General features: G+C 40.9%; 2 protein-coding genes across 2 annotated transcripts; one reads left to right on the top strand and one right to left on the bottom strand.

Annotated features, from left to right (window-relative positions):
• Positions 1-1,402: 1,402 nt before the first annotated feature.
• Positions 1,403-73,270, top strand: LOC149462363 (inter-alpha-trypsin inhibitor heavy chain H2-like). Its single transcript, XM_089676857.1, has 21 exons — positions 1,403-1,545; positions 5,216-5,269; positions 22,086-22,118; positions 25,060-25,232; positions 28,877-28,981; positions 30,973-31,135; positions 31,236-31,343; positions 35,171-35,296; positions 36,924-37,040; positions 37,468-37,636; positions 41,793-41,918; positions 49,564-49,745; positions 52,680-52,868; positions 54,451-54,590; positions 58,657-58,829; positions 59,549-59,719; positions 60,214-60,327; positions 62,333-62,531; positions 65,389-65,561; positions 67,974-68,085; positions 72,696-73,270. Exons 1-21 carry the CDS (start codon positions 1,456-1,458, stop codon positions 72,841-72,843), a joined length of 2,865 nt encoding a protein of 954 aa, XP_089532983.1. The 5' UTR covers positions 1,403-1,455; the 3' UTR covers positions 72,844-73,270.
• On the bottom strand, positions 72,591-109,893 carry LOC149462362 (DNA/RNA-binding protein KIN17-like). The gene is made up of 13 exons (XM_089676858.1): positions 109,726-109,893; positions 105,984-106,078; positions 99,587-99,630; positions 99,038-99,160; positions 97,889-98,070; positions 94,925-94,973; positions 92,270-92,327; positions 87,240-87,360; positions 83,418-83,468; positions 81,021-81,089; positions 79,558-79,657; positions 76,371-76,471; positions 72,591-73,920 (listed from the first exon to the last, which is right to left on the bottom strand). The coding sequence occupies exons 1-13, from the start codon at positions 109,837-109,839 to the stop codon at positions 73,858-73,860; spliced, it is 1,170 nt and encodes a 389-aa protein (XP_089532984.1). The 5' UTR covers positions 109,840-109,893; the 3' UTR covers positions 72,591-73,857.
• Positions 109,894-121,896: the final 12,003 nt, after the last annotated feature.

Below are 121,896 nucleotides of genomic sequence, written 5' to 3'. Positions count from 1 at the left end.
GTCAATCACCGGGCCCCGGCCGGTAACTACTCACCAGTGCCCGGTGATTACCGAGCATCTCCGATGGGGAGGAAGACTGTTTTGTTTACAAACCGCCTTCCTCCCTGTCAGCTCAGGCACACTGCTCAGGATGGCTGTGCACAGCACAGCCATCCCAAGCAGTGTGCTTGCATTGAAGTACACCCCCCCCGTTCCCTAGTAAAACACTCCCTACATATAGTTAACCCTTTGATCGCCCCTCATATTAACCCCTTCCTGCCCAGTGCAATTAGTACAGTGTCAGTGCTTTTTTTTAGCACTGATCACTGTATTGGTGTCACTGGGGATGTCAGTGACACCAAGTTAGTTCCCTCCAGTGTCAGAATGTCCACCGCAGTCCCACAGTCCCGCTAAAAGTCACTGATCGCCTCCATTGCTAGTAGAAAAAAAATCCCAGTATCTATACCACCATTTGTAAACGCTATAACTTTCCCGTACACCAATTAATTTACACATATTTGGATTTTTTTTTAGCAAAGGCATGTTGCAGAATACATTTTGGCCTAAATTTATGACAAAATTTGATATTTCTAATTTTTTTACTGGACTTGTTTAATAGCAAAAAGTCCAAAATATAATTTTTTTCTCAAAATTGTCGCTTTTTTTTTATGGCACACAAAATAAAAACCACACAGGCGATCTAATACCACTGAAATAAAGCTCAATTCGTGGGAAAAAAGGGACGTAAATTTCATTTGAGTGCAGCATTGCATGACCGTGCAATTGTCAGTTAAAATAACACAGTGCTGTATCACCAAAAATGGCCTGTTCAGGAAGGGGGTAAATCTTCAAAAGGGCAAGTGGTTAATTGACTTGATGCTATACTCTGATTAAAAAGTGTTCCTTTAATTTTTTTGAGCAGTGTATGTACAATATGTATGATTGTCTAAAGACAAAATACTATTTTTATTATACTGCATGAACTTTATTTCAGTTCCTTAAAGTCCCACTCTTTCTCCCCTATATATCATTTATACTCAAGATGTTGGTACCATTAGACACATTGAATAACCCAAGGTCCATGTACACTCTTTTGGTCTATAGTTTTCTTTTAATATACATCTGTAAGGTGTGCTGGTCCTAGCTGTTTTCCATATATTGTTGTCATTATTTAAGGTTAAGATCAAAAATCAACTTCAAAGTAAAAAGAGAAAGATGGAAAGACAACATCCCTGTACCTGGTTATCACCAGAAGATAAACTAAAAACGGCATGTTTGCACAACCTCTCAGTCCCTGTCCTAGCTGTGACTTCTTCTACATCGCAAATATTTGCACTGGACAGAGCAAAGTTTATCATTTTACATTTAGAAAAAAAATAGAAGTTATAAAATCAACTTTGAAGCGGCTTTTGGCTCATTTGAAGAAAGTTTTCTTGCTAGATGCCAGGAGGATTCTCTGGCTGACAATTAGAAATCATGAGGAATCTCCTTTCTCTTGTGTTGCTATTATTCTCTGCTGAAATAAGGGGATTTGATCTGTACATAGAGGAGTTCCCTGATGCTGCTGTGAGTATTAACATTTTAAATCCTCTCTATATAAACCATAATATACAAGCGACTGCATACAAGTTCTCAGCCAGATTTAAAAATCAAATTTAATGGCTTTTGTTTCCATGGAAGGCATTATTGTCCAAAGTCTGGTGTGGATAAACAAAAGTGATTGGCTCTCTGCTTAAGTTAGGTGTGAAGCAATGTCAGTCTATTTCAAGTGTTTCTATCTATCACCAGTACATTTTAACTGTTCATATGTGTTATGATACTGAACTTTTATATTGAATAATGTTTTTCACTCCAGTAATTTTATATTATTTTCCTAATTTTATAAATTATTATTTGTTAATAACATTTCACTAAAATTTGTATAATTAGTCTAGTTTTAAATGACCAAAATTAACAAGGATCAAGGATACATGTAGTAGAGGCTCACGGGTCCCCCAACTCTCTAGCTCATCAAACCCTTCAAGTAGTTTCAGATAATAAGTATAGTTATTATAAAATAATGACTTAAAAGATAGTTATATTTAAATTATGAAAAATATAGCAATTAGCATACGATTTCAGATAGTTCATTGAACCCCACCCCCAAATATTTATTACACGAATAATAATTTATTATATACTACCTTAATAATAAAAATAGTAGTACTGAGAATAGTCATAAAATAATAACTTAAAAAAAAATAATATTTAAAATATGAAAAATATTACATTTAGCATATCATTGTTACTAAAACTGTTATTAGGAAGGATACATCTTTACATTTTTAGCACTGATCACTGTATTGGTGTCACTGGGGATGTCAGTGACACCAAGTTAGTTCCCTCCAGTGTCAGAATGTCCACCGCAGTCCCACAGTTCCGCTAAAAGTCGCTGATCGCCTCCATTACTAGTAGAAAAAAAATCCCAGTATCTATACCGCCATAAACGCTATAACTTTCCCGTACACCAATGAATTTACCCTTCAAGTAGTTTCAGATAATAAGTATAGTTATTATAAAATAATAACTTAAAAGATAGTTATATTTAAATTATGAAAAATATAGCAATTAGCATACGATTTCAGATAGTTCATTGAACCCCACCCCCAAATATTTATTACACAAATAATAATTTATTATATACTACTTTAATAATAAAAATAGTAGTACTGAGAATAGTCATTATAAAATAATAACTTAAAAAAAAATAATATTTAAAATATGAAAAATATTACATTTAGCATATCATTGTTACTAAAACTGTTATTAGGAAGGATACATCTTTACATTTTTACATTACTAAAACTGTTATTAGGAAGGATACATCTGATTAACGTCATATTGATATTTAGTTGGAGGTTGTTACATTTAAGGGATAAGTCACAATGCTCTTGCAGGTTCATTCTGTTCCTCTGTTTAATTAGAATTGCATTTGCATGGCTAAAACCATCTTCAGCCATGTACAAATTAGAAGAAACAGGAAAAAATGGCTCAAGCATTGCATACAGTTGAGAGTATTTAGCAACAGTATCGCTCCAGTACTTATGAAGCTCCAAAGATTAATTGACCCATTTGACATTCCATCATTTCTGTCAGCAGTACCCCATTGCAGCCAGTAATAACTCAGCAATTAACAATTTTGTATAGACATAAAAATGAAATATTTTTCTTATGGTATGGGTTACAGAGTATCACTGCTGATTAAAGAAAGCCTGTAAGGACAGCTGCAGAACCAGTCACCAGCCAGCCCTAGGAGCTGGCATTGTGGTCCTTGGAAGTAGTGCTTCTTTAGGGCAGAACACGTGATGCATGATGGGCAGAGACATGTAAGCCCAGGATGTAGACCTGATACCCTCAGCTGGGCAATGGTGGGCCTCCAGTGCTGGATAGAAATCTAAGCTATGATTTGTAATAGCTATCCTTAGAAGGTTATTTAAAGGGATTTTGGTAGCCTAAAAACATTTTCAGATATATATAAAAAGGAAACAGAAAATATTTACTGACAAAAATGTTAAGACAGTTTGAGTGTTGCATTTAAAGCCAAGTTGGTTGAATTAATGATTTCTTTAAATTTCGCAGTGATATGTTTAATATTCTATGAATGCACGTAAATTTCTGGAAAATAAAAGATTATTGTATACTCCAAAAGAAATTCCATACTAGATGACAGCAATCTGTTGCTCTTCACTAATCTCTTACATAAATTCAATCAGGACTGCCACTCATTATAAAACTGGCTGTCAGTAAAAATTTGGTAATTCTACACCTATCAGAAACAAATCCTCAAGTGTACAATATTATACCCTTTAGAAACTGGAATACTATGCACAGATATATCACACTGATGTTGAAGTATTGTTGGTTTCTTATTAACAACAAAGCCTCTGTTTGCCCAAATGCAGTAAAGGTTTAACAATATTTTAGAGACATTCAGCCCCAATGTGATGGTCACTTCTTATTTTTCAGGGTTTTTTAAATCTATTATAGAAATTGTCTTTTTACACTATAGGTCCTAATGATACTTGTGTATTTAAATGCCTGTGATGCGCACAGATCAAGGCTAGCATAGAAACACATGGCTACTAGATACCTCTAATTTCTACATTGTGATATTTTATGCACTCCAGTTCTTAACCAATATTAATTACTGGATTCCCAGGGACTTTTTATCTACCTGATATACCAGTCAACCTAGTCCTACTTTGCTAAGTGGCTGACACTTCAGCATATTGGGTTTTATTAGTTGATGCAGTTTCCGTATGTATAATTGTACCCCTTCTCTTATGTCTCGGATAACAATGCTACCGGCCTTACACTTCTTTGGACTGTGGATTTGACAACTGTATGAAGTCACAAACTTCTCGTTATCTGTTGCACACCTTTAAATTAAAAATAAATGCCTGTGATAAGTCTAAAAGCATCATTGGCACTATTTCCAGCAAAACTTTTGTTACAGAGATATGAAACTGAACTATTGAATATGAACAAAATAAGAAATTTGCACCAAAAATTAATAGTAGTAGTTTGTTTTATTTTAGCACTGGATCCTGGGTATCTGAATGCAGTTTGTATGTTCTCTCCTTGCGTTTGCTGGATTCCTCCAAGTTCCCCCATTTCTTCCTATAAATCAAAAACATACTGATAGGTTAGTTAGCTTCTTCCATAATTGCCCCTAGAGTACATATAAATCACCAAAAAGATAGATAGTGGACTGTGGATACTTCTATATATTCTGTAAAGTGCTGCAGAATATGTCAGTGCTATATAGATTAGGGAAATAAATCACAGAGTTATCTGAAAAGGTATTGCGGGTGAAGTCTTCTTTTAGCACTTGCTTGTTTTCTTTGATAGGCATTGTTTTCCCCACTACATTTGGCTTCTAATATATGTTTTTCTTCAGCCAAAGCTTTCAAAGAATACAGTAAATGCACCCAGGTATCAGGAAAAATGTATTCTGTAAAATATAAAGGGGATCTGATATGGTAGATCTCTCCCTTTTTCCATTCTTTATTTTTTTTTCTTTCAGGATTTTTCATTAAATGCTGATAACTAAACATGTTAGTATAGCTGTGTAAGATAAGTAGGATAAAGTTTCATGATTGTAAGTAAATATAACATATCTGTTGGTACATGTTACTATATGATCTGGATAACTGAAAAGGACTAACTATAGATTAATGTGTTTTTATTCTTTTAGGATCTTGGTCTACTCATGGATGAACTAGAACCCCATATTAAGGACAGAATAAAGGTAAAATGTAAATGATCTTAGTAAATTACATACATAATCCTTTATATCTGCATACTTTTCATATTTTGGAAAGGATTTCTGGCCCCAGGACCTAGCACCACATACCGTCTACATGTGTCATAGCTTTGCCAGTAATAGCACTCCTAAATTATATCTAAACCCAAGAACAAAAATGTAACATATTGCAGCATACCAGTCCTTACATGTAGCTGCAATCATTTTCTTTTCAGGCTAATAACATTTTACTCCAATATAAAAAAAATGCTGGTTGATCTTGCCAGAATTTCAGCTCTCTTCCAATTTCCTGGACTTTGAACTGATATATCAAACAATGTTACTAGCCTTCCCAGCATCTTGTGAACTACAAAATACCTCCTTACTATGTAACAGGGATGAGAAGAGAGGAAGATTTCTGTAGTCAGAAAAGCAGACTACGGTTGCAACGCTGTTCCTCTATGGATACTCAGCAGACAGTGAGTGTTATCATCCTAGCTGTGTCTCCAGGTGCAAATTAAGAACACAAAGCCTGAAAAATTAAAACTAATACAGTCACTACAGCTAAACACTGGTCAGCTGTTATACAGTCAGGTCCATAAATATTGGGACATGGACACAATTCTAACATTTTTGGCTCTATACACCACCACAATGGATTTGAAATGAAACGAACAAGATGTGCTTTAACTGCAGACTGCCAGCTTTAATTTGAGGGTATTTACATCCAAATCAGGTGAACGGTGTAGGAATTACAACAGTTTGCATATGTGCCTCCCACTTGTTAAAGGACCAAAAGTAATGTGACAATTGGCTTCTCAGCTGTTCCATGGCCAGGTGCGTGTTATTCCCTCATTATCCCAATTACAATGAGCAGATAAAAGGTCCAGAGTTCATTTCAAGTGTGCTATTTGCATTTGGAATCTGTTGCTATCAACTCTCAAGATGAGATCCAAAGAGCTGTCACTATCAGTGAAGCAAGCCATCATTAGGCTGAAAAAACAAAACAAACCCATCAGAGAGTTAGCAAAAACATTAGGCGTGGCCAAAACAACTGTTTGGAACATTCTTAAAAAGAAGGAACGCACCGGTGAGCTCAGCAACACCAAAAGACCCGGAAGACCACGGAAAACAACTGTGGTGGATGACCGAAGAATTCTTTCCCTGGTGAAGAATACACCCTTCACAACAGTTGGCCAGATCAAGAACACTCTCCAGGAGGTAGGTGTATGTGTGTCAAAGTCAACAATCAAGAGAAGACTTCACCAGAGCGAATACAGAGGGTTCACCACAAGATGGAAACCATTGGTGAGCCTCAAAAACAGGAAGGCCAGATTAGAGTTTGTCAAACGACATCTAAAAAAGCCTTCACAGTTCTGGAACAACATCCTATGGACAGATGAGACCAAGATCAACTTGTACCAGAGTGATGAGAAGAGAAGAGTATGGAGAAGGAAAGGAACTGCTCATGATCCTAAGCATACCACCTCATCAGTGAAGCATGGTGGTGGTAGAGTCATGGCGTGGGCATGTATGGCTGCCAATGGAACTGGTTCTCTTGTATTTATTGATGATGTGACTGCTGACAAAAGCAGCAGGATGAATTCTGAAGTGTTTCGGGCAATATTATCTGCTCATATTCAGCCAAATGCTTCACAACTCATTGGACGCCACTTCACAGTGCAGATGAACAATGACCCAAAGCATACTGCAAAAGCAACCAAAGAGTTTTTTAAGGGAAAGAAGTGGAATGTTATGCAATGGCCAAGTCAATCACCTGACCTGAATCCGATTGAGCATGCATTTTACTTGCTGAAGACAAAACTGAAGGGAAAATGCCCCAAGAACAAGCAGGAACTGAAGACAGTTCCAGTAGAGGCCTGGCAGAGCATCACCAGAGATGAAACCCAGCGTCTGGTGATGTCTATGCGTTCCAGACTTCAGGCTGTAATTGACTGCAAAGGATTTGCAACCCAGTATTAAAAAGTGAAAGTTTGAGTTATGATTATTATTCTGTCCCATTATTTTTGGTCCCTTAACAAGTGGGAGGCACATATGCAAACTGTTGTAATTCCTACACCGTTCACCTGATTTGGATGTAAATACCCTCAAATTAAAGCTGACAGTCTGCAGTTAAAGCACATCTTGTTCGTTTCATTTCAAATCCATTGTGGTGGTGTATAGAGCCAAAAATGTTAGAATTGTGTCGATGTCCCAATATTTATGGACCTGACTGTATATATATATATATATATATATATATATTTATTTATTTATTTATTTATTTGTTTTTAGGTTCAAATATGCTTGAAAGAAAGCCTGTACTAGGAGAAATATGTAGGCTGCAATTGCTGACCTTCTGCAACTGCTAGTTCCCTGCTCTTTCTGGGTATACTTGATACTGGGAGTACTTTCCGAATCACTGAGCAGGAACAAGTATACAGTGAGTGAAGTCCACACTTGATCTGTACCAGGGGTGGACTGACAACTCATGGGGCCCCCGGGCAATAGGAGATCATGGGGCCCCTGTGTCCTTGCCCAAACTCAAAAAAGCCTATGAAAAAGGTACCGGGGACATCTCATGGGGCCCCTACTGACCCCGGGGCCTCGGGCACTGCCCGAGTTTCCAAATGGTCAGTCTGCCCCTGATCTGTACTTTCTAAGGGTCAGTGAATTGAATTGAAGCTATTTGATCAGCAGGAATTACAGCCAATCAATGAGTGTTTTCTGAAGCAGTTGTGCTATGGCCTCCCCAATTTTGTCTGCATTACTTTTTTCTAAATATTGGAGAGCATTGCAGCCCTAGATATTATTTTTTTAATAACAAACACATCATACTTACCTGCTCTCAGTGTTTTTGCACAGAGCAGCCAAGATCCTCCTTCTTGGGTCCCCCGCCGGCGCTTCTGGCCCCTCCCTACTGTTGGGTGCCCCCACAGCAAGCACCTTGCAATGGGGACACCCCCGGTTGCGCGTATCCGGCCTCTCTCTTCTCATCGACTCACTGGCTGTGATTGACAGCAGTGGGAGCTAATAACTCCCGCTGCTGTCTCAGCCAATGAGGAGAGGGAGTCCAGAATTGCCAAGACTCCAGTGCACATCGCTATATCGAGAGGGGGCTTAGGTGAGTATTAGGGGCTGCTGGGGGGGAAGCTGCACACAGAAGGTTTTTTATCTTCATACATAAAATGCATGAAGGTAAAATACCTTGAGCCTTCAAAAGAAAATTCCATTAAAGCACAATGCAAGCTAAAACGTTGTATTTTGTTTTGAACAGGGACAATTAAAGACTCTTTTTGTTTATTTATGTCTATGTCTCTGTTGGGGAGATTTCCACTCATTTGGAAATTATGGAAAATCTACAACAAGGACAAAGACAGAAACATATTTTGTGCAGGGTTAGTAAGGTTTAGAACTTCTGATTGTGTTTGTTGCTGTTTAAGCCTCCCTGTCCCCTATCCCCATTTGTTGTGCAGGCATCACATGGTCAGGATGTGAGAAAAACTATCCCCATTGGAGTCATAAAAAGAAAAAAAACCTCTGTCCAAAACTAAAAAAAAAATTGTGATTGGAGTAAAGCATTTACATCTAAATTACTAATCAAAGCGGAGCTGCACTCAAAAGGGGAAGTTCCACTTTAAGTGTTTGTCTCCCGCTCCCCATTAAGGATTGGCACCTTTGGGGAGCGGATACCCTAATTTGACAGGTACACGCTCCCACTTCCACTGTGATCGCCTAAGGCAATCGGAAGTGGAAGCTGTCCTCCCCCCCTCCCTCTCTGTAGTCTTCTGGGACACGTGACAGGTCCCAGAAGACTACGGGGCCATTCACAAAACTCAGCACTTCTCGCGCATGCGCAGTGGGCACCCGGCTGTGAAGCCACAAGCTGTCACAGCCAGGTGCCCACACTGAAGATGCTGGTGCCGGGGAGAGAAGACGGCCAGTGAAACCAGCAGTGGTGAGGACACCACTGGACCGAGGGACAGGTAAGTGATTGTATTTTAAAAGTCAGCAGCTACAGTTTTTGTAGCTGCTGACTTTTTTTTTTCTCAGCTGGAACTCCAATTTAAAGTGTGTGACCAAAAGCCAACAGTTTTCTTAGTTTTGGATAGAATAGGGAAAGGTTAGAACCCATGTTATACTGCTATCCAGGGCTCTGCTAAGCTGGCCATACAGTCAGTTTTTTTTTTTTTTTCATTCACCCAGTGGGCTGAATGAAAAAAAGCTTACAGCTTCCTCCATCTACGCAAACAAGTTGGATGGAATAAATCCCCCCCCCCCTCCACCATGTACCTGCAGTTGTCAGAATACACTGCTCAGTCATTGACTAATGAAAAGTTTTCTAACATATCCCTTTAACAGAAGTTGATCAACTTCTGTTGAGCAGGGATAACCATACATTGGTCGGAATTCAGCCAGTCCCTGATGAACCAAACAGAAAGAATAAGCCCTCTTTTTAGTAGGGTGAGGGAAGGCTAGAACTCCGTTGGATATTTTTTTATCTGTCTGTCCCTGTAGCAGATTTCCCTTTCTTCCTGTCTAGTGAAATTATTGTCACCGAGACAAAAAGTGAGGGACACTCACTCTAAAGCAGGCCATAGATGATGTGATTTCTTTACTGCAACTACGGGTTGTAGAAAAGAAAATCGCTCCATTCCTTCATCAACACTATCAGTGTTGATAGGGGAATACCTCCAGCGGAGCTATTGTTTTCTCCCGGTGGAGAGGTTTCATGGAACCATCCCTGCCAGGAGAATACAGTGGTTTCTGCTAGTGGCTTTAGCTGCTGGCAGTAATTGCATGCTAAAAATCCAACGTGCTGGTTGTACCCAAGTGAATAGATGGATCAACCTGTGTACAATCAGCCTGCCCATAAATGGTCCCTGCTGATCCGGCCAAGATTGGAACCTCTGAATTAAACTTATTGTGCAAAAATTAACAATTTATTTGCCTGTATTTATAGTTTTAGCTGCACAAAAGTCACACATTAACACATGATTAAAATGCATATAAGAAAGATCTTACAAACGTTAGAGAACATACTGTGATCTTCAACCTGAATAACATACTATGAACTCAGATTTGTTGATGTGCAGTTGGAACTGCTTGCACAATATCATGTATAGTTGGTCTTGAACTTATATCACAATGTACATATTTCTGAGTATTACTGATAGACTTGTAGTTTTTGTAAATATCTCTACAAAGTGTGCTGTCAATCTGATGGATTATTGTGAAAGTGGAATTGGAAAGTAAAGCAAACATTACCTAGACTATTCATGCATGACAAACTGGTGTAAGACTGAAAACGTGTCACATTATGTTCCCTTGTAACCAGTAAAGCACAACATCACAAAATTGCAACATTTTAGGTCAAGCAAATAGTGACTGAGTTGTACATCTGATATCTGCCACCATGAATAGAACAGTTGTTTTGCACATTGTCTACCAGGGATTTGTCAGGAAAGATCTGCTTATTAATGATGGGCCGAACACCCTCTGTTCAGTTCACGTTCGAACATTTGAACCTAACGACCATGAACTTCAAACCGAGGGGACAATTCACTAATCATCTGAGTATGCGGTAAGACACCGCACAGCTACTAAAATACTGCATGAGTTATATTATTAAGTCATGCGGTATTTTAGTAGTGAAGACCTTTGGGCCAGTTATGAAATTTGAGTGGAACTCTCCACTCCAATTTGTTTTTTAAAAATGGTGTGGGGGCCCCCCCAAAATCCATACCAGGCCACATTCCCTGAACATGGGGGGGTGCTTTGGGGCAAGGCCCCCCCAAAATACCTTGTCCCAATGTTGATGTGGACAAGGGCCGCTTCCCCACAAACATCCCCAGATCCTGCCTCCCGTCCCCCATGTGAATGAGCATGGGGTACACGGTACCCCTACTCATTCCCAAAATATAAATGTAGTGTGAAAAATGACAGAAGACAGTCTTTGACAAGTCCTTTAATAACCACTTGCCATTTTTTGCCATTCGGCACTGTGCTATTACAACTGGTAATTGCGCGGTCGTGGAATGCTGCATCCAAACAAAATTTCTGTCCTTTTTTTCACACAAATATAACTTTCTTTTGGTGGTATTTGGTCACCTCTGTGGTTTTTACTTTTTGCTCTATAAACAAAAAACAATATTTTTCACTTTTGGTTATAAAAAATATCCAATAAACTCAAAGTTAGTCATAAATTCTCGCCAAAAAGTATTCTGCTACATGTCTTTGGTAAACAAAAATCCCAATAAGTGTATATTGATTGCTTTGTGTGAAAGCTATAGCATCTAAAAACTATGGTATATACAGTATATTGCAATTTCCACATCTTTTACTTTCTGACTGCTTATCACATTTCTTGAGGTGATAAAATAACAGAGCAGTACAACCCCCCCCCCCCCCCAAATGACCACTTTTTGGAAAGTAGACACCCCAAGGATTTTGCAGAGAGGCATGTTGGAACATTTTATTTTTTGCCACAAATGTTTTGAAAATTACAATTTTTTTTCTTACACAAAGTTGTCACTTAAATGATATATTGCTCCTGCATGCCATGGGTATATGTGGAATAACACCCCAAAACATATTCTCCTACTTCTCCCGAGTATGGGGATACCACATGTGAGAGACTTTTTGGCAACCTAGCTACATACAGGCCCCCAAAATCCACTGACTACCTCCAGGCTTTCAAAGGGCATATTTACTATCACTTCCCCACTACCTATCACAGTTTCAGAGGCCCTAAAATGCCAGGATAGTACAAACAACCCCCCAAATAACTCTTTTAGGAAAGTAACCCCCCAAGGAATTTGATAAGAGGCATGGTGAGTATTTTACAGATATCATTTTTGTCACAGGGTTTTGAAAAAGAAAAAAAGAAGACAAAAAATACATTTTTGTTTTCTTTCTTCGTTTTCTAAAAACATTTAGCAACAAATGAGATCTGCAAAACACTCACCATGCCTCTTAGCAAATACCTTGGAGTGTCTACTTTCCAAAAAGGGGTCATTTGGAGGGGATGCTTTTACTATCCTGGCATTTCAGGGTCAACATTAGAAGCTTATGCCACACATCACCCACTCTTGGAGACCAAGCCTTTTCTGACACTTTTTGCTCACATGAAAAAAAATGTTTTTTTTTTGTTAGAAAATTACTTTGAACCCCCAAACATTATCTTTTTATTTTTAAAGCAGAGTAAAGAGTAAAATGGTGGGTGTTGAAATTTTTTACATCACACAGTATTTGCGCAGCGTTTTTTCAAACACAAATCTTTTGGGGAAAAATACACTTTTTAGAATCTTAATGCACAAAAACACAATATATTGCTCAATTGTTTGATAAAATATAAAAGGTGATCTTACTCCGAGTAAATAGACACCAAACATGACATGCTTTAAAATTGCGCATGCCCATGCAATGGCAACAAAGTACATACATTTATAATATTTGTAGGCGATGCCTTAAAAGCCCTTACAGGTCACCAATTTATATTTACACAGGAGTTCTAGTGCAAAATTACTGCCCTCGATCTGAAGTTCGTGGTGATACCTCACATGCATGGTGCAACCGCTGTTTACATACTGGCACAGGGTCAACACTTGCGCACAAAGGTGTGTACGCGTGCGGGTGGGTGAGGGTGCTTTTTTTTGGGGGTTATTTTGATTTTTTAAATAGTTTTTACACTGTCCCTTTCATTTGTATCCTTTTTTATCACTTTTGTTGCTATCACAGGAAATGTAAATATCCCCTGTGACTGCAATAGGCATTGACAGGTATTCTTTTTTGAGAAATCTGGGGTCTATTAGACTCTAGATATCTTCTCTGCCCTTACATCATCTGATCTCACCAAGATCGGTGCGATCAGATGCTTTCCCAATTTACAAATGGTGCTGTTAAAGTCCGGCAAAATGAAACTAATGAAATGCACGTAGCTTCCGGTCTCTTAGACCTAGAGATGATTGGAGCCATTCTGGTCTCTGAGCAGCTCTATAGTCAGCAAGCAGAACTGCATTTTCGGATTCCCCTGTGGGACAGGAGAGCCCATGAAAACTGTGGAAGGCAGCAGAATGGTGGGTGTGCCTTCCCACTGCTTGTAAAAACAATTCAGCAGCTAACTTACCACTAGGATTGCTTTCACATGAAAGCTGGCCGCCAGCTGAAAAAAACGATACCAGGATGATGCCTGTAGATATCATCCCGGTATAACCACTCAAATTCCAGTGACGTACCAGTATATTGCTGGTCCATGTTGGGCATATATGTAACATGAGCATATAATGAATTGGCTCTGTGGATCAATATGACCGCAATTCATTCTTTTTTTGTAATGCCCATGTTGAGGGTTAGGCCCAAAAAAGTTTTAAATTCAGAATCCGTGATAGGTTTCTATGCAAATTGTCTGCCAAGAGCTGAATTTGGGTGGGTGGTGATGTATTGTTGGGCGTATAAATTGCTTTGGCCCACAATCACTTAGTACAAATCTTCCGTGAAAAACAGCAGAGGGGCTAAACGCTAGTGCTGGCAGCGAACGGGACTGATCCTGCGAACATTGTGTTTTGGGGGACACTATACTAAGGAGGCACTGGTATAGTTCTGTTTGTGATCAATTTATCTTGATCCATACAAACACTATACTAGTAATAGGAGTGATCAGCGGCCTATAGTGTGAGTGTGATAGTGTGCGGGCAATCTAACGCTAGCTGACCCTGGCTGGGAGTGGCGCTAACTGACCCTGACAATATCTGATGTCGCTAGTGGCAGAAATACGATGAACAGTAAAAAATTCTATATACTGACACTGTACTAATGGTACTGGCACGGTGACAGGGCGGTCAAAGGGTTAATGGGGGCGATCAAAGGGTTAAATGTGCTTATCTAACGTGTGTGTGTAAAATGTGCTTTAACTCGGTGCCGTGTTTGCTCTTCTCTTCCTGGACAGACCAGGGGGGGGGGCAGCTGGGGGGGGCAGGCGCGTTCACACCCCAGATTAGGAAGCGATGTGAGAACATTTTGCTTTGCCCAGAGCCGCTGCTTGCCCACAAAATGTGGGTAGGCAGTCAGCAAGTAGTTAAGGAAAAATTTTATTTTTTTTAAATTCTCAATATGGTATTTTTATTTATTTATTTTTTTTAAATACTTTTATCAGTAGTACAATTTTACCATAGTAGTGGGGGAGGGTGATCAGGGACTTTTTTTTGGGGGGGGGGGGTTTACACTTTACTTTGCAGGAGAAATAAAGATAATTTCTCCTGCAATGTAAAGCTTGCTGTCATGAATCTAACTCATTCATGAACTGTAATGAATAAATTAGGTTTTTTTTTGACAGTCGAAGATAGTGATCTATGATCTATGATTAGATGGAGCTGGTCATATGGGATAGGGTGCTATGATTGGCCCCATGTGACAGCTGTGGGCCAATCACATCAAACTAGGAAGAAAAGCAGAGCTGTTATGAATTATGTTGATTCAAAACAGCTTTGCTTACATTGTGATCATGTGATCGCATAGTGATCACATGATCACCGGGTCCCGTTCACCAGGATCTTCATTCCGCTGTGTCCACCGGACACAGCAGTCGCGGGTAAGTCGCTTCGCCTGTAGCTGCTGCCTGGCCGCAGTACATTGTTGGTGGGCGGGAAGCGGTTAAAAACAAAAATAAAAAAAGTCCCTTGAAGTAGATCCAACATCAATCACGATGCCCACCACCAGCGCCGACCCCAAAAAAAGAAAAAAAAAACCCTCTCCGCTCTCGATGTTGGCTCCTGCCATCTGACAGATGTGCCAGGATGATGGTTCTTAAATACTGTGATGACATCACAAGGGGGCACTGTCAGGGCGCACTGCATTGTGGGGCGCGGCAGGCGAACATGTTTGCAAAATACACGAATAGCCGACTTTCAACTCCAACATCAAGCCCAATACTACTGCTTATACCTGGAATGGCATTTCTGTGATCACGTAGTTAAGATAAATGACACTGGTTCTGGAATCTCAAAAAAGGAGATGTGTGGGAATGATTGATACTCTAGAAACTCTGGAAAAAACTGTTTTCAGGATCAATTATTATAGCTGCCCAAATTGCTAACGTGGAGTAAAAGGAGTTCCCCATATGACGGCACCCTATACTGACAATCCATGCAAAACTTGTATCTTGTTATTTACAAACACAAGGTAGTTGACTTACCGTATATGTGAGCTTCTTAGATTTTTCATGGATTACAGTGCTGCTATCCTCAAACTGGATGTTTTCCTGCTCCCACTGTGGTGTCTTGGTTCATCTGCTGATCTAGTGCATGCTCATCTTCATCTACCTAAAACCGAATGCTGAACGTATTATTTTACTTGTTACTGAGTAAAAAAATCTGGAAAAACCTGTACTTGTGGTAATATATTAGGAACCGCTTGGTAGACACAAATCAACTGCCTGAAAGAAATATTCAGTATTCCTGGATGCAATGGATTTTGTTCAGGGGCGGACTGACAACTCATGGGGCCCCCGGGCAATAGGAGATCATGGGGCCCCTGTGTCCTTGCCCACACTCAAAGCACACCCAAAAAAGCCTATAAAAAGGTACCAGGGGCATTTCATGGGGCCCCTTACTGACCCCGGGCCCGGGGGCAGTGCCCGAGTGTTCGAATGGTCAGTCCGCCCCTGATTTAGTTCATCTTCTGGCATGTTTGTCTATGAAAATAGGGATATTTGTTGATGTCCATTAGTTATCCCAATCCTAACTACAGATGAGTGAATCTGTACAGACTCAATTTGCCAGCAGTTCAGCAAATTCTGCTTAACAATCAGCAAACTGAAACTAAGTGGCAAGTCCCACTGAACTCTATAGGGGTGAAAAATGTTAGTAAATTCTGTCCACTTTTAGAATTAATAGGCAAAGTGCTTTTTTTAGGTATGGGAAGCTGGCACTGATATTTTGGACATGTACTAATGCAAAAAAAAAAAATCTAAAAAAACCACTGTACATAGGGAAGAGGGCCCTTTTTACGTAGCTTCAATAGAGACATGAAAAACCACAAATCCTTTAATTTACATTTAAAACGAAAAAAAATCTGTGCTTAGGAGAAAATATTAACCGCTTACCTATCACCCTATAGCAGATATACTGCTACAGGGCAGCCACTCTGTGCAAAATCACATAAATATACAATATTTGCATTTCCAGGTAGGGGGTGTGCATGCGCCGCCCTACTCGCACTCCCATTGGTTGCAGCGGATGTCAATCGCTGGGTCCCAGCCGGCAATTCTCGCTGGGCACTCTGATCGCTGCTAAAGCTGAAAGGGGAGAGATCTGTGTGTAAATACAGACCTCTCTCCTGTCAGCATGGACACGATGCTATCTCTCTCTCAGCAGAGCAGAGAGAGAGAAAGCAGCATGTCTCCCTAGTAAAACAACACACAGTGTAAGAAGAACACAACACACAGTTAACCCTTTAATCACCCCAGATGTTAACCCCTTCCTGCCCAATGTTATTAGTACAGTATCAGTACTTTCAATTAGCACTGATCACTGTATAATGTCAGTGGGATGTCAGTGGCCGTTAGTCAGTTCCCACCCAGTGTCAGAATGCCCACCGCAGTCCTGCTATAAGTTGCTGATCACCACCATTACTAGTATAAAATAAATAAACAAACAAATAAATAAATAAAAATTCCAGTATATTTAACGCCATTTGAAGACGCTATAATTTTCACATAAACCAATTTAGACGTATTGAGATTTTTTTTTTTTTTTTAGCAAAGATATGTAGAAGAATACATTTTGGCCTACATTTATGAAGAAAGTATTTTTTAAATTTTTTATTGGATATGTTTTATAACAAAAAGTAAAAAATATTGTTTCGCTTTTTTTCAAAATTGACGGTCTTTTTTTGTTTATAGCACATAAAATAAAAAAAATGCAGAGATGATTCAATACCACCAACAGAAAGCTCTATTTTTGAGAAAAAATTTACATAAATTTAATTTATGTACATCGTTGCATGACCACAGAATTGTCAGTTAAAGTAACAGCACCATATTGCAAAAAAAAGCCTGGTCAGGAAGGGGGTAAATTCTTTGGAGGGCAAGTGGTTAAATTGCATAAAAGTGAAGCTGCTAACACTACATCTTGACACGAAATATAAAATCATAAATGTATACTTTCTACATCTATAATTTTTTATTATTTTTTATGCCTTCAGTGCTGATTCACACATGTGCGGTGCAGATTGAAGATCAGATTTCACAGCTAGTTGATACAGTAGTTGTTCAGCGGTTCAGGTCAGATTTAGATCAGGTTCAGGACAGGTTTATATCAGGTTCAGGTCAGGATTTTATTCTATCCACAACTCATGACATGTGTGGTTTAGAAATGGTTCCCATAGAAGTCACTAACCTGTAAACCACACCTGAACTATTCCACACTGCTCAGAAATCGAATATGACTGTTTTTCAATCCGTATTGAATTTCGCACCACCAGTGCACCGGACATATGTGAACAGGTACCATAGAAAGCAATGTTTTTTCACATGTCGTGCGGATTGGATGCGGTTCAAACCACATCCAATCCGCATATATGTAAACTGGAGCTTACAGCTATACAACATCTGGTACAAGTGACCATATTACCCCTATCCTGAAGTCCTTGCACTGGCTACCCATCAAGTTTCTCATAGACTTTAAGATCCTCTTGCTCACCTATAAGGCTCTTCATGGCTTGGCACCCTATCTGTCTCAACTTTTATCAACCTATTCCACCCTCGTAACCTCCATTTCTCAAATTCTGGTCTTCTTTGTGTCCCCCCTACTCACCTACACTCGATGGGAGACAGAGCCTTCTCCTGCTATGCCCCAAAACTCTGGAATTCCCTTCTAGAGAACATCAGAGTCATCTTCTCTAAACTCATTCAAATCAAGTCTAAAAACTTATTTTCTTTAGACAAGCTTTCACATCATTTTCCTTTGTTTTATCCTGTGTTTTTCTTGTGTTTTCTTTGTAAAGCTCTTTGAGAAGTTATCTTCAAAGGTGCTATATAAAATAAAGTTTATTATTATTTATTAGCTGTATGATTTTAACAGACATTTTCAGTGACACAGAACTATGTATTTTTTTAACTAAGCAGAAAATTAAAAAAAAAATATCAGATCAATGTTAAATAAAATAAAATAAAGAAGCTGCTATGGAAATAAAATAAAAAGGCTGCAAGTTGTTGCTGACATGCACACCATGCACACAAAATCTTAATCTTAACCTCTTAGTGCCGGCGCCTCCTGGCCCTTTAAGGGTTTCAGAAGCTGGGAGGCGGGGCGGGGTTTTAGGGTCATGTGACCGCCGTGATTCGCCATCACAGGGGTCACATGATCAGGAAAGGTCCCGATCGAAAGAGGAGATCGGGACCTTTCCGTGAGTACCGGGCACGTGTGCTGGGAGCGTGCTGGGCGCGCGCTCTCAGCACATATGTTTTTCTTAATTGCACACAAATGTGCCCAGGCTAGGCATGTGTCTAGGCCCAGACGCTGGGAGGCTGTACATTTGTGTGCTGCCGGCGTGAAGAGGTTAAGTACGATTGTTGGTTCTATGAATTGTGGACACAAAGGGGATCTCATGATCATTGACACTCCAGAAGGTGAGATCTTGCATGGTGCACCAGACCTAGGGAGACTGACAGTTGTTTTGTGTTTCTTCCATTTGCGAATGATTGCATCAACTGTTGTCACCTTCTCACAAAGCTGCATGGCGGTAGTTTGGTAGCCCAGTCCAGCCTTGTGTAGGTCTACAATCTTGTCCCCGACATCCTTGGACAGCTCTTTGGCCTTTGCCACGGTGGAGAGTTTGGAATCTGATTGTTTGATTGCTCCTGTGGACAGGTGTCTTTTATACAGCTAACAAAATGAGATCAGCAGCACCCCCTTTAACAGACTGCTTCTAATCTCAGCTTGTTACTTGTATGAAAGACACCTGATAGCCAGAAATCCTGCTGAATGATAGGGGATCAAATACTTTTTTCCTTCATGAACATGCAAATCAGTGCATAAATTGTTAGACATGCATTTCTTTTGAATTTTTTGTTGCTATTCTATCTCTCAGTGTTACAATACACCTACCATTCGATTTTTAGACTGATCATTTCTTTGTGAGTGGGCAAACATTCAAAATCAGCAGGGGATCAAATACTTATTTCCTTCACTGTGTGTTTTCATTGCGGTCCATGCTTTCTTGTCTCAGCTACCACCGCAACCCCCATTTCTTGTACAGGCTTCAGAGGAATATAAACTGAAGGAAATTCTCTCCAGTTTAATTACAGACAAAAACAAAGACCCGACAGAAATTTCAAGTCTTCTCTTCTTGGTGACATAGAATAGAAGGATCTTGGTGACATAGAATAGAAGGATCTTGCTAAAATGACGTGCTAAAATGACAGATGAAATTTATTATGGAAAATGTAAGGGATTCATTTAGGTCATGGGAATATCATTTCCCCAATACATTAGATTGAATATGACTATAGCAGCTGGAGAAGGACTTTAGAACGTAAGATCGTTCCCTGCTTTCAATGGCAGGCGGCAGCTGCAGAGCTCAGCTTTAGGTTAATCATAATGTTAACATTTTCCCAAGGTCATTATAAAGATCTAGTAAAATGACTGTAGGAAGGACAAGGGGACATCAGTTGTGTGTTGAAGAAAGATGATTCTATAATCAGTTTAGGAAGGTGCTCTTCACAGTAAGAGTTGTTAACCTTTGAAATTCTTGATGGCATGAGATGGTAATTGCAAACTGAAAAAAATGGAATTTAAAAGTGAATGGATTTTAGGAGGATTTGAGTGTTACACTGCTAGTTGAGCTGCCATTAAAGAGATGCTGGTATTTTTCCCTTCATGGGAAAAACTCAAATCTATTTTAAGAGCCATTGTGATGGTGTTTGTACCCTGCCTCTAGTGCCTAATCTACACCCCTCTTAATTTCATACAAGGAAAGCAAATATGGATAAATTCTATTAAATATGGCATTAAAGTAAACATTCCAATAGTGATTTACAATATGTGTTCCTTAAAATATAATATACTTTCCCTTTAACCTAACACATAATCTGATCCCACCTGCTGATCTTAACCTAGCCTTTAAAATGAATCCTCAACATTTAACCCTAAACCTAAATATGCTGTAAATTAACCACTTGTCTACCGGGCATTTTCACCCTCTTCCTGCCCAGGTCAATTTTCAGCTTTCAGCACTGTCGCACTTTGAATGACAATTGCGCAGTCATGCAACACTGTACCCATATAACATTTTTTGCATTTTTTGAGACAGATAGAGCTTTCTTTTGAAATCACCTCTGGGTTTTTTATTTTTTGCTAAACAAACCAAAAACAACTGAAAATTTTGAAAAAAAAAGTTATTTTCTTAGTTTTTGTCATTAAATTTTGTAAATAAGTAATTTTTCTCCTTCACTGATTTACGCTAATGAGGCTGCAGTGATGGGCACTGATAGGCTGCACTGATGGGCACTGATAGGCACTGATGAGGAGGCACTGGTAGGTGGCGCTGATGGGCATTGACAGGCATCACTGGTGGGCATTGACAGAGATCACTGATGGGCACTGAAAGGCAGTACTCATATATGGCACTGATAGGTGGCACTGATATGCAGCACTGACTGGCATTTCCTTATTTACATGCGATCAGCTGTGATTGGACACAGCTGATCACATGACAGAGCCGAAGTCATCAGCTCTTTGTGCTGATGGGTGATCCACTGTGTCCCAGGGAAAAAGCGCACCACCAATCACCCCGCTGCTTGTCCCCGGGGGGGCGTGTACGTGCGGTTAGAGTGGGAGGAGGTCATATGATGTCCTCCCAGAATGAGAGAACCACCGCCCATCTGTCATTTCCTTATATGGTGGGCGGGAGACGGTTAAACATTAACCTGCTCCCAGGGACGGACTGACAACTCATGGGGCCCCTGGGCAATAGGGGATCATGGGTCCTCTGTGTCTTTGCCCAAACTCAAAAAAGCCTATGAAAAAGGTACCAGGGGCATCTCATGGGGCCCCCTACTGACCCCGGGCCTCAGGCAGTGCCCAAGTTTCCAAATGGTCAGTCCGCCCCTGCTTGCTCCATAATGTCCACCCCATTCCTCTTACACCCCTCAATCTCACCATGCTTACTACAACATATTGCATGCACAACGAAACATGGAAAAAATTTTCCTGTACAGTGACTCATTTGATCTCTATAACAAACAACAACCACATCATACAGTATAGCAAACCATGGCATTAATATTATAATACTGTTTGTACATACAGCAGTGTTCATTTTCACATCGAATTTCAACTTACTTTTAGTTATAGTCTTTTGACTAAAATGCCATTTTAGTTTTAGTCATATTTTAGTTGACTAAAATCTCCAGTACAGTTTAGTCAACTAAAATCATTTTAGTTGACTAAAATCTAATAGGTTTAGTTAAATTGTAATGCATTATGTAAGCATTTCTCTAGAATTTTCACACTCATTGTATACTCCTGGAGTAAAAATCTAATAACATTATTATTTATGGTATTAAGGTTTGAACTACAGACACATATTTAGTCGTTGTGATATATAACCAGTGTTAATTTTGACATCAAATTTCAATTTAGCTTTAGTTATAGTCGTATTTTATTCATCTGAATTGTTTTAGTTTTAGTCATATTTTAGTCAACTAAAATAGTGTTAAATTAACACTGCCATATAGTTAATATAGACAGATATGTTTGTAATGTACAACGTTTTCTACACAATGAAAATAAAATTGTATTTAATCTGTCTTGTTTTGTTACAGAGAAGTCTAACATTTGGAGATGATGGTATAGAGGTATGTATTACTGCTGATCATGCAAGGTCAATGTAAGATAACCATTAGCTGTTTCTGTGAATGCAAGGTCAATGACTCCGACCACAGGACATCAATTGTCCATCAACAACAAAGACTACTGAATAAATGTATGGTAATAAGTAAATACTGTGGGATAAGGTCAGGGCTTTTTTTGTCAGGGAATAAGCGCAGGTACTCCCCTTTCCAAGTCGCCCCTTGTCTCCACCTCCTACTCACCTTCAAGCACCATCCCCTCTATATATATCCCCCTATATACTGCCCCTTTTAGAGAATACAGAACCGAATTTCATTTTGTGGTGCTAAGAAATTAGTATGGAATTTGTTATTGATAACAAGTAGGGATGCACCAGTACCCTTTTTTGATTGGCAAGTATGAGTACCAATACTTTCGGTCAAGTACTAGCCGATACCGAGTACTAATACTTTGCAGTGCAATTTGCCTTGATACAAAATCTATGCACGCAAATTGCACCGCAAAGAATAGCATGCGATTTGAACAGGAGTGTGATTCCTGTCCAAATCGCATGTTGTTTCCCCACTGCTCCTGTGTGAACCCAGGCTTGCCATAGCAGTTCACAAAGGAGCGGTGCAGGGAGGTTCCCTGCAGCGTAGAGTTGAAGAGAAGGGTGTGTGGGGATGTATACCTTGCGGCAGATGCTCCCTACTCTCAGCTGTAGGAGAGGAGAGAAAGTGGCATGAAATTCCCTGCCACTTTCTCTCCTCTTCTTGCAGAGATGACAGATCGGGCTAGAGGGTTTTTGATTGGTCAGCATGTCCATGTGACTTTGCTGACCAAACAAAAGCCCTCAAGCCCTGCTGAGAATATGAAGCTTCTGCCACCAGGTATACATCCAGGTTTGTATTTACCACAAGGCAAACAAGGCATTTGCCTAGGGCGGCATTATTTAGGGGGCAGCACTGCCCCCTGGAAGAAGGGGCATATACAGCAACGGGACCAGGTAGGATCTGAGAGAGGCTTCGGGCTGCTTGATGGTGCATGCAGAGCCCAACTGTTGTTCCCAGGGATGTCCAGAGCTGTGAAGGTGTGTGTCTTTCACTCTGTCGCTGTTGGGGGGGGTGTTAGTGGAAGGCCCCCTCGGATGGGGGGGTGGGGCAGGGGTGTTTTTGGTCACTCTCAGCCTCTCTCCGCAAGGGGCGTGTCTGATGTTGGTCAGTGTGAGGCACTCTCTCTGCCGGGGGGGGGGCGTCCGATTTTTGTGTTGCCTAGGGAGGTTTCCCGCACCGCTCCTGTGTGAACTCAGGCTGCAGCAAGCCTGGGTTCACAGAGGGGCAGTGGGGAAACTACATGTGATTTGGACAGGAATCATACCACATTCCTGTTCAAATTGCATGCTATTCTTTGCAGTGCAATGTGCATCATGGTCGGTTTCGGGTATTAGGAGCATTTCTAATAGTACTCGTGAAAATAATCAGTATCAGCACTGATAGAGGTATCGGTGCATCCCTAATAACAAGAAATGCAGTAAAATGTATCCCCGGCAGGCAGCAGCAACAACAGACTTCCCGAGCAACAATAGATTCTCCCCCCTCAGCAATAATAGACTCTCCACAACAAAACACCCCCAGCAACAATAGATCCACCCACAGAAAAAGACCAATCCAGCAACAATAGATCCACTCCAGCAACAATAGACACCCACCAGCAACAATAGATCTCCCAACAGCTAGTATCAATAGATCCTCCAACACCCAGTAACTATAGACCTCTATCTCAACAGTAGATCCCTCCCAACAATAATTGACTCCCCAGCAACCTACTACCCCCCAGCATCAATAGATCTATTGCCAGCAACAAAATACCTCCCTAGCAACAATAGATTCTAGCACACGCCAGCACCACTTGACATTAGATACATTCAGAGCTGGGGGTGCTGGAACTGCACTCCCCCTGTTCCTACTGAAAAAAGCCCTGGATAAGATACAAAACATTATAAAACAACATGCTTTAATCTATCTAGCCATCTGTTTAATCCATGACAACTATGTAAAATAATTGTAAAATCAGTACTAAATATTTTAGAGGGACTATGAAGAAAAGTTAAAATTGTATGTATAATTTAGGGTACCTCTGGCTCCTCCTCCCTCACTCTTATTAAACAGTAGAGAGATCTCTGTCCTGGTGATACTTGGTTGGGTGAATACTGCCAGCAAATAAGGAACACTATCAAATTGTATCATTATATCAATATCACCAATACAAGGTGTCCTAAGAAAATCATGGAGCTACAGGAGGATCTCTTCCTAAAGCTGATCATGGTAAAGGTATAGAGTCCATTTATAACCATAAGTGGTTCGTATTTGTTTTAAATTCTTAAAGTGAACTTCTGTGATATGGTCAATTTTGGTTTGTTAAATATATAATTGAAACAATTTTTTATATCTGCTGAGTGGATGAAAAAAATACCTGTTGATCCTACCAGAAATTTGTGAGCTGCTAATGTCTCGTGTTGTCTGCATATACTGGTTATCAGTTAGCATTGTTCTCAGCTATCTCTAGGAACTACAAAACAGCTCCCCTATGTTATGGAGAAGAGGAGAGGAAGAGGTGTTCTGTAGTTCTGCCCTAGACTGAGAATGCTGCTCTTCCCTAGATACAGCATAGTAAATGTGAATTTTCCCCTAGGACAGGAAGTAAGTTGTATAATAAAATTGTGTTCCTGAATTTAGATACAATTTTATGTCAATGGGCTTTGTGCCTATCATGCTCATTAGGGCAGAAAGGAGAAAGTTCATAAATTTAATACTGTTGTTACTTACAAACTATTCAAACCGTCATTTTTTCTCTAACCCAAAAGAAGGCAGGGCGATGGAAAGTCATGGAAAAGCCAAATTCAGTTTCTGTTTATCCCCTCTGCCTGATCACATTCTAAAATACAATATCATGTTCTTATCCTTACAGGCTCCATCTAAGGACTCAATCTCTTTGTACAGCTACAAAGTAGAATCTACCATCACATCACATTTCGTCAATACCATGATACAGAGCAAAGTGGTGAACACTGCTCCCCATTCACAGAGCCTCTCGTTTGATATTCAGATTCCCAAAGGGGCATTCATCAATAATTTTACCATGTAAGATTTTTTAAGAGCCATTTTAAGTTATCTTTAATGACTTGTTTTATTCCTACAAAACAAATTTGGTAAAAGGTTTAGCCAGGCATGGATAAATATGTTTAGCAACGATATTTATTTGAACACAGAGTGGCTAGATTTTTCATTACTCTTTTGCCCACATGCAGCATGAAGATCTGGAAGATCTCTGAAATATCCCCACACACATAATTGTGTAGACTTTATCATATTTTGAAGTTATTCGTAGCTTATAATTTAGGAGAATATCAGCTGGGAATTTCAAAAAGAGTATTTTTTAGTAAGCACATACTTTTTTTTATTCTTTTATGTTTACATTAAAATAATTTGTATGTGACTTTCACATGTGTACCTGGTTGCTCTTTCATATTGTTGCTATTGTATTAAATGGTGATTTCTAGATTAGTCTCTAGATCAGTCTGCCTCCATGCATTTAGATACAGAGACTGATTTACTAAAGGAGCTTATTGTGATTGGGACTTTTAAGGCACTGATAATAACCAAGAAGAAATATATACTGTATATTAAAAAAGTATATTTTTATTGTTACAAAGTTGGTGTAAAAACATGAAGTTTGAAAATTAGTTGGCTGACATCATATGTACACTCACCAGTCTATTTATTAGGTACACCTTGCTAGTGCCAAGAAAATATCCCCCACACCATTACACCACCAGCAGCAGCTTAAACTATTGATACAAGGTAGGATGGATCCATGCTATCATGTTGTTGACGCAGATTCTGACCCTACCATCTGAATGTTGCAGCAACCAATCTGCCCATTCTCCTCTGACCTCTGACATCAACAAGACATTTTCCTCCACACAACTGCTGCTCCCTGGATATTTTCTCTTTTTCAGACCATTCTCTGTAAACCCTAGACATGGTTGTGTGTGTAAATCCCAGTAGGGCAGACCAGCCTGTCTGGCACCAACAACCATGCCACATTCAAAGTCACTTAAATCCCCTTTCTTCCCCATTCTGATACTCAATTTGAAATTCAGCAAGTCCTCTTCACAATGTCTAGATGCCTACATGAATTGAGTTTCTGTCATGTTATTGGCTGATTAGCAATTTTTGTTACCAAGAAATTGAACAGGTGTATCTAATAAAGTGGGTAGTAGGTATATGTTAGAGCACTCATATAGACATCAACATCACATATCTATTCCAAATGCCACATGGAAAAGTAATATATCATTTCTTGTCATGGTGAACAAATAGTTGCATGTGTAACAATCCAACATATTTGAAAAATAATCTTATTCAGGGGTTTGAGTAGTCATATATACTAGGGTAACACAAAAAAATGGAAACACTACATGATTTGCAGGTGTCAAAGTAACGACTTATCGTGTTGAGAGCAGAATTTAGGTAGCATTCTTTTGCTTCCGCTGTGTGATGAGACATCTAATTAACAGGTAACTGCAGAACTCAATCTCAGTCCTGTGAAGAATGAAATGAGCTCTGCAGTTACTTTTGCTGCAGTTGTTTTCTTATTCCTGGTCATCCTGTGTCATCCTGAGCAATTTCCCTTATATCTCTTTTGGTCAGTTGACCACACTTATCAGAAAAAGTTTTCCTGGAAACTGTATATGCCGTCACAAGCATTCATAGTGTACCTTGTGACGAGGCAAATAAATTGGCAACTTCAGTCGCAGAGGCACCAATGAACGGGCACCAACAATTTGCCCTCTTTGAAATTCAGTATTGACTCCGTATTACTAGCAGCGAATGCAGTGAATGACAAAAGTGAGGCTTCCCACCTGTTAGCTAGGTGTCTCATCACACAGCGAAAGCAAAAAAATGTTACACTACTTCCACTTTCAACGCAAAACATGTTGTCACTTTCACATCTGCAAATCATGTAGTGCTTCCATTATTATTCAATTCCCTATATAAAGTTAATGTTAAACACGTTGATTCAGTCAAATGCTAAAAAAACAAAAGTGTTGTCCCTCAAATGGATGGTTCCTCATCCTGGAGGGAAACTGGGTGAGGGCCATACACAAAGTGTCTAGGAGACACCCCAAATGGTAAACTGTGCTCCCAGGTGTAGTAGCCAATAATGTCAAGCAGAGAGGGCCTACATTCTTCCAGAGACCATTCAGCCAGAGGAATGCTAATCGAATCTATGTGTTTAACACTCACTTTATATACATATATATACACTATATTGCCAAAAGTGTTCCAATCACCTCCATGACCACAGGAGTATAAAATCAAGCACCTAGGCATGCAGACTGTTTCTATAAACATTTGTGAAAGAATAGGTCACTCTCAAGAGCTCAGTGAATTCAAGCGTGGTACCATGATAGGTTGCCACCTGTGCAATAAGTCCATCCGTGAATTTTTCTAGCTACTAAATATTCCATGGTCAACTGTTAGTGGTATTGCAACAAATTGGAAGCAGCTGGGAACAACAGCAACTCAGCCACAAAGTGGTAGGCCACGTAAAATGACAGAGCGGGGTCAGCGCGTGCTGAAGCGTGCATTGCGCAGAAGTCAATAGCTTTAGACCTCCAAACATCATGTGGCCTTCAGATTAGCACAACAACAGTGTATAGAGAGCAGCTGCATCCAAGCCTTACACCACCAAGTGTAATGCAGAGCATCAGATGCAGTGGTGGACTCTGGAGCAGTGGAGACATGTTCTCTCAAATGACGAATCACGCTTCTCTGTCTGGCAATCCGATGGACATGTCTGAGTTTGCCAGGAGAATGGTACTTGTCGAACTGCATTTGCCAAGTGTAAAGTTTAGTGGAGGGGGATTATGGTGGGAGGTTGTTTTTCAGGGGTTGGGCTTGAACCCTTAGCTCCAGTGAAGGGAACTCTTAAGGCATCAGCATACTAAGACATTTTGGACAATTTCATGCTCTCAACTTTGTGGGAACAGTTTGGGACCCCTTCCTGTTCCAACATGACTGCGCACCAGTTCATAAAGAAAGGTCCATAAAGACATGGGTGAGCGAGTTTGGGGTATAGGAACTTGACTGGCCTGCAATAAGTCCTGACCTCAACCCAATAGAACACCTTTGGGATGAATTAAAGACTGCAAGCCAGGCTTTCTTGTCCAACATCAGTGCCTGACCTTACAAATGCGCTTATGGAAGAATGGTCAAACATTCCCATAGACACACTCCTAAACCTTGTGGACAGCCTTCCTAGAAGAGTTGAAGCTGTTATAGCTCCAAAGGGTGGGCCAACTCAATATTGAACCCTACAGACTAAGACTGAGATGCCATTAAAGTTCACATGTGTGTAAATACAGGCATCCCAATACTTTTGGCAATATATATATATATATATATATATATATATATATATAAACGACACCTTTAAGGTGACAAAATTTGGCCTACAAACCAATCTTCTGATAGCATATGAGGACATTAGAGCTATTGCTCCAGATCGCCAAATTTGAAGGGAGGGGTGGAAAGTAATATCACATGGAGCATTGTTAGTAAGATTTAACTGCATTTAATTTTTTGTTGCAGTTATTTTTAAGTAATTGTATATGATCAATAACTAAAAGGCTATATTTATAATCTTTTCCATGCCAGTATGAACAATATTCCATAAATCTAATAATTCAATGTACTGTACATTGCTTCCTTTTTTTTAGGAATGTTAATGGAATCACATTTAGTGCCTCAATTAAAGAGAAGTCAGAGGCAAGAGGTCTATATTCTAAAGCAAGAGCAAAAGGAAAATCAGCAGGCATACTGAGGTTAGTAATTCGGAAAACCTTATTGAATTTAAGTTTTGGCTTGTATACAAGCTGTGAAGATTTGAACCCAGCAGCAAACAAGTAACATTTAGCCAATCAAAAGATTACTGTCCTGCCCCTTTAGAATATCTGGACCTCAGATTGTATCTTTCATCAATTTGGCATAGTCAAGTTTATAATAGGTGAGTTCTGGTTGTTTTCTATGTGTCATTTGGCTCAGTGTTCTTGACCTTATTACATGCTTCTATGCCTCATTATTAGAGGACTAGAGATTTTTAAACACATAACTGGGTCTAGATTTCACTACATTTTACCCTCTTCATGATCAGTCCATTTATATCTATTTAGCACTGCACTACTTTACCTGGTAATTGCGCATTTATGCAACGCTGTACCCAAACAAAATTGATATAATTTTTTTCACACAAATAGTGCTTTCTTTTGGTGGTATTTTATCACCACTGAGTTTTTTTATTTTTCGCAATATAAATGCAAATTGTGAAAAAAACAATATTTTTTACTTTTGCTGTAAAACATTTCCAATAAAAAAATTAAACAAATCAAACTTCTTCATACATTTTGGCCAAAATTTATTTTAAGAAAAAGAAATCCCAGTGGATATTGATTGGTCTGTGTGAAAGCTATAGTGCCTAAAACTATGGCGTATATACTGGAATTTTTTATACTACTAATGGTGGTGATCATTTATAATGGGGTTGTGATACTGCAGTAGGCAATCTGACACTAACTGATGCTGGGAGGAACTGGATTGTCAACGCAAAGCTCTGGGCTGTGATTGTATATAGCTGATCAGCAGGTCCCAGCCGTGAATCATTGGCCGGAACTTGCAGACAGGCTCATGCTGTGTACAATCACAGTGTCTGCCAGCTGGGGGGTGCTCTTGTGCATGCCTGAAACCTGGAATTAGGCAGTGACCCACAGGCAATTTGCCTACAGTGGACGCTCATCTGCAGTACATTGCGGGCAGTTGTTAAGTGGTTAAATACAATAAAGGACAGAAGTCTTTTGAAAATAAAAATAGATGTTACCCAACCTCTAAAATTTGATATATGATTTTGCATGTTAATGTAATTAAAAACATTATTTTCACAATGTCTGAATCTGCATATTTTATTAAATAATATCTGGTAATCCTGCTGTGAGGATTCTTGTTTAATCACTTCATGTTTTATGGTGACAGTACTCTGCCCTGCATCTCAATTGTTTTCCTGTGTTGTCACATGTTCTCGGAAAAGGGTGAATACAAGCGGCTATGTTGGTGCACATTTTAAAGACATGTTCCACTGTTGTCATCATCAGGAAACCCACCCTGAAAAATGCCATGCATCAGCTACTGGAGTACATGCATGTAGAAAGGACATGTCTGCTGGAAGAGTGCATGAGATAGTGCTAAATTACAACAAAGGATCAAAAAAAAAAAAAAACCTTAAACAATGCTAATTTATGGTATACATGCACTTTAATGAAAGATCACATGTCTCTGACCAACCTAAATAGTAGCCTCTTAATAATTTTGGTGTCTGGTGTAAACTCGATCATAGGCACATCTTATTTTTCCTGATCATTGGGTTAAGCAACACTCTGTTTCACTGAAAGAAATACATTACACTATACATACACTATTTTGAATTAGTGAATGATTAGTGTTGGATAGAAATATTATCTGAGGTTATCTGCAGTAATATATATAGATATAAATATATATATATATATATATATCAGTGTATATATATTAAAGGGCATACTAATGTTTAATGAAGAGAATATCTTTCCTTCTTGTACTCAGTAGACTTAAATACAATATTTTGAGGGCATTTTATTTCCAGGCTCCATTATGGTTCTCTAATAATAGGATCCATAAAAATTTCCTTTGCCTGTTTATTAAACAGCCCTGGGTAGTAATCATGGAAAAGTTTAGTTTACATCATTAACATGTTAACGTTCACATTTATAAATATTGTCATGGACAGAACTAACTCCCTTGATATGGAAAACTTCAAAGCTGATCTAAATGTACCAGGAGGAACCAAAGTTCAATTTGAAATTCATTATCAAGAAGCCCTTCAGAGGAAACTTGGGATGTATGAACATGTTCTCTATCTTCAACCAGGAAGAATAGCCAAACACTTCGAGGTGAGAGAGCCTCTGAAAATAAAAACAGAAGTTTGCATTGAGCTAACTGGTAATATGTGGAAATTATTTTGGTTTATATTATTATTATTTTTTTTTTTAGGTGGATATCTATATCTTAGAGCCAGAAGGTATCGGCACTGTTAATGTGGTGAAACCAGTTGCAGATAAATTTTCTAATCTCATTAAAGTTGACAAGAATGATAAAAAGGTAATATCAGCATTCATATTCTTTTAATCACTTGCCTTCTGGGCAATTTTACCTCCTTCCTGCTCAGGCCAATTTTCAGCTTTCAGCCCTGTCACACTTTGAATGACAATTGCGTGGTCATGCACTACTGTACCCATATGAAATTTTTAGATTTTTTTTCACACAAATAGAGATTTATTTTGGTGGTTTTAAATCACCACTGGGTTTTTTTATTTTGTGCGCTATCAATGAAATGAAAAAATGTATGTTTTATATGTTTTGTTTTGCAAATAAATAATCTTTCTACTCAAATTTAGGGCAAAATTTATTCTGCTACATTTCTTTGATGAAAAAACCCAAATCAGTGTTTATTATTTAGTTGGTGGGAAAGTTATAGAGTCCACAAACTATGGTGTATATCTAAAAATTGATTAATCCTGATGTACTGACAGCTCTCATTTCTTGAGGCCCGAAAACGCCAGGACAGTAAAAATACTGCATACTATCACCAGTACAGCATCATATAACTGGTGTGGTGGTGATCAGGGACACTGACTGACAAAAGAATGTAAAAAAAATAATAAATTATAAATTTTTTACATTTTCTTAATTTTTTTTAATTTTATATTTTTTATTACTTTTTTTTTTTTTAAATGTATGATTATTTTTCTACCCCTGTGACCAGAGCTACCCACGTGACCCTATGACTATGTTATCATAGTAACATTGTACTACTCTGGGCAAGTGATCGGGGGGTTTTTTTTCACATTATGATTGCTTATACCAGTGAATTTCATTGGTATAAGCAAGCAATTATCACACCAGATGCAGTTCAGTGCATTTTTTTTCTGCATCAAAAATGCATGCACGGTGTTTTGCATGTATTCCAATTGCCCTTGTTCACACCAGTGCAGTCAGTACCAGTCAGTTTTGCTGCACAGACCCATACTGGAACACATCAAAATGCATCAAAAACGCACCGGAATGGAGTGTGGTGTGAACTGTAAGCAAAAACATATCTGGATAGCATCCGGAGTGCATTTTTTGTCGTGTGAACCGGCCCTTAGTAGTTTTTGTTGTGATCAGCTGTGATTGGCCACAACTGGTCACATGCTACAGATGGGCTGTGATTGGCCCAGTCTGTACGTGTGACCACTGTGACCAATGACAGCTAGCAGCACAGTTGTAAGCAATGAATGGCATGTAAGGAAGCCATTCATTGTTTACAACTGTCATGTGATCTGCAGTGATTGGTCACAGCAATCACATGATACTGGCAGTGGGCTGGTGTAATGATCTGTCATCGGCCGTGTCTGGTGGTCACAGCCGGTGACAAATTGTGCCAGAGTACATCCCGCGGGGTGCTCGTGAGGTGTGACGTCATATGATGTCCTCCCAAGATAATAAATATCTCAATCAGCCATCATCAGGAGTTAATCTAGCACTGTATTTAAACTTTACTTAGTATTTGGCCATTCAAGTAAATATACAATAACTGCATTATTAAGGCAAACAACTATTTAAAGTGCTGTAAAACCCTGAGACAATGATTTAAAAATGTTCAGTTTATAGTAGACTGTTAAAAATTAAAAGTACATAACAAATTATTGACACAATTAAAAGCAAACCAGACTGCCTCTCATGGCAAAGTCTATGCAAACAAGTATTTGTGACCCATGCACCTATAATACTGGGCAGCCAGATGTGCCAGGTTAGCAAAGTTTCTGAGACAAATGTACAATTAAGATGTGGGCAGGGTCAGATTTGTTTTCATCACAGTGCAACTTTAGAGCAGCTGAGGTAGAATTTTATCATTTAGAGTATAACTAAATGCAAATTTTCTTTGTTTTGAATAGAGCTGAGAGAGGTTAGAACACCTGTTTTTATTGCTGTTTGTGCATCTGTAAGGAAGATTCAGCCTCTCAATTTGTCTTGTTTACCATTATCATTGAAAGTGAAAGAAAAAGAAACTTAAAATTTTGGGTTGTCCCCAGAAAAGTAATAGAGGGGAAATTTTCCAATGGGGACACTATTTCTGGTGACTGGAGGGCCCCAAGGAATTCCCTTAATTTTCAGAGATTTTCTTACTTCCTTTTTCAGCTATGGGACAGGAAGTGAAGGTAAATCTAATCAATGGGTCGCAGATGACAAAAAATAAATAGACAAGAGTTCAGGGGCGGACTGACAACTCATGGGGCCCCCGGGGAATAGGGGATCATGGGGCCCCTGTGTCCTTGCCCAAACTCAAAAAAGCCTATGAAAAAGGTACCAGGGGCATCTCATGGGGCCCCCTACTGACCCCGGGCCCTCAGGCAGTGCCCGAGTTTCCAATTGGTCAGTCCGCCCCTGCAAGAGTTATAACTCTCCCTTACTGTAACCAAAATGGAAAAAAAAGTTTGCCTATAGTTCTACTTTAAGATATAGATATAGACCTTTTCCCTCCTAGACTGAAAATCACTTTTGCGTGCACCTTGAAAAAAAACATTTGCTGTTTGATAAAACATTTGCAAGTATTTTTTTTAATTACATATTTATTTATTTGGTTACTTACATATAATATAATCCCTCTTACTGGGTGTTGAGGCAATGGTGACATAGCCAGGGCTTCAAAGATGCTCCTTTGGAAGGTTACATCACCAGTGCCTTCCAGGGAGATGTTGTCTGTACATTGTGAAATCTTGCAAGATCTTGAGGGGCAAATTTTATGTTTTAGTCCTGCAGATGACATGTAAAATCACATGTTCAAGGAAGCAGATACAGGTCATTTAATTAATTAATTAAATCTCGAAAGATTTTTTTAATTTATTTATCCTACTACTGTTTATGGGTGTCATCAAAGAGGGGCGAATACAACTCCAGGAATCCACTTGAAGGGCAAGAGAATCCTTTGCCATTTCTAAATATGCCCCATCCCCCCGGAGAAAAACAATGGAGATAAGGAAAGTGAAAGTATTTAAGGCTTGCAGTAAACAGACATTTTATATTTATTAATGCCTTTCCACATTTTTAAAGTTGTCTTTACCTTATTTTTGAGAGTCTGGGTGAAGGTCTACTTAAGTTGAAACCTTGTAGTAAATTTGTCTCAAAATCTGATTCACTGTTCCCATTTAGCATTGCCTTACTGTGTGACAGAATTGATACATTCCAGTCAAATCCCTATGTTTTTCTTTGTCTGAAATTCATTTTTTATTGAATTTTAATAAATGCCCATCTTTTAAGTCCTGAAATAGTTTTCACAAAACCCATGTAACCTGCTTTCTCACTGGGCTCCAGAAAACAAGAAACCCATTTGGTGGACTTTCTTGTATAGCCCAGTAGGTTTGAAATATCCACAATGTCCGGTAATGATCCAGCTGAGAATTGGGCTTCAAACCTCTGTTTTTTTCTTGGATATTGTTACTATCCATCAGGTTTTGGCTGAAAGAAATTACTCAAGTTTAAACTCCAAAGTGAAACTGGGAAAGGCAAACTTAATTCACTCAGAATCTATGTGTAACATTTTACAATTGACAATTACATGCTGTATATTTTTTCATTTGAGTATGTATAGAAATCTTCAGGGTGGAGAACCATTTTTGAATCTGTTTTTTTTTCAGTTGGTTATTAATAAATTATTTCATTTTGTACAAAGTATAACTTCTTCTTTATATAATTGAATATATAATTTACTGTGAAATTTTGAGTTTAACATATATTTATACGTCATCTAAATTGTAAGGTATGATAACCTAAGTCTGTATAACAAGCATGCAATTAAAGATATAAAAAGCAGATGATCTAAGTTGGCATTCTTTCTGGTTTTCTGTTTTTGTTACTACTTTTAATAATTACATTTTACACTGCCACAGGCTCACATATCCTTCAGACCAACTGTGGATGAGCAGCGTGAGTGCCCCACCTGTCCAACTACTGCAGTGGATGGAAGACTCAGCATCAAATATGATGTCAACAGGGATCAAGCCAGTCAGCTCCAGGTAGCATTCTAAAACTGAGAAGAAAGTTTGATCTCTCCATATGTATTAAGTTTGGGAGACGGTCAGTTGTTCGAAAATTATTTAACAACCTAAGCTCTCTTTAGGCCTTCCATGTGTAATTTAAACATAATTCATAAAATGTTCAAACATCGAGCAAACTGTTGAAAAACCCTAATCTTTACACCCGCAATTGGAAAAATTTAGTGTCAACACAAAGTTTAAAACAAACAGACACGGATGCCCTGAGATTTTGTGTTCAAATAATGTTTTATCTATAATTTGTATGAGTATCGTACCAGTGATTTGTTGAACAAGTATTAGGAGAACCCAATATATTGGCACATCTCCTTCAGCTTTAGTGAAAACAATGAGGGCACCAATAGTAATATTTGTCCTGAACTGGGAAAAATGAACCCTGCTTGCTTCCAAAACTGTGTCAGCTCCTACCCATAACGTAAAATGCAAAGAGATTATTTTTTGTTGCTGACTTAGAGGAAAAAACTATTTTAAAAAATGCTTTTAGGGGCCCTCCAGTTTGTAATACGAAGGCATTCCCAATTCCTAGAACACCTTACTGTGCAATATCAGTAATCCAATTAGATGCTTTTTTTGTACTTGGCAGATTGGATCCTAACATAATGAAATATGTACTTTATGGTTTTACCCCAATACGTGATTTCACCTGATGGCAGCACTGCAGATGAAATCTGTAACTGCAGTAATCTACATTGAGAGCAGCCATGGAGCTCCTTGAGGGGGGGTCACTCTTCTGATTTACTACATTGAGGGATCAAAAACAAGCAAATGCTTTCAAGTTTTCATTTAAATCATCTTTAGAAAACTAGCCCTGCACTTGTTTTATCAAACTTGTCTTAGCAGACTTTTGTTTTAGCAGACCTTTAACACCTTACCTGCGCCTTTGTGACAGTACTATGCCTTTTCTATTTATTTTCTATCAGAAATATATAATATCTTGAGAAATAAAAAAAAGAATATTAAAGTGTTACTAAACCCAGGACCCTGCATTCAGGATATCTAGTCTCCCACAGTACACAGAACATGGAAGTGCAACTATTTTAGTAAATATAAACTGCTAAATACCTTTTCTCATCAGCAGTTAGAGTAGTCTTGTGGCTTCTATCAGTGTCCAGAAGAGCACATGTTAAAGCTTGCAGGAGGAGTTTTCTTTTTGCTCTAGGAGGATGCAGGACCCCTGACCCCTGTTTGGATGTGCTGATTGGCCCTGTGCTGATCACATGCACTCTCCCAAAAAAAAAACTCTCTAGCAATACCCACCAAACTGAGCATGTGCAGAGTGACTCCACACGATATGTCTTGTCAGGAGATAAGAGGTAGACACTGGAATAAGGGGAGGATCAGAGAAGTTAGGATCTAGCAGCATTTTTACACAATGCAGAGGATTAACCCCTTAGGTTCCACAGTGAGTATAGCTTTACTGCATACACAGACTGATTTTACTGTTGTAGGGTTAGTAACATTTTAAATATATTGAGGTATTTGGGGCCAAAAATCTGATAAAAGGGGCTAGAGAAAAAAGTGTGAAGATCATGTCACAGCACACAATGGTACCTGCTAACACAACATTTCTATTATTTCTCTATATTAGGTATTCAATGGATATTTTCTTCACTTCTTTGCTCCAGAAAATCAGCCTCCACTCCCGAAGAATATTTTATTTGTTATTGATGTCAGTGGTTCCATGTGGGGAATTAAGATGAAACAGGTAAATGTAGGACACATCCTAACCCAGAATACATTTAGTAAATCTCATGTTTGTAAAGCAGAACTACAACTTAATAAAAAAGAAAAAAAAAACACATGCCAGGACATAATCACACCAGCATGGTCTCATGATACTACTGCACTGAAAGTTACTCATACACAATACATGAGCACAGAAGTAAGGACTGCCCACCTCCACCACTGGAAAGGTGAAAAGATCTAAGATGTCACCAGTTTTATTAAGTGGTTAATTGGAAGGGAGCTATTTCACACCTTACAGCAAGGAAATCCCACCAGCATAGTAGCTGAAGGATATAAGGGCAGGGTGTAATTCAATCCCCACACCATCCTCCTACCCATCTGAAATAGAATATCATGGAATTTACTTTTAAAGTATGGTTTTATACCTTTTTCTTGTGTTTTTTCAGACAGTTGAAGCAATGAAAGCAATTTTGGATGACCTTCGTCCTGATGACCAATTTGGTATTGTTGACTTCAACCACAATATTCGGTGCTGGAAGGATGAGCTGGTTTATGCAAACCCCACAGAGAAAGATAGCGCCAAGAAATATGTTCAGAATATACAGGCTATTGGAGGTAAAAGTTTGCACTATAGGAATTCTGTGGTCAACAAATGTAATCCAAACTTAAAACATGCAAGAGGGAGTAATCCGTCTTGTCAGATATATTGGAATTTATTAATGTGCCTAAAGTGTGCTTCAAAGAGGTTGGGTTCCATTAAATTAAAGTTTATAGTATAACTAAAGGCGTTTTTCCAATTTTTGATAAAGTGATGAGGGATTATAACCCGTCAGTTTTTATTGCTGTCTGTGCCCCCATTAGGGAGATTCACTCTTTCTATTTGTCCTGTTTACCATTATCATTGAAAGTAAAAGAAAATCCCAAATTTTGGGTTGCTTCCAGAAAAGTAATAGTCTTCCAATAGGGACACTAGTTCTCTTGACCTGGCGGTCCCCAAGGGATCCCTTAATTTGCAGGGATTTCCTCTCACTTCCTGTTTGGTTACGGGACAAGAAGTGAAGGGAAATTTCCGGAATGGGACACAGATGGCAAAATAAAAGTTATGAAAGAGGTTATAACCCTCCTTTGCTCTGTCCAAAATTAAAAAAGTTTTGCCTATAGTTTAACTTTAAACAATTTTTATATGAAATGCTTATTTTTTGCACTTAACAGATTATAAAATAATACTTATGCGCTGCCACCTAAAACCAACAATGTGTAAAAACAATCCCACTAAATAATAAATATAACAACACCTGACAGCTGCTGTATGCATCCTAATGTGTTCCCACATCAAACAAGCATATACAAGTGTACCTTGGTTTACGAATGTAATGAGTTCTGCGGGATGTTTCGTATTGCGGAAAATTCATAAACCAAAATGCGGTTTCCCATAGGAATGCATTGAAAACCAATTCATCTGTTCCGGAGGTCAGAAAATCAGAAAAACGTAAAAAAAAATTCTTATCTGTTCAAAACTCTTTAAAAAGTGCACTTTCAAGGCATAAATACTGTACAGAGACATGATTACAAAAAAAATTGTAAATGCATTGAAAACCAATTAATCCGTTCCAGAGGTCAGAAAATCAGAAAAAAAGTAAAAAAAAGTCTTGTTTGTTCAAAACTCTTTATAAAGTGCACTTTAAAGGCATGGGGCCGACGCTATAAACTCTTCGTATTGCAAAAAAACTTTGTAAACCGAGGCATTATTTTCAATGGATTTTCATTCGTAAATCGAAAATTACGTTAACCGTGGCGTTCGAGCTACACCTGTATTGACACACAATCCTGGAATAGGTAACTTAAGATGCTGCAATAGGCCTCAGCAACCCAGCATGGGTGGCACACAATTGTGAGGTGAAAGAAAAATGATAAATGGTTTTCAAAATTATTTACAAATAAATATCTGAAAAGTTTGGCATGCATTTGTCTTCAGCCACCCTGAGTCAATACTTTGTAGACCCACCCTTCGCTGCAATTACAGCTGCAAGTCTTTTTATGTCTCTACCAGCTTTGCACATCTAGAGAGTGAAATTTTTGCCCATTTTTCTTTGCAAAATAGCTAAAACTATGTCAGATTGGATGGAGAGCGTCTGTGAACAGCAATTTTCAAGTCTTGCCACAGATTGTCAATTGGATTTAGGTCTGGACTTTGACTGGGCCATTCTAACACATGAATATGTTTTGATCTAAACCATTCCATTGTAGCTCTGGCTGTATGTTTAGGGTTGTTGTCCTGCTGGAAGGTGACTCTCTGCCTCAGTCTCAAGTTTTTTGCAGACTCTAACAGGTTTTATTCTAAGATTACCCTGTATTTGGCTCCATCCATCTTCCAATCAACTCTTTCCAGCCTCCATGTCCCTGCTAAAGAAAAGCATCCCCACAACATGATGCTACCACTACCATGTTTCACGGTGGGGATGGTGTGTTCAGGGTGATGTGCAATGTTAGTTTTCCACCACGCAATTTGCTTTTAGGCCAGAAAGTTACATTTTGGTCTCATCAGACTACAGCACCTTCTTCCACATGTTTGCTGTGTCCCCCACATGGCTTCTCGCAAACTGAAAACGGGACATTTTATGGCTTTCTTTCAATAATTCCTTTTTTCTTGCCACTCTTCCATAAAGGTTAGATTTGTGGAGTGCACGACTAATAGTCGTCCTGTGGACAATTTCTTCCACCTGAGCTGTAGATCTCTGCAGCTCCTCCAGAGTTACCATGGGCCTCTTGGCTGCTTTCCTGATTAATGCTCTCCTTGCCCAGACTGTCAGTTTAGGTAGACGGCCATATCTTGGTAGGTTTGCAGTTGTGCCATACTCCTTCCATTTTCCGTGAGATGTTCAAAGCTTGGGATATTTTTTTATAACCTAACCCTGATTTAAACTTTTTCACAATTTTATCCCTGACCTGTCTGGTGTGTTCCTTGGCCTTCATGATGCTGTTTGTTCACTAATGTTCTCTAACAAACTTCTGAGGGCTTCACAGAACAGCTGTATTTATACTGAAATTGAATTATACACAGGTGGACTCTATTTTCTAATTAGGTGACTTCCGAAGGCAATTGGGTCCACTAGATTTTAGTTAGGGGTGTCAGAGTAAAGGGGGCTGAATACAAATGCACGCCACACTTTTCAGATATTTATTTGGAAAAATTTTTTAAAACCATTTATCATTTTCCTCCCACCTCACATCTGCCAGTTTGTGTTGGTCTATTATATAAAATCCCAATAAAATACATTGACGTGTTTTGGTTGTAACATGACAAAGTGTGGAAATTTTCAAGGGGTATGAACACTTTTTCAAGGCATTGTATCTCTCTCAAAATCTTGTGTGACTAGTAGTCATTGGCAGCAGTGCCCTAGATCTCACTCTACAGACATACAGCTATGAGGCTATACATATAAGATAGCAATTCTTCATTTTTTAATTCAGGTCCAACAGAGTGATTGATGTGGTGTTTTAACATACATTTTGGTATACAATTTAATTTCTATATTACCATGTGAAATTGGAGTGATAGTATTACTTAAATTGTGATTTGTGTGGTTTAAAGGTAGGCTAGGTTTGATTAAGGTACAGATGTGTTTTATAAGCACCCTTAAATTATGAGTTACATAGTTAGTCTGGCTGAAAAAAGACAAGTCTACCAGTTTAACCCAAAAAAATAGTTATAATCCTATACCCACAGTTGATCCAGAGGAAGGAAAAAACCCAGCAAAGCATGATCCAATTTGCTCCTGCAGGGAAAAAATTCCTTCCTGATCCCCCTGAGAGGCAAATCGGATATTCCCTGGAACAACTTTACCTATAAATGTTAATATCCAGTTATATTCTGTGTATCCAAGAAAGAATCCAGGCTTTTTTTAAAACAATCCACTGAGCTGACTCCCAACTCTTGAGGGAGTCTATTCCACATTTTCACAGCTCTCACTGTGAAGAAACCTTCACAGTTATTAAATTTATTTTCCTCCAGATGTAAAGAGTGCCCCCTTGTCCTCTGTGATGACCTCAGGGTGAATAGCTCTACACCGAGTTCACTATTTGAACCACTGATGTATTTATACATGTATATCATATCCCCCTTAATCTCCTCTTCTCAAGAGAGAATAAATTCAGTTCCTCTAATCTTTCCTCATAGCTGATCTCCTCCATGCCTCGTATCAGTTTGGTTGCACTTCTGTGTACTTTCTCCAGTTCCCCAATGTTCTGTTTGTGAATTGGTGCCCAAAACTGAACCGGATATTCCAAGATGAGGTCGTACTAATGATTTGTACTGGGGTAAAATGATATCTTTCTCTGAAGTCTATACCTCTTTTAATACAAGACAGGATTTTGCTCGCTTTAGAAACCGCAGCTTGGCATTGCATGCCATTATTAAGTTTGTGATCTACCAGATCCTTCTCCACCTTTGATTCCCCCAGTTGTACTCCTCCTAGTATATATGATGATCCCTTGTTAATCTCCTCTTCTCAAGAGAGAATAAGTTCAGCTCCATGTATTACTTGCAAAGTGAAAGACTGAATTTCCTTGGTATACATCTTACTGCTGCATAGTACATGAAAAAATGTCAAAAGTAATTAAGAGTCGTGTTGGGGGCTTAGAAAAGATTTATATACAATAGGAGAATCTAATGCGTTAGTAACTATTTAGTACACATCAACTGTCATAAAATGTAGTGTATACTGTTGAGGTGTATATGCCAAAGTAATATTTAATGCTAATATTTTAACAGGTACTAATATCAATGAAGCCCTTCTTAGAGCTATGTTTATACTGAAAGAAGCTAATGAGCAGAAACTGTTGGAACCAAACTCAGTTTCTTTGATTGTGCTGGTTTCAGATGGGGATCCAACTGTAGGTAAGATGAGTGCATTATTGTAAGCATGCAAATAAGGTACAAAGTGCATATACTTGGACCTTAACACTGTAATCAGCAAATTTCATTCTATGTCGTTCTATATAGTTATTACTTCTATGGAATTAGTGGTATCTAACCACACTCACATCTGTGAGTTAATGTGCTATACAGAATTTGCCAAGACCATGATTTTAATCCTACTGTGAGGAAAAACCATTGATGATGTCAAAATGTTTATTTTTACACTTGACATGTTTTCTGTTTGTCCTTTATTAGCATAAAGAATGCATAAGATGACAATTCTGGACTGTATTCATAATACAGATCATTTTATGGTCCGCATGTGAATAAGCAGTTTTGCCTTGAAAACATGTCACCTCATGATCACAATTTTTATTTGAACTGGATTGCTTTGAATCCTGTACTAAACACATTTATATTGACAGTTTCTATCTAGGTGAACTGAAACTGTCTAAGATTCTGAAGATCATTAACCACTTTCTGACCAGTAACGTACCTGGTATGTTACCGGTCTTCAAATGGTTGTACCAGGATGATGTCTGCAGCTGCAGACCTCATCCCAGTATCGTTATCTGCAGCCGATGGTCAGCTTTCTTGTAATAGAGGATGCAACCCCCCCGGCTTCTGCCACTTTCCCATCCCACTGGGAGTCCCAATCCCAATGCAGATAGTCATGGAGCCAAACAAAGACAGGATTGGCTTTGTTCAGCTATTGTACATAGTAAACCGGAAGTGGTGACCTGACATCACTTCCAGGTTACTCAGAAACAATTGAAGCCATTTAAAAAAAAAAAAAATAATTCAATCACACTGATCTTGGTGTCACTGAATGCTTTTAGCGCAAAGGATTAATCTGAGGTCTTATTGACCCCAGATTCCTTCATAATTCCTTCATATCTGTCACATGCCTATTGCTGTCACAAGGGATGTTTACATTCTTTGTGGCATCAATAAACGTGATCAAAAAAAAGTTTTTTTAACCAATTCAATACCGTGCAATTTTACACCTTCCTGCCCAGGCCATTTTTCACGTTTCAGCGCTCTCACACTTTGAATGACAATTGCGCAGACATACAACATTGTACCCAAACTAAAATTTTATCATGTTCTTCACACAACTAGAGCTTTCTTTTGGTGGTATTTAATCATCGCGGGGGTTTTTATTTTTTGCTAAATTAACAAAAAAGACCAAAAACTTTGAAAAAGAAACACGTTTTTCTTTGTTTCTGTTAGAAAAGTTTGCAAATAAATAATTGTTCTTCATAAATTTAGGCCGAGATGTATTCTGCTACATGTCTTTGGTGAAAATAACCCAAATTAGGATGTATTTTTTAGTCTGTAGGAAAGTTATAGAGTTCACAAACTATGGTATATATCTGAATATTGATCAATCCTGAAGTACTGACAGCCAATCTAATTTCTTGAGGTCCAAGAATGTCAGAATAGTACAGATATCCCCAAATGACCACTTTTTGCAAAGTAGACAGTCCGACGTACTTCATAAGAGGCATGGCAAGTTTTTTGAAGTTGTATTTTTTTTGTCATAATTTTTCGGAAAATGAAAAAATAAAAAAAATTATTTTCACTATTTTTTTTTTACATACTGTCACCAGTGCAGTACAGCGTCATCATATAACTGGCATGGCAGTGATCAGGGACACTGACTGGTAACAGTGTGAAAAAAATATATAGATTTTTTTTAATATTTCACTATGTCCAAAGTAGTACAATGTTACCATAGTAACATTGTACTACTTTGGGGAAGTGATCAGTATTTTTTTTTTTCACACAATTTGCTTATAGCAAAGAATTACTTTGCTATAAGCAAGCATTTACCTGAATGACATTGATTCATTCAGGGTTTTTTTTTTTGTGCTTAGCTGTGATTTGGCCACAGCTAATCACATGACATGTGCATGTGATTAGCTGTGACCATTCACAGCTAGACACTAGTATACAATGGATGGCATGAATGAAGCCATCCATTGTATACAACTGTCATGTGACCTGCTGTGATTGGTCACAGCAGGTCACATGGTACCGGCAACGGGGGCCGGTACTCAGATCTGTCATCGGCCGTGTCCGAGGTACACGGCCGGTGACAGATCGTGCCGCTGCGTGGCTCTGCAAGCGCGCAAACTGCGCATGTGCGGGAGGCCGCCATATGGCGTCCTCCCGGAAAGCTAATACATTTTTATGGATGCCATTTGGCCATAGGTCGGGCATCAAATGGTTAAAGTGACAGTGTAAAAAAAAAAAATTAAAGCACCTCAGTCCCCCCGTGATTGCAAGCAAAGGCAAATGCATGCATCGGTCCTGCACGCACGCAAACAGCAATCGTTCCACACATGCGAGGTATCACCAGGAACATCAGGTTATGATCCTTAATTCTAGCTCCAAATGTCCTCTGTAAAGGCTTCTAAAGCGTCACCTAAGGATAGTAACCTTTACATCGTTTGTCGCTGTTGCACGGGCGTACGCAATTTTTACATGTTTAACATGTGACATGTTTAACATCATCTTTTATATTAAAAAAAATGGGTTATCTATTTTGCTTTTGCATTCAAATTCAGGAAAGTGTATTTTTTCCCAAGAAATTGCATTGGGAAATCTGCTGCGCAAATGCCATGTGACATAAAAAAATCGCAAAACCTAATTTATTCTCTAGGGTCTCTGCTTTAAAAAATATATAATGTTTGGAGGTTCTAAGTAATTTTCTAGCAAATTATTGCATGTTAACAAAAAGTACCAGAAAAAGCATGGTCCTCACAATTTTTATTTCAATTATTATTAATATTATTAATATTATTATACAGTATTTATATAGCGGCAACAGTTTGCTCAGCGCTGTACATTACAATGGGAGACAATGCAAGAGACAGTACAATAACAATACAGTGTGATACACGAGGGGTTCGAGAGCCCTGCTCCTTGGAGCTTACAATCTAGGAGGGAGGGGATAGTGGTACAGGAGGAAAAGCTGTGGGGGGATGGAGTGGTAGGAAGAGTGGAGGAGATCGGCAATTAGCAGGGGGCAGGGTAGGCTTTCCTGAAGTGGTGGGTTTTCAGGGTGCGCCTAAAGGAGAGGAGAGTAAGTGATAGTCTGATGAATTGGGGTAGGGAGTTCCAGAGGATGGGCGATGCCCTGAAGAAGTCCTTTAGGCGGGCATGGGAGGAGGAGACCAGGGAACTGGAGAGTAGGAGGTCTTGTGAGGAGCGAAGAGTACGTGTTGGGTGGTATTTGGATATCAGGTCGGTGATGTAATTTGGGGCAGTATTATGGACAGCTTTGTACGTCAGTGTAAGCATTTTGAATTTGATCCGTTGGGCAATCGGAAGCCAGTGGAGGGATTGGCAGAGGGGGGTGGTGGAAACGAAGCGATTGGTAAGGTGGATGAGTCTGACTGCCGTATTCAGGATCGACTGAAGCGGGGATAGTTTGCAGTGAGGCAGGCCAGAAAGGAGGGAGTTGCAGTAATCGAGTCGTGATATGATGAGGGAGTGGATGAGTTGTTTAGTGGTTTCTGGGGTTAGGAATGGGCGTATTTTGGCGAGGTGGAGTCTGCATGAGTTTGTTAGCAATTGGACTTGGGGCAGGAAAGATAGATTGGAGTCAAGAATGACACCAAGTACTCTGGCTTGCGGGGTGGGCCTGATGGTGGCATTGTTGGACGTGATGGAGAAGTCAGTGGGGGGGGGGGTGCCTGGGCTGTGGGGAAAAGTAGGAGCTCGGTTTTGGAGAGATTCAGTTTAAGGAAGTGGAGCGACATCCAATCTGATATGTCGTTCAGCAGGCTAGTGATTCGGGTGGAGACTGAGGGGGTGGGGCCAGGGGTTGAGAGATAGATTTGCGTGTCGTCGGCATACAGATGGTAGTTGAAGCCGTGGGAGTTTATCAGTTGGCCAAGGGAGGAGGTGTAGATGGAGAAGAGAAGGGGCCTGAGGACAGAGCCTTGAGGGACCCCAACAGAGAGGGGGAGTGAGGGGGAGGTTGTAGAGTTATAGGTAACGCTGAAGGAGCATTGTGATAGGTAGGACGAGAGCCAGGAGAGAGCGGAGTCTCTGAGGCCAAGGGAGTGTATTTTTTTTTGAGGAGGGGGTGTTCAACTGTGTCGAAAGCCGCGGAGAGGTCGAAGAGTAGGAGCATTGAATAGTGGCCATTAGCTTTGGCGGTTAGCAGGTCGTTGGTGAGTTTAAGTAAGGCAGTTTCGGTGGAGTGTAGGGGACAGAAGCCGGACTGAGGGGGTCAAGGAGGTTGTTGTCGTTGAGGTGGGAGCTTAGGCGATTATAGACTAAGCACTCAAGGAGTTTGGATGTAAATGGCAGCAGGGAGATGGGTCTAAGGTTGTTCGGGTCAGAGGGGTCCAGGGAGGGCTTTTTGAGTATGGGAGTGATGTGCGCGTGCTTCAGAGGGGAGGGGAATGAGCCAGAAGAGAGGGAGAGATTAAAGATGTGGGTGAGGGAGCGTAGGATGGAGGAGGAGAGAGGTTGTAGGAGTTGTGAGGGGACAGGGTCGAGGGGGCAGGTGGTGAGGCGGGCTTCGGAGAAGACCTTAGTGACCTCCACGGTGGTAGTGAGGTTGAAGGAGTGGAGTGTTGAGGGGGCTTCAGTGTGAGGGATGTTAGGTGGGGTGGAGGTCTGAACAGTGGTGAGGCCAAGGGAGAGGGGTGTTGAAGAGGTTGCTGTGTGAGAGGAGATGGGTGGGGAGGAGGTCTGGGCAGCGGCGATGTCCCTGCGAATTGTGTCAATCTTGTTTTTGAAGGGATTGGCAATCTCAAGGGCGGTGAGTGAGTACTGGGTGGAGGTGGGGGCGGAGAGAGTAGAGAGTTGAAGGTAGAGAAGAGCCGGCGAGGATTGGAGGAGAGGCTATTGATAAGGGTCAGAGAGTAGGCTTGTTTGGCAGCGTGGAGGGAGGAGGTGTAGGTGTGGAAGGCGGAATTATAGCAGGTGAACGCTAGTTGGAAGCCATAGTCGCTCCAGCGCACGACTGCGTCGTTTGAGAGTTTTGGTATGATCAGTCTGTCAGGGCTGGAGCGGTCGGGGTCTGATGTTTCGTGTGATTAAAGGCGCTAGCGAGTCAAGAGCGGTTGACAGCGAGTTGTTATAGGCAGTCGTGGCCAGGTCGGGGCAGGACAGGGGAAGGATGCTGTCATAGAGTTGATCAGCTGCAGAGTGGAGGGGGGCAGGGTTCAGGTTGCGGAGGTTTCGACTGGTAGTAGTTTGACATTTGAGTAGTTTGACATTTGGAGGGGTAGGTGTTTGAGGACGAGGAGACAGAGAAGGTAATAAGGTTGTGGTCAGAAAGAGGGAAGGGGGTGTTTTTGAGGTTGTGGGGAGCGCAGAGATGGGAGAAGACAAGGTCCAGGATGTCCCCGTCGGAGTGGGTGGTGGATTGTATGCACTGTGTGAGCGCAAAAGAGGAGGTTAAGTGGAGGAGTTGGGATGTGGCCGGGTTGTTAATGTTGACAGGGATGTTGAAGTCTCCAAGGATGATGGTGGGTAGCTCGGAGGAGAGAAAGAAGGGTAGCCAGGCCAAAAAGTCATCAAGGAAGTAGGATACGGGTCCAGGAGGCCGGTAGATTACAGCAATCCTCAGGGGGGTTGGGGAGAATAGTCGGATGCAGTGGGCCTCGAAGGAGGAGAAGGATAGAGAGAGGGGGTTTGCGAGGACTCGGAAGGTGCTCAGTGGTGACAGGAGCAGACCAACCCCACCACCTTTACGACTGTTAGGCCTGGGTGAGTGGGTCCAGATGAGACCTCCATAGGAGAGTGCTGCTGGGGAGGTAGAGTCAGTGGCTTGGATCCAGGTTTCCGTGATGGCTAGGAGGTTGAGGGAGCGAGAAACAAAGAGGTCGTGGATGGCGGGGAGCTTGTTGCACACCGAACGGGCATTCAGGAGTGCACACGAAAACGGGGGGGTGGTTTTGGGGAGCAGGGGGACAGATACTAGGTTGAGGGGATTGCGGCAGGACGTGGCAGTGGGAGGGTGCCTTGTGGGTGAGCGAGGTGGTGGAGGGCCAGGGTTCGGGGAGATGTCCCCCGCGGTTAGGACAAGAAGGGTGAGAAAAGTGGCATGGGAGCAGGATGTGCAGGAGCGTGTAAGTCTACCAGTGGAGGTGTTCCGATCAATGGGAGAGTGGAGTATTAGGAGGAGGTGGTGGGTGCCGTAGAGGGGTGAAGGAAGCAGTGAGAGTACAATATACAGTTGTTTGGGAGGAGCAGAGGGATATAGAGAAGAGATTTTGGGAACGGAGGAGAGGAATATGTGGAGGAGCAGTGGAAGAGGCATTTTAGGGAGGTACACGGGGTGGCGGACAGGTGTGGTGGGAGGCTTGGTTGCAGGTATTGTGTAGTTTTGGGAGGCAGTGGTTTGGAACACATCCTTACTTGAAGATGCTCAAATATTTGTCAATATATTTGGGGAGAATATTTTTAAAATATATTTTGGTCCACGTGAATAAGAAACACTTTTTCTGCTGCTTCTGGATCAGCACAGAGTGTTTCTGGAATGAGAACTATGGAAGGAAAAGTTACTTGCACTTTCATTATGGTCCTCGTCATTTCATTCTATAAAGTATTTGTTAATGTCTTTAGAGCACCTCTTCTCACAACATTTGCAAATAGCAGCTTTGCTCTCAGCAGAAATTGCACTGTGGAAATGTTTCCAAACTCTGGATGCTGGTCTCACCGTTTTACTGTTGAGTGCTGTCACCATTCACCATGTGTGGTACGAGTGGTACGTCATTCAGTAAAGTTGTGGCTTCCAATGGAGGAGGCTGGTCGGCCATCATGGTTGAAATATTCATTCATTCATCGACAGATGTTTGCATCCACCACTTGGGTGCGGTCGGGAGGGAAGGCAAGGCAGGGGATGGGAGGAGGAGAAAGGGGGTGACAGGGTGAAGAAAAAGCTGGGTAGCCCGGTGCTATACAATGCGATACATGAGGGGTTCGAGGGCCCTGCTCCTTGGAGCTTACAATCTAGGAGGGAGGGGATAGTGGTACGGGAGGAATAGCTGTGGGGGAGTGGAGGAGATCGGCAATTAGCTGAGGGCGGGGTAAGCTTCCCTGAATAGGTGGGTTTTCAGGATGCGCCTAAAGGAGAGGAGAGTAGGTGATAGTCTGATGGATTGGGGTAGGGAGTTCCAGAGGATGGGAGAAGCCCTGGAGAAGTCCTGGAGACAGGCATGGGAGGAGGAGACCAGGGAACTAGAGAGTAGGAGGTCTTGTGAGGAGCGGAGAGTACATTTTGGGTGGTATTTGGATATCAGGTCGATGATGTAGTTTGGGGCAGTGTTATGGACAGCTTTGTACGTCAGTGTTAGCATTTTGAATTTTATCCTTTGGCCAATCAGAAGCCAGTGGAGGGATTGGCAGGGGGGGGTGGCGGATACAGAGCGGTTAGTAAGGTGGATGAGTCTAGGTAACACTGAAGGAGCGCTGTGATAGATAGAAAAAGAGCCAGGAGAGAGCAGAGTCTCTGAGGCCAAGAGAGTGTAGTTTTTTGAGGAGGAGGGGGTGGTCGACCGTGTTGAAAGCCGTGGAGAGGTCGAGGAGTAGCAGCATTAAATTGAATTGAATTGCTTTGAATCCTGTATTAAACATATTTATATTGACTATCTAGGTGAACTGAAACTGTCTAAGATTCTGAAAAACGTTAAGTCAAACAACCGAGATGAGTTCTCCCTTCATTCTCTTGGAATTGGATTTGATGTAGACTATGATTTCTTAGAAAGACTTGCCCAGGAGAATCATGGATTAGCTCAGAGGATCTTTGGAAATCAGGATACAGCTGCTCAGCTTAAGGTATGTTGTCTCTGCATTTCTTTGTGGTCTTTTGAAACCTGCAAGAAATAATGATAATCTCATCCCCCCGTATTTCTCTGATGACATATTTACTTTAAAAGATGGCTTTTAGAATATTTTCTTTATTTTCCTTGATGGAGTTAGTTGTTTTTGTATAGTCCTATGGTCTAATTTTTGTCTTTAGTATAGTCAAAAGATGTTTTATGGTGATTACAAATATAAGTTCAGACATCTCATCTAGTTATAGTCAGGTTGGGAAACAATACTGTGTATGTATGCAACTCCAACCTTGCCAGCAATCCCAACCAAGAGAAAATTAATTAGCTGGGTTGGATTTTTGCAGACAACCACACACAGTACAATATGTTTTCTTGGTGTGATACTCTATCACCAGGGTGTTTCAATATTGCTTCCTTCTTGTATACAAGGGGCATTCACGCCAAACCAGGACTTTTGAGTTTATATAATAAAAGAACAAATTTCAAGGAGTGGAAACTGCATTTATTTTTCGACATTCTCCCCTGCTATATTTATACACTTATCCCAGTGTTTAACTAATGCCTGGAAAATTTTGGCATAGAAGGATTTGTCAGTACGCTTGAGCCATCCTAGGACAGCCTGCTTCACTTCATCATCATCGTGTTCGCCGTTTCAACAGAAAGATTAGTCTCTTGTGCAGTTTCACAAGACGTTATGTGTTGATTATCCAGGATCAGGCGTTCCACTCGCTGAATGTTCAAAGGAATGACTGCTGTGGTCTGGGAACCACCATGGCTGGGATCATCACTGACAGACGGACAGCCATCTTTGAAACATTTACACCATTCAAATGTCTTACTGTGGCTGAGCATTTCCTCACCATACTGTGCTTGAAGTCTTCTGTAGATATCTGTGGGTTTTACACCTTCATTCACAAGAAACTTCATCACCACATGCTCTTCCATGCACGCACTAACACTGTCTGCCATCTTGATTAATGGTCTCTGGACTTGCCCACGACATTTGCGCCGCATATCAGTAAAAGGACACACTTGTCACTTACTACTGCGTGTAGTACTACCATGCTAGCATCCCTATTAATACCTGTAATATTAAAAGTCCAGGTTTGACATGAACACCCCTCGCATAAGCACAAACATGCACACCAAGCCTAACTGAACTGCATTTTATATAAAAGATCTTTTGGTGTTTGAAATATGCTTGTATTTCCAATCACCTTCTAATATTTGAAGGTGGCATAAGAGGTATGAAAATAATTTTACAATATAGTAACTATTAGCATTGGTAGAAATGTACACTGCTCAAAAAAATGGAAGGAATACTTTGAAAACACATCAGATCTCAATGGGGAAAAATATCATGCTGGATATCTGTACTAATATGGACAGTGTAATGTGTTAGGAACGTAAGGATGCCCCATCATTTCATGGAAATGAAAATTATCAACCCACAGAGGACTGAATTTAAAAACACCCTGAAAATCAAAGTGAAAACATGATGCAGCAGGATAGTCTATTTTGCTGAAATTTAATTGCAGCAACTCAGTAGTTTGTATTGCCCCCACATGCTTGTATGCATGCCTGGGAACATTGAGGCATGCTCCCAATGAGACGACGGATGGTGTCCTAGGGTATTTCCTCCCAGATCTAGACCAGGGCATCACTGAGCTCCTGGACAGTCTGAGGTGCAACCTGGTGGCGACGGATGGACCAAAACATGATATCCCAGTGGTGTTCTATTGGATTTAGGTCAGGCAAGCATGGGGACCATTCAATGCTATTAATTCCTTCATCCTCCAGGAACTGCCTGCATACTCTCACCACATGAGGCCGGGCATTGTAGTGCACCTGGAGGAACCCAGGATCCACTGCAGCAGCGTAGAATCTGACAATGGGTCCAAGGAATTCATCCCGATACCTAATAGCAGTCAGGGTGCCATTGTCTAGCTTGCAGAGGTCTGTGTGTCCCTTCATGGATATGCCTCCCCAGACCATCAATGACCAAGCACCAAAACAGTCATGCTGAGCAATGTTACAGGCAGCATAATGTTCTCCATGGCTTCTCCAGACCCTTTCACGTCTGTCACATGTGTTCAGGGTGAACTTGCTCTCATCTGTGAAAAGCACAGGGTGCCAGTGGCAGAACTGCCAATTCTGGTGCTCAATGGCAAATGCCATTCGAGCTCTATGGTGCTGGGCAGTGGGCACAGGGCCCACTAGAGGACATCGGGCCCTCAGGCCAGCCTCATGAAGTCTGTTTCTGATTGTTTGGTCAGAGACATTCACACCAGTGGCCTGCTAGAGGTCATTTTTTTTTTACTTTGGCAGTGCTCATCCTGTTCCTCCTTGCACAAAGGAGTGGATACCGGTCCTGCTGATGGGTTAAGGACCTTCTACGGCCTTGTACAGCTCTTCTAGAGTAACTGCCTGTTTCCTGGAATCTCCTCCATGCTCTTGAGACTGCTGGGAGACACATAAAACCTTCTGGCAATGGCACGTATTGATGTGCCATCCTGGAGGATTTGGACTGCCTGTGCAACCTCTGTAGGGTCCAGGTATCGCCTCATGCTACCAGTAGTGACACTGACCCTAGCCAAATGCAAAACTAGTGAAAAACAGTCAGAAAAGATGAGTAGGGAAAAAAGATCAGCGGCCTCCACCTGTAAAACCATTTCTGTTTCGGGGGGGTTGTCTCATTGTTGCCCATCTAGTGCACCTAAAGCAGCTGAAACTGATTAACAACCCCCTGTGTTACTTAATTGACCAGATCAATATCCCAGGAGTTTAACTGATTTGATGCTATACTCTGATTAAAAAGTGTTCCTTTCATTTTTTTGAGCAGTGTATATGTGGGGCATTAGTTGATAATGAAAGAAAAACTTTTTTGAAAATCCAAGATTTACCACATTTACGACTATGTAACTGTTTGTTCTAGGAATTTTATCAAAAGGTTTCCACCCCGCTGCTGAAAGACATTATTATTGAATACCCGACAAGTGGTATTTCAGATGTGACTAAAAGCCGTTTCCACCATTATTTTGGAGGTGATGAAATTGTTGTTGCGGGAAAAGTTGACACTGACCAGACATCAAAGGTTGAAAGTGTCATTGAGGCAAGCTCTGCTGTAAGTGGCCAAGTTACTGTCTGCCATTGATGCAAGTTATACTTTCTGTTTATTGTTTAATTACTTAGTTTCTCCATATAGACCACTGGGAGGAAATAATGTATAAAGTTGTAAATGTATAATAATGTATACATTTTCTGTAGTTGTGTACCACCATAAGGACATTTCCCAAGTCAAGCGCCACATTTAATAGTTCATTTTGGCACTCATAATTCAGGGTTATATATGGGCCACATAAAGACCACTTGATACAGTAATCTTTGTGTTTTTGCTGTAATTCTTAATGCAGCCTCTTTGATATCTTTACATACTCTTGCTTCTCCATCTACTTGACTCTCAGATGCTGATACCTGTGCCACTGGGAACCAAGGTAGACATTTCTGCTCTGCAGTATAACGACTATATACTAGAAGAAGTGACCGCACACCGCAGATAAATGCCAATATAAATAGAAGTTTAATCCATTATATGCTGTATGCCAGGCACCACGGACAAAGGACGGTTGACATGTTTCTCATGAAAGCGTGCTTAACCACAACCAATGCTTAAGCACGCTTTTTTGTGCAACATGTCAACCATCCTTTATCCATGGTGCTTGGTGTACAGCAAATGATGGAATAAACTTCTATTTTTATCAGCATTCATCTGCGGTGTACGGCCACTTCTTCTAGCATATGTTCCTGCGGTCAGCAAGCCATTCAGGCACCTGCATGATTGGCCGGGCTGGTTTAACCTGTCACTTGCCATAGAGTGGTGGTACCTTCTCTAATGTAATGACTATGTTCTTCTATAGTAATTGGTACCTGTTAACAGAACATATTTATATACGGTCAATAGTCTTCATTTTGCAAGATATACCAAGCAATGTAGGAAGAGCATTATCTAAATCAGGGGTGTCAAACTCAATTACATGGCGGGCCACATCAGCAATATGGTTGCCCTCAAAGGGCCAGTTGTACCTGTAAGACTAGATGTTCTGAACACCCCACCCTCTCCTACATCACAGTTGTTGGGAAGAAGTTGGAGGAGGAGCTGGGAAGCAGAAGGTGCAGGGTCTGGAGGAGGACCAGAGGGCTGAAGTCTAGACCAGGTGAGTTAGAGATGAGGGGGTGCTGTGTCTGCACAGAGAAGCACAGGATCTGTAGGAGGAGTTGTGTCCTCCTCTCTGCTGCCAACTGCTGAGACTAGGGGTGGGGGGTTGCAGAGATGAGCCTCTCGCAGGTGCATGGAGATGTGTAGGATTTGGTGGAGGAGTTCTGTCCTCCTCCCTTCTGCCAACTGCTGAGACAAGGTGGACACGAGGGGGGTGCCACAGCTGCAGGGGAGGTCTGAGGGCCACATGAAAAGCCCTGGAGTGCCGAATTTGGCCCTTGGGCCTTGTGTTTGACACCTGTGATGTAAACTATAGGCAGGAAGTGCATTTTCTATGTTTTCCACTAGGTTCACCTTTGGGATAAAACACTCACTGGGAATGAGTACACAACATGATTACTACACATTTTTACTTGGTGAAAAGTTTCAAGTTATTTCAGAATATATATGTGTTTTAGCAATATGTTTATAATATGTATTCCATGTGCAGGGGGATACACAGTTCTTACTGGATACAATAGCAGAAGTAGAGGCCCTGAATGATTTTTTTGCACAAAGCAAGCATGCCTTCCCTGATTTTGCCAAACAATACTGGGCTCAGTTGACAATCAACCAGCTATTAGCTGAGAGGTAAGGAATAGGATGAGGATTTAATGCCTCATGTTATCTCATTGTTGGTATACTAGAAACTTCAAAGACATTGGCAGCTTTCAGCAAATGGTATGCCAGTAAGGGACAGAATGCAAATGACCAATACAGAGAAAAAAAAACTTTATATTGTAAAAAAAAAACTGTTAAGAAAATTATTTAAAAAGGTAAAACAAGGAAAATGCACCATCAAAGTGTTTCAATAATAATTATCTTGCTTCACATTATTACAAAGCCAGAGATGGACTTTATAAATAATAATTGAATGCATTTAACCATAGGCTTATAATCTGTAGGTTGATGTAACTCCACACTACCCCTGCCAGAATTGTTATTATTATTATTATAATACAGGATTTATACAGAGCCAACAGTTTGCGCAGCACTTTACAATATGCAAGGAGACAGTATAGTTACAATACAATTCAATACAAGAAGGTTCAGAGGGCCCTGCTTGTGAGACCTTACAATCTAATAGGGAGGGACAAGTGGTACAAAAGGTAATAATTGTGGGAGGGATGAGCTGATGGAGATTAAAAGTTCTATTTTTAGGTAGAAGGCAGGAGGTGGATAGGCTTCCCTGAAGAGAGGAGTTTTCAAGGATCGCTCAAAGGAGGATAGTGTAGGGGATAGCCAGACAGAAAGGGGTAGGGAGGTCCATAGGATGTGAGAGGCTGTGGAGAAGTCATGGAGGTGAGCATGGGAGAAAGAAACAAAGAAGCTAGAGAACATGAGGTATTGGGAGGATCAGAGAGGACGGTTTGGGTGATATAGATTGGTGATACAGCTGGAGGCTGAAGAGTTTTACATGGTTTGTATATTGTTGTTAATATTTTTATTTTAATTAGTTGGGAAATTGAAAGAGAATTGAAAGAGAATGAAAGGATTGACAGAGAGGGGTGGTAGACATTGAACAGTTGGTAAGGTAGATGAGTCAGGCAGCAGCATCCATATTAGACTAGGGAGGGGGGGGATAGCCTGTTTAAAGATAAGCCTATGAGAAGGGAGTTGCAATAGTCAAGGCGAGAGATAACAAGGGAGTGAAGGAGTAGCTTGGTGGTGTCATTGGTTAAGAAGGGGCAGGACCGTGGATAAGGGGGTACCACCAGTCCTCCTGTATGGGGCCCAGGCAAATAGGGGGACCAGGCAGCTGGGTGAAACGGATGTGGGCAGGGAGGGTGTTTGGAATGGCTGGGGGGCAGTTACTGTATCCGATCCCCTGTATGGTTCTCTCTGCAACAGCTGAAAACCGTCTTCTTCTCCCCTCCCTCCCGCTGGCTTTCAGCTGCTGCAGAGAGAGCCATACAGGGAATCGGTTCCAGTAGCAGTTCCCCCTGCCACACCTATCACCCTCCCTGTGCACCATATGTATCCCCCTGCTGCCAAGGCCCCCCTGTGTGCCCCCACCCCCGCAGTGCTTCCGGCTTCCCTCCTCTCCTTCTTACCGTCAGGGGCAAGCACACAATAGGATCCTTCAGGATGGAGAGTAGGGGAAGGGTCCGGTAAATATATACTTTATCAGCCCCTTCCTTCCCTGAATGAGCAGTACATATCACTCACTGTGTTCATTCATAACTGAAGCATAGTAAACTGTGTCCTTTTTTTTAGAGGGAGCCTGTCAGGTTGGCTGTATGGGGCCCTGTGATTTCTAACAGCAGCCCTGAGAAGGGGCATATTTTGGAGGCAAAGTCTGTAAGATTTGGACAGTGATCGGATTTAGGGCGAAAGGATAGCCAGGATTCCAGGATTATGCCTAGCACCCTGGCATGAGTGGAGGGGCTGATAGTTGTATTACTGATTTTGACAGAAAGTTGGAGAGGACGGAACGTGTTTTTGTGTGTGTGTGGAAAGGGGGGGGGATTGTGAGTTCAGTTAGCTTGAGGAAGTGTTGTGACATCCATACTGCTATGTCAGTTAGTAAGTTAGTAATGCAAAAGACAGGCTGAAGGGGTGGAGTGAGGAGTAGAGAGATTTTGGTGGCATAAGCATTGAGATGGTATTGGAAGCCGTGGGAGATTGTCAGGTGGGTAAAAGAGGAGGTGTAGATAGAGAAGAGAAGGGGTCCAGGGACAACTCTTGGGGACACCTACAGAAAGAGAAAGTGGAAAAAAGGAGACAGAGTTATTGGCAACAATGGAGGAATGCTGAAATAAGCAGGAGGAAAACCAGGAGAGAGCAGAGTCTTGGAGGCCAAGGAATTTTTTTTTAGGAGGAGTGGGTGGTCAACAGTATGAAAAGCAGCATAAAGATCTGGTAATATGAGTATGGAGTAATAACCAGTGGTTTTAGCAGCTAGTAAATTGTAAGTTTTGGTAGGGCAGTCTCTGTGGAGCATTGCAAGTGAGAGACAGACTGTAAGGAGCCAAGAAGATTGTTGTCAGTGAGGCAGTAGCTCAGAGGGTTGTAGACTAGACATTCTAGAAATTTAGATATAAATGGGAGCAAGGAGATGAGTCTTACGTTGTTTAGGCTGGTGGGGTCCATTGAGAGTTATTTAAGTATAAGGGTGACCAGCACATGCTTTAGAGGGAAGGTGCCAGTAGAAAGGAAGAGATTGAAGATGTGCGTGACAGAGAATAGGATAGAGGAAGAGGATGACTGTAGTAGCTGTGAGGGAACAGGGTCCAGGGGACAGGTGGGTAGGTCGGCAAACTCTTCTCTAGTAACAAAATAGGAAAGTATTGAATATGTTTTTAGACAGGGTATGTTACTTGGGGGAGATATCTGTACAGTGGAGATGTCCCCACAAATTGCAGGGAGCAAAGTAGAGAGTTAAAGGTAGATAGTTTTTCACAACCTTTGGCACTGTCACTTTTGGTAGACAGTATATTCTGAAATAAATATAAAGGCTTGTGAAATAAAAAATAGACTGTATGTTATTTATTACAGGTATTAACTACAGAGCGTTATCAGAATGCAACATTTTCTGTGATAATGGTCATTTTAAAAATATGTGTTTATCATCAGTATTAAAGTGTTACTGAACCTACAACAATAAAATCAGAATGTATATGCAGTAAAGCTTGCTTGATATACAAACTGTGGAACCTAAGGGGTTAATCCTCCGCCTTGTGTAAAAAGGGTGTTTGATCCTGTCTTCTCTGAGCCTCCCCTTCTTCGACAGTCCCCAATCCATCTGCTGATAGTACAGATCCCTAGGAAGCATTCTGCACATGCTCAGTTTGGTGTGTATTCCTATAAAGTTTTTTTGGGGGGAGGGTGTAAGTGATTGGCACAGGGCCAATCAGCACTGTCCGGAAAGAGGGTCACGCAACCTCATAGGACAGTCAGAGCAGAATGAAAACTGCTCCTTAACCAGTGCTCAGCCGGACACTGATAGAAGTCACAAGATTGCTATAAACTGCTCATGAGAAAAGGTATTTAGCAGTTTATATTTTCTAAATGAATTGCATTTCCATGTTCTGTGTACTGTGGGAGACCAGATATAGTCAAGGCAGGGTCCAGAGTTTAGTAGCACTTTAATTATCACATTCAGTATGTTAAGCAAATACTAGAGCACAGTAGCCTTGTGAAGTAGCAAAGACATTTTAATTAAATAACAAGAAATATATACACAAATAATAGGAGATTCAAGATCATGACAGCATAACATACATCTTCAGTTTCAGTGTGTTCACAGGAATGCTGTCAAACATGTTTCTGGTAGGAGTTCCTTTTGTCAGAGCCTGCCCACCCAGTCTGAATACATAATATATTCCCTAGATGGCATGGCATAATGGAAATGGCCACGCCTTGCTACATCAACACAACTAACATACCTCCACCCCCCCCCAAAGTGACAGTAGCAGGCCAATCTCTCAAATATGAGCAAAGCATTTCGTAAAATAGACACCAAGCTAGAAAGTGCAGACCAATTAAATTTTTTTACTTTATTACTATAATATTATGATTGCGTCTTTCAAGGATGACAGAAAGTAAGCTGATCATCAAAATCTTTACTTCAAAGAGCAACATTACACATAAGTAGTCAGTACAATGGAAAAAAAAGTGGAAAAAACGTTTTGCCATAACATGATGTCTACTACAGGAGCTTGGCAGCTACAGCAGAGAGCAAGAGGACACTTACCAGCAGAATAATGCAGCTGTCAATTACACATCATTTAGTGACCCCTTTTACATCACTGCTGATCGAAAGTGAGGATGGAAAGGAGAGAATGTTGGCAGATCCTCCAAATGTTCTCAAAGGAGCATGTTGTTCAAGTAAGAATTGTTTTACTTCCAGCAATTATACTAGATGTATATCAACACTTTTAGGACTCATTCATATCATAAAAGTGTATCTGAGCACGTGCTTTCCCACACGGTGCGTTTTTGACTACCCATAAATAGTAATACAACTGCAGAGATGACTGAGATATCACCCTTCCAATCCAGTAACGTACCAGTAGGTCATTGGACAGGAAAATGTTAATGAATTCTGAATGATCTGGGAAGCATCTCACATGGGTGTTAAACTAATGTAAATGACACCAGTCTGAGGACTGTTGATGCAGACCCTTAGAGAGGCTGATGTGTGGACTGGAGGCATAAGAGTTAGGTACCCTTCCACTGTGCAGCTTAGGTAACATAATGCAGTATTAGAGTTTTAAAGTAAGGTGGAGTGGTCAAGAGAGCATGGGAGGACAAGGAAATTGCCCAGTTTTTTCTCCCCCAGGACACCAACCATAATATTAAGCATGTCATTTGCATTTATATACTACACACAGGGAATTGAGACCACGCCTGTTTCACTTTATCCCTCTGCACAGTATTGGTAGAAAGCTGGATGGTCATCAAATCAAGACTGCTACCTTTAGCATAATGTATATAAAGGTGCCTTATTCTTTGTTTAAAATGAAATGAATGTTTATGGTGAAGGTTTCTTTAACACTATGATGTTACTGTTGTAAATGGTTAACCCTTCATCTTATCCCCGGTAGCAACATTAGCTACAAAGCCTTCTCCTACTGTTCAAACACTACCACAAAAGAATCAGCCAACCCAACCTACAGCGCTGAAACTTAGATCTCCAGATGGAACTCAAGAGGCAAAAACTAAAACTGAAACAATGACTCCATGCAGGAATGGAAAAACTCCAACTCCAACTTGTGGTAAATATACATCTGGTCCTGTTTTGGCTATAATTCAAAGTAATTTTAGTTTAGTGAATGGGCTATAGCATATCTATAGGTCTTGGATGGGCTAAAACATCTTCTGACCTTTCACCAGTTTACAGCAGTTTGAACACTAAACTGATTTTTGATTAGCTGTGCTACTGTTGTCTGATTGAATAAAATGTTATGGGTCTCAATAGGCTATGTGTGGGATTGTGTTATAATGTTCATGTTAATAAAAGTAAGTATTCACCAGCCTTGAGGGAATACTCCATGGTCTAAGCTAGCTCTTCAGCTCATCTCGATTAAATGATGAATTGGAATGCTTGGTAGCTCAATTTACATTTGAATACCTGTTACTTCACACCATAACTAAATATACTAACATTTTAGATAGATAATATGATAGGATAAACATATTATGATAGGGAGAGGAAAGAGTAAAAATACACAACATCACCAGCATGTGAACGCTAACAATTATTTTGCAGTTGATACGGACCCACATTTCATTATCAACTTACCAATCAGCCAAACAGATGTCTGCTTCAACATTGATGCACAGGCCGGAAATATGCTGAACCTCCTGTCTGATACCGAGTTAGGTAAGTGCAATCAAAGTGTTTGTATATAATATATGTATTGCTTTTTCTTAGTTAATGAGAAGAGTCAGTTCAGTCTACTTTTCTGTCTGCTGCTCTGGGTTTCATCAAAGTGACTGCAATGTCCAAAGATCATTCTATTTTGCTATGGTGAAGTAGGTGGCAGCCTATCCCATATTTCAAATGAGTTATCCTGTTTTCGCCTAACTGCTTGGTAATCCATTGTGTGAGCATGCAATCTCCCGCTGTGATCTGTACCCACCAAGGAGGTTCTTCCATAACTGCAAGCCAAAGCCCCTTCTGACCTTAAGAGCAGCCTTTCTCAAACTGGGTTCTGTGGAATCCTAGGGTTCCTTTTGAGGTTGCTAGGGGTTCATGGAGCAGTGGATAAGGATGAACTGATCTTTACATTGCATTGAACACCAATGCAAGGTGTCACTTTGGCACTGACCACTAATTTCAGGGGACACTAAAATTTTCACTCCTGCTCTGTTTTCATTTCTGTTATTATTATTATTTCTTTCACGTCAAGATTATTACTGAGAATAACTTTGTCGTATAAAGCAGGGGTATGCCATGGGTGTCAAATAAGATAGGTATTCCACATTATACATTCTTTTTATTTACACTATTTACAACTTATTGATCACACTAATGTCCCACGAGCTGTAGATATATTCATTTTAGCAGGACATCCCATAAAACCCAAACATTACTTCAAGGATGCTCAAGAGCAAAAAGGGTGTTAAAGGCTGGTTTAGTGTGAACCACACCTGCTTATAAAACTTCTACTAAACCACCTTTTGCTGTTAAACTATTAAATGGCAGAGCCTCTATTTGCTACTTAAAAGAGAAGTATGGTCAAAGCTTTTTGGCCATATTTCTCTTATGGGTCACAGGAGTGGACTTATTTGTGCTCTCCTGTGACCCAGAATCAGAGGGCAGTCAGCTGACGTCTGACCTCACAGAGCCACTCCAGGCTCTGGAAGAATCCTGACAATAAAGTCAGGAGTCATCCAGATGCTATATTGGCAACGGGTTTAGCCTCTCAGTGTGGTGCTGAGAGCTTGAGCCAGCTACTCCAGCCGTCTTTCCAGCCTGACGCTCTAGTGAGTGCTGGATGAGCACAGCAGACAGTAGTGACTGACATCTACCGCTCTCTGCTCAGAGTGAACCAAGAGCTGATCATGTGATTGATCAATTCTCATTCTTAGAGCCATATGTTTGTATTTTCTTTTTCATTCCCACATTCCTCCTTTAATTGTTTTCCATTCAACAGCTGCCACAGCTTAACTTTGATGTGGGGAAAACTTGGGGCTGGTAATGCAGGCTGAACCTAAAATCCAGAGTCCTTTGCAGGCTCAAAAACAGACTGGATGACAAGTACAGATACCTTATTTGCAGGGACAACAAGATATAACTGGCCTTTGATATATTTCTTAGGGACTCCAGCTTTCCCTACTAGCAAACCAAATTTCGCAAGACTGCCCTGGCCATCAAAAATAATATAATAATAGCGTGACATTCCACCAATAGACTATACCTGATGGAAAATAAAAAAGATTGCTGGCAAATCCAGCTGTAATGCTGTGACACTGTTGAGGTTGTGTGGGAAAATGGAGACAAAGTATTTAAAGGGATCTAAATGAAGGAGTGATAAGGAATGAACCCTTAGTACTCACCACACCTAATTTAATAGTTACAATGGAAACAGGTATTTAATTCTACTTGAACTGGGCATTTTGTTAAATGAAATCCACAAAACACTGATATTAAAAAAAGTTATAGTTGGATACCAGTACACTGAATGATCCACTTCCTACATATACCTCTTGGTGACTCCAGTGTAGTGATTTTCCCAAAGTAATTGGTTCTTCCCCATGCCAAAGCTAACCCAAGCATGATATATCACTGATGCATTGCAAAATGAAGCTAACTGAGAAAAAGTAAAACAAGAAAGTCACTGATAAGATGGAAACTAATACATGGGTAATGTTTTCTTCTGCAGGTATTGCGATTAATGGGAGAATAGTTACAGCTAAAAAAGCAAAGGATGGCAAGCTGAACACCTACTTTGGTACATTTGGAATGTATTTCAGACAGCTAGATATGAAGATTGAAGTAAGCACTGACAAAATAACTCTAAAAGATGCATCTTATACCCGAGTCATGCGCTGGTCTGAGTCTAGCAGCCTGGCTTACAAGAGGTGAGTGTAGGTTGGAAATGCTGCATTGATTGACTGATAAAGCTTCCTTGAGAGATACTAGAAGTGTCTTTATTTCCGTTTCCATACAGTAGTTTACAAAGAAGTATCTGTAGATGACTGGTGAGTATAGTTTTGTGAGTGAAATCATTTAAGAATATTCTTAAAGTGGTTGTAAACCCTTACATATACCTAGTAAAGTGACTAGCCTCAGGTGATACACAGAGATGAAACAAATCCTCCTACATAGATTGTACTTCTTTATCTACTGTTTTCTCCTCTCTACATCCGTTTAAAGTGCTGAATTTTAAAGTCTGGCTGAGATTTCGAAAAAAGGGAGGCGGAGAACTGAATTCACACTTTGCAGAGCTCAGTGAGGAAAGCTCTGAGATCTAATTGGAAGGAAGAAACACCCCCACACACACACACAGCTCACAGGAATAGAGCTGAGGCTGTTACTCTCTTGGAGTTCCCTCCCCTGTCACCATTTTTCTCTTGGTGTCAGGAACATTAGTCAGAAGTGACTCATGCAGATAGCAGGGGAACAAAGCAGCAGACAGAAATGACACTTACTGCTCTTAGTTGAGACGAGTACACACTATAGAGGGATATGCTTTGTTCATAATTCATGTATGAGCTTTACAACCACTTTAAAGTTAACCTGTGAATATAGAAATATGGGAACCAATGTTGCTCCTGTGTTAAGTTGAAGGCACTATGGGGTTGATTTACTAAAGGCTAATAGGCTGTGCACTTTGCAAATGCAGTTGCTCCAGAGCTTAGAAAATTAGGTGAAGCTTCACTTTACAAAGAATTACCAATCACATGCAAGAGAAAAACATTTTTTTTTTGCTTGCATGTGATTGGATGATAGATGTTTGCAGAGCTTCCCCTCATTTACTAAGCTCTGGAGCAACTGCACTAGACTAGTAAATCAACCCCTATGTGTCCACCTTCTGGCATCTATTTCAATAATCCCTTCTAGAGATGTAGTCACCCTCTAAATATTGTAAAAGGTTTCTAAATCAGGTAACAAAGTATGCATTTCTACTGCTGCCTGATAACAGGCCTTATTGACAGAAACACTGCTCTAATCATTCAGGGGCCTAATATTAACCTCCCTGGAGGTATTCCCGAGTGTAACTCGGGGTAATGTTTCAGCACCACAAGCGGTAACCCCGAGCTACACTCGGGAATACCTTGTAGCATTGCTCCGGGATCCCTTCTTCACTTACCTTGACCTTCGCTCCCGCGATGTCCTCCCTGCAGCGTCCCCGGCACTGTCCTCCGGGGGATGCTGGCATCTGTCTTCTGGGTTCTGTTCCCTGCGACGTCGGGACGTATGGGGGATGGAACTGGCGGGAAATTTGAAAATTGTAGAAGTGACATTCACTAAATTCACTAAAATCACATAGTAAAACATTACTGTATCAAACCATTTCACATACATTTTGTCCCTAGTGCTTTGTCCTGTGCCCTGCCTGCATTTTTACTGTTCTTTCTACCTGGAAACTGAGAAATGTCCATGGCGTCCAAAAAGCGTCTCTTTAGGTCAAAAGCGGTTTTAGACCAGCTAGAGAACAGCGATAGTAAATTAGAACTACTTGCAGAATTGAGTGATAATGATTCGTGGGGAAATTCGTCATCAGACACTGAAAACGATTTTGCGACTCTTGCTCAATGATTATTATTATTATTATTATACAGGATTTATATAGCGCCAACAGTTTGCTCAGAGCTTTCCAAATAACAGGAGACAATACAGCAACAATACAGTTCAATACAAGAGGGATAGGAGGGCCCTGCTCTGATGTGCGAGCTTGGCGCTATATTTCAAATTTCAGTGCTTTTGGTTTGATTATTTTATTAAATGTATTATTATTATTATATTACTATTATTTTTTATGATTATTTATTAAATTATAATTTATGATTTCGTGTTTCAAATTTTAACATACCCGGGATGTTTACTAGACTCTTGTGCGGACAGGTTTCAGTGAGTTATTCCTAAAAATTACAAGCCTACAACTAAAAAAAATACATATTTCCATGCAAAAAAATGTACTGCTTTGAGCACAGAAATATGGACATAATCAGGCCAATAGGGAGTTTACTGTTACACTGTTGTTATGGCATGCACTTTGGTGAAATATATTGGCTAAATTACTAGGACAGGGGCACTGAAATGTCCCTCTTTTACAGGGAATCAGAAGTTTCTACTTAGTTGTATTTTTGTTTCCTCCATTCTAATTATACTCATCATCATCAATTTCACTGTATGAAAACTTACAAACATGCTTGTAGATCAACACCAACTTTGTCCCCGTAGTATAGTATGAAAATAAAAAAGGGTAACCAATGGACTGTTTTTTTCCACCATTTAATTCTACCTACAGATGAAATTTTACTAAGAATTAAACAAAAGGTAACCTTTTTAAGTTTACATACATCACTAGAATGTATATCTACAATATCAGTCTATTAAGTGATAATTCTGCCAAGATAAGAGTAAACAAGTGGCGCACACCTAGTGCATTATCCAAGGTTTATTCAAAGGTATAAAAGACAAAAACATACTCACAGATGAAGCATGTATAAAAAGCTTTTGCATTAAGAAGATGGCCACAATGGCAGGCAAGGTGTTCGAACTGTCAGTGCGGTCAAATGGCTGACACGTTTCGGGGATGAGTCCCTTTCCTCAGAGCTGCTGACCAGCCTCTCGGACTGGTTCAGATGTGATGTGAGTGAGGTAGACTGATGGTTAGAACAAAACAGTGGTGCTGCTGAGGTACCGAGAGGCTGTATGTATGTACCAATATGTGATTTTGACTTATTTACTAAATCTTCTGCTTTCCCACAGACTCACTGTTTCAGTAAAGAAGGAGAGTAATATTACTATCACAGTAGATGACAACATGACTTTCCTGATAATCTTGCATCGTGTATGGAAGAATCATCCTGTCAATGTAGACTTCCTTGGACTCTACTTTCCTTCTAGTCGCTCATTTTCTGATGGGGCACACGGTTTAATAGGTAAACCATGATGTATTGTATGTGTAGGGCCAAATAAATTACTGGGAAGTTAAAGTATAACTGTATACATTTTTTACAGTGATATTAAAGCCTATTTTTTAATGAAACTAACCATATCTGCTGAATGGTTTTTTTTTACCCATACATACATTTTAAATAGCCTTTTCTATTATATTATTTTAAATATTGTACAATATCTACAGTATTCAGTATGTGTTATAGTGTATATGTAGACAATAACTTATTTTTAGATACAGAAGGAAAGGGTTAGAACCTCTATTGGATTTTTATTGTGGTTTGTGTTCATGTTGGGAAAATTCCCCCTAGCTGGTGACCATTGTTGCTGGGACAGAAAGTGATGAAAAATCCAACAGTTAAGCCGGCCATATATAAACATTTGGATGGTTCAGCAGGGACCAGACTAATTCCAAACGATGTATGGGCAGTCTGGTTGTACAGAAGTCAATCTACTGATTGACTTCTGTACAACCAGCCTGTTTGAAAACCTTCACTTGATCAGTGCCGATCAGTGTATTCGGATGACCAGGAGTCCTCCCCACCATCAGAACACAATAGCTCAGCACCTGGTATGTGGATGGGGAATCACGTCATTTTTTTTTTGTCAGTGAATGCACTTGTTTACAAATCGAACTGCTGATTAAATTTTCATTATTCGGAGATTTGAATGTATCTGAATTTCTGAATCACAACAGTAATGAATTTCAATGAATCCGAAGTAAATAACAAAACGAATTATCTGAATTTGAAAATTAATTTGAAATGGGAACATATTGCAATAAATACAGTACAGTATTACAAGTGAAATAAGATGATGATTAGGCTACTTTATGGAATAGAATAGAAAAGGAACAGAACAAAACAGAATAAAATAAAATAATAGAATAGAAAATAAGATAATTGAATATAATATAAAATGATTGAATATAAAATAAAGGAATAGAATGAAACAGAATAGAATAGAAATTAATAGATGAGAACAGAAAATAAAAGCATAGCAAAGAGTATAATAGAGTAGAATGGAAAGTAAAAGAATAGAATATAATGGAATAGAATAGAAAATAAAGAATAGAACGAATACAGTCGTTTTCTGCAATTTGAATTGAAATACTGAATATACTAAACGAATCCAAACATACAAAACAAATTCCGAAAACAAATCAATGTAACATAACAAATATGATGAAACAAAATTATGAACTTAACGAACGAATCCGCAACTAAACAAATTTTTCTGTTATGTACATCTCTAGAGTTCAATGGTAGAGCTCCTAAAATGCATGCAAAGCGCTTCAAAAACACAACACACTGCACTGATGTGAACCAGCCCTAATTAGCTGCATCCAAAAATACTGGTTGTCTGTCTGTCTTGCTTGGTGCTACTTATATTGAAAAGAAACTTGCATATTACAATGTCATAGTGCCTAATGTCTATAGTTATTACCAGTCACTGTCTTTCTGGGGTATTAGGGTACAAAGACATGGCCAGATGAAAATACAGCAACTTGCACGCAGGATCTTGCTGACAGAATCTGGCAGCAAGATCCTGTGCAAAACGTGCTTTGCATGCTGCATGGCTGTAACATCTGAGCAATGTTTACATATGTACAGCATTACATGGCCCTGTTACTAGGACACAGGTAGCTTTTCAAGGAAGCCATGTAGCCTCATTTTATTGCTAAGAAGCAATCATCCTCTTAAGGAAGCTGTTCAGCATCCTCTGTTGCTAGGATGCAGGCTGTTATTGCCACCTAGTGCTCTCTGTTGCTAGGATGCAGGCAGTTATTGCCACCTAGTGCGCTCTGTTGCTAGGATGCAGGCAGTTATTACCACCTAGTGCTCTTTGTTGCTACGATGCAGACAGCTTTTGTACTCAGACTACATTTGAGCAATATGCATATAAAAGTTAGTGCAAATGTTTACATGCATACAGCATAAAATATGGTACAAATGCAGGACTTCTAATTTCATTTCTGCACTGAACACAGTGCAGGTTTACTGATCTTATTGTGGCTGTATCATAGGCTTATAGGAAACAATACACCTGCATTCAGATCTATAAAAAACAAAATTTACTGATAAAAAAAAATGCTGTATCTTTCACGGCCACGTGTACCAGCCCTTTGAAATCTGCTACACAGCTAGGGAAAAATCGTTTTCAGAGGTATAGGTAAGAAATGGCAATCTCTATATTTTCTCATTATAGGCCTCCTAACAATAGTTGGTAAGGCTTGCCTGTATGCAGACATAATCAGCATGCGTCTTTGACATTGGCTTGGAATATTTATTACTGGAGTTTTTTTAAACTAAAAAAAGAATATGGCTTTACACATGCCTATATAATAGGCCTACAAAGGGAGTGTAACTACAAGTTATTTGTCTTCATTCACCTAGGTCAGTTTATGAAGGAGCCAGAAGTAAGTGTCTATGATGTGCAAGCAGGTACTGATCCAGAGAAACCAACAGCGACCATGAATGTAAAAGGAAACAAGCTGACAGTAACAAGGTTGGTATATATTAGTCTATATTACAAAAAAAATAAATACAAAAATCATAGTTCTTATAAGTATGTAAAATGAATGTGTGGACAAGCGTTGGGTTATCTCATGATTTGGCGAATGAAGAAACTTTTCTTCTAGACGTATTCCGAATTATTTGAATGAATTTATTTAGGTGAATTTTTCTATTCAGACTGGGGAGTTGCAAGGGATAAGACTTGTGGATTTAAATATTACTATTCCTGATTATTTATAGACATCACAGTTTGCAGAAATCTTCACACCAATGCACAGTCCCGTGTGTTGCAAAAAAGAAGAAAGCCTTTGTTTTTATAACCATTAAGCTTCATACACACTAGGAGCTTGCCCAGCTCCTCTGAACGGTTTTCCTTCTGGCAGGAGTAAACCAGCTTAAAAATGTGCCTAAAGCCTTTGCAAATGTGTTTAGATGTACCAAGCATTTGGGCTAGTGTTAATTTCATTGATAAAAATATTTTGAATATAGTTTTCATCAAATGCATGTTTTCAGGGACAAAAACTAATAAAATTAGAATTAAGTCAATTGATGAAAATCAATTCCAGTTTTCAATGAATGAAAACGGAACAAAAATCTGAAGGATGGATTTTTACCCACCAGAACTTCCACTTTCCTCTGAGCTGTCTGATAAAGCCCCAGCCCCCTGACTATTGGCAAGCTCTATTGGCTGAGAGAAGCAGGTTCCCTCTCTGTCTGTCTGCTGCCTGGGAGTCACAGAAGAGGAAATCCTCCATCGGAGTCGTGTTTGTCCGGATGTGATGTGGTGTTTCTCCTCCCAGCAAAGTAGAAGTGCATAGCACTGTGTAAAATAACAGCTTCCCCAGATCATCCATTTCTCTGCCCTGTGCACTCCCTCACTCCCATTTACTTCCGCATTCCCACTTGCAGGTCACCTCTCCATCCCCAAAGTATAATGCACCCTTCCCAGTGCACTCCCTCACTCCCATTTACTTCCCCATCAATGTGTTGTATATCATAATGACTAAATCTGTTTCTATAGTGCATGTTCAAACCTTAACACCATAAATAATAATATGCTATTAAATATTTACTCCAGGAACATATGAGTTTAGAAATTCTAGACATGCTTAAATAATGCATTACAATTTAACTAAACCCATTCGATTTTAGTCGAATAAAACATATTGGAGATTTTAGTCAATTAAAATACAACTAAAACAATTCAGATAGAGAAAATACGACCAAAATTAAAATGGCATTTTAGTCAAAAGACAATGACTAAAACCAAATCGAAATTCGACAAACATGAAAGTCCAACATAAAAAGTCCGAATGAGTACAGAAAAAACAACTCTTCAGGAATTCTTCGTGGGAAAGACCATGTATCTACTGAAAAGTAAACCCACAATCCCAGTGCTGTAAATCTTTAAAGGAATACACCACCACAGTGAGTATATGGTAGAAATGGACCCTCACTTTCATATGTGGACCCATATGTGAAACAGGGCAATAGGGCATCTCCCCTCTAAATGGGGGTAATGAAATGATTTCTTCCATGCATAAAATCTTCCCTTTGTATATGGTCACTGTGTCCTCCAACAAGCCCTCTAAAAGGTCAGGTTGATTCTGCAAATGAAACTCAACAACCACATAAAGCGACCACAGTGCAGCACGTTTATATGGTTGTTGAGTTCCATTTGTAGAATCGACCTACCCGCCATTTCTACCATATACTCACCATGGCATTGTATTTGTTTAAAGATTTACCCTGATGCAGCGGGTCCTGGGTTCTTCCTGGTGAATGACAATGCCTGGCCTCATATGGTGAGAGTATGCAGGTAGTTCCTGTAGGATGAAGGAATTGATACCATTGAATGGCCCCCGCACTCACCTGACCTAAATCCAATAGAACACCTCGTGGATATCATGTTTCGGTCCATATGTCGCTGCCAGGTTGCATCTAAGACTGTCCAGAAGCTCAGTGAAGCCCTGGTCCAGATCTGGGAGGAAATACCCCACAATCAGTCATCTCATTAGGAGCATGCCCCGACATTGTCAGGCATGCATACAAGCACTAGCCTGCTGCATTATTTTTTCACTTTGATTTTCAGGGTGTCTTTGAATTCATTTCCTTCAAACGATGGGGCATCCTTACATTCCTAACACATTACCCAGTCCATATCAGTACAGATATCCAGCATGAGATTTTTTTTTTTTCCCCATTGAGATCTGATGTGTTTTCAAAGTGATCCTTTAATTTTTTTGAGCGTTATATTTACTGCCCTGAGACTGTAACCTCTTGGCGCCGGCCGCACGCAAATGTGCGGCCTCTCAGCGTCTGGGCCTTGACGCTCAGTGGCCGCACATTTGCGTGCAATTAAGACAAACGTGTGCTGAGAGAGCACACCCTGCACGCTCCCAGCACACATGTCCGCCACTCACGATCTCCTCTTACAATCGCGATCTTTCCTGATCATGTGACCGCCGTGACAGCGAATCACGGCAGTCACATGACCCTAAAACCCCACCCTGTCTCCAGAAACCCTTAAAGGGCCGGGAGACACTGGAGCCAAGGGGTTAAGATGTGTGTCCTTTGCATTCTTTTGTAGCAAAATGAATACTGTCTGCAATGACAGGGTACACATGCAATCTGCTATTCCCCCCACTGGATAGGTGTTTGACAGGCAAAACGCTTCCATGCACCTCTCCAACAATCCCCCAGTTGTCTTATCACTCAGATGTTTTAAGATTTAAAGCATTACTAAACTGTATCTGGGCACCACAAACTGAAACCGCTATTTAATTTATTTTTAATATTCAAAAGCAAACTCCCCCATCCATCCACATCTCTGTGATTCATTTTGTTGGGAAATCACTCTAAAGCTGACCTTTCACACATCGGGACTGAGTGGACTGCTGGAGTGTGGCTTCCAATCATTCTTATAGTCAATTTCAGTGGGCTGGGTGAACTCCTCCTTGAAGCCGGCAACCTGCACCATTGGGTCACCAGCTTTCTTATATGTTGGTACTTGGATTGGCGCTCTATGGGTTGTTTAGGGCAGCCATGAATACTTTCATATAGTTATTCTTTCATTTAAAGTGGTTCTAAACCTCAGTCATGAAATCTGAACAGAGCACAGTTATCTGTAGTGTTTACATGTCTCTTTTGAAAGCTGTAAGTGTTGTTTCTCTCTTGGACTTCCTTCCTCCGTTATCGTATGAGTCACTTCTGAGAAGTTTTCCAGCACATGAGAAATATTTGAGGGGGGGGGACAAGAGCCCAGCAGACAGTTCTTTACTCAGAACATAGCTCCTGTGTGCTGTGTGGAGGGGGATGGGTACCTTTCCTCCAATTAGCTCTAACTTCAGCTCCCTGCCCCCTTCTCTGTGATACTGAGAAATGCAGAGGGATTTTACCCAAAATCAGCACTTTCAAAGGGATGTAGAAAAGACAAGATATGCAAATAAACAAGTAAATCTTACAGAGGTGAAAAAATCCTCCTACATGTGTCACCTGAGGCTATTCACTTCACTGTGTATATGAGAGTTTACAACCACTTTATCCCCTCCCTCCCCTATACACACATCTAGCCACATTCCTGACAGATTTACAGGGAGTTGCACAGCTGCCATGGCAAACTCTTACAAGCTGTGCCTCACTTCAACACATACACTAAGAAATATTTTTCATTTATATGAAAAAGTTCCCGTACTGTGTCCCTATGATAGGCAGCCCAATTATAGTAATAACTGGAATCATTCCACACGAGCAGAACTGAGGGTCTGGTAAAGAGTTTGCAGCTGCGACTATGCAGCTCCCAATGCACTGCCCTGCAGGGATCTGGCAGGAGCAGAGTGCTTAAGTATAACGATTTGGATGGGGGTTGGACCTAAAAAGAGAACTATTGTAAGTAATCATGCAGTGTTATTCTTTACTAACTAAAGGGATTGTCTTATTTTCAAAACAGAAATTAGGAATTATAAAAATTATGTGTACAATTTTGTCCAAACTTGCTACACATCAAGTTGTATTTCTAGGCATTTTTGTTTAGTTTTGGATAGGGCAGGGAAAGGTTTGTACTGGTGACAATTATCACTGAGCATGAAGGTAAGGAGGAATACAGCATTTTACCATTATCCCCAAAACAGGAAGTGAGGGGAAATCTTTCAATCAGAACAGCTATTTCAAGGAAAACTTTCAGAGGAATAAGCATCTCTTTGGGAGATATATTACAATTTTCTGTTTGATTTCTGCAACAGGAATGGAAGGGATATTTTCCCAATGGTACAAAGACAAGAAAAAAATAAATTGACAGGTTGTAACCCTTCTCTACTCTGTCCTAACCTTCAAAAAAAAAAAAAAAAAAAAAGTGTTGGCTGTAACTTTACTTTATCGGGCATGGCTTTGTATACCAAATTCAACAACTCGCTCATGGGTTAGTTGCCAATTCACACAGTATGTGTTCTTTGTAATGTAAGGTTATCTGACATTCAATAAACACTATTAAGCTGTAAATTCCAACAAACAATTGCATATTTATTATCGGTTACTGACAGAATGAGATGTAGCACAGATTTTCTGTGCTTTTCAAACTTTTGACTTTGTTATTCTATGTTACAGGGGAATGCAGAAAGAATTCCAGCATAATAACCTGCTCGGCACTAAAGTCACCTGCTGGTTTGTACACAATAATGGAAAAGGTTTTATCGACGGACATTACAAAGACTACATGGTACCTCAGCTATACAGCTTCTTAAAACACCTTTGAGGAGCCTAACACATATATATGATAGCATGGGAAACATGTGTCTCCAGTTACAATAAACGATGAACATGGTATTATTTTCTATTCCAAATTCTTATTTTCAGTATTAAGAGTAACATTCATATTAATGATTGGAAATGCAATGGAACAGCACACAGCTTTTTTTTAAGGGTCCAGGACTTCAATTGGGAAATACCTCATTAAATTAAAATAGCAAAGAAGAATAGTATACACACCCTCATCTTGATAAAAGCTAACTTCTAATGAATGTGAATAAACATATCTTACTTGCAGCCTCATAAAACCAAACTGTATCATGCTTTTCATACAGGAACAGATGTATTCATTCTTGCTTTATTTATATAAACATGGTGTATAAAGTGGTTGTTATAATTCATGTAATACTGAAATAAAGTAACTGTGTGCTGCCCTTTATTGCTTTATTATAAAAAATATTTTTTTTTTCCCTCAATTGACAAATATAACCAAAGCAAAGACTCTGCATGACAAGTGCACAAAAGAGAAAAGGTTGGCATGCAGCACCTTCATGTCTATATTACAGCACACACAAAAGAAGGAAAAGAAAAAGAATTCTACCTATGATGTGCATCTAGCTTTTGAGACTAAGCTGAACAAAAATTCCTTTTAGAAAGTAAAATTGCACAGACAGTAGCCATTAGTAGAAATAATTATCACGGTGAAGTAGTGCTCCCTTCAGTAGGCAGGATATAGAAAAATACACTGGAAAGTCAGAAGACAAGAATAAATGTGTGTTCCTGAGCAAATACATTTATACACATTTCATAAAAAAGTATTTTATTAAAGGAAATTCCTAAATAAAACACCTTCTATAACATTAGTAAGAGATAAACAATAATAAATGTAGGAAGAGAGGATAGGTGCAAGTTGAGGCTAGTCCCAGACCATCCAAAATGAATTATCCACAAATATATACAGTCAATAAAAACCCTGACATAGTAGAGTTCTGTATGTTTTCATCAGATTTGTACAGAGTAATCATGCCAGCTTCGAAAAATCCTCGTATGGCAGCCCTTCCACCTTACGACCTTTCAAAGGACCCTGGAAATGCACATTCATGAAAGGTTACACAAAGAAGAAAAGAATACAATACATATATTTTATGAGGGGCGTTCAAGTCAAACCGGGACTTTTAATTTTACAGGTATAAAAAGGAATGCTAATGTGGCTGTACTACATGCAGTAGTAAGTGGCAAGTGTGTCCTATTAATGATAGGTGGCGCACATGTCACAGGCCAGTCCACAGACCATTAATCAAGATGGCAGACAACAGTGCTAGTGCGTGAATGGAATACATGTGGTTTGTGAACAAATGTGTAAAACCCACAGATATCTACAGAAGACTTCAAGCACAGTACAGTGATGAGACACTCAGCTGCAGTAAGACATTTGAATGATGTAAACATTTCAAAGATGGCCGTACGCCCATCAGTGGCAATTCCAGCCGTAATGGTTCCCAGCCCAGAGCAGTCATTCTTGTGAACATTCCACGTGTGGAATGCCTAACCCTGGATAATCAATGCATAACCTGTCGTTAAAATTGCAGAGAGACTATTCTTTCTGTGGGAACGGTGAACACAATGATGACGAAGTGAAGTGGGCTGTCCTAGGAAGGTTCAGGAGTACTGGCAAATCTTTCTATGCCGAAGCTTTCCAGGCATTAGTTAAACGCTATGATATGTGTATAAATGTAGCAGAGTATGTTGAAAAAAAAAATGCAGTTTCCACTCCTTGAAATTTGCTTTTTTATGATGTCAAAAGTCCCGGTTTGACTTGAACACCCCTCGTATATACAGTGTGCATGTACATACATACATACATACATACATACACTCAATTCTGTGAGTATATACACTGCTCAAAAAAATTACAGGAACATTTTGAAAACACATCAGATCTCAATGGGGAAAAATATCATGCTAGATATCTATATTGATATGGACTGGGTAATGTGTTAGGAACGTAAGGATGAAAATAAAAATTAACTGAATTCAAAGACACCCCGAAAATCAAACTGAAAAGGTGATGCAGAAGGCTAGTCCATTTTGCTGAAAATTTCATTGCAGCAACTCAAAATGGTCCTCAGTAGTTTGTATGGCCCACACGTGCTTGTATGCATGCCTCACAAGGTCGGGGCATGCTCCTAATGAGATGAGGGATGTGTCCTGGGGTATTTCTTCCCAGATCTGGACCAGGGCATCACTGAGCTCCTGGACAGTCTGAGGTGCAACATGGCAGCGTTGGATGGACTGAAACATGAAATCCCAGAGGTGTTCTATTGGATTTAGGTCAGGCGAGCGTGGGGGCCATTCAATGGTATCAATTCCTTCATCCTCCAGGAACTGCCTGCATACTCTTGTCATATGGGACGGGTATTGTCGTGGGTCCAGGAGGAACACAAGATCCACTGCACCAGCGTAGAGTATGACCATGTGTCCAAGGATTTCATCCTGATACCGAATGGCAGTCAGTTTGCCATTGTCTAGCCTGTAGAGGTCTGTGTGTCCCTACGTGGATACGCCTCCCCAGACCATCAGTGCCCCACCACCAAAATGGTCATGCTGAACGATGTTACAAGCAACATAATGTTCTCCACACCCTTTCACGTCTGTCACATGTGCTCAGCGTGAACCTGCTCTCATCTGTGAAAACCCCAGGCGCCAGTGGTGGACCTGCCAATTCTGCTGTTCGATGGCAAATGCTAATTGAGCTCTAAGGGGCCAGGCAGTGAGCACAGGGCCCACTAGAGGACATCGGACCCTCAAGCCACCCTCATGAAGTCTGTTTCTGTTTGTGTGGTCAGAACATTCCCACAGTGGCCTGCTGGAGGTCATTTTGTAGGGCTCTGCCTGTGCTCAACCTGTTTCTCTTTGCGCAAAGGAGCATATACCGGTCCTGCTGATGGGTTAAGGACCTTCTACAGCCCTGTCCAGCTCTCATGAGTAACTGCTGGTCTCCTGGAATCTCCTCCATGCTCTTGAGACTGTGCTGGGAGACACAGAAAACCTTCTGGCAATGGAACGTATTGATGTGCCATCCTGGAGGAGTTGGACTTGCCTGTGCAACCTCTGTAGGGTCCAGGTATCATCTCATGCTACCAGTAGTGACACTGACCCTAGCCAAATGCAAAACTAGTGAAAACAGTCAGAAACGATGAGTGGGGAAAAAAAGTCAGTGGCCTCCACCTGTAAAACCATTCCTGTTTTGGGGGTCGTCTCATTGTTGCTCATCTACATCATCTACATTTCATTAACATCAAAGCAGCTGAAACTGATTAACAACCTCCTCTGCTACTTAACTGACCAGATCAATATCCCAGGAGTTTAATTGACTTGATGCTATACTCTGATTAAAAAGTGTTCCCTTAAATTTTTTGAGGTGTATAAATATATATATATATATATATATATATATATATATATATATATATATATATATATATATATATATATATATATATCCCACACACACACGTAAACATATATACTTACTGAGTCAATAATTATTGTGGCAGAAAAGCTCTTCTCATTTATCGAATCTAGAAAGCCAGAATTTCCCTTGTAGCCACCATTTAAAACAAATACTTTCTTCCCTGGAAAAGTAAAGGAACAAGATCAAACTTAAGAGACTTTGTCAATAGACTTTTGTTCACACCAGAACTTCTTTTCTTCTCATAAAAGTCAATGGGGATGCAAACATAGCCAGAAGCAGGTTGTTGAAGCTTAGGAGCAAGTAAAATTCAGGTCAAATGCACCTGGCTGAAAACTTTTGAATGATCTCAAGAACATCTTAAACTTCATGTACACAAATGCTTCCCAGCTCTTGGCAAGGCAAAAAATCCCTAGAGCTCTTGGGTGCCTGAGGAGCTGCGCATGTTGTATTGAAAGCAATATTAAACCCAAAAGACAATGTTATATTGCAGCTTAACAATTCTTAGATGTGATAGCTGTATTAGGTTTCATTTTTAGGCTCTCTTTCTTCTATTTTAATCTGATGAACCAGCAAGTCTGTTTTTCAAAAGAACAGAGGTTTACAGGCATGAGACAACCCATTTAACACCGACAGCGGTGCTTACAGTGATCAGCTTTGATTTATTCATGTAAAACCTTTATCTCAAAAGAAAAAAAAAAGAAGCTTGCTTTAACTGATTACAAAGTGTAAATTGGAGTTTGAGTTCAAATTGTAAGTGTATTTAAATCTGCTATTACATTTAACACTCCCCTCCCTGACATTGCTGCTGCCTGCTGTGCTTCTAGATCCAGAGTGGAGGCACCCTAATACAGGAGGTGTGTTACTGGTGAGATCACCAGAGCACAACAGAGGGGAAAAAAGAAAAAAAAAATAAATGTATCCACCACATCTAATGACTGGCAAGCTGCAATATATATTACATATTTGCTTTTGGGTTTAATACTGCTTTAACCTCTCATGCACCATATGCAGTGGCTGGCGCAGGCATGGCAAAAAAAGATGGAGCAGACCACTCCTAAATTAACAAAAGGGTCTTTGGTAATTAAGAATAGGATCTTATGTTTTTTCAGTTTAGAAGAGTGGGACAGGCTTTATGCCTACATCATTTTTTGCTAGTTCCTCCAATATATCAATTTTTAGTTGTCAAAGGAACTAAATGCAGTCCGTGTTTTTTTTTTTTTTTAAATGGGAGTTACTAAAGAAACCCTGTCATTAGTAATTAAGAAAAAAAATATTAGTATCTCATTTCTGCATCCCAAGTAATAAACTTATTACTGAATGCTTGACTGGTTCATACTACTGACTATACAGTCTAGTCATGACTGGTCCTGTTTAAAGCAAAACCTCAAATGACATAGTTAACCTTGTTCAACATTAAACCAAAGATAACCAACATATAAAGAAAATAGCTTTTAATTAGACCAGTTTATAAAATTAATTTAGATTTATTTTCTCTGCTTTACAACATGCTAAGTCATACAAGACTAAGGAACTAGAACATTTCCCTATTTGACATCATCAACTGGTTAGCACCAAACTGCAAACATGATGCTAGGCAAATAGATACATGACAGACAGCAAATCTAAAGAGAAGTTCTCTGCCAGCGCTGTTTTTTTTTCTGCACGTTTAATGCACATTTTAGATTTGCAGATTAATGAAAACATCCTACACACCATACATTTTCTGAAAGCAGGGGCCCTGCAGAATAAAATGGAGGCAATTGAAATATTTTATGTCGCACAATTGCACTACTGTTTATCAAATCTATAATTTCAGTAAAAATACACAAATTAATTTTAGGGCACATAAACACATTATAATCCCCAATTTATTGATAAGATAGCCTTGTGTTAAGCAAAACAATTAAAAATATATGAGGCCTCAAAAACACGTTTGATGGTGAAGGCAACAAACTGAACTACAATTTGTCCATAAGCGACAGTTTAAATATTTACAGGTCATCACTTTAGAGTGAACAGTGAATAAGATGAAACTCAATATGCATGTGGTGCAACTGTTGTTTTTGTATAAATGCATCTGTGTTGGTATGTGTGTGTACACAGGGGTGTGAGGTGCTTTAAAATGTATATAATAAACTTTCTTTTTTTTTATGCAACTTTATTGCCATCACAAGTGGGCTGATTAGAACCCTATGCAATAGCATAGTGCAGGCGAGAAGTTCTCTTTAACGAGTCTTCAGGGGTCTCAGATATCAAATGTCACCCCTGGACTTTGTTGAAGACAACTGAGCACAAACAGTGCTGAATTAGCATCTTCCCTGGGCAGAGCTGCCAGGAATTGACAGCTCTGAACCCAGATGTGTGCTTTCAGGTTCATTCGCCGCAGGGAAGATCAGTACAGCAATGTACACTTGCTTCTCTCCATCCTGACACCAACCATGATGGCCCCAGACACCCAAGAAGAGAAAGTAGGCATGGGGTGCTTGGTGGGGGCAGTACATTGTGAAGGATGTTGAAGTGAATCACTTCTACTAAAAAGCCTGCAGAAAAATGTAAACCATCTACAGAAGCGAGGGGTTTGTTTTTTATGCCAATGCTACCAGCATTTGTGAGATATAATCCACAAGAATGCACCAAAGATTAGTCTTTGTTATAAGGAACACGTTTTGTTTACCTGAAAAGCAGTGGTAGTGTGCCAACTAAATGAATTTTTATGAATTTGTGTTGGACAAATAACGTTTAAAGCTGGTAAGGTTTCAAATTTTCTTTTCAAAACACCAGTGATTGTAAAAACAAAAAAAACAAGAAGTCTGGGCAAGCCAGGTATGACTGTCAAAAATGCATTCGTCAAGATCTTGAATGTTTTTCCTTACTAACCAAAGCATCAACAGCCATGAAAAGTGACCTAGAAAGTAAATCTTTGTTCCATTTTAACTATGCATTAAATGGTTCAATGATGATTTGGGGAAAAGGACAGAAGTGTACATTTAAAAAAGTCATGTTCAGGAGAAATGAACCCATTACTCATTACCTATGCAAATACTTTTTAGTGATATAAAGTACAATGGACAAGGAGTTATAATCTTTTCATATGACCCCAGAAGTGCCTGGTGCTTTCTGAAGAATATTCTGACTCAAAAAATATTCAAAAGCATTGATTTCCCTTATATCCTATTACACAGGAGATGTTGTGCATGTAGCACACAACAGATCTGCAACAGTAATATACTGATATTTTCGTTTTACCTGGTGCTGGGATAACAGTTTCTAGATGTGTCTGGTCAAGCTTCAGTTTATCTCCAGAATCAACAAGTTTCACAACTGCTGTGTATCTATCAAGCACTTCCTAAGAGTAAGAAATAATTATTTCAATTACACAGCTGGATATGGTTATAAAATGTTAAAGGTGTGGAAATTACTAAATAGAACCAATAAATATACTACACTAATATAAATTTATTAGCAATGGCAGAGCAGTTATTGTTACCTGCCATTCATCATCTCATAGGCCAGGTTCAGTACAAGAAATACTCCCAGACAGGAGATTCTTCTATCAAAAAAACTGTATGTCTGTCAAAATCAGAGCACTTAATGAGTAGCAGACAAACTCCAAAAAAACCTAAAAAGCATCACAAATTTTTTTTTTTTTTTTCCACAGAACTGGTTGTGGTATCCTGGCCTCTGCCTATACTAAAGTCCACCCATATATTTCTGTGGACCCATCTTCTGGGTTTTGAACACCTTGATTGATGTAACTACCTCAATTCTGTGCCACATCCTACTACATCACTTGCTCCTGGCCTCTGCCCCTTGCTCCTGGCCTCTGCCCCTTGCGCCACTTGCTCCTGGCCTCTGCCCCTTTCCGCCACTTGCTCCTGGCCCCTGCCCCTTTCCGTCACTTGCTCCTGGCCCCTGCCCCTTTCCGTCACTTGCTCCTGGCCCCTGCCCCTTTCCGTCACTTGCTCCTGGCCCCTGCGTCACTTGCTCCTGGCCCCTGCCCCTTGCGTCACTTGCTCCTGGCCTCTGCCCCTTGCGTCACTTGCTCCTGGCCTCTGCCCCTTGCGTCACTTGCTCCTGGCCTCTGCCCCTTGCGTCACTTGCTCCTGGCCTCTGCCCCTTGCGTCACTTGCTCCTGGCCTCTGCCCCTTGCGTCACTTGCTCCTGGCCTCTGCCCCTTGCGTCACTTGCTCCTGGCCTCTGCCCCTTGCGTCACTTGCTCCTGGCCTCTGCCCCTTGCGTCACTTGCTCCTGGCCTCTGCCCCTTGCGTCACTTGCTCTGCACTTAGTCAACAGCAGATGCAATGCTCTGGCTTTTGCAGACTCTTCCTCCAGCCCATTCAGGCACACAACTGGAGGATCTATCATTGAACAAGTGCAGTTACGTCACCACACTATTACTAAATTGAGAACTACAGTCCCTCTGCTGCGATGGCAGACAGAACTTGTAGTTTTTTTTATTCAAAGCTTCCCGTGAATGAATGAGGCTGTGAGAACAGGATGCTGCGAGGACAAGAATCTGGCAATCCTGTAAAGAAAGGAAGGGGAAATCTGCATTCTAACCATGGTTCATGGTAAACCTTGAATAGAATCAGAATCCGAATATGGGTGTAACATGAAACATGGTTAGAACGATAGGAGTTATTTAATAGGAAACAGCATAAACATATTGAAAATATATCAGACACATCAAAGATTAAACAAATAGTTACCTTTACTACTGCTTTTTTCTTGTAATAGCGGTCACCCAACTTCTTTGTTACAATTTTTACAACAATATCCTTAAAAATAAAAAACAAGATTAAACATTCATACATAGCATTAGCAAAGTACCCCTTTCAAGGGCGAGAAGACTTTACAGAACCACTATCATTCTGATATTTGTTTTCAGTAATTACATATAATGACAGTCTTCTGCATATTAATATTATTTTTGGTGTCTTTATATATCCTTTTCATGCAGACCAAGCTGTTCAGCAAAACAGTTACAGGGGATAGAACAGAGTATTACACTACAAGGATGGGGGGGGGGGGGGGGGGAGTTGTAACACATACCTTTCCATTCTCATAACTTAAAGGATAAGTTCACCTTTAAAATAAATAAATGCACATTTTTTGCAGGTATTCTTAGGTGCCTGTAAAGCATTGCACCCATGATCAACAGATAGCATCAGGCTCTCCTTTAGACCAGTGTTTCTAAACCTTTTTTCAGTCAAGGCACCCTTTAAAATTATGGACAGTCTCGAGGCACACCATTCTAAAATGTGAAAAACTATTCTAATAGTTTTATATACCACAGCAACATTCACACATGTAGGACACCCAACATTAGAGGTGATTTATTCTTCCAAAGCAAATACACTTTTGCACACTGGTACCGACTAGTATTCCAATGTTTCTCTTCTTCCTGTTTTTCTCCATCACTGAGCTAAATTGACCCCAGCACTGATGGAGAGGGGCAGGGCAGGGTCAAACTAGGATGCTGTGCAGGCAGCTGACATTCTCCTCATCAACTGATGATGTCATTAGTGGTCAGGATGTCGGCGGCTAGAAGGTTGTAATGGTGCACAATGAAAACCTGTGGCTTTGTGTAACCAAAAGGCAGGCTTGTTCCACTCGCTGGCTTGTATACAAGTTTTGGGCAATTTTTAGACATTTTGCCAAGGCACCCCAGGGTGCCTGGACACTCTGGTTGAGAAAGGCTGCTTTAGACTGTCGGTGTAGCTGTCTGCCTGTACCTCTGATACAGACAGGCAGTTACTTCAGTCCAGAAACTCAAACTACAAGAGAGCTCACCAGCGGCCTCACAGTTTATTGAAGACTACAAGCTGTCAGCCACAAAGGCTGCTGGTACTTGCAGGCATCTGATCACAAAACTCAAAAGTGAAGGACATGACCTTGGGGTCGAAAGCCCTGCATGGCCATGCTCTTTTCAAATTGTGACAGTGGGTGTGGTGAAAGGATCACACTGCTACGAGGGGAGGGGGGGCGGGGGGAAAGGGATCGGGAACATGTCACATGTTCCACACAACAAATGGGTGGATCAGGTTACATGTTCCCAAAGGCAAACTTATCCTTTAATCCTGAAAAAACTGCAACTGCTCAAACACTAACTGATAATACAAATAAATATAGAGAAAAGAAAAAAAAATATATACTGAAAACAATCATTAAAAGGGTTGTTAGAACATGTTCATTTTAAAAGGACACTGTCGCAAAATAGTGGTAACTATGTTCAATGTCCATGCAGTTCAATCCACTACTTCAACATTCCTGTCTGAAATGACTTCAGGGATCTGATGTATAAACCTCAATTTCCCTCTGAAACAAGACAAGGGCACAAGTAAAAATGGAGGAGTAAGTCACAAAGGGTTCCCTTGATCCTATATTCTCACCTTTCCAGCATTCCCTAGATTCTCCTTCATCTGTCAAAGCTGGCACTAAAAAAAAAAATAAACCACTGAGGTCTACAACTAGGGTGAGGGGTCGTGTCAATCCCTGGGGTCCTGTGACAGTGCTCGGGTAAAGTGATTGGCTGCGGCAGAGCAAGGAGCAGCAGGGTAGTCTAGGCAAGACAAATATAGGTGGTTTGGAAGGGGCCTTTGTAGAGACACTCTCACAAGGTAAATGTCGCCTTGAGAAAATAAGAGAATGAGAAAGAGCAAATGCATTCATAATCTGTGAACAATTTGTGGAATCAAAAAAATATTTGATCGGTCATGCATAAACATGCTTGCCCACTCAGAAAATTGTGGTAAAGCAATCTAAAAATTACAAATATCTAATAACAAACATTTGCAGAATCCACAATAGCTTTCCTCATATGACCCTAGATTTTTTTTATACACACACACTATAACTATATATATATATATATATATATATATATATATATATATATATATATATACATATATAGACACACAGATATATATACATATATCACTGGACCCAAACAAGCTATATCACGCAAAAAAAGTAAATAAATAAATAAATGGACTGCTTATACATATTTGGACATATAGGATTTGTTTTCTTCAATAAACCTTGTTTCATTTATTTTGAATTGTACGTCTATTGTTGGATTTCCTGCTTTACATTTTACTCACAGGTTGCAACCAATAGTCTGTTCTTTCAGTTTTCTTTTTCTGTTCTTCCATCTATAAACAAGCAAAGAAAAAAATAGTTATGTAGATTAAGGCAAAAAAAAAAAAATAATTAAAAAAAGAAAAAAAAAAAGTCCATCCAGTTCAACCTATGATGCATTGTAATGATGTTTTGCAAAATACATGTTTCAAATGAGGTTTTTAAATCGCCAACTTATAATATGGATGCTGCACTGTTTAAAATAATAGAAATGCATATTTAAAGTGGCCCTTCAGCCAGACATAAGAAAACCAAATACCCTGTTAAAAAATAAAACAACAATCTAGCTTTGGCTACAGTATCCACCTTCAGTTCCAAGATATCAGTATATCATAACAGTTTATTTTTTCTTGTGTTAGGTATCCTCAGTCTGATGGCCTAGATCAGAAATCACTAAATGTTTCCGGACTGCAGCCTCACCAAATAGTTCCCTGAATGTCCTCCCCCTGCCGCCGACTCGCCTGCCTGCCGATGCTGCTACTATTATCCTCAAGGAAGGGAAGTGTGGGGAGGCGCAGCAGGTCTTTTCCTTTCATCACTCCCCCCCTCCCACACTGTCCTACCTTATTCACACAAACACAGCAGATGTGGACATAGGACAGGGCTTTTCATGTTAGGAAGCAAATTATTTGGGGGGTGTTGTTATGGGTTGTCAGTGATGGGGGGCTGTGATGGAGCGGTCTGTGATGGGGTAGGGGCACAGTGATGATCTCGCCTTTCTGTCACTCTTCTATATCTTCCTATTGGTTTGCTTCTTGTCAGCACATGAACTGATTCGTCACCTTGTGCTACTTCTTTTACAAAATATTTACTGAGGTTTTCAAAAATAACATATAGCACAAGATCTCAGTACAAAAGGTAACATATAAAAAAGTAATAAGAAAACAAATCAATATAATACAAGACAATGTGAGCCAACGTGTCATAAATAGTGAGAGCAGTGCAACACAGAACAGATACGATAACTGGGCCTCACAGCCAAACTTCAGACAGACAGCTGTATATAGGAGTATATGAACATGCGGGGTCTGCGTCTCATGAAAAGTTGGGGCCGCCGACGACCCAATGGAGGGAGCAGCATTTGCCCTACGAACAAAAGCCCATAAAAACCCAAAACAATTAATTTAAAAGAAGACAAAAAATAAAACCACAGCAAGTGAGGAGAAAGAAGAGAGAAGAAAGAGAAGAAGTGAAAGAGATGGAGGGGAGGGAGTGATCCGCAGGAGACCACCATATAGCCACAATGGGGGTTTCAGAAATTGGGCATCTGTGTCATTCAGAATGGAAGTAAGCTTCTCGTGTACCATGGCCCCATGAGTAGATTCTTAACTTCAGTTGGGTGAAGGAACTGTTGACACAAGGCCTCAGCCATTGTTTGGCGGGTCACCAGGAAAACAAAGCCCACCCATCTCTGCTGATGTTTGGACAAAGCTGCTATGGGTTTATTTAATAAAGCTTTCCATGGGTTACATGCCAGGAGCAAAGCCAAGGTGGTTCTAATCATGGTATACACCAGAGACCAGAAATGGATTACATTCAGGCAAGTCCACCAAATGTGAAGTAAAGTACCCCATACCTTACAACCACAAAAACACATTGGGGATGCGTTGGGAACAAACTGGGACATACGATCAAGGGTCATATACCAATGGGAAAGCAATTTAAATGCAATCTCTTCAGCCAATATATTTTGGGAACACTTGGAGAGAGCCAACCAAATGTTGTTTCAAGTTGCCTGATCCGGGGTCTTGCCCAGGTCAGCTTCCCATTTTGTCATACAGGAAAGCTTCCCAAAAAACCAAAAAAAGTATTCACGTGCTACATCTTACAAGTCAGTGCTGCATAGGTACACTGTTTGCATTTCACAAATACATTTAATGATGTAGCGACTTACAGAACTGCATTAATTTTCATCTTTTGAATCTGCCTACAGTTTACCATTTAAGAAAATCCAACATTTTTGTTATGGGAGAATCTGAATATTCAGTCTTAAAGAGGAAATAAAGTCCAAAATACTTACCTCTGCTTTAACAGTCCGATGCCCGCAAGCTCCCTCACTGCCATCTTCTCTCCAACTTGTTTCTGATGTCAGTCTTTGGCCATCTTGATTGGCCGTGGTGGGAAAATGTGATTTAAATATTAAAAATGAATTAAATACAGTAGCTTTTTTGGTTTGTGGTGCTCAGACGCAGTGTAGTCCCACTTTAAGGGTAACAAATCACTTGAAGTCAGACAGCTGCTGCACTGACTGATCCCACGCTGTCAATACACACCAGGCTCTAGTCACAAGGCTTTGCCATAAATAACGATCTCTATTTTCAGTAATTTGTAAATCTTAGACTCTTGGCTTGTTAGCTTTGTTCAGTCTCACTACTGTCCCCTGAAAGAGGTAGTACACTCTTAAAAAAAAAAAAAAATTATATATATATATATATATATATATATATATATATATATATATATACACACACACACACACACACACATACATACATACAACTGGGCTCACTGCAGATTAATATCATAAGGTGCTAGTATGCACTGCAAACTAGCACATTATGACAGACTTACCTTTCAAACAGAACTCTCCAGCAGCACACTGCCACTGCTGCAGGCACTTTCATCTTCACCAGCCTTCCTTCCGGGTTCACGCTCTACAGCTGATTGAATGGCCAGGTCCCGATGATGCAACTCCTGCGCACGCGACACAGCGCTCTCTGCATTGACGACACACTCCGTGTGCCCTGAACGCTGAGTGCACTTCACATGACATCCCTGGCTGCAGCAGCAGTGAATACCTCCTATACAGCACACATTTAGGCGATATTCACTGTACCTCTAGGTAAGCCTTATTGTAAGCTTCCTAAAGGTGCAAGTAACAACAAAAATACAAGAGAGGCAACTTTCCTCACACGAAGTAAAGCTAAATAAGGGTATAAAAATAAAATCTTCCACAAACCCTGCAGAATTCTAAATGAGGAAAGAACGTTTAGATTGTTGCATTACTTCAACCATGACTGGTTCTCTGACTGCCATTCTAAGGAAAAAAACAAAAAAACATTTCCGAAAATGACAGAAAGAAAAAAAGCTGCTGAGTGCCACTGATCTTTCACACATAGGCAACACTGAATGCATGTGCAAAATACTCACATTTTACTGACAGCTAGGACCACATTAGTATTGAAAGGATTGCCACACATGCGGTCATCACTGCTCATTTCTACAGTATAAAAAATTGCAAGGAATACACCAAAATGTAAACACACGAATACTTCAGCCATGCATCAAAATCTGAACATTATGGGTTATTATACTCTACTTCTTGTACTGTTTATTGCTTAACCAATCAAAATTTTCATGTCAACTTTTGTGGTTCCTTACTGCAGAGAAAAACTATTTTGTAAGATTTTATATCAGAGGCTGATAACTTGGCATATTAGCATGGGTTGTGTGAAAACCCAATTGCTTCTGTGTGCTTCTGGTACAGTCCTGTTAGGCACATGTATCCAGCAAGTACCATCCTAAAAACTTTGTTGGGATAACTGCAGGATTATCTAGGCAGGGCAGGCAATGTAATCCAATGCAACAGAGAACATTCCCAAATGACACTCAGTAAAGGTGTTTTTAGAGCACCAACAAATGTCAGGTGTACTGTATGATGGGTTATGTTAAATAAATGTATTGACTCGATATTCTAAGTAAAAAGAAAAAAAAAAAAAACACATACACACACTAATCCAACAGCGGATTAAAAACCTTTACAAACTGATATGAACAATTCTCACCTCCATGATTTCATCAAGGGCAGATTTCTTTTTCTTCTCTTTGGCTTGGCTCTGTACTGGGTCTTTTCTCTTGACTGCTCCAGATGATGCAGCAGATTTCAGCGCATTCGATGACAGAGAACTAAATGGAGAAGATCATTTGAAATAAGGTTACCGTTTATATGCAGGCACATATATTTACACACACACACCTGTACATTGGTTTTCAGTGTGGAAACTTTTACAATATACATTCACCAGCTACTTTATTAGGTACACCTGTTCAATTGCTTGGCAAATTGCTAATCAGCCAATCACATTGCAGCAACTCAATGCATTTCGGCATCTAGACGTGGTGAAGAAGACTTGCTGAAGTTCAAACCGAGCATCAGAATGGGGAAAAAAAGGGGGATTTAAGTGACTTTGAACATGGCATAGTTGTTGGTGCCAGACAGGCTGGTGTGAGTAATTCAAAAACTGATGATCTTCTGGGATTTTCAAGCACAACCATCTCCAGGGTTTATAAAGAATGGTCCAAAAAGAGAAAATATCCAATGAGCGGCAGTTGTGTGGACGAAAATGCCTTGTTGATGTCAGAGGAGAATGAGCATACTGGTTTGAGATGATAGAAAGGCAACAGTAACTCAAATAACCACTCGGAAGGTATGCAGAATACCATCACTGAATGCACAACACGTCAAACCTCAAAGAAGATGGGCTAAAGCAGCAGAAGACCACACCGGGTGCCACTCCTGTCAGCTAAGAACAGGAAACAGACGTTACAATTCGCACAGGCTCACCAAAATTGGACTATAGAAGATTGTAAAAATGTTGCTGGTCTGATGAGTCTTGTTTCAGCTGCGACATTCAGATGGTAGGGTCAGAACTTGGCATAAATAACATCATGGATTCATCTGGTCTTTTATCAAAGGTTCAGGCTGGTGGTGGTGTAATGGTGTGGGGGATTTTTTCTTCGCACACGCTGGGCCCCTTAGTACCAATTGAGCATTGTTTAAATGCCATGGCCTACCTGAATATTGTTGCTGACCAATGTCCATCCCTTTATGACTACAGTGTACCCATCTTGTGGTGGCTACTTCCAGCAGGAAAATGCACCATGTCACAAAGCTCAAATTATCTCAAACATGAAAATTAGTTCATTGTACTCCAATGGCCTCCACCGTCACCAGATCTCAATCCAATAGAGCACCTTTGGGATGTGATGTAAAGGAAAATTTGCATCATGGATGTGTAACCGACAAAACTGCAGCAACTGCATGATGCTATCATGTCAATATGGACTAAAATCTCTGAGGAATGCTTCCAATACCTTGTTGAATCTATGCCACAAAGATATAAGGCAGTTCTGAAAGCAAAATGGGGGTCCAATCTGGTACTAGCAAGGTGTACCTAATAAAGTGGCCAGTGAGTGTGTATATACACTACAGTGGGGATCGAAAGTTTGGGCACCCCAGCTAAAAATTTGTATTAATGTGCATAAAGAAGCCAAGGAAAGATGGAAAAATCTCCAAAAGGCATCAAATTACAGATTAGACATTCTTATAATATGTCAACAAAAGTTAGATTTTATTTCCATCATTTACACTTTCAAAATAACAGAAAACAAAAAAATGGCGTCTGCAAAAGTTTGGGCACCCTGCAGAGTTAATATCTTGTACTGCCCCCTTTGGCAAGTATCACAGCTTGTAAACGCTTTTTGCAGCCAGCCAAGAGTCTTTCAATTCTTGTTTGAGGTATCTTTGCCCATTCTTCCTTACAAAAGTCTTCCAGTTCTTTGAGATTTCTGGGCTGTCTGTCACGCACTGCTCTTTTAAGGTCTATCCATAGATTTTCAATTATGTTGAGGTCAGGAGATTGTGAAGGCAATGGCAAAACCTTCAGTTTACGCCTCTTGATGTAATCCCCCGTGGATGTCGAGGTGTGTTTAGGATCATTATTCATTTGTAGAAGCCATCCTCTCTTTAACTTCAGCTTTTTCACAGATGGCATCAAGTTACCATCCAAAATTTGCTGAAATTTTATTGAATCCATTTTTCCTTCTACTCGTGAGATGTTTCCTGTGCCACTGGCTGCAACACAACCCCAAAGCATGATTGATCCAACCCCATGCTTAACAGTTGGACAGAGGTTCTTTTCATTAAATTCTGTGCCCCTTCTTCTCCAAACGTACCTTTGCTCATTCCGGCCAAAAAGTTCAATTATAACCTCATCGGTCCACAGAACTTGTTTCCAAAATGCATCAGGATTGTCTATATGTTCATTTGCAAAGTTCAAACGATGATTTTTGTGGTGAGGACATAGAAGAGGTTTTCTTCTGATGACTCTTCCATGAAGACCATATTTGTACAAGTATCTCTTTATAGTGGAATAGTGTACCACAACTACAGTGTCTGCCAGATCTTTCTGGAGGGATCGTGCAGTCAAACGTGGGTTTTGAATTGTTTTTCTCACAATCCTGCGAGCTATTCTGTCTGATATTTTCTTGGTCTTCCAGATCTTGCTTTACCTTCCACTGTTCCTGATGACTGCCATTTCTTAATTCCATTCCGAACAGAGGATATTGACATTTGAAAACGCTTTGCTATCTTCTTATAGCCTTCTCCAGCTTTGTGAGCGTCAACTATTTTCAGTTTCAGTTTTCTAGACAACTGCTTAGAATAACCCATGGTGCTGATTGTTGGGGCAAGGTCAGATGAGTCTGGGCATTTAAAACCTTTGAGATTGACATCACCTGGTCTTCCCAGACGATGATTGAGAACAATCCATGACACTGGCAGGTCTCAGCTTTGCAAAGGGGGCAGTGCATGCTATAAATTCTGCAGGGTGCCCAAACTTTTGCAGACACCATTTTTTTGTTTTCTGTTATTTTGAAAGTGTAAATGATGGAAATAAAATCTAACTTTTGTTGACATATTATAAGAATGTCTAATCTGTAATTTGATGCCTTTTTGGAGATTTTTCCATCTTTCCTTGGCTTCTTTATGCACATTAATACAAATTTTTAGCTGGGGTGCCCAAACTTTCGATCCCCACTGTATATTCTCAAAAGTATTGGGACACCCCTCCAAATTATTGGATTCAGGTGTTCTAATCACCTCCATGACCACAGGTGTATAAAATCAAGCCCCTAGGCATGCAGACTGCTTCTGTAAACATTTGTGAAAGAATGGGTCGCTCTCAGGAGCTCAGTGAATTCAAGCGTGGTACCATTATAGGTTGCCACCTATGTAATAAGTCCATCCCTGAAATTTCCTTGCTAATAAATATTCCACGGTCAACTATTGGTGGTATTATAACAAAGTGGAAGCAACTGGGAACAACAGCAACTCAACCATGAAGTGGTAAGCCACGTAAAATATCAGAGCAGGGTCAGCGCATGCTGAAGCGCACAGTGAGCAGAAGTCGCCAACTGTCTGCAGAATCAACAGCTAAAGACCTCCAAACTTCGTGTGGCCTTCAGATTAGCACAACAAGTGTGTAGAGAGCTTCATGGAATGGGTTTCCATGGCCGAGCAGCTGCATCCAAGTCTTACATCACCAAGTGCAATGCAAAGCGTCAGATGCAGTGGTGTAAAGCATGCTACCACTGGACTCTAGAGCAGTGGAGACGTTTTCTCTGGATTGACGAATCACGCTTCTCTATCTGGCAATTCAAAGGATGTGTTTGGGTTTAGCGGTTGCCAGGAGAACTGTACTTTCCTGATTGCATTGTGCTAAGTGTAAAATTTGGTGGAGGGGGGTTATGGCGTGAGGTTGTTTTTCAGGGGTTGGGTTTGGCCCCTTAGTTCCAGTGAAGGGAACTCCTAAGGCAACAGCATACCAAGACATTTTGGACAATTTCATGCTCCCAACGTTTTGGGAACAGTTTGGGGATGACCCCTTCCTGTTCCAACATGACTGCAAACTAGTGCACAAAGCAAGGTCCATAAAAGACACAGATGAGCAAGTTTGGGGTGGAGGAACTGGAATAGCCTGAAACGAGTCTTGACTAGCCTGCATCGAGTCCTGACCTCAACCAGATAGAACAGAGTTGAATTAGAGTGGAGACTGTGAGCCAGGCCTTCTCGTCCAACATCAGTGCCTGACCTCACAAATGTGCTTCTGGAAGAATGGTCAAACATTCCCATGGACACACTCCTAAACCTTGTGGACAGCCATCCCAGAAGAGTTGAAGCTGTTATAGATGCAAAGGGTGGGCCAACTCAATATTGAACCCTACAGTCTAAGACTAGGATGCCATTAAGATTATATATATATATATATATATATATATATATATATACACATATATATACATATACACACACACACATATACATACACACACACACATATATATATATATATATATATATATATATATACACAAAATATATGCAGTCATACCCCAATGTGAAACCAGGCCCTTATCCTTTAATTGGTAATACACTGCATTGTACTCTATGTCTCATTTTGACTTTAAAATGAACACTAATGCTTTAACTTACAGTGGAACTAAACTCCGGGATACTTACCTTTCCCTTCAATGGTCCAATATCCCCTCACCTTTCTAGCCTGCTTCTTCCGTCTTCATTGGCTGGAGCAGCATGACGTCACTTCTGCGCATGCACAGTTCAGTCATCCTGGCACAAAGGCCCTGTGCCAGAATAGAAAATGAGCTGCAAGCAGGCAGAGAGGTTTTTTTATTAAAAATATTTCCTGTCTTCTGCAAACGAAAACCCGTTTGCTCGCAGTTTTTGAAAGTGGGACTTTAGTTCCGCTTTCAATTGAACCTGTGGCCAACCAGTTGGCTGTCCAGAAATTCCATATTCTGAGCTTTCAAATAGGGCCTAACTGACCTCCATAACTGCAGACAGTGTGGAGCAATTCACCCTGAAAATTTAGTTGACTCCATGCATGATTCCCAGAGCTCCTGCTGTGTGTTTGCTTTCTTAGACTGGAAGGATGCCAAGTCACTTATGGGATGGGTACCTGAGCTATGAAAAGGCTACCCTTCCTGTATTATTTATGAATGGAAAAATGAACCTCACCTGGATTTTGAAGCTGCTGCTCCTGATGTGCTTGCAGATTTTCCAAGATTAAATGCAACTTAAAAAAAAATGAAAAAAAAAAGTTTTCTTCCCATGTTCCACTTTAGATCAGTTAATACAATTTCTGTAAAGTAAAAGGGTTGACACATGCCAGATGTCACACACACACACACACACACACACACACACACACACACACACACACACACACACACACACACACACACACACACACACACACACACACACACACACACACACACACACACACACGTCTTTTCACTAAAGGAGCTAGCTCATCAAAATGATGGGCCAGAAGAATTGTAGGGGGGACAATGGAAAATGAGAGGGCATTCTTTGACACTAACCTTGCAGAATGGTAAGCATTTGGAGCTGTCTTTGGAACAAGAGAGCTGCTGCAGGTATGTGCAAGCACCTCTACATGAATAAATCACTATGAAGCTGAACTCCAGGAATGAGATAAAATCTATCATTGCAGTTTGGCCCCCCTCACACTGCAAGGGATAAATGCTGGTTTAGTCTAGGGTGCAGGGATAAGGTGTACTATTACTCTCCTTATTCCTGGCTCTGACAGGCTTCCTCAATCCATGTGACCGGTCCCCAGCAGCATTCTCTAGCCAGATTCGAGCCATCATCGCATGTTTGCTTGTCACATACAATGCAAGGTTAATAACCCTGCACTGTGCATGATGCTGAGGTTCTTCTCACAGCTCTGAGAGCTTGAGGACCACGCAGGAGCCTGCCTGACCCAGGAATCTGGTTAGTAATAAACTTTACCCCTGCATTAACATTTACCTCTTGTGTTGCAGGGTGCTGAGCCACTGCAAGGGTAGAGTTTGTCTCATTCCCAGAGGTCAGTTGTAAATGAAGACAAATGGTAACATATTTCTCCTAAACTGAGCTGAGTCCTGATTGTGACTGGACAGTAAAGGATGAGATTAGCTTCCCTATCACTTTGCTCTCCCCTATCTGCATGCTCTTTGCAAGCATATGAGCTCAGAGCTCTGCTGTACATTGACCTACAGGAGGCCATGTTCAGATACCTACACTACCTGAAATGAGAAAAAAAAAAAAAAAAAATGTATATATATGTACTAATGAATACAGAACCACATTTATGTGTGGTTTTAGATATCTTCCTAGAGTTCAGATTAAAAGGAGTAGCCTTAACAGGTTGGGCTTTCAAAATGTCCCCACATGCAACATCTATACATCTCCTGTGCTATGGATATGGATTACATTGCCTGTGAAAAGTTAAAGAAATCCTGAAACAGGACCTGTAAGGCGTAACTGAGGAATGGTGTTCAGAAAAACTACACTACGAAGTCCATTGGTTTCAGATTCAACAGAATCCAAGCACAGTATTTTCTCTTAAATGATCCACACTGGCAGCAGGTTTTTGAAAGACATGTGGACCCATTTGGGCAGAAATGAAATCAGTAGAAAAGTACTTTATCAAAGAGTGCCATCACAAGGCAGAGGTTGTAAATAAATGGCTGTTGAAAATTATACAATTTTCTTTTCTTCCACCACAGCAGTTAGCAGTTATAGCCGCCAGCAATGGTCGTGGGCAAAAAGATCTGATAGGCTGCCCAGAGGTGGATCGAATCTTGGCCAGGCCCTGCTGAACTGGCCAAGATTCGATCTATCCATGGCTGGCTTTAGGCCATATTTGACCTTTTATTTTTTGTCCAGTCTACTCTCAAGAGCGAACATAGATCAACAGTCTGTGGTGAAGCCTCGCCTAGAGATCTCAAAGCCTACTCTTCTAAATCCTTCTCTGACGACATGCACATTAGCGGAAGTATCTAAAGTACCTATCCTGGAAAGAACTACCTTATCTGGGGCTGCAATATCCCATTGTATACAGATCAATGTAGCTTTATGCTCAGATTAAACCATTAGGGAGATTGACATTTTATCTATCTTCACAGTACGTAAGAAATCCTGTCATAAAAGAAACACATAGGGTTTGATTTGCTAAAAGTAAAAAATACTGTGCACTGCAAGTGCAACCAGAAATGCACTTCAAGTGCAGTTTCTTTAGATCGGAGGGGAAGCTCTGAAAGCTCTCCTGATTTCTATCATCCAATCATGTGCAAGCAAAAATGTAGATTGTTTATTTTCTTGCATGTGATTGGGTATTCTTTGCAAAATGAAGCTATACCTCACCTTACTAAGCTCTGCAGTAAGTGCACTTGCAGTGCACAGTATATTTGCCTTTAGTAAATCAACCCCATAGTCAGCTAATGTTGACCACTAGTTTCCTGGATATTATGCTGACCCTCTTTCTTCAGTGCTTGGATGGAGCCACTCACTCAGAACTAGCATGCAGATGAGGACTTTGTAAATTGGCGAGAATAATATTTATTCTCAAGATAAAAGGCATTTGAATGGCATAAGTGATTTGAAAAATACACAACACATGACTTTTCCATCAAGCACTGGATATGCACAAATCCAATCTAGTACACACAAATGTAAGTGTTGTTCATAATTTCCAATGATCATGTTCATAGTGTAGAACAGAAGTCAACACATATCCTAGATTTTTCTTCTCCAAGGATAATGGCATTGCATTCTATTGATTAAAGCAAAGAATTAAGGACATTGATTGTGACAGAAAAAAACTACCTTTCTCTTCCTCGCTTTCTCTACTTAATTCAGTGTACACAGGAACTTCCTGAAAATAAAGAACACATATAATTAATTCTGACTATTAATTTTCTATTTGCCCAATTAAATTAACAAAAACACCACCTCTATGTAATGTATGCCAAATAATTGTTCAGTGGATTGGCATGAGATGCTTTTCACCTCAAGGTCACCTCAAATGGTTCAGAATTTAGAATTGCATAATGAACTTTCTCCTCCTGCAGCCGCTGAATGTCAGCAGGAGGGGGAAGTAGAGAAGTCGGCTTTTAGCAGTTGGCAGGAGGAAAATGGAGAGGATCAGGCAATATCGGCTTATGTGGTTCCTGCTCTCTCTGCAGCCGCCTGCTTCCTCCGCTGTGCCGGCACCACCTTGATGCACTGATGCTTTGGGATAGCACGTTAGCAAGCCCAGATTGAGATTAACGGGCTGCTGACCCTGGGCATGTACTTCCCTGGTGTGGGGTCGATTGAGCACCCCTGTCCATATTTATTTCATAAAATGCTATATTCAGTTTCTTGAACACAGTAAAGGCAGCATTAGCCATGAGATGTGTCAGATGTCTTTCTCCTCTTCCTAATGCACTGTGATATTCTACTGGGAACCCAGCTTCAATTTAACTTTGGCTGACATCACCAACAAGATGGGGATTTGTACCACACTAGACTCATAGGTAACAGGCATGCCCCCTGGTAATATGTGTCTCTCACTGTAATCTCTGATCTTTCCAGTCATCTGTTGCCAATTGCTGGAGTGCTTGTTTATTATGAAAATAATAATTTAATGTTTAACCAAAAATAACATACCAGGATAACAGAAGCTGGCATTGCATTTGTGGGTGTAACATCTATTGTCTCCCACAGGAAACAGCATGCATTGCTCTTGCATCTGGAGGTTAAGTGTATGCAAACCCAAAAACAAATTTCATATAATGCAGCCCACCAATCTTTAGATGTAATAGCTGCATTAGTTTTCTTTTTTTAGCTTTTTTTCCCCATTTTCATCCGGTGATCCAGCTAGTAACACACTTCCTGTCTTAGAATGGCTCTACTTACTCAACAAGAGGAGGGTAAATTTAGATGGACAAGTAGTTTAACATGGATTTTATATAGGTGACTAACGAATTGAAGCCTAACTGATCTAACACTTATGTAAAGAAACAGGTTCTTTTCCTTTTTGGAGAAAAGTTTTACCTAAATGTGACCACTGTAAACACCCCTGTCAGTGTTAAAAGTGGGAGCAAACTTATAGGTGTGGGTGAGACTTTGCTAAAGATGGCAAGTTTGCACAGCATTGAATTTAACACGCACCTACCTCCTTCTGTACTATCCTCCATTGAGGGATCCTGTCACTGATGTGTCCCCTACCACCCCCAATTCCTCCAGATCCAGTGGTGTTCCCCTTCAGCCACTGGGCTGTACACTGCAAAACTGACTACTTTTTTTTTCCTTTTTCTTTGCAGAATCTTTTTCTTAACATTTTGCTAAAGCTTTCTGCATCAATACTGCTTGAACCTTAGAAGAACAGAGTAGTATTCTTAAACACCATCATATAATAATATTTTGACCATTCTCACCTCTAATTCAACAGACAACCCTATCACCACCACCTTCCCCCACCCCTTTCCTTATAGGACTTTCTTACTTTTTCTTTACTGTCTGTGTGTATATTTTTCAGATAATCGTCTTTGCTGATTTTTTCTTACATATTTTGAAACTTTTGTGTATTGGTACTGCATGCACCCCCTCCCTACCAAAAAGCTTGACTTGAAAACTTAAAAACAGTGCAAATTAAAAAAACAAATAAAAACAAAAAAAAAAAGTATCACTGACAGACAACTGATAAAACAAATGTTCACCACTTCATTTTTGCATACATCTACAAACTGAGAATTTTTATCTCCATACGACATTCCTTCAGTGTAACTAGGACATATTCTTCATTATTTAACCACTTGCCTACCAGGCACTTATACCCCCTTACTGCCCAGGCCAATTTTCAGCTTTGAGCGCTGTCGCACTTTGAATGACAATTGCGCAGTCATGAAACAATGTACCCATATGAAATTTTTATTTTTTTTTTTAGACCGATAGAGCCTTCTTTTGGTGGTATTTAATCACCTCTGGGTTTTTTATTTTTTGCTAAACAAACCAAAAACTGAAAATTGTGAAAAAAACAAAAACGTTTTTTCTTAGTTTCTGTTGTAAAATTTTGAAAATAAGTGATTTTTCTCCTTCACTGATGTGCGCTAATGAGGCTGCAGTGATGGTCACTGATAGGCTGCACTGATGAGGAAGCACTGGTAGGTGCCATTGATGGGCATTGACAGGCATCACTGATGGGCACTCATATATGGCACTGATGGGTGGCACTCATAAACAGCACTGACAGGCATTGATAGGTGGCACTGAAAGGCAGCTCAGATGAGCACTGATATGTGGCATTGATTTGGCACTGACAGGTGCCACTGCTGGGGCTACACTGATCATCAGTGCCCTGATGATCAGTGTACATGTCCCCTCTGAGTAATGCCAATTACTGGCTCTCCTCTCCTCACGAGCGGTCAGTGTGACAGCTCGTGAGCAGAGAAATGCCGATAACCGGCATTTCCTTATTTACATGCGATCAGCTGCGATTGAACACAGCTAATCACATGACAGAGCCGACGTCTTTGGCTCTTTCCGTTGATCGGTGATCCGCTGTGTCCCAGGGACACAGTGTACCACCGATCGGTGCGCATGCACGGTTAGAATGGGAGGACGTCATATGACGTCCTCCCAGAACAAGAGAACTGCCTTGCGCCCGTCATTTCCTTATATGGCGTGCGGGAGGCAGTTAAAGGGATTATTACAACAAAATCAAGTATTACAATTCACATAATACCATTTAATAACGAATCTAAATAAGATAACCTTCTGCATTATTATTGGAAACTCTGTCCTTACCGGCTCTGCTTCACCTTTGCCCCTTCTAACTTGTTCCTCGATAAATTTTGCAGTCCTCTCTTCATCATCGAGATCCTGTTTCTTCTTTTTCTCTAGCTCCTGCTGTCTTTTGATTGTTTCAGGATCCCGGTCTATGTACTGAATGTACCAGCCCTTAGGTGTTTCATCAACTTTACATAAACCTAAAAGGATGTTGGACATAAATGACTGATCAGGTAAATTATGCTGCAATAAAGCAAAGCTATGGAAACAGCATTCACATACTAGGACTACCAAATACATATGCGAGATTAAGCTAAAATAATTTTACACATAGCTGCCAGTGTGCAGCTCCCCCCTGTGTGTCTATGAGAGTGCAGCTCTCATTGACACACAGGTGGCTGGGGAGCAAGCAGAAGTGCCCCCAGGGCAAGCAGCTTTCTAGGGGAGCACTCAGCAGGGAGGAAGGGCCTGGAGCGCCATCACAGGAGGGACCCAAGAAGAAGAGAATCGGGGCTGCTTTGCGCAAAACTATTGCGCAAAACCATTGAACAGAGCAGGTAAGTAGGTCATGGTTGTTATTCTTTTAAACAAAATAGGTGTACGTTTACAATCACTTTAAGCTTGGAAGTTTACACACACCCCTACCCCCACCATCAACCTCCTGAGACATGTGGCAGGTCCCAAGAGGCTTTGGGCCCATTGAGAAAGTGCAGCACTACTCACTGGGAAGCTGGCTGTGAAGCACCAGAAAGTCACAGCCAGCTTCCCACATCCAAGATCGTGGCACCAGGGACCCAAAGACAGGCGATGAACTGGCCCAGGTGAGGACAGTACTGGATCCCTGGACTGGTAAGTGCATGTTTATTAAAATTCAGAAGCTACAGTATTTGCAGCTGTTGGCTGTTCATTTTTTCTAGAGTGAATCCTCTAGATTATTCTTGGCTTAAAATAGCTCAATTAAATCACTTATACTGCTAGACATTTCTCCTCCTTCTGTAACATCATTCTCATCAATTGTGAACATTACTGCACAGTGATCACACTGAATCTTGGCTTATAACTTCATTAGTCATTTCTTTATAAAATTCTGCTATTTATTTAAATTTGGAAAATGTTTAACGTATATTTACTTAAAAACTCCTTAAAAAAAAAAAAAATAATAATTACCTTCTCTTCCCAGCCATTTTGTAAAGTCTGTCAGTGTCTCCCACTGTGTGGCATTCATGTGTACATGCTCTCGATGACTGATGTACTCATTGTAAACAATGTTATTGTGAACACGTTTAGTACCTGTTGGAAGTTAAAATTCAAAAGATAAGCCTACACAGAGATACATAAATGTTGTATATCTCACATGAACATTTTTTATTAGCTTAGTATTCTAGTGAAAATGGGCTTCTGAGACCTGCCTTAGCTCCACCTGCCTCTGACAAGCATGGATTATGTTCCTTCTTCATTGGCCAAAACAACCAAGATAAGGTATACACTGGTCAATAAACCCTAAAAGTAGAGGGTGAGAGAGCAGCTTTACCTCCCATTCAAACTGAGTGCAGTCAGAGTCAGATGGGGCATGAGCAGCTCATTAATACGTAGGTTTAAAAAGATGACACTGTATAGAAAAGACAACATTTTTTATTAACAACATTAAAGCCAGAAACATATTAGCCTGGTAGAATGTGGGTCTTCACCAGAAATAATGGATACAGCCTCACTCACCAAATCGCCGTCTCAGCAACTCCAAAAATTCATTGCGGAATTCTCTTAAAAACAAAACAAACAAAAAAAAAAAGTTAAACATTCTTCTAAGTAACAGAGGCAGAAACCCAGTGTATATTTATAGTAGTTAGAATTAATGTGAACATTGTTTAGATCAACTAGATTTACATAGCAAGGCTTTCTTTCATTAAAAATACCACTGAAAGCAAGCAATGAATTTAAATGGCAATACATACAAAAAAAAAGTTAAAAACACAAAATTACAATGCTTGCCCTATATTCTCTGTCCTGGGTTTGAAACAATGTAAAATAATGCAAAATAGCACCCTTAAGACCTTTTAATGTAATTTCATTAATTTATGTCTGATATTTACATACGACAAATGAAAGGTGATCAAAAGGTCAAAGGATTCCCCAGGGGACTTTAGAGGCAGAAGATATGAAACATGAAATATATTAAAAAACCAATAATCTTTATTATTTCCCCAAAAAAATGGCCAAATGGGACAAAGGTAAAAATACAATATGATACACCAATTAATTAAGCCAGCATATACCCAAGTGTATTTAGAAATACAACAATACAGATACATATCTTGCTTGGTGATAATAAAATCTTCCCACAATTCCCAAAATGTTTGAGAACGGAGTTCCTTCTTCAGGGTTAATTACTGGTATAATGATGAATTAGAAGGTGTATCTGTGTAACATGATTCAAAAATAGACATCCACAAAGCAGAGGCAGTCTATCCAAAATAAGCGTAAGAGCTTTAAATTCACAGTCATTGACTTCCTTGCTGAGCATACCTCTGCTGTGACTATTCTACGACTAGATTAGCCTTTCTTTCTGGCGGTGCCCCACTGGGATCCTTGTAGTAACCCCTTCAGAGCTGGAGATGTGAATTTAAAGATCTTGTGAATGGACACACGGAGCAGCATGGGGCCCCCATAGCAAGCTGCTTGCTATGGGGGCACCCGACAGAAAAGAGGAGCTAGGAGAGCCTGCAGGAGACCCGGCAAGAGGATGATCCAGGCTGCTCTGTGCAAAACCACTACACAGAGCAAGTAAGTATAGATATGGGTTTTTTTGGTAAAATAAGAACCTCTTTGCCCTGGTGTTTTGTCACCAGAATGGAAATGAAGGGAAAATCTTCCATTGGGGACACTTGTTCCAAGGGACTAATGCCTAAAAGAAAATCTAAGAAGTGGCTGTAAAGCCAAACCAGAAAGCAGTGGGCAGGACTAGGTGTGGCCAGGTGGTGACTGACAAGCTACAGTCTAATGCATCGGCAGTGACAATGCTAATAGCCAATAAATGAAAAAGTGTATATGCAGCGCACAAATAATGCTCTAATATACTAGTGTTATAAGTAGATGTATACCATAAACATATATCATTGTGCGAAGCAAACGGATATACTCCAATAAATATCAAATATACATACAAAAACATGCAAATTCTTGTGTCATAAGTGACAAACACATGTGCCCAAAAGGTGTGTGGAAACGATCCAAAATTAAACACATGTCCATCAAAAGAAATAAAAAACATATACATATATAAAAACCAAAACATCAATAAAAAGCCAGAAGGACTGGAAAAAGAAGCACTTATTTCCAATCCTCCTGGCTTTTTATTGATTTTTTGGTATATACGTATTATTACAATTTATTCATATCTTATTGTTTACTTATACAGTATCATCTGTAATAATATTGGTGACAAGACAACTTTTTTGTTCGCCCCTTGGTGGCAGTGGCGGGGCCGCTCCAGGAGACGACGGAGCGGCAGTCGTTTCTCCTCGTTTCTCTCTTTTTTCCCCACTTCTGTCATGAGAGGATTATGGAATCACTGGCTACATTCACTTAATAGGCAAGTATGTAGATAACAATCCAATTTTCTTTATATCACAGGACACAGAGCAGGGTATTCATGACTATGTGGGATGTCCCAAAGCAATAAAGACATTTTGAGCAGATGTGGCACCATGATAGCAACCAACAATCCCACAAAACCTTACTTATCCACTCGCAAGACGCTGCGACCAAAGGCCTCTGTAGCTCTAACATCCACCTGGTAGAACCTTGTGAGTGTGAGAACTGAAGCCCAGGTAGCGGCCTTGCAAATATGAGCAACTGACGCCTGATGGTGGATTGCCCAAGATGTCCCCACACTCCTGGTAGCATGTGCTCTTACCCGAAAGGGTGGGACCTTACCTTTCAAACCATAGGCGTGAATGCTCAACTGGCGAATCCAATGCAAAGTAGTTGCTTTAGATGCCATCTGCCGCTTCCTGGAGCCATCAGGCAGCACAAAAAAAGCATCCAACTTCCTTGACCTGCACCATCGACTTCAGGAAGACCCATATAGCGTGTACCATATCCAAGGTATGCAAAGATCTCCCCCTTGTCGACTATGGCCTAGGAAAAAATAAAGGCAGAACAATGTTCTGATTGGGATGAAAACTAGAAACCACCATTGGTAAAATTATATGAATACATAAGAGACGGTCGAGGTCACAATGCCACCCTATCTTGATGCAAAATCAGAAAAGGTGCTTTACAAGAAAGAGCTACCAGCTCCGACGCCCTTCTCGTGAAAGTGATTGTCACTAGGAACAAAACCTTCCAGGTCAACAGGACCAGAGGAATCTCTCTAATAGGCTCACACAGTGGTCTCTGCAAAACCTCCAAGACTAAGTTCAAGTCCCACGTACATAAAGGCAGCCTAACAAGTGGAGCCAAAAGCATTACTCCTTGCAAAAAAGTAAAAACTAGAGAGAGAGCGGCAATAGGCCTCTGACACAAAATAGCCAAAGCTGAAACCTGGCCTTTAACAGTACCAATGGCCTGATTGAAGAAATGACAGCATCCTACCAATCAAATATTTCCGTAGATGCCATTTCCTTGCCTCACACTAGGTACTGTAAGCTTTCCAAGTTCTGTAATAAATGTTCCTAGAAACCATCTTTCTAGCACCCAACAGAATGGGAATGAGAGAATCCGATACCCCCCCCCCCCCCCATCATTTAGGATCTGGCTTTCAATAGCCATGCTGTCAAATTTAGTGACCATAAAGCTGGGTGCAATATAGGACCTTGAAAGAGCAGGTATGGCCTAAATGGCAGGGACAAAGGCCCATCCACTGCCAGTCCCACTATATCTGTGTACCAGGCCCTCCTGGGCCAGGCCAGGGCAATCAGAATCACCGGAACAGACTCCTTCCGAATCCTGCATAGGAGACGTGGCAACAGCTATGCCGGAGAAAAAGCATAGATTAGGGAAAACGGACTCCAAGGAATCACTAAATCATCCACCCCTGCCACACGAGGGTCCCTCATTCTGGACACAAACAGGTCAACTTTGTTGTTAAACCTGGATGCCAACAGATATATGTTTGGGCAACCCCATCACTGGCAGATTGCCCAGAAAACCTCGGGATGCAGTGTCCATTCTCCCGGGAATCAACAGTAGGCAGCTGAGATAATCCACCTGCCAATTCTCTACGCTCGGAATGAACACTGCTGACAAACTTGGCACATAACTTTCTGCTATGGTCAGAATGTAATTCACCTACTCTTGAGCCCTCCGGCTCCTGGTACATCCCTGATGGTTGATGTATGTCACTGCCGTGGCAATTTCTGACTGAATCCTTACTGGCCAGACCTGAAGCCTGAATGTCCAATACCTCAGAGAAAGCCTCTCTGCCCAAAGTTACAGGACATTGATGGATAGAACCCTTTCTCTTGGAAGCCATGTTCCCTGAACAGTGGCCTCCTCCAGGACAGCCTCCCATCCCGAGAAACTGGCATCAGTTGTAACCACCTTCCACACCACCAGCTAAAAGGATCTCCCTTTCTCCAAATTCTGAGTTGCCAACCACAAATTCAGGTTCTGCAGTACCTTGGGAAAGAGAGACATGGAAATCCAGGGCTGGAACCGATAGTCTTGTTCCAGACAGAATTTTCTTTTGCAGTAGTCTGGAGTGAAATTGCGCATAGCGTACTGATTCGAATGAGGACACCATCTTCCCCAGCAATCTCATACAGAGGCGAATTAAAGGATACATCTTGGCCCTTAAACTGCAGACCTGGTCTCTCAGGGCGCAGAAATACCTCTGCCTGCACCGTGTCTAAGATCATCCTCAAATATTCCAGGCTCTGTACTGGCTCCAGGGTAGATTTTTCAAAGTTGAGCACCCAGCCCAGTTGTTCCAGAACCTGAACTGTAAGGGCCACATCCTGCTCCAGACTTGGCACCACCCAACCTCTCAGCAACAGATCATTGAGATAACCTATGACTGATATCTCTTGAGTTCTGAGCAGCCCCAAAAACGATGCCAGAACCATCATAAACACTCGAGGAGCTGTGGCCAGCCCAAACGGCACAGCTATGAATTGGAAATGCCGAACTCCTACTGCAAAGCACAGAAATTTTTGGTGAGAACTGAATATTGGCACATTCAGGTATGCGTCCTTGATATCCATGGGCGCTAAAAAAAAATCTCCTTCCTGCACTAATGCCGTTACTGACCGGACGGATTCCATCTGAAAGGATCGGACATTTAGAAACGAATTTAGAGTCTTGAGGTCCAAAATGGGCCTTACATCCCCATTTGGCTTTGGGACTATAAACAGGTTTGAATAAAACCTTTGAAATTTCTCGTCCATTGGAACTTTCGTGATCACCACCTGAGACAACTGGTGATCAAGTGCCTGCAACAGCCCTCTTCTTTTTCTGGATTCATAGGTACATTTGACTGTATGAACCTGGGGAGGAGGGAAGACCTGAAACTCTAGTCTGTATCCCAGAGAAATCGTAGCAATGACCCACTTCTCCTGAATTGGAGTCTTCCAGACAGTTGCAAAGTTCAAAAGCCTTCCACCCACCCAAACAAGTGGGGGCTCTCATTCAGGTGGGCTTAGCATCTGTCTTAGCTGATTTTTGCACCCAGGGTCTCCTTGGGTTCTGACCTTGCGCCCTACCCCTAGAGGCTGGGGCCTGCGCACGACAAAACAACTGTCTGGTAGATAAGGGACCAGCCACCAAAGCCCCTGATCCCTTAAAAGAAGCGCTTGGATTGCCTTTTAAAAAGGCAACAGAGAAGTCTTTCCTCCTGAAATCTTTTGAAAATATTTATTCCAAATCCTCCCCAAACAGTTGCTCTCCCTGAAAGGGAAAACCTGCCTACAATTTCTTGCACAGCAGTTCTGCCGATTAACTCTTCGGCCACAAACCCCTACGCATGTGAACTGATAAGAGGGCCATGCGAGAAATTTGATGAATTGAATCCTTAACAGCATCTACCGCAAAACATAAAGCGCATGGAACATCCTCCAAATCCTCGGCCAAGCCTACTCCCTCCACTAATGGCCCTTCCAGCAACCGTTTAACATGGTTCGAGACACTGGCAGACACCAATAGCTGCTACTGCTGGCTGAGTTGCTGGCCCTGCCAGAGAGAAGGAGCTGCAGCAGCCCCACGTGTGCCCAGGAATTCTGGATACATAAATACAAATGGCCGATTTCCTCTTTCGGCTGTTATTGCACATGCGGGTAACCACCGAGCACACGCCTTGTGGCTGCAGCTAGTTGGCTCTCCATCAGGCTGCTCCCCCTAGAGGCACCAAAAAGAAGACCAGGCAGGCTTAAGTACAATGAAGCACTCCCCCTAATGGCAACCTTCGCCAACAAGGGAAAACAGTATCTTTGTTTTCCCTCCATTTTCCTTCTTTAAAAGATAAAAACAGAGTAAATCTTACCATTACCGCTGCAGGACTCAGCCTTACACCTTGAGTCCAACCTTCACCCATCACGGCGGGCCCTGTCACGTAGACCTTCAAGGGCTCGGTGCCCATGCTGTGGGGCCACTGCCTTGGACCTGTACAGCCCTCTGCTGGAAAACACCTTGGTCAGACTCAGTACTGCACAGGGTTCTATTTACACAGAGTCCAGCACCTAATGGCTGAATTACAGGCAAAACCCCAAGGATTCTTCTTATCCAACGAGGCTTGGGTACCATCCATTTTGGCTAACAGCATTCCGAATGGATCTGATTAAAGTCCATGATTCTCAGAGGAACCATCTCAGACCATATGTATGATCCAGAAGCACAAGCAACACCTTCAGTGACCATCCACCTTACAGACAATGGTGAAAAAACTGAGGCATTTCCTTTGTAGGAGGGGTTATATAGGAGAGGACTCCTCTCTCATTGGTTGGCCAGTGCCCATTCACCTATAGGTGGCATATAATCCACATAGTCATGAAGAGACTGCTCTGGGTCAATAAAGAAAAATACAGTTCCATCATCAATATACATAAAAAGGAGGGATACTGTAAATTAAACAGTGTGTGTTTAGTATCACTTTAACACTTTTGGAATAAGCGATACTCACTCTGAAAAATAATCCATAAACTGTTGGGGATTCTCTGAAGCAAGCAGCAGCTGTCTCTGGTGAGATTCTGACAAGCAGTGACATTTGAAGCCATTCTTCAATAAAGAAAAAAAAATCATTATAAATATGGAATCACATCTTTTCAAAATGATCTAGGATGCAATAAAGAACATTTCTACAAATATTTTTTTAAAATCCATATTGTTTTGTAAAAAACAAACAAAAAAAAGATTAACTAGCCAGACATACTCAGTGATGAATAAATCATTTACATCCAAAATGACAAGAGTAAGCCACTATGAAAGTGTTAGGTATTTGAATTTTCTATAAACAAATGGTAAATACATTGGTACTGGTGTATCTAAACAGCTCAGAGACCAACGACATTACAAACACAGCCATTGACCTGTGTCCATTATGTACCGACAACTAACTGAAGGTGTTATCTCTTTAGGTTTTCCTCCTGGTTCTTAACTGTGTTCTTGTCATATGAAAGAATCAAACTGAATAGGTATAAAATTAAAGTTCCACTCCATAATACTCCAGATATAAGTTTATTCCAAAGACTAATTATTAGGCTGCTTTCACACCAAGTATTTTTTGTGTTCAAAAAAAGCACAACAAAAGCTCATAAAAAATGCTTCCCTATGTAAATGTACGTTTTCACAACTTTTCTGCATCATCCCGTTACTATTTCTAGAGCCAGCGGTCAGCTTTCTTATAAAAGCAATACTAGTGGCTAATTAGCCACTGGATTACTTTTACAAGCAGTGGGAGGGGAAGACCCCCCTCCCGTGGCTCTCTCGTACCACCAGGAGACCCGAGCAACCAGTCAGTGGTTCCAGCGGCTGATTAGCGAGGTAATCAGAGACCAGAACAATTTCTGTTTTGCTGGATGTAATTAGCACTATTTTTTCACCATTGGGAAGGCATCTGATCACACTGATCTGTGGTCAGATGCTGTGAAGGGCAGATGAGAGATCTGGAGTCTAATAGGCCCCGGAATTTTCAGTAAACAGTACCTGTCACTGCCTATTGTTATCACAGGGGACATTTGTATCCTCTGTGATAAGTGAAAGAAAAATAAATCAACAGTGTAAAAATAAAATAAATATTAATAAAAAAAAAACAAAAACATTAAAGCACCCCTGTTCCCGCATGCTTGCGCACAACTCAATTCTGCGCGTGCACAAGCAGCGATCGTCCCACATGTGTGAGGTATCTCTGTGAACATCAGATAATAGGCAGTAATTCTAGCATGAGACCTCCTGTGTAAATCTAAAGTGGTAACCTGTAAAAGCTTTTAAAGCGGCACCTATGGATATTAATAATTCACTATGGCACCGTTGCACGGGCATGCGTAGTTTTAACCATTTGACTACCGGGCACTTAAACCCCCTTCCTTCCCAGGCCAATTTCCAGCTTTCAGCGCTGTCGCACTTTGAATGACAATTGCGCGGTCATACAACACTGTATTCATATGAAATTTTTATAATTTTTTTTGAGACTGATAGAGCTTTATTTTGGTAGTGTTTAATCACCTCTGGGATTTTTATTTTTTGCTAAACAAACCAAAAACAACTAAAAATTTTGAAAAAAAAAAAGGTTTTTCTTAGTTTTTGTTATACAATTTTGTAAATAAGTGATTTTTTTTCCTTCACTGATGTGCGCTAATGAGGCTGCAGTGATGGGCACTGATAGGTGGCACTGGTAGGTGGCACTGATAGGCATCACTGATGGGCACTGAAAGGCAGCACTCATATGGCATTGATAGGCAGCACCGATATGTGGCACTGATGTGCAATGATATGTGGCATTGATGAGCACTGACAGGTGGCACTGATGGGGCTACACTGATCATCAGTGCTCTAATGATCAGTGTACATGTCCCCTCTGAGGAATGCCGATTACCGGCTCTCCTCTCGAGCTGTCAGCGTGACAGCTCCTGAGGAGAGAAATGCCGATAACCGGCATTTCCTTATTTACATGCAATCAGCTGTGATTGGAAACAGCTGATCACATGACCCAGCTGCCGTCTTTGGCTCTTTCCGTTGATCGGTGATCCGCTGTGTCCGAGGGACACAGGGTACTACCGATCGCCACGCAGTCAGAGTGGTTAGAGTGAGAGGACGACACATGACCTCCTCCCAGAACGAGAGAACCTCCTTGCGCCCGTCACTGTCTTATATGGCAGGCGGGAGACGGTTAAAGTGTGGCATGTTTGGTGTCTAGTTACTCAATGTAACATCATCTTTAAATGTTACCAAACAATTGGGTATTATATTGTGTTTTTGTGCTTCCAAATTCAAAAAAGTGTTTTTTTGTTTTTTTTTAAATTGCGGTTTAATAACCGCTGTGCAAATACTGTGCAACATAAAAAATGGCAACACCCACCATTTTATTCTCTAGGGCAGGGCTTGAGAAATTTGCTTTGAATCTAGGAGCCAGCTGAAAAAGTTAGGAGCCAGTTTTGGGTTTTTTTAGCAAAACATGGGTTGTCAGCACCTGGGGCAAGGCAACTTATGGGCATCAAGCTTCAGGCGATCTGATTTGCCGTGCGACAATCACAGCAAAACCGCACCACGTTTTAGGTGCCATTAAAAATACCTGCATTGTGCGACCACAGCGATTCTGCTGTGACCCCAAAACGCCCAGGTGTGCCCTGGTTCACACATATGCGATTCTGGATGCATTCTCAAACTCACAGAGTCGCATGACAGGCTAGATATTATGTGTCCCTATAGAGGTGGTTCTCACAGATGCGATATACATGCATTGGTTTTTGAGTGCCATTATGAAAAGGGTCCTGTGAGAGTTTGTAGCAGTGCGTTCCAGACTTGCAAGTGATAGAGTGGCATGCAGAGAAGTGTTCACATAGGTTTGCTATTGATAGGAGTTTTTGCACTGAAGTCAATGGGAGGCGCTTTTGCATTGAAGTCAATGGAAGGCAGTGTGTGCGCCCAGGCGCCAGGATGTAATTTTTAGTCCCCATGGCGACCTGGCTCCTGGGATTTGTCGAGCCCTGCTCTAGGGTCTCTGCTTTAAAAAATATATATATAATATTTGGGGGGGGTAGTTTTCTAGCAAAAAATAAAGATTTTTACATGTAAACAAAAAGTGTCAGAAAAGGCTTGGTCTGCAAGTGGTCAAACAGCGTGTTGGCACAACCACACAGTAGTACAGGTAGGGTAAACCAGGCAACATATTGCCTCCTCACTGCCTGTCAATCTGAAGAGCAATCCAAGCGTGAATCGCTTTCACAGGCACAGCAGTCCCAGTCACTTATGGATTCTTATACTATTAACTCGGCGAGTAACGTTTTCTAAACACACCTCAAATGCGCTGTAAACGCCGCCAGGGAATTTGTGGTGTGTTCAAACTGACTTGAATGGAGGTGTTTAAGAAGCAGTCAAGCCAGCCATCCAACCTCTACATGGCAGAGAAATGTCAGATTGGCGATATGCAAAGTGGCATGCCCATGTGAACAACACTATGCGCTGCAATGCATATAACTGACACAGAGTGTTGGCAGGCATTAGAGAGGCTTCAAAAACAGATGAGACTGAGTGTACACTGAGCCTGACGGTGTACATAGACTTTAACTGGATTCATGCATGCTGTGACCCCAACACACGATTCTACAACACTTCCTGTATACAGAGCTCGGCTCATCTCAGCCCCATACTGTGTGTGATACAACCAGCCTCGGAGCCCGGCCCGGCATCTCCTCCAATGTCCTCACCTCGTCCCGGCACTGTTTCTGGCACATCTGGCAGTACCATCGCAGCTTCTGCAGACCCTTCGATTTGATGCGATTAGCGATCGCCTTTGGGGTGAGGAAATCTGCCTTCCCCATCCCGACCACACTGCCTGCCGGGGTCCGATCCTAGAACCTGACGTAAGATGTGGTTCCCCAGCGTCACCGCGCACAGAACGGGCAGAGGACACGTTTCCTTCCGCCCTGCTCTAGTGCACGTGTAGCGGCCATGTTTGAAAAGGGCAGTACTAAATCTAGGGTTATGTGCTTTTCTTTTAAGTAGAGAGTATTAAAGAACAACTTCATATTGAGACAAATGCGCTATAGTTTTGCATGACAGTGCACTGAAAATGTGCAAAAATATTGCAGTAACAGTATCTGCTCAGAGACCTAAATAATAAATAATTTCCCCACCTGCAAAACTGCCTCATATGTACACTTGAAGACCAAGCCTTATCTGACACTTTTTGTTTAACTTAAAAAATCATTATATTTACTAGAAAATTACTTAGAGCCATCAAACCTTATATACTACTAAGCAACTTATTCACTCCCGTGTTATCTCGCCTTGACTTTTGTAACTCCCTTCTCACAGGCCTACCTACTCGCAGGCTATCCCCTCTTCAGTCTGTCATGAATGCTGCTGCCAGACCAGGGGCAGACTGACAACTCATGGGGCCCTCGGGCAATAGGGGATCATGGGGCCCCTGTGTCCTTGCCCACACTCAAAAAAAAGCCTATAAAAAGGTACCAAGGGCATTTCATGGGGCCCCTTACCAGCCCCCAGGCACTCAGGCAGTGCCCGAGTGCTCGAATGGTCAGGCCACCCCTGTGCCAGGCTCATCCACGTTACTAACCGTTCCGTATCTGCCATCCGTCTCTGCCGCCAATCCCTCCACTGGCTTCCCATTGCCCAACGGATAAAATTCAAAACATTAACAATAACATACAAAGCCATTTATAACTCTGCCCCAAATTACATCACCAATCTTGTCTCCAAATATCACCCAAACCATCCTCTCCGCTCCTCCCACAATCTCCTGCTCTCTAGCTCCCTTGTCTCCTCCTCCCATGCTCATCTCCAGGACTTCTCCAGAGCCTCCCCCATCCTCGGGAACTCTCTACCCCAATTTATCAGACTATCGCCTACTCTGCTCACTTGTAGTCGATCTCTGAAAACCTATCTCTTCAGGGAAGCCTATCCTGCCCTCAGCTAATCGTGGAATCTTCTACTCCTCCTACCAGTCTATCCCCCACAGTTACTACCTTTTGTATCACTAGCCCCTCCCTCTTCGATTGTAAGCTCCAAGGAGCAGGACCCTCCTAACCCTCTTGTATTGAACTGTATTGTTACTGTATTGTCTCCCATTATAATGTAAAGCGCTGAGCAAACTGTGGGCGCTATATAAATCCTGTATAATAATAATAATATTTGTATACATCCATATATATTAGCAAAGGCCCTAGTAAATAAAATCGTGGCTTTTTGCCTTTTTTTTTACATCACACTGTATTTGCACAGCAGTACACCCAAAATATTTTGGGAAAAAACACACTTTCATGAACTTTAATGCACACAAACACAATATAATACCTAATTTTTTAGGGGGTAAAATGTTAAATACGGCGCTATGCCGCCTAAGTAGATACCAAAGATGTCACGCTATAATATTGCACACGCAAGCACTCAGTACCCCATTAGAAGGCTCTGATGGTGTGGAACAATGGAAAGATCCAGAACTTTGTATTTTGTATTGTTAACATTAGCTGACACTGCGTGATTTTTTTTTTATACTTAGCACTTCTACTAAAATGTACGGTACCTTACTCATATTCAAATCCAAGTTCTTTTTATAATTTTGTACTCTGTTGTATTTGTTTGAAATACAATAAAAAAAAAAAACATTGAAAAGAAAATTGCGCATGCTTGTGGAATGGTGCCAAACTACGGTATTTAAAAATCTCCATAGAAAACGCTTTATAAACCTTTACACGGCAATAACTCACATGTGTGGTGCAATCACATCCTGTTTGAAAAGTAACATTTTAATCAATATCTCAATGAACATAAGAACAATTTCCAAAATTTTGACAAAACTGAGTTCTATCACTTGTTTAGCGCAATACATGAAAGTAAGATTAATAATATAACTTAGATTACAAAATCTTCAGTTTTACTCAAATTAGTTGATGCAAAAATAAATACTCCCCCCAACAAAAACTACATCATCTAGTACTTTGTATGACCTCCATGATTTGCAAGGACAGCACTAAGTCTTCTCGGCATGGAATGAACAAGCTGGCGACATATTGCAACATTGATCTTTTTCCATTCTTCAAGAATGATCTCCTTTAGAGTCTTTATACTGGATGGAGAGTGATGCTCAACTTGTCTCCTCAGAATTCCTCATAGGTATTTGATTGGATTTAGATCAGGAGATTGGATTCAGATCAGGAGACATACTTGACCACTGAATCACTTTCACCCTGTTCTTTTTCAGAAATGCAACCAGGGGAGCACATAAGGGGAGGTCAGGGGGGTCTGAACCCCCCCCCCCCCATAAAAGAGTTGCCAACCATCCTTGCAGCCCTCGAAATTTCCAGTCGCCTGCGGAGTGGAAATAAGGTGGGGGCGAGAACTGAAGGGATTATGGGTGTGTGGGAGGGGTGGCGGTGGGGGCAGTGACAAGCAGCAATCTCCTGTACTCCTGTATGGCTTTCAATGAAGCAGCTGGAAGTCACATCTCCTCCTCTCCCTCCTGTGGCTTCCAGCTGCTTCATTGAAAGCCATACAGGAGATTGCTGCTTGTCACCACCCCCACCACTGCACAGAACATACCTGATCATTCCGTTTTCTTTCTACCCCCCCTTCCCCCCCCGCTGTTTTCCTCTCAGTGCCTAGCTCCTCCCTCCATCCTCCGCACCAATAGGAGAAGAAGGAAGAGAGGCTGGATCGCTCTGCCTCCCCCTGTGCCCACCCACACTCCAGTCCATGCAGCTTCAGAGGAGGTGTGAATTGAAATTGAACACAGCAGCCAAAAGCTCTGGAGCATCTGAATGAGTCATGTCAGTCCAACCTACCTTTCTTCCACCCACCCCTCCCTTCCTTCCTTCTTTCCACCTACCCCTCCCTCCCTTCCTTCCTTCCACCCACCTTTCCTTCCTTCCACCCACCACTCCCTTCCTTCCATTCACCCACCCCTTCCTTCCTTCCTTCCTTCCTTCCTTCCTTCCTTCCTTCCTTCCTTCCTTCCTTCCTTCCTTCCTTCCCTTCCTTCCCTTCCTTCCCTTCCTTCCCTCCCTTCCTTCCATTCACCCCTTCCTTCCATCAACCAATGATTTTCCTCCACCAACCCCTTCCTTCCATCTTTCCACCCACCCCTTCCTTCCACCCACCCCTCCCTTCCTTCCTTCAATCCACCCCTTCCTTCCTTCCCCCCACCTTTCCTTCCACCCACCTTTCCTTCCTTCCACCCACCCCTCGCTTCCTTTCTTCCACCCACCCTCCCTTCCTTGTATCCACCCCTTCCTTCCTTCCATCCACCCCTTCCTTCCATCCACCCTTCCTTCCTTCCACCCATCCCTCCCTTCCTTCTTTCCACCCACCCCTTCCTTTCTACCACTCCTTCCTTCCACCCACTTCTCCCTTCCTTCCTTCCTTCCTTCCTTCCTTCCTTCCTTCCTTCCTTCCTTCCACCCTTTCCTTCCTTCCATCCACCCACCCCTTCCTTCCACCCCTCCCTTCCTTCCATCCACCCACCCCTTCCTTCCACCCCTCCCTTCCTTTCACCCACCCCTTCCTTCCTTCCACCCACCCCTTCCTTCCACCCACCCTTCCTTCCACCCACCCTTCCTTCATTCCACCCATCCATTCCTTCCACCCACCCCTCCCTTCCTTCCTTCCATCCACCCCTCTCTTCCTTCCTTCCACCCACCCCTCCCTTCCTTCCACCCACCCCTCACTTCCTTCCTTCCACCCACCCTTCCTTCCACCCACCCCTCCCTTCCTTCCTTCAATCCACCTCTTTCTTCCTTTCTTCCACCCACCCTTCCTTCCCCCACCCCTCCCTTTCTTCCTTCCACCCACCCACCCACCCTTCCTTCCTCCCCCCCCTTCCTTCCTTCCCCCATCCCTCCCTTCCTTCCACCTACCCATCCTTTCCTTCCATCCACCCAACCACCCCTTCCTTCCTTCCAGTCCTCTCTTCTTCCTTCAAGGAGGAGAAGTTGGTGGGGGGAGCGGTAAAAAGGCAGCTCAGCTGCTAGCTGACCCCACCCCCTCAAAAAAAAAATAGATCTAAAGCCCTGAATGCAACAGTGGCCTTTGATGTGTGTTTTAGATCATTGCCATGCTGGAGAAGTGCACGATGACCAAGGGCACCGAGTGATGGTAGCATCTTCTCTTTCAAAATAGAGCGGTACAACTGTGAATTCATGATATCATCAATGATATGCAGCTCCCCGACACCAGCAGCACTCATGCAGTCCCACAGAAGGACACTGCTACCGCCATATTTCACAGTATGCACCATGCATTCTTCTTTGTACTCCTCACCTTTGTGACGCCATACAGTTTTGAAGCCATCAGTTCCAAAAACATCATCACTCCAGAGTACAGAGTCCCAGTAATCTTCCTTTTTTTTCAGCACGTGCCCTGGCAAATTCTAGGCAAGTTGTTTTGTGCATAGGCTTTAGGAGAGGTTTCCTTAGTGGATGACACCCATGCATGTCATTCCTCTGCAGTGTACGCCATATTGTGTCACATGAAACAATCACCCCAGTTTGGCTTTCTACTTTTCTAACTAACTGCAGTGAACTTGCATGTCCATTTTCTTCAACCCTTCTCATCAGAAAACGCTCCTATCGAGGTGTTAAGCTCAGTGGACGGCCTAGACTTCTCTGTGAGATGGTTGCAGTTCCATTTTTGTTAAATGTTTGTACCACGTTTGCTACAGTATTCTGATAAGTAAAGCTTTGCTGATGTTCTTATAGCCTTCATCTTTCTTGTGTCAAGAAATTATTTTCTTTCTCAAGCCTTTCTCCTCCATGTGGTGCCATTGCTGACAGCATGAAATGGGAAGGGGTTTTCTTTATTAAGTAATGCCCTTTTATAATCAACTGTCTGCTGGACACCTGTTTAATGAATAATAAATTTAGCTTTGCTCCTAAGACTTTCATTGGGGTGTATTCATTTTTGCAACATGGTCTTGAATGAATTTGTTAGGAAAAATACTTTTTTGTGTGTGAAAATTAACAAATCTTGTTTGCAATCAATGGCCCGCATGTGTGGGAGTATAGTTGTAGTATAGCGTCCTATAGAAAATGTTGATTCTGAAAGAAAAGTAAAGGTTTTCTGACAAATCTCTTGGGGTGTTCTCATTTATGCTGAGCACTCTACTGTACCAATGTATGATTCGCCTCTGCACGCGAGCATGGCGGTGGGGTACTTAAAAATATTTTTTCAATTTAATATTTTTTTAAACTGTTTCTTTACATTTTTTAGAACTCTTATTTCTGTCACAAGGAATGTAAGTATCCCTTGTGACAACAATAGGCAGTGACAGCTACTCTATGTGGAGAGATCGGGGGTCTATTAGACCCCAGACCTCTCCTCTGCCCTAAAAGCATCTGATCACATGAAGCTTGGTGTGATCAAATGCTTTTAAGATTTAAAAATGGTGCTGTTTACTTCTGTGGAAACCAGAAGTGGCAAGAATACTCATTGGTTCTGGTTTCCTGTATGATAGAGATTAGAGACCTTTCAGTCCTCCATTGGCTCTATGGTAAGCCAGTGGAACTGCCAGCTTCAGTTCTGGGATCTCTGGTGGGACAAAGATCCTGGAGAGGCACTGGCAGGTGGAGGGGTGACCCCTCCCGACGTCTGTAAAAGCAATTCAGCATATATTTAGCCTCTCTGTGGTCTTTTACAAAAAGGCCAGTCAAATAAAATCAGGACATACCACTTGAAACCCATATCATATTATCACGTACCTGGTGAACACTGGGATATACCACTTGAAACGCATAACATATTATCACGTACCTGGTGAAAAGTTCATGAGTGTAACTCAAAATACAGCTGGCAAGCACTGCAGAAGGCCCGAAATTTGTGGCGATTTCCTGAGAAGCATTCCAGGGTAGGCACTGGAGGCTCTGGAGGAGGAATCGCTACTGTAGGTGCAAGAGCTGAAGCTAGAGAAGTAGTGGACAGAGGACGCATACAACCTTCAAGCTGGAAATAACTCTCCTGGAGTCCCGTCCCCACTTGAATTAGGGTTGAGATTTCCTGGCATAGAGCCTCAAGCAGAGAGGTACCTCCTCCAGTCTCAGTCATGGCTCAATGGTACTATCACGTACCTGGTGAACACTGGGATGTTATGGAGGCCTCTATTGCACCTCCTGCTCAACACTCCTGAAGGTGGAGATAGAGATTGTTAGGGCAAAGAGTGCCATGAGTGCCGGAGTAGATGGCTGGTGGTGTCCACTCTGTAGGTGGGTAGAGCTGGTGGTCTCAGTCCTCGGAATGGGACACAGGAGCAGCTTGGCACCAGGGCAGAAGATGAAGCAGGACCAGGAGACAGGCAGCATATAGCAGTCAGTAGTGACCAAGCAGCAAGGAACTGAATCAGCAGGCAGAGCAAGTCCAGGAAGCAGGCCAAGTTCAGTAACAGCTGGGCAGAGTGGTACAAATACAGTAGACAAAGGCAAGTCCAGTAAACAGACCGAGGTCAGAGTAATCAGGTGAACAGAGTTTAAGCAGGAGCAGAAGCAAAGTCCAAAAAGCCGGGTCATACACAGGTAAGCAGGTACAGTGGATCAGGCCACAGGAACACAGGAAGAAGCTGAAGACCATTCAACAACTGCTCATAATGACAGACCAGTTTAAATAGGCCATTGGGCACCAAGTGTGCATGCTAATTGGAATGCACGTGAGCCTGTTTGCATGTGTGTATGCGCGAAAAAATGTGTGCACGATAAACTGGAGCAGCACATCTTTTGCTTCTTCGCTCAGAAGTATGAGCATGTGAGCAATGCATGTGAATATGAGCAAAAGTATGTACTGGTTTTCTTGTGCTAGGAATTCAGTTTCTCTTAGACATATATGTACGTTAGCGGGTCTTCAAGTGGATAAGGACACTGTACACCACTTGTTCTGTATGCTGGGAAATTCTCAGTATCTGTTCATAGGCTCCATGCACGTGTCCACAACAAGGATGTACTGTATTCAGCGTGCAGCCAGTGGACAGCAGCCTGTCAATGATAGGATGAACAAAGAAATAGGCTGAAATGATAGGCTGTACACAGATATATTTCAATCTTTTTAATAAAATTTTCCAACAATATACATCATTTGTTCCATATACTGTATATTATAGTTATGGCTGTACACAGATTTACACATACCAGGACATATGCATAGCTCTCAGTTGTCCCTGATTTCGAGGGACTGTCCCTCATTTGGAACAAAGTCCCTCTTTCCTCCTCATTTGTTTCTAATTTTAGTCTAATTTATATAGTTGTATATAAAATGCACTATTTATCTATCAAAAAGTGTTTTACAGTGTGAAATCTTTCATCCATTTCCTAAATTGCTGCATTTGTAAGTTTCAAAAGCCAATGCAAAGGCTTGTAGTGGTAAAAAAACACTTGTGGGTTTAACTAATCATTTTTTTTTTAATAATTCTCCTTTAAGGGAGGCGTGGCGGGAGGGGGACGGTCCTATGCCTGCATGCTTTTGCTAAGTCCTCATGCACACTAGACGCTTTGATAACGCTGGTAACGTTAGCTGTGTAAAGTCACATTAAAAACGTGAGTTTTTCAGCTTTTTTTTTGCATTTTTGCATTAGCGTTTAGCAGCATTTTGCCGTGTTTAGCTGCGTTTTTCCGCTTTTGTGTTTTTTTGCATTTTTTTACCCCAAAAAATTGGGGTTTTTTTGCATCAAAACATCCAAAATGCTGGTTTGCGTCGTTTTACCATGTTTTACCGCAGTTTTCAGCATTAGATCGTTTTTACAGCTAAAAAACACCTCTAGAAACCCACTAGTTCTGGGGGTTTTTTCTAGCCAAAAAACGTCCCAGCCAAAAACGTTGATTATAGTCTATGTGCGCATGGACACATAGGATAACATGCTGGGGGGTTTACTAGCTGTAGAAACAGACGTCAAAAGCCAAAAACAGCAGCTGTAAAAGCGTCCAGTGTGCATGAGGACTAATAGGTGTCCCTTGTTCCCATCTCAGAAAGTTGGGAGGAATGTATATGCACTGCCCAGAACACCAGTTGTCTGCATTTAGGGCAGTATGTGTCCCTGTATACAAGTACCACTCAGATGTTTGTATATTTACATACAGATAAGTATTTCAGCTTGTCACCAATTTTGACAGGCTGCTAACAGCCAGCTGTATTCTGCATCTGTGCCTCTCAAGCAGGGAATTACGTAAACTCTATGACCCTATTTCCGAATTGTGCATGGAGCCTTAGGGCTCATTCAGATTGGTACTTAGACCTGTCCTCTGAGCTGCTTTGTTCTGCCTGTGAATCCACCTCAGGGCAGCATTCCGGCAACCCATAGAAATAGATGCAGATGCATTGGCTGCACAGACACAATCACATGTCAAAATTTGACGTGTGGGCAGGAGCCGGTGCATAGATCCAAACGCTCAGTGTCTGCATTCAGATCTGTACACCCACTCCTGCCCATGCCTGTGCACCCACTGCATTTCACACTTCCCCTGAGGTAGATGTACACTCAGCAAAAATCAGCTCAGCACAAAGATAGGTCTTGCCCTGTATGCTGGATGTAATTCTCAGTATCAGTTCTTATTTTCTATATATGAACCCTGTACGATATTCCTTCTACTGCATTCTGAAATTGATATTTGGCATCTGTTTTTATTCTCTACCTAAGTGCAGTACACAACTTTAAATGTCTGTCCAGCATCTCCCTTTATATAGTGTGTGGTTAACATTCCCTATGTGTTACACCCAAGACTGCTGTTAGAAATCACATGACCCCATATAGCCAACCTAATGGGGCCCCCCCCAACCCCAAAAACACAGTTTGCTTTGCTTCAGTTATGAATGAACACAATAGTGATTGGTGTCGATCACACATTATGTTAATTCAGGAAAGGAATCTATGCATCCTGAAGGATCCTATTTTGTGCTGGCCGCTACTGGTTGGAAGGAGAGGAAGGAAGCTGGAAGCATTGAGTGGGTGGGGGCACACGGGGGGGGGGGGCTGGGCAGCAGGGGGATATGTATGGTACACAGGGAGGGTGATGGGTGCAGCAGAGGGGGGCGGGGGAACAATACTGGAACCGATCCTGTGTATGGCTCTCTCTGCAGAAGCTGAAAGCCAGCAGGGGGGGGTGAAGAGTAAAAGAAGCCAGCTTTCAACTCTTGCAGAGATAACCATACAGGGGATCAATTCCAATCACTTCTGATTCATCTAGCACTATACATAAACCTATTAAACCTATGTGACAGCATTGTGCAGTATAAAGTGCATTCATCCATCTAATATATAAAGTGCATTATCCTAACCCACCAATGTATCATATGTTGAGTGGTCAGCAGGTAAAAGCAGCCTCATCTCAATTCATCCAGCCGATGCCCACCATCTTTCCACAGTTGTATGGGTACAGTCTCTGGTGTCATGTACCCTCACCTCTGTGGTCATTCCACCAGAAGTACATGTGGTTGGACCTTTGGTTGTTTTCTGTAAAGACCCACTGACAGACAGCTGTGCGCCTCCAGTTTCCATCCTAGGGTTCAGTGAAAACTCTTCCCTGCCTGACCAGCTTGCACAACATTGTGGTAAGGATTCCTTCTCCAATTGGGCCAATGAGGTGACAGGAATTCACCTTTTGCATAAAAAATATTATACAATACAAAAGGATCATTTTAAAATTTCTAATATTGGATACAACTGTAGAAGGTATACCGGTATTTTAGGAGGAGATATTGTTTTTTATGGGGACCAAAGGTCAGATTTAAAAGAAAAATATACATACTGTTTTAACTCAGCCAGAGGCAGAAAACATTTAATTGGTTTAAGAATAAATTACAAAACCTGCTAAAGCGGTCAAGCTCCAAGTACATTTTGCTGTTCAACTGGTAGAGCTAGTAGTAAGTTGCATATGCATCTATATTTAAAACACTTACATAGAATGGGATAGCCTAAAGCTGAACTCCAGAGATGATATATTTGTGTATACTTACATTGGGCCAGCTTGGCCCAGTGCATACATGATTGACCTCTGTGGAAGCAGTGAATCTCTGTAGTAGCCTGAGCTACTGCAGTTATGGCCACGATTTTCTGGGGTACTTTGTCAAGCAGCTGCCCTTCTGCGTAGTAACCACAGTGGATCATTCGCTCAGCATGACCACCATTCAGAGAACAACTTGCATTTTTCTCAGTGACGTCACCACCCATTCTCTCCACCTTATCCACCTTAATGTTTATGAACAGGATGATATGTGAATTTAGGGTGTAGTGGTGGTTTGAGGTTGCAAGTATGAAGGTAATAGAACTGATTTACTAAAGGCAGCTAGAATGTTCACTTTACAAGGAAATTTTCCCAGAACTTAGTAAATGAGGTGAAGCTCTGTTGACTTCCATCATCTAACCATATGCTTTTTTTTCTATGCACTATTGGGTATTCTTTGCAATCTCTCTTGCGAAATGCAGCCTATTTGCCTTTAGTAAATCAACCCAATGTATTTAATATATTGAAGTATTTATACAGTACCAATGTGGTTTCACAACGTATATGCTTTTAACAGTTACTTTGTCATAAATAAGAAATACAAGGTACTGTGTATAGTTTTAAGTAGGAATATGTCAATTTAGCATCTTAAAATTCTAGCCTTGCTATGTGAACCTGTTCTTCAGTCCAATTGGGACATAGTGTATGATAATCCAGTACAATCTCTTGCACATTGCCTTTATGAAACAGAAAAAAAGATTTGGACTGTGTTTTAAGCAACAAACACGTTTTTCTACCATGCACAGTCAAAACATTTTATTAATTTCCTGTTGTATGCACTACCTAGTGACACCATGCAAACCACAGAAAAAAAATATTATTAACAAATTCTATATTGCAAGCATTATATGAGATGTTTTCTTCACCAGCTGAGCTACCATTAATTTTTTTTTCTAGCAGGAAAAAGCAAGGTTCACCACAAGCCTTATAATACACATTTTTTCAACTGAAAACCATTGCATTGAAACAATTACACAGATTAGTTACTGTTATCATGGCTTAAAAAGGACGTATATTAGGAAGCCGTTTTCTAGGAAATGTTTTCAAGCACAGATACCTGTTTTAGCATTTCAGTATTGCACTTCATGTTCAGAGATCTTCATACAGATATAGCTAAAAAATGAGGTATTACAAGACACCTGGCATATAGGAAAGTCAACAAAGTTACAGAGAAAAATATAGTAACTGAGATATTATTTCTCAACAAAGGTATGTAACATTTAATTTGGCACAGCCATTCTCTACCAGGGTACATCCAGAGGTTGCTAGGCATTCCAACAGCAATGGCTAATTGACCTCCCATTTGATGATGCTTGCATAGTTTCAGGGCCAACTCCACTGGGCAGAGGCATCTGCATGACACCTACGATCTTTTTAGCTGCCTGTAAGGGGGCTTGCTTCCTATTACCTACTTAAAGTGTATTTTTCCCCACTGACCACCAATTATTTGTTTTACCAAAGGTTCCCTGAGAATTGAAAATATTTCAAGGTATCCTCCATAGAAAAAAAAATGAGAAAGGCTGACTTAGCATGATGGCTTTTTCACAAGTATAACTTAATAATGCTTTCAGGGCACATTTGCACGCGAGATGTTGTCTAATAAAGAATCACAAAGCAGCACTCTTTCCAGTCCTTATGATTTACAATGCTTTAAAGACATTTGTCAAATGTGTCATGGATCTATATGGGCACTTGGCTCAACATGCAGCAATTAGCACTTCTTCCCATCACTTGGCCAGCTGAAATTTTGTACGAATAATTGCAGAAACAGGTAAAGTTCCTTAGGACATAGTAATTCCACGTTTCTTAATCATAACAGAGAGTGTACTTAAGGCTTCCTGTAGTCCATCACCAGAAATGGCAGAACATCCAAATATTTCCCAGGCA

Source organism: Staurois parvus, unplaced genomic scaffold, assembly GCF_062004578.1.
Source record: "Staurois parvus isolate SC_StPar_1 unplaced genomic scaffold, SC_StPar_1.0 ptg000175l, whole genome shotgun sequence".
In the NCBI taxonomy this organism is placed as follows: domain Eukaryota; kingdom Metazoa; phylum Chordata; class Amphibia; order Anura; family Ranidae; genus Staurois; species Staurois parvus.
The sequence above is the reverse complement of the archived record's forward strand: the minus strand, read 5'-3'. Positions and strand labels throughout refer to the sequence as shown.

Excerpts from the sequence above, each read along its gene's own strand:
- LOC149462363 (XM_089676857.1), top strand. The coding sequence starts at position 1,456 with ATGAGGAATCTCCTTTCTCTTGTGTTGCTATTATTCTCTGCTGAAATA. Across the intron at positions 54,591-58,656 it reads AACCAGCTATTAGCTGAGAG|GAGCTTGGCAGCTACAGCAG; the intron begins GTAAGGAATAGG and ends TGTCTACTACAG. Across the intron at positions 65,562-67,973 it reads TGGGGCACACGGTTTAATAG|GTCAGTTTATGAAGGAGCCA; the intron begins GTAAACCATGAT and ends TCATTCACCTAG.
- LOC149462362 (XM_089676858.1), bottom strand. The coding sequence starts at position 109,839 with ATGGGGAAGGCAGATTTCCTCACCCCAAAGGCGATCGCTAATCGCATC. Across the intron at positions 87,361-92,269 it reads GCAGCAGCTTCAAAATCCAG|TTCTCTGTCATCGAATGCGC; the intron begins GTGAGGTTCATT and ends TTCTCCATTTAG. Across the intron at positions 79,658-81,020 it reads AGAAAAAAGCAGTAGTAAAG|GAAGTGCTTGATAGATACAC; the intron begins GTAACTATTTGT and ends TCTTACTCTTAG.